Consider the following 139,330-nt stretch of genomic DNA (forward strand, 5'->3'; position numbering starts at 1 on the left):
TCTATTAGGAGTCTTGTTATATGCTGTAGAGCTGACATAATTGATTCCACTTAGACTAGTGGTTCTGAGTGTGCCAGCACTGAGGTTCCCACGCTAACAGTGAAGTCACTGAGAGCTGTGTTGGGAGGGGTCTGAAGATGTATTAATGAGTGGCTGGTGGTGAAGTTTGCAGCAGAACCCCCCAGAGAGGTATGGCATGGTAATCAGCTGTTGACCTGAGCAGTGGAGTATGTAAGATGCCCCTATAACTCCTTCCCCCTCCCTTCCACCCAGGCTGGGAGGTTGTCATAAATATAAAGGGAAGGGTAACCACCTTTCTGCATACAGTGCTATAAAATCCCTCCTGGCCAGAGGCAACATCGTGTTACCTGTAAAGGGTTAAGAAGCTCAGCTAACCTGGCTGGCAGCTGACCCAAAGGACCAATAAGGGGACAAGATACTTTCAAATCTTGGGGAGGTGGGGGAAGGCTTTTTTGTTTGTGCTCTTTGTTTACATGGTTGTTCTCTCTTGCGACTGAGAGAGGCCAGACGTAAATCCATCTTCTCCAACCCATCCTAATCCAAGTCTCCAATATTGCAACCAGTATAGGTAAGTCAGGCAAGGCGGATCAGTTTCTCTTTTGTTTTATGTGAATTTTCCCTGTGTTAAGAGGGAGGTTTATTCCTGTTTTCTGTAACTTTAAGGTTTTGCCCAGAGGGGGATCCTCTGTGTTTTGAATCTGAATACTGTGTAAAGTATTTTCCCTCCTGATTTTACAGAGATGATTTTTACCTTTCTTTTTTTAAATAAAATCCTTCTTTTAAGAACCTGACTGATTTTTCCATTGTTCCAAGACCCAGGGGTTTGGGTCTTTGACCAGTTGGTTAGGATATTATTCTCAACCCTCCCCAGGAAAGGGGGTGTAGGGCTTGGGGGGATATTTTGGGGGAAGACGTCTCCAAGTGGTCTCTTTCCCTGTTCTTTGTTTAAAACGCTTGGTGGTGTCAGCATACGTTTCAAGGACAAGGCAAAGTTTGTACCTTGGGGAAGTTTTTAACATAAGCTGGAAAGAATAAGCTCAGAGTTCAGAGTGAAGGAACCCTGACAGAGGTAAACTCTGCAGATGAACTTCTGAACTCTGGGGGTTGCACTGACCAAGGACAGAAACTGTGTGTATGGGGGGTGACTGTTGGGTTGCTGGACTTAAGACCCTAAGGGGAAAAGGACACTGCCAAACTTACTTGGGGATGGGTCTTTTGCTCATGGTTTGTGTTATGAATCCTGTTTGTGGTGTTTCCCCACATAATGCCGTATTGTTTCCCTCCTTTATTAAAAGGCTTTTGCTACACTCAGATACTGTGCTTGTGAGAGGGGAAGTATTGCCTCTTAGCCCTGGTCTACACTATGAGTTTAGGTCAAATTTAACAGTGTTAGGTCGATTTAACCCTGCACCCATCCACACAACCAAGCCTGTTCTGTTGACTTAAAGGGCTCTTAACATTGATTTCTGTACTCCTCCCCGGCGAGGGGTTTAGCGCTAAAATCAACCTTGCTGGGTCGAATTTGGCATAGTGTGGATGCAATTTGACGGTATTGGCCTCTGGGAGCTATCCCAGAGTGCTCCATTGTGACTGCTCTGGACAGCACTCTCAACTCAGATGCACTGGCCAGGTAGACAGGAAAAGCCCCAGGAACTTTTGAATTTCATTTCCTGTTTGGCCAGCATGGTGAGCTGATCAGCACAGGTGACCATGGAGTCCCAGAATTGCAAAAGAGGTCCAGCATGGACCGAATGAGAGGTACTGGATCTGATCGCTGTATGGGGAGACGAATCCATGCAGGCAGAACTCCGTTCCAAAAGATGAAATGCCAATATATATGCCAAAATTCCAAGGGCACGATGGACAGAGGCTACAACAGGGACACACAACAATGCCAAATGAAAATTAAGGAGCTCAGGCAAGCCTACCAAAAAACAAAGGAGGCAAATGGTTGCTCCAGGTGAGAGCCCGATACCTGCTACTTCCATGATGAGCTCCATGCAATTCTAGGGGGGGACCCTACCACTACCCCACCACTGTCCATGGACACCTGCAAGGGGGGAGTCTCATGCAACAGGGTTGAGGATTTTGTGGATGATAATGAGGAGGAGGTTGAGGATAGCGCACGGCAGGCAAGATGAGAATCCCTTCTCCCCGGCAGCTAGGAACTGTTCACCACCCTGGAGCCAATACCCTCCCAAGGCGGGCTCCCGGACCATGAAGCCAGAGAAGGCACCTCTGATGAGTGTACCTTTGTAAATATAATACAGGGTTTAAAAGCAAGTGTGTTTAATGATTAATTTGCCCTGAAGACTTGGGATGCATTTGCGGCCAGTATAGCTACTGGAAAAGTCTGTTAACGTGTCTGGGGATGAAGCAGAAATCCTCCAGGGAGATCTCCACGAAGCTCTCCTGGAGGTACTCTAAAAGCCTTTGCAGAAGGTTTCTGGGGAGGGCAGCCTTATTCCGTCCTCCATGGTAGGACATTTTACCATGCCAAGCCAGTAGCAAGTAGTTTGGAATCATTGCAGAACAAAACATTGCAGTGAATGGGCCTGGGCTTTGGTGGCATTCAAGCAACATCTGTTCTTTATCTCTCTGTGTTAGCCTCAGGAGGGTGATATCATTCATGATCACCTGGTAGAAATATGAGGAATTTGTTTAAGGGGACATTCAGAGGTGCCCGTTCCTGCTGGGCTGTTTGCCTTTGGCTGAAAAGAAATCATCCCTGCTGTTAGCCATGTGGTGGGGGGAGGCCCATTCATGCTGAGCTGTTAGCATTTGGCTGACAGGGATCTTCCCTGATACTAGCCACGAGGTGGGTGGGGGAGGGAGGAGGGTGAAGCAATCATCCCAGAGAATTGGGTGGTGGGGGGGTAGGGTTGTGCTGCATATTCACCCTAAGACCGCAGCTCCTCCTTTTAAATGGCCAACCCAACGGGCTTTGCTTGGTGTGGGAAAGGAAAGTGCTGCTGTTTGAAACCATTCCCACATGTTATGAAGGTTGAAGAAGCCGAAACCCTTTGCCTTACCCTGGCTGCCTGCAAGTGGAATTCTGTTGCCCAGCCGAGCGTGTGTGATATCTCACACCAAACCAGCAGGCACTCTATATAAGAGGCAAAATGTGACCCTGTACCAATGTGAATTGCTTGATTCAGTGTGAAATAGTCTTCCCTTTGTTCTCTAAAATGTATCTTTTTAAATACTACTCTCCCTTTTTTCCCTCCCGCAGCTGAAAATGTTTCTACGCTCCCCCTATCATCTCCGTCCCAGAGGCTACCGCAGATAAGAAGGCGAAAAAAATGCACTCGCGATGACATGTTCTCAGAGCTCATGCAGTCCTCCCGCACTGAAATATCTCAGCAGAATGCATGGAGGCAAACAATGGCAGAGTCCAGGAAAGCGTTAAATGAACGCGATGAGAGGAGGGAGGAGTGCGATGAGAGGAGGCAGGATGCAATGCTGAGGCTACTGGGGGATCAAACTGACATGCTCAGGCATCTGGTGGAGCTGCAGGAAAGGCAGCAGGAGCATAGACCACCGCTGCAGCCCCTGTATAACTACCTGCCCTCCTCCCCAAATTCCATATCCTCCTCATTTAGATGCCCAAGAACACGGGTGGGGGCGAGGGTAGGCTACGGGCACCCAGCCACTCCACCCCAGAGGATTGCCCAAGCAACAGAAGGCTGGCATTCAATAAGTTTTGAATTGTAGTGTGGCCTTGTCCTTCCTGCCGCCCCTCATCCACCACCCCACCCAGTGCTTCCCTCCTCACACACCTCTCCTGGGCTACCTTGTGAGTTTTCCCCCTATTTGTGTGATGAATTAATAAAGAATGCATGATTTTGAAACAATAATGACTTTATTGCCTCTGAAAGTGGTGATCGAAGTGGGGAGGGCAGTTGGCTTACAGGGAAGTGGAGTCAACCAAGGGGGTGGGTTTTCATCAAGGAGAAACAAACAGAACTGTCATACCACAGCCTGGCCAGTCATGAAACTGGTTTTCAAAGCTTCTCTGATATGCAGGGCGCCCAGCTGTGCTCTTCTAATCACCTTGGTGTCTGGATGCATGGAATCGGCAGCCAGGCGATTTGCCTCAACCACTCACCCCGCCATAAAGGTCTCCCCCTTACTCTCACAGATATTATGGAGCACACAGCAAGCAGCAATAACATTGGTTTATTGGTTTTGCTGAGGTCTAACCTAGTCAGTAAACTGCGCCAGCACACTTTTAAACGTCCAAAGGCACATTCTACCACCATTCTGCACTTGCTCAGCCTGTAGTTGAACTGCTCCTTACTGCTGTCCAGGGTGCCTGTGTACAGCTTCATGAGCCATGGCATTAAGGGGTAGGCTGGGTCCCCAAGGATAACTATAGGCATTGCAACATCCCCAACAGTAATTTTCTGGTCTGGGAAGTAAGGAAGTAAGTCCCTTGCTGCAGCTGTTCAAACAGACCAGAGTTCCTGAAGATGCGAGTGTCATGCACCTTTCCCAGCCATCCCACGTTGATGTCGGTGAAATGTCCCTTGTGATCCACCAGTGCTTGCAGCACCATGGAAAAGTACCCCTTGCGGTTTACGTACTGGATGCCAAGGTGGTCTGGTCCCAAGATAGGGATATGGGTTCCGTCTATGGCGCCACCACAGTCAGGGAATCCCGTTGCAGCAAAGCCATCCACTATGACCTGCACGTTTCCCAGACTCACTACCCTTGGAAGCAGCAGCTCAGTGATTGCGTTGGCCGCTTGCATCACAGCAGCCCCCACAGTAGATTTACCCAGTGATGAGCTGCCAAAATCTTAACAACCGGTTCCCTCCTCACCCCACAAGGGGGTTGTGGACCGCCCCCGCCCCCCAGGACTCCTGCCACATCCAACCCCCTCCCCTGTCCCCTGACTGCCCCCAGAACCGGGCAGGAGGGTCTCGTGGGCCACCGTAGTCGGTGCCCACTGACCCCCACCCTTGCTGATAGCCATTGGTGGACCTATCCTCCATTAACTTATCTAGTTCTTTTTTTTATAATTTTGGCCTTCACAACATCCTCTGGCAAAGAGTTCCACAGGTGTTGTGTGAAGAAATACTTCCTTCTGTTTGTTTTAAGCCTGCTGCCTATTAATTTCATTTGGTGGCCCCTAGTGTGACGTTATCTGATTAAAATATGACCATATAGATTATTGTTGCAACCACTGTTCTATATTTGCAGCAAATCTTGTACAAAGGTTGTTGAGTGAGGTGTCTGTGAAAAGTTATGATCTGCTAGTTATGAGTATGCTAGCTGTCTGCATGTATCATTTTTGTATGAGAAGTTATAAGTATTGGCTCTATACCTGGATTTCAAATGTTGGCTCCCGGGGTACCGCCCACAAGGTAGTGCCCATCTAGGAGGGACTGTTCAATTTAAGTGGTTCATCAAGAAACACTTGGTTGACAATGGACCATGGCAGATGCCCATCTACACTGAGTGGACTGTCATGCAAACGTGCTGTCTGGAGTGTAGGTAATGGCTTCCTGCAATGACTGAGGGAAATTGGGCATGACCATGTGACTTGCCCACGTGACTCCAAACTCCATCTTGTTGCTGTAATTTCCCACAGTAAGAACAATGGGATGCCCGCCACATGGCAAAAGCTATAAAAGGCCCTGGAACCACCTCCATTTTGTCTTCAATCCTACTTCTTACCTCTGGAGGAACTTTGCTACAAACTGAAGCTCTGAACAAAGGACTGAATGACCCGTCCCAGCTGTGGATGTGTTCCAGAGACTTGACTTAGGCCAGCAGTTTATTCCATCACTGATACAAGCCTGAACCAAGAACTTTGCCATTACTGGATGTAATTGATTCCTTCAACCAACTTTAACTCTCACCTTTCTTTCTTTCTTTTTATAAATAAACCTTTAGATTTTAGAAACTAAAGGATTCTCATCAGCGTGATTTTTGGATAAGATCTAAGTTATAGATTGACATAGGTGTGTGGCTGGTACTTTGGGATCAGAAGAACCTATTATTTGATGAGACTGGTTGTAAAGAACCGCTCATCTCTGAATCCACTGGTTTTGGTGGTGATAGAAGAACTAGAATGCCTGAGGAAACTGCCTTTATGTTTTCTTGTTAGCCAGTGTGGTGAAACAGGAGTTTACTTTTGTGGCTGGTCTGGTCTATCTTATAAAAGAATAACCACCAGTTTTGGGTTGTGTTGGCCTTATTTCTCAGCAGTTTACCCTGAATTTGGCATCCTTAGCTGTGCCCCACTAAGGCATGGTTACACCTAGTTCTTGTGTTATGAGAAGGAGTAAATAACACTTCCTTATTTACTTTCTCCGCACCAGTCATGATTTTATAGCCCTCTATCATATCCCCACTTAGTCGTCTCTTTTCCAAGCTGAAGTCTCCCAGTCTTATTAATCTCTTCTCATATGGCAGCTGTTCCATCCCCCTCATCATTTTTGTTGATAAACTTTTGTGATAAAGAACTACCAAATGTAAAAGGATCACAGTGTGACTCACAGTAAGAGATAGTCCTTGTCCCAAGCAGCTTACATGTTGAACAGACAAAAAAAGGGAATGGTAGCAGGATTCAACATAAGGCAAAGTAGTCATCCCATGTGAAGATGAGCCCACCTGTTAACTCCATGAATTATTGTTTGCCTTCAGTCAAGGAACACCATGGTATTTAAAATGCAGCCAATTCTAGGCTGGAGTTCATCTGACTCTCCTAAAACAGGATGTGTGCAAAATGCATAACTGAATTTCCTGTTTAAAGCCAGTGATTCTCCTGATGCTGCAGCTCTTGGAGAGAAAATCGAGACAATCCTGCATCGCCCTGTGACTGTGCAATTAACAGCAAATTCCCAAGTGAGCTCTCCTCAGACTCAGAGAGATGCTGTTATGGCTCATTATTGCATCCTTTCTAGTGGTTCTCACATATACCTGTAATTTAATTCCTGCAGCCATGAGAGATGCCCAAGTATTATTAGAGAAGTCTTAATGTCTCCTTTTTACTATCCAGGGATCCAGTCACAATTCGAACTTGTGGCATCTGGTGGAGAAGTTAAAATGCTCGGGGACTCTCTCCGGATTTCCTGCAAAACCTCTGGATTCAGTTTAGGTGTTTGTGGGATGACCTGGTACAGAAACACGCCTGGAAAGGGACTGGAGTGGCTCTCAACCATTAATCATTGGGCCGGAGGTACACAAAATTACACTGCTTCAGTGAAAGGCCAATTCACCATCTCCGTAGACCTGAAGACACCGCTGAGTATTGCTGCATGTTGGACGCACTAGGCAGAAGGCAGTCGGCGCTTAGACAAGAATGGTTTTTACTGCAGAAGATTTCTGCTGGGGAAGCTGAAAGCCTGAACCATAGAAAATCCCAAAGGAAACCAACTCAGAGAATCCACTCGGCTTCAACAATAGGAACAGGTTACCTGCTTCCATCCACTTCTTTCCCTGACTCTGGATCCTGGGATTCCTTCCCCCTTCCCCTAGTGCCAGCGTTCCCCAGTCCCCTTGTGGCAACCCTCATTCCTCCCACTCTATCCACTCTAAGTCTCCAAGAGACAACAGAAACCAAGGCCTCTCACCAGGCCTTGTAGGGACTCCTTCCAAAGGAGCTGATCTGTGCTTTAAAATGGGGGCAGAGGGAGGTCTTGGAAGATGCATGGGGATGTGTCCAACATGGGAGAGGGGATAGAGAGAACATGCAATGTGTTAGTGGGTTTCCTAAACCAGAGAGCAAGGACTGGGGGGCTTAGACATATTGGATGTGACCTGTGCAGGCATGCAGGCCTCGGTCTACCTATTTATCCTCCATGGACTCACGTCCACGCTCCGCCCGGGTGGTGCTGCCTCACACCAGCTCCGATCCCTGGGCTGATCCAGGTCCATTTTCTCTCTCGCCCGGGGCAGCTGGGGCGCGGTGCAGCGCTGACCGAGTGGGTGGGGCCCATCCCCCTGCTGGAGGCTGAGCATCCTGTAGGGTGGGCTCCAAGTGCAGCGTGGCCAGGTGGGGTCCGACTTGAGCAAACGCCACCACCGACAGGCTGCAGGAGGCGGTGAGGGACGGCACGTGTAGAAAGCGGTGCCGGCATTACAATTAGGGCTGCCAATTTTGGTTGGACGTATTTCTGGAGGTTTCATCTTCTGATATAACCTTTAATTCAAGATTAATCTTTAATTTCTGGTGACTCCAGGACAATCCTGGAGGGCTGGCAACCCTAATTATGACCCCACCACCATGCCGCGCGCCAGCAACCCCCATGAAATCAGCGTTCCGGGTAAATATCCCCCCGCCCAGAGCCACCAGCCTGCAGCAAGCTGCTCCAGGGCAAGGAGCTGATGGAAACCACCACGGCCGTGCCCCTCCCATGCTGCACTGCCTCAAGAGGGGAGCCCCTGGTGCATCATGGGAGATGCAGCCTAGCCAGGGAGCCCAGCATCTAGGACGTCTCCAGAGAGGTATCTCCAGTGTTAGTGCCCTTGTGCAAGGCATTGGTGGAAACGGGATGAAATTTAACATGGGCTTATGCACATAGGACCAAGTAAGAAGAAAATTCCTGCTCTGAGCCTGGGGCTCATCAGCAGGAAGTGACAGAGGAGGAGGGAGACTTGGGTGTGTCAGTGGATTGCACAATGTCCATGGGCCACAGATGGGATGTGGGCAGGGGAAAGGCCCATGTGATCCTGGGATGGAACAATTCAGGTGTCTCAAGTAGAGAGAGGGACATATTAATGCCAGTGGAGAAGGCACCGGGCAGAGCTCAGCTGGAATCCGGTGCAGAGTTCTGGGCAGCCCTGTCCCAGAAAGAGATCCCTGCTGGAGCAGGTGCCAAGAAGGGCTGGTGGGACAATTGGGGAAATGGAGAGCTGGTCTCACGAGAGGGGAATTAAACACCGGGGCTAGATTAGCCTAAACCACAGGCTGAGTGGGGTCTGATTGCTCTATAAATATATCATGGGGGGAGCGGGGAGAACACCAGGGAGGAAGACGAGCTGTTGAAGCTAAAGGACAAATCAAATGGGGATAAATGGGGCAGGAATCAATGGAGGAGAAGGTTTGTAACCATCAGAGGGGGGAGGTTCTGGAACAACCTCCAATGGGAGCAGTTGGGGTGGGAGGGGAACAACCTAACCAGGATACAGACGGAGCCTGTTAAGTTTATGGATGGGATGATACAATGGGATAGCAAGAACTGGACTCCATGTCCCAGTAGGAGCCTTCCAGTCCTGTGTTCCCACAACAAGGAATAGGGGCATGAGGCACCCAAACTACAACTCCCATGATGCACCATGACCAGAAATGTTTAGGCCTTGGTACTTGACATGTTTCAGGGAAAACGTTGAAAATGGAGAAAAGCCAAATGCCCACATTTTATGAGCATTTCTACTGTTCGCCTTCCCTGGAGGGTCTTCAGGTGAACTCAACCCTGAGGCTACCCCAACGGACAGGACCCTGGGTGAAATCCTAGCCCCCTCCATGTGGATGGGAGCTTTGCCTTTGACGTTCATAGGGCTAGGGTCTCACTGGAGCTGAGGGAGAGTCCACGTTCCCGTCCCGCAGGAAATGGCAACATTTCAATCTTTGTTTTTGAAGAAAAGTTCATATTTCATCATTTTTGGCAGAATGGAAATTCCAAAGGCAGGTTTGACTCAGAAATGTCAAAACGTTTCATTGCAACATTTTCAGTCGAAATGAAGCATGCTGAGATGTGAACAGATTGAAACGTTTCCTTCCGTGTGAACAAACTGGAGAGCAGCCAGAGGAGGGAAACAAGAACAAAAATATGATCAGAGGTTTAGAACAGCGGACCTTGGGAGGAAAGGTGGAAAGAACTGGTCTAGAAAAGATGAAGCTGAAGGGGGGACATGATAACTGTCTTCCAATACGTTAAGGGCTGTTCTAAAGAGGAGAGTGGTCAAATGTTCTCCATGTTCACTGAAGACAGAACAAGAAGTAATGGGCTTAATCTGCAGCAAGGAAGATAAAACTTTCTAACTGTAAGGACAGTTAAGCTCTGGAACAGATTAACTCAGGAGGTCGTGGAGTTCCCGGCATTGGAGGTGTTCACACCCAGGTTGGACATAAACCTAGACCATCCCTGACAGGTGTATTTGGTCCAGCCTCAGTGCAGAGGGTTAGACGACCTCTCAAGATCCCTTTCAGCCCGACATTTCTGATTCTAGGATTTTGGTTTCTTGAGTTTACCCAAAATGCTTCATTTCAAGCGAGTTCAACATTAAGCTGCAGTTCCTTATCAGCGCATTGCCTTCTGGCAGGGGCATGCGCAGAAATTTAACTTTGACCCTTTTTGCGGGGGCACGGTCTGTATCCCCACTCCCCCGGCTGTGGCAGGAGCTCGCTGTCCTCCCCACAGCCCCGGGGCTAGGAGGATCTCACTCTCCCTGCCACCGTGGCCTGGGCCTGGAAGAGTTCTGTGCCTCCGATGATTGGAGGGCCGGGGGGAGGCGTGCCCCTGCTTGACCCTCTTGTGCACACCCCTGCCTTTTGGGAGTTGTAGTTCAGGCCTCTATTTTCCCTTATGTAGTCCCTGCCTGGACTACATCTCCCACAATGCACTGAATCTTGTGATTCCCATGGTGCTCCAAACAGCTCAATCAGAAGCAAATCCAAGTTGCGTTATAGGAGAAAAAAAACAACAACTATTTCCCCATGTTTATTCCCCCCCACTGTTCCTCAGACGTTCTTGTCAACTGCTGGAAATGGCCCACCTTGATTATCGCTACAAAAGGTTTTCTCCCCCCTCCCCTGCTCTCCTGCTGGTATTAGATCATCTTAAGTGATCACTCTCCTTACAGTGTGTATGGTAACACCCATTGTTTCATGTTCTCTGTGTATATAAATCTCCCCACTGTATTTTCCACTGAATGCATCCGATGAAGTGAGCTGTAGCTCACGAAAGCTTATGCTCAAATAAATTTGTTAGTCTCTAAGGTGCCACAAGTCCTCCTTTCCTTTTTGCGAATACAGACTAACACGGCTGCTACTCTGAAACCTGTGATAGGAGATGTAGCCCTTCAGGGAGCCAAGATCCAGAGGAGAGAATTGAGACTTGAACTACAACTCCCATAAACCAATGCACAGGTAGGAAAAAGCAGTTTAACATTTTGTTGAACTGATTCCAAATGAAATGTTTCAGATCATTTTTTAAAAAATGAAATATTCTGATTTGGGTGGAACAAACCCGAGATTAAATACTTCATTTTAATTTTCCCGATGGAAAATTAAAAATTTATGGCAAAATCAAAATTTTTCTGTGGAAAATTTCAATTTGGTGTAAACTGCCTTTTCCACAGGTACATCATTCTGCCCAGCTCTAGATTTCACTCTCCATTTCCAGGCTGCTTCTGTTTGGCGGCCAGGCTCGGGCCTTCGACAGCAGAAAGCACCTGTCCCACAGGCACTCTGAGATCTCCAGAGGACAGGCTGGGCTGGGCCATGTCAGTCACTGCTGGGCTGGCATCATCCAGCTGCCTTCTTTCCTCCACTCACGCCTCTGAGAAACCAGACGACTCATCCCAAAGCCGGGCTTGTTTTAGTCTCATTGTTGCTTTAATGCAGCAGCTACAAAAGTCCTCCGTGGCCAGAGATTCCAGCTCCCAGGGCTGTAATCCCCCCTGCCCCCCACTGCAAGGGAGGGTGGGCAGCTGGGAATGGGGAAGAGGACGGTGTGGGGCCGAGTTTCACAGTGCCTCCGCAGAGGGAAGTGGTGCGTACCGGGGGGGGGAGGAGGGGAGGTCCTCTGCTGGGGGCAGGGAGGGCTGGGGTGCTCCACACACATATCTAGAGATCAGAGGTGAAGGAGCCATTATTTCTTCCTCCTCTTCTCTACTTGCACCTTGGTCACTTTCATGCTGTTGTTGTGGCCAATCTGTATTCCTGAGCAAGGACCAACGATATGTATGCTGCTACCTGCGGGAGAGAGGGAGACCCAATAAAGTGAAGGGTAAGAAAGAAAGAAAAGTATTTGTGTGGAGAGAGAAGAGGGGGGCGTATGGGGGTGGATATGTAGACACAGAGGGTGCACGTAAGGATAGATAGTCAGATGAGATGGATGGATGGACGTGTATGGGGATGGATGGATGCACGGATGGACGTGTATGGGGATGGATGGATGCACGGATGGATGGATGGGTGTGGATGGGGACGGATGGATGGATGCACAGATGGATGGGTGTGGATGGGGACGGATGGATGAGATGGATCGATGTGTGTGTGTGGATGGGGAAGGATGGACGGATGTATTCTCTCTTTCACTCTCTCAGATGCTTAAAACCAAAGAATTGTTCTGGGGCAACAAATAGAAGGGACCCCCACCCCGAACCCAAATATCTGGGGCCGCCACAGTCTTAGTGCTCATTTATGAGGGAGCAGGTTCCCCCGGGGGGCCAGCCAAGTACATTGCCGCTGTCCCGAGTGCGGGGGCTCACCTGAGAACCCATAGGCAGGTGGCTGAGACTGAAAGACAGATGGGGGAGGGGAATGGGTTAGTCAGCTGGGACGGGAACAAAGACCCTGCTCTTTCCCTCTGTGCCATTATCCCCATGATCCATCCTTTCCATTCCACAGTTCCCATCCCTTATACCCCTCCTCCTCCCCTTCATCTGCCCATAGCTCCCTCCCCCCCGCACCATCCTCTTACATCCCCTCCCCTGCTTTCCCCATCTGTAGATCCCCCTCCCTCATTCCCTTCCAGCACCACCTCCAGCTCCACCCCAACAGCCCCTCCTACCTCCCGGCTCCCATCCTGATCCCATAATCCCCTATATTCCCATCCCCCTCTTCTCTCTATTGCCCTGCATCCCTAACCTCTCCCCCTTCCCCGGGGGGGGCACCCCCTCACCGGTTGCTGGAATGAGAACATGGGTTGCTCCGGCCCCTGGGTGGGGAGAGGTGGTTGGGACTGGATGGAAAAGAAGGGCCTCGGCTCATTGTCTGGTGGGAAAGAAAAATTAGGGTTCATGAGCACTTCCCCTTTAAGGTTGGGATTTTTCACTGCCAGACTCTATTCCCATCAAGATGCATCCTCTTAGCCATCCCTGATGCACGCTCACTTGTTCACTGCCCTTATGAACACTTTCTCTTTAAGGGCGGAGTTTCTCTCTGCCGGAGTTGGTTCCTCATAGAAACTTCCCCTTTAAGAGCAGAGTTCCTCACTGCCAGACTTTGGTCCTCATGAACACTTTTCCTTTAACTTTCTCTTAAAGGGGAGTTTCTCGTTGTCAAACACAGGGACCCATTTCGCACTGTGGAACTTTCCCTTTAAGGGTGAAGTTTCTCACTGCCAGATGCCAAATGTCATGCACACTTTTCCTTCAAGTGGGCTTTTAAAGGGGAGTTTCTTAGTATTGGTCTCTGTCCCTCATCCTGTATTAATGGTAGTGAAAAGCTGCCACTTTGCAGTGAAATGAGGGTACTGCAATGGGGGGGTAACATCCCATCTCGGGCCTGACCCCCTCCTCCTGGATTGCCCCCTCAGTCCTCCAGCCCGGCCTCCCCTCTCCCTGGATGTGCCCCATGGTACCTGGGGGTCTCAACTGTGATGGGATTGTCGTGGGGGAGCCAAATTCTCCATTATTGGGTCCTTCTGCTCCCTTGAAAGAGAAGAGAGAATCACATGGATCCTGGATGCTACGTCTCACTAGATCCCTACAGATATAAATTACAGGAACCCCTTGCCCGGCACTGAGACACAGCCCTTCTGGGGTGGGGCATGGGAGCTGTTCATATGGGAACCCCTCGCCCAGTGCAGAGATGGGGCCCCTGTGCGGAGGGGTACAGGGGCTGGTTCTATGGGAACCCCTGACCTGGCACTGAGATGCAGCCCCTCTGGGGTGGGGTGCACTGGCTGCGTAACAGCCACAGAGCAGCACTGCCTGGGGATTGCTCACCCAGTGTTGAGGTGTAGCCAGCCCTGGGCATTAGGACTAGCACTGACTGCAAGGGGTGGTGCCCCCACATGGCTCCCTGCGGCACTGTGCCCCCTGATGCCAATCTTGGGCGCTGGGTGCCAGCACTGACTGCGAAAGGAGAACACGGGCACGCCTTGCTGAGCCCACCCCAGGGAGGGAGCGATGGCAGACATTTACCTGCCTGGGACCCATGCTGACACTGCAGGGCTGAGGGGTACCAGGTTCTTGCTGATGCTCCGTCTCCCTCATGCTTCTCCTGGGCACAGCTTCTGAGGGACATAAAGACACCCCCCGGATCAGCTTACGGGAGCCCGTGCACCCCTCTCCCCTTCTGCAAACATCCCAGACCCTCAGGCAGGGAAATTAGCTGCAGCAGCCAGCTCAGGAAGTCGCACCACTCTGGAGGTGGGACTTCCTGTATTGGCACTCTGGGAATGGAATTTCCTCTATTGCCACCTGTTTTGGGTGGGACTTCCCGTGTTGACATTCTAGAGGCGGGACTTCTTGTGTTGGCACTTCCTGCCCTGCTACCTTGGAGGCAGGATTTTCTGTCATGTCACTCTGGAGGCGGGACTTTCTCCATTGTCACCATTTAGCATGTCAAAGCCTATCCTGTTACACTGGAAACCCAACTTCCTGCCCAGTAACTCAGGAGGCAGGACTTCCCCTAATGCCATCATTTTGGGTGGAACTTCCTGTCCTGTGACACTGGAAGCAACACTTCCTGCCTTGCCACACTGGAGGTGAATCTTCCCCACAGCCACCTTGTTGGGCAGGACTTCCTATGTCGCCTCATGCCACATCAGAGACAGGACTTCTGGGGTTGCCACTCTTGAGCTGGGACTTCCTGCTCTGTCACATCAGAGGTGGGAATTCTCACACAGTCATAGCCGATGTGGAAGTCCATCTATGGACCTGTTGGAGGCGGGAATTCCTGCCCTTTTATCTTGGAGGTGGGATTTTCTGTCATGACACCAGAGTAGACTCCCTTGATACCCAGAATTTCACCAGCTGGTGCCTGATGCAGATAGTTTGGAAGGGGGACGGGAACCCCACTTACCGTTTTCTCTGGATGGATGATCCTCATAGCGAAGTGTGTGGAATTTCTCTGAGACCCCGAAGGAAGATGGAGGAGAGGCATGGAGATGGGAGCTCTCAGCCGCAGCAGGTCTAGGGACGCTTACTGATGGTCTGGACTCATAGCTGGGAGAACTGGCCATCATCATCTGGGGTGACAATTTTGGGGTCAGGACTGGATAGACAGACAGATGGGTGTGTATGGGGATAGATGGATACATAGATAGATGGGTGCGTATGGGGATGTGTATATGGGGATATCTATCTATCCCCACATACACCCATCTGTCTGTCTGTCTAATCTATCTATCCCCCATACACTCCATCATCCATCCATCTATCTATCTATCTCCAGGCACATCCATTCATCCATCCATTTATAGATATCCCCATACACACCCATCTATCTATCTATCTAGATAGATGGATGGATGGATGATGGGGTGTATTGAGGGATAGATAGATTAGACAGGCAGACAGATGTGTATGGAGATAGTGAGATAGTCTGATTTCTCTTCTGGTGCAGCACCACCCCCTTGTGGCAGGTGCTGAGAATATCAGGGATTGAATTACTTAAATCATGTGTTGGGAGATAGGAGATTTATCCTCAGCCCCTGGGTCTGGCTTGGAATTGGGGCTATTTAAGCCCTGGACGTCATATTCTGCTAGGATGGAGCTGCCACTCGTGGCCAGCTGTGGTGATGCAGAGGATGGACTCAGAACCACAGCCGGCTGCGCCTCACCAGCACATCCTGGACCTGACGCACAGCCGGCACGATCCGGGACTTGTGGCAGGAGAAAATCTTCTCTGTCTTGTTGCTGCAGTCTGCAGGAGAAAGACAGGAGGGGTGAGGGATTCCACTGCAGTATGACACCCCCTAATGGTGGGGCATTGGGGCCAGCACAGACTGCCAGGGGAGAGCGCCCCCTCTTGAGCCCCTGACCCACTCCCTGCAGCCTGTACCCCGTACTGAGCCCCCAACCACCCCCTGCAGCACAGTGCCCCCATCAGCACTGACCGCACTGCACGGGAATGGACTTTACCTTTAAAAGTGGGTCTTTCCCAGCTGTCATTGTGCCAACATCTCTTCATTAACTCTTTCATGTCCTCCAGGCCCTCCACTCCTGTGACCTCCTCCAGCTCCTCCAGGTCAGGTCTCTGGCCCCGGGGGATGTGCATTCGGAGCAGGGAGCTCATGCATTTTGGGAGGAGATCTGGACCGCGAAGACAAGGGGAACATAAGGGTCATACATAAACATTGTCCCCCAGTGGTGAGTCAGAGACATAACAGCTGTGCACAGACACTGCCCCCCTGTGGCGAGTCAGAGACATAACAGCTGTGCACAGACACTGCCCCCCTGTGGCGAGTCAGAGACATAACAGCTGTGCACAGACACTGCCCCCCTGTGGCGAGTCAGAGACAAAACAGCTGTGCACAGACACTGCCCCCCTGTGGCGAGTCAGAGACATAACAGCTGTGCACAGACACTGCCCCCCTGTGGCGAGTCAGAGACAAAACAGCTGTGCACAGACACTGCCCCCCTGTGGCGAGTCAGAGACATAACAGCTGTGCACAGACACTGCCCCCCTGTGGTGAGTCAGAGATATGATTATTAAGGATACAATACCGTCACCGAATCTGAGACTTCCATTGACCTCAGTAACATTTTTTGCCCTCAGGTTGGAGCTCCCAGCCAGCTCCGCCCTCGCAGCTCCCAGCCCCCAACCTGGTGGGGGGACCCCGCAGCTGCCCAGCCATGGCGGGGGGCTGGTGGACCCTGCAGCTGCCCAGACGCCACGGGCGGCGGGGGGACCCCACGCAGCTGCCTAGCTGCAGCCACGGTGGCCACAGCTTGAGGCCCCAGCAGCTACCAGCTGCGCGGGGCGAGGGGACCCCACAGCAGCCCAGCCCCGGGGCAGAGGGACATCGAAGCTCCCATGCACCACATCCATGGGGGACCCAGGAGCCCCAGCAGCCATGGGTGCTGAACCCACCTACCCTTTTGTCAGGGATATTTTTAGTGAAAGTCGGGGACAGGTCATGGGCTGCTGGGAATTTTTGTTTATTACCCGTGACCTGTCCCTGACTTTTAATAAAAATATCCGTGACAAAAACTTAGCCCTAATGATTATTTACTACAGGGGTCAGGAGTGGGGCAGGTCAGCTGGAATTTACCAGGAGCTTAAGGGAATTACCCTGAATCGCCTTTGATTTCAGGTGCCCTAAATGTCACTGAGCTCCCAGCCATGTTTCGTAAAGCATCTCGCCGCTGAGATCCCCTAGCCACACCCCCTCAGAGCCTCTGGGATTTGAACTCCCAGAGGTGGGCAGAGATTTTCAAATGGGCATAACTGGGCCTCTTCCCCCACTCTTTATAAGGAGCCTGTAAGAGGTAGTCCCTGTCACAAAGATTTTACAGTCAAGAGAGACCAATTAAATCCTGTTTCGTGGCTGGGGAAACTGAGGCAACAGGTGGCTGAAGTAATTTGCCCCAGGCCGCATAGCTTAGCTGTGGATAGAACCCAGGAGTCCTGGGTCCCATCCCCCCTTGCTCCACTAGGCTCCACTCCTCTCTCAGAGCTGGGGATAGAATCCAGGAGTCCTAGCTCCCAGCATCCCTGCTCTAACCCTCTAGGCCCCGTTCCCTTCCCTGAACTGGTGATAGAACCCAGGAGTCCTGGCCTCCAGCACCCCCCTGCTTTAACCACTGGGCCCCCCTGCCCTCCCAGAACTCAGGATAGAAAACAGAATTGAACACCTGACTTTGAGGGAACAGCGCCCCCTACTGAGCCTCCTGCCCTGCTCCCTATACCACGGATTCCCCAGGTGGCACACTGTGGGTAGTGGGGCCATCACTGCCTGCAAGGGGAGTGCCCCCCACATTAATGATAATTTCTTTTGAAATTCTTGGATGGAAAATATCATTTTCCCACTAACCCTATTATCCACCTACCCATCCAACTTCAGTCCTGTCTATCCACCCCCATATTCTCCCCCCATCCCTTCCGCTCTAATAAACTATCCTTCCACCCAACTATGTCTCTAGCCAACTACCCTTCCTTTTTCACACTTCTCCTCTCTTTTTATCCCACGGATACAGGGTTTATGGGTTATACCAACAGAGGGTTTATGGCTATCACAGCTCACTGACCTCTAGTGGACAGATTGAAAACTGCACCTGTATGAGCCGTAAATCCTGTACTGCTGGGATAGAAGGGATTCCCCTTCAGTTCAGAGGTGGTGTTTGTTTTGTTTCTATTCCCAGGAAACCCTGAGTAGCCCCTGAATCCCAAGACAAGCTTGGCTCAAAAGAAAGGTATAGTTAAAAGACAGGAATAGGACTCACTTGGGTAAGGCTGTTGACCGGTTAACACGGACCAGGTGAGGATGGCATAACTGCAGAGGCGAAAGAGGAGGCAGGTTGGGATCATGGGATGGGAGAGCGCGCCCTACACAGCTCCCTGCAGCACAGCGCCCCCTAATGTCGCTATGGGTCATTGTGGTCAGGACTGACTGAAAGGGGAGAGCGCCCCCTACTGAACCTCCTGCCTTGTTCCCTGCAGCACAGCACCCCCAGTGCCTCACTGAGGCATTGGGGTTCCTTTACCTGTATATGTCCGTGGCTGGCGTTGGCTTGTAGTTGATGTCTATGAGGGATTCGGGGGGCATGTACTCCAGGGTACCCCCATAGTCATTCTCATCCCTGGATCTGTCCATTCCCTGCTTGGTTGTCGCTCGCTTGAACTTCGATAGTCCAAAGTCTGCCAACTGGTGGGGAAGAGAGAAAAGCATAGTTGGGGGGCAGGGAATGGGACACATGGCCTTTCTCCTCTAGGGGGCGCTGGCTGCTACGCAGCCCTAGGGCAAGGGAGTGGCTGGATCAGTGGGGTGGGGAATGGGACACAGGGCCTTTCCCTTGTAGGGGTTGCTGGCTCTGACCCAGGATTGGCTGATGAGGAGGGGAGGGGTTTTCTCACCCGGACGTGCAGCTCCAAATTCAGCAGGACATTGCTGGGTTTGAGGTCCAGGTGCAGTAATGGTGGGTGAAGCCCATGCAGGTAATTCATGCCCAGCGCCACCTGGTGGAGGAGGCGGAAGCGCAGGGGCCAGGGGACTGGCTGGACTCTCTCCAGCAAACTGGCCAGGCTGCCATTCTCCATGTACTCCATGACGATGCCCAGCCGGGGGCCACAGTCCCAGCTCTCCTCTTCCTCCTCATAGAGGCCGAAGAGCCGCAGGATGTAGATGAAGCGAGCTTTGTCCATGGCCCGGGCTTCTTCCAGGAGCTCTTCACGGCTGCAGGTATCACTGCAGGTGGGGGGTGGAGAGATGAACGAAGGATGGGGAAAGTTGAGAGTGGAGGAAGTGAAAAGAAAGAAAGAAGGAGAAACAGAAGGTGGGAAAGTGGAGAGATGGGAGGACGGAATGGGAGAGTGGAGGGATAGAGACTACAGAGGGAAGGAGGAAATGGGGGTATGGAAGGGCAGAGATAGTGGAGAGAGGGAGATAATAGAGATGGAAGGATAGGAAGAGATAATGGGCTCCACTCCATGCAGGGAAGAGGAAAAGGGAGGTATGGACGGATAGAAAGAGGGAATGGAGAGATGGAAGGATAATAAGAGAGGAATGGACAGAAGGGTGAAGGAGAGATGGACAAAGAAACATGGTGAAAGGAACAGGAGAGAAGGGGGAATGAAGGGGAGAGGGGGATGGGGAAAAGTAAAAAGAAGCACAGGAAGGAAGAGAAAAAAGAGAAAGAGAGTGAAGGAAAAAAGGCTAGAGAGAGAGAGAGAGAGGGAGAGAGACCCACCCCTCTTACCGGCTCAGTTTCTTCACGGCAATGGGGATGCGCCAGTCACGGTGCTGAGCCCGGTAGATGGTGCCGAACCCACCGGCGGCGATGAACTGCATCCCCTCCAGGCACTCCCGGGGGATCCGCTCCCGGAACTCCACCCACTCGGCCATCCCTGCGCTGGGACAGCGTGAGAGGGCGCCCCTCCCTCCCGACACGCAGCCCCCCCATGCCCAGCCCGGGGACCCCCCCGCCCTGCCGGTGCCCCTCCCTCCCGACACGCAGCCCCCCCATGCCCAGCCCGGGGACCCCCCCGCCCTGCCGGTGCCTCTCCCTCCCGACCCGCAGCCCCCCCATGCCCAGCCCCGGGACCCCCCCGCCCTGCCGGTGCCCCTCCCTCCCGACACGCAGCCCCCCCATGCCCAGCCCGGGGACCCCCCCGCCCTGCCGGTGCCCCTCCCTCCCGACACGCAGCCCCCCCATGCCCAGCCCGGGGACCCCCCCGCCCTGCCGGTGCCTCTCCCTCCCGACCCGCAGCCCCCCCATGCCCAGCCCCGGGACCCCCCCGCCCTGCCGGTGCCCCTCCCTCCCGACCCGCAGCCCCCCCATGCCCAGCCCGGGGACCCCCCCGCCCTGCCGGTGCCCCTCCCTCCCGACCCGCAGCCCCCCCATGCCCAGCCCCGGGACCCCCCCGCCCTGCCGGTGCCCCTCACTCCAGACCCGCAGCCCCCCCATGCCCAGCCCGGGGACCCCCCCGCCCTGCCGGTGCCCCTCACTCCAGACCCGCAGCCCCCCCATGCCCAGCCCGGGGACCCCCCCGCCCTGCCGGTGCCCCTCCCTCCCGACCCGCAGCCCCCCCATGCCCAGCCCGGGGACCCCCCCGCCCTGCCGGTGCCCCTCCCTCCCGACCCGCAGCCCCCCCATGCCCAGCCCGGGGACCCCCCCGCCCTGCCGGTGCCCCTCACTCCAGACCAGCAGCCCCCCCATGCCCAGCCCGGGGACCCCCCCGCCCTGCCGGTGCCTCTCCCTCCCGACCCGCAGCCCCCCCATGCCCAGCCCGGGGACCCCCCCGCCCTGCCGGTGCCCCTCCCTCCCGACCCGCAGCCCCCCCATGCCCAGCCCCGGGACCCCCCCGCCCTGCCGGTGCCCCTCACTCCAGACCCGCAGCCCCCCCATGCCCAGCCCCGGGATCCCCCCGCCCTGCCGGTGTCCCTCCCTCCCGACCCGCAGCCCCCCCATGCCCAGCCCGGGGACCCCCCCCCGCCCTGCCGGTGCCCCTCCCTCCCGACCCGCAGCCCCCCCATGCCCAGCCCCGGGACCCCCCAGCCCTGCCGGTGCCCCTCACTCCCGACCCGCAGCCCCCCCATGCCCAGCCCCGGGGACCCCCCCGCCCTGCCGGTGCCCCTCACTCCAGACCCGCAGCCCCCCCATGCCCAGCCCGGGGACCCCCCCGCCCTGCCGGTGCCCCTCCCTCCCGACCCGCAGCCCCCCCATGCCCAGCCCCGGGACCCCCCCGCCCTGCCGGTGCCCCTCCCTCCCGACCCGCAGCCCCCCCATGCCCAGCCCCGGGACCCCCCCGCCCTGCCGGTGCCCCTCACTCCAGACCCGCAGCCCCCCCATGCCCAGCCCCGGGACCCCCCCGCCCTGCCGGTGCCCCTCACTCCCGACCCGCAGCCCCCCCATGCCCAGCCCTGCCCCCCATTCACTGGACTTCTCCCCTCCCTTCATTCCCGGGTGCCAGCACGGGGGGACTCGCGCCCCTGACCTCAGACCTGCAGCCCCCAGCACCGCTCCGAGCTTCCGCCTCCAGCCGCGGCGCCTTTCCCTGCGCCTGCGAGCTCGTCACTTCCCCCTCGGGCCTCCCACACCGCCCCTTGGCCCCCCCGGCCCGTCCCCTCCCGCGCCTGGGGCCGGGCTGGCAGCGCAGCGGGAGGGGAAGAAAAGCCCAGGAGAGAGATTGGGAGGGAGGGAAGGGGTGTAGGGACAGACAGGCAGAGATTGGGAGGGAGGGAAGAAGGGAAGGTGTGTTGGGACACACAGGTAGAGATTGGGAGGGAGGGAAGGTGTGTAGGGACACACCGGCAGACATTGAGAGGGAGGGAAGGTGTGTAGGGACAGACAGGTAGAGATTGGGAGGGAGGGAAGGTGTGTAGGGACAGACAGGTAGAGATTGGGAGGGAGGGAAGGTGTGTAGGGACACACAGGTAGAGATTGGGAGGGAAGGAAGAAGGGAAGGTGTGTTGGGACACATAGGTAGAGATTGGGAGGGAGGGAAGGTGTGTAGGGACACACCGGCAGACATTGAGAGGGAGGGAAGGTGTGTAGGGACAGACAGGTAGAGATTGGGAGGGAGGGAAGGTGTGTAGGGACAGACAGGTAGAGATTGGGAGGGAGGGAGGGAGGGAAGGTGTGTAGGGACACACCGGCCGAGATTGGGAGGGAGGGAAGGTGTGTAGGGACAGACAGGTAGAGATTGGGAGGGAGGGAGGGAAGGTGTGTAGGGACACACCGGCCGAGATTTGGAGGGAGGGAAGAAGGGAAGGTGTGGTGGGACACACAGGTAGTGATTGGGAGGGAGGGAGGGAGGGAAGGTGTGTAGGGACACAGGCAGATAAATGTGCAGTGCAGAGAGTGCAGTGGGTGCAGAGAGACGAATTTGATCAATCAACTGATATTCTTTCCTTCTCCCTGTCTCCAGTCCTTCCTTCTAACTTGCCCCCCACCCCATTTGTCCTGCCCCCCGACTCTGTTCCCAGTCTGGGATCCTAGTTGCACACATTAGTCACCCACCCAGACAGATCAGCCAGGAGCCCTGCTCAGACCCTGAGCCCCTGTCACCCTTGCACACACGTCGTCGTGTGTCGGTGATAAATTACTTCTTGCACCGGGCGCCAGGAGGGTCTCTCTGCTCCTGTATCGCACCACCCCGCGTCCAGAGCAAGGGCTGGGCCTTTAAACGAGGGGTGGGCAAACTTTTTGGGCCGAGGGCCACATCTGGGTGGGGAAATTGTATGGACGGCCGGGGCAGGGGGTTGGGGTGCGGGAGGGGGTGCAGTGTGTGGGAACAGGCTCAGGGCAAGGGATTGGGGCAGAGGAGGGGTGCGGGCTGTATGAGGGGGCTCAGGGAAGGGGGTTTGGTTGCAGGGGGATTCAGGGTGCAGCAGGGAGCTCAGGGCAGGGAGCAGGAGGTGTTCGGGCTCCGTGGTGGTAACAGCACACACCGGGGCCAAGGCAGGCTCCCTGCCTGCCCTGGCCCCACGCCGCACCGCTCCGGGAAGCAGCCCCTGGGGGAGTTTGGGGCACAGGGCTCCTCATGTTGTCCTTGCCACGCCTCCAGGTACCTCCCCCGAAGCTCCCATTGGCCGCGGTTCCCCAATCCCGGCCAAAGAGAGCTGCAGGAGGCGGGGCCTGGAGGTAAGGGCAATGCACAGAGCCCTCTGCCCCCCTCCGGGGCCCCAGGGCCGTGGTGCCAGCCACTTCCGATGTCGGCACGGGGCCTGCGGCACCACGGGGGGGGGGGGGTGGCAATCCTGTAGGCCAGATCCAAAGCCCTGAGAGGCTGGATCCAGCCCATGGGCCGCAGTTTGCCCACCCCTGCTTTAAACCCACAGCAGCTAACCCCAAACAGGCCAGCAGTAATTATCCCGTGACTGTTATTCCGTATAATGGGCACTGGGGCAGCAGAGGGTAGGGATGGGGAAGGGGCGGCTATACTGTATAAGGGGCACTAGGGGGCAGCAGAGGGTGGGGACGGGGAAGGGGCGGCTGTACTGTATAGTGGCCACTAGGGGCAGTATTGTCACCCCACTCCACCTTCCATCCCCCTCCCCCCCTTTCCATCTCCCTCCCATCCCCACTTGCCCAGCCTGTGCCTTCACTCCCGCCTCCCCCCGAATCAGACACGCTTTTATTGTATTGAGCTGTTGTTTTTTTAATCAATTCATTTCATTACAAAACAAACCAGGATTCAAAGAAAAGGAGAAAAAATAAATGGTATAAAACTGGATATTATCACAGATACCCCTCTCCCCGTGCCCCCCAACAATACCACTGTAGTCAGTAATGCCTTCTTGTCCCCATGGGGTGGGGGAGGGAGATTTAGGGAAGGGGCTTCCATGTGACACCATGGGGTGGAACCTCCTCCCCCACTCTATTGGAGAGTTACTTTACCCCATGGGGTATGTGTGTGTGTTTCGTATACCCTGCAAAATCTGATGGCTCAAACTCCCCCCCACTTCCCCACCATTAGCCACATCTGCCCCCCTCCCCCATTGCTGAATTGATGGGGGTGGGCGCACACAGAGGGGATAGGAATATCCCCCTTCGCCTGGTTGAGTATTTTTGCCTCATAGGAAAATAGCTCCAGGAGGGAAGCGGAGAACGGGGGTGATATAGTCTGGGGGCCCCCTCACCCTGCAGCTGGCATATGCTGTGAAGCCCAGATGGTAGGGGCACTTGGGGGAGGAGACCAGGGGGTAGGAGTGGGGACTTCAGAGTCATCCTTCCCGGATGTAGAAAGAAAAAAACTAGGACAGGCGGTCAGAGAGCTAGGATAGATGGACGGAGCTGTGATCGACGGACACAGAGCTTGGACAGACGGACAGAGAACTTGGATGGATGGATGATTGGAGGTGTGACTGATGGACAGAGAGCTTGGACAGACAGATGGATGGACAGAGAGTTTGGACAGATGGATGAACAGAAATGAGATGGACAGAGCTTGGATAGGCCAGGAAGGACCCGGGAGCAACCAGGGTCTCAGCTCCCTCTGCCCTCACAGAGCGGCTCCGGGAAGTCACTCAGGTCCCGGCCAATGATCTCGGTCACTAGGAGAAAAGAGAGGGGAAACCAGAGTGAGGGGAACCCCCTGAGCCAGACAGACCCTCGCCCTGGGGCTGGATCAGAGCCAGTGCACCCTAGAGGGGAAAGGCCCCATGTCCCATTCCCTAGCCCATGAGCCAGGCTGTCCCTCGCCCTGGGGTAGGATTGGGGCCAGCGCCCCCTAGAGGGGAAAGACCCTGCATCCCATTCTACACCCTGTGATCAAGCCAGGGGAGGGATAGCTCAGTGGTTTGAGCATTGGCCTGCTAAACCTGGGGTTGTGAGTTCAATCCTTGAGGGGGCCATTTGGGATCAGGGCAAAAATTGGGGATTGGTCCTGCTCTGAGCAGGGGGTTGGACTAGATGACCTCCTGAGGTCCCTTCCAACCCTGGTATTCTATGATTCTATTATTCAGTCCCCTGCCTTAGAGCCGGGTGGGAGCCAGCGCCCCCTAGAGGGGAAAAGTCCCGTTACCTTCCTCCAGCGTGATCCCCTGGACAGGCAGGCTGTCACGGAAAGCTGCCCGGTATCCGCTGCCCCTGGGTTTCTCCACCTCCTCAGTCTCCCCCGACTCTGGATCCCCCCAGTTGGGGGGCCCGGCTCCCTCCGACAGTGGTGGGGGGGTGAGCTGGGCAGAGGCTTGGAAGTGTGGGGGCCGGTAGCCCAATGGATGGAAGTGGGAGGGCACCGTCAGCCCAGCCCCCCCATACTGCTCCGTGTGTGGGTAGTGGTGGGAGGGCTCAGTGGCCAGGCAGCGGTGATAAGGGGGTGTCAAAGGGAGCAGTGGGGGCCCATCAGGGTATGGGGAGGGGCTCCCAAAGGCCGCAGGGGAGGGAGGGTAGCCAGCCCTGTAGGGGGAGTCATCAGGGTAGCAGGGGAAGTGGGGGCGACTGGGAGAAATGTCCATGTCCCCAGGGCCCTCGGGGGGGTAGGGGGGACTGCAAGGGGGCACCGGGGAGGAGGGGCCAGGGGGGAAGCCGCGGAGTGGGGAGGAGGGGGGTGGCTCCTCCTTGAAGATCACTGTGGGGACGGGGGGGGAGGGCGGAGAGAGAGAGAGAGAGAGAGAGAGTCAGAGACTGTGGGGGGAGGGAACTGCCCCAAACCCTTCCCATCAAACAGCACCCCTCCCCTCTTCTCCTGCTCTCTCCCTCCCCCTCCTTGTCTATTTGCCATTTTTGCCCCTCCCCCCGACTAACCATGAGGCCAGGTGGGAATCACGCCCCCAATCGCTGCCCCCCCAACCTCTTCTCCTTCCTCCTCCCCCATTTACCTGACTCCTCCCCCCGCCCCACTCACCGGGCAAGTATTTAAAGGTCTGCGTTGGGCTCCGTTTCCGCCGCCCATTGGAGACGTAGAAATAGACTTGGACAGGCCGGGCCACCTGTGGGTTGCTGTATTCTGGGACTGTGAGGGTCAGCGTGGTCTGGAGGGCGGGGGAGGGAATTCGGGTGAGGGGGGGCATCAAAATTCCCTCATCCTGGGTGGGGCTGGAATTTGGAATCTGTTCCAGGAATCCAGATCCAGGGTCGATCCACTCCTGGATTTACTGCACCCCCACCCCACTCCCCCAGGGTCGATCCACTCCAGGATTTCCCCCATTCCCCACCCCGCTTCCACATGGGTGATCAGCTCCAGGACTTCCCCTGTCCCCCACCCTGTTCCCCCAGGGTGGATCCGCTCTGGGATTTTCTCACCTCGTTGCTCTTGAGCGGGTTGATACAGGCCTCCTCCTCCCATTGGAGCTTCCCATCTGAAAGGAGAGAGGCTACTGGAGAAGAGGCCATGGAGGAGTGGAGCAAGGGGGAAGGGAGGGGGGCAGGGAAGGTCCTGGGGGGGGAATCTCTCCAAGTGCAGGGAGCGGAGGCATTGTAGGTCCAAGCGTCTCCTGGGCATAAGGGTGCACAGAAGGGACGGTGGAGAAGAGGGGATTGGGAGGGTCCCAGTGGGGTGGGGGGAGGGATTGTGGCTCCCAGGGGGCTTCCCAAGTGCAGGGGGCAGGGAGGAGATGGTGGGGATGGGGCTCACACTTACCGGGACCCCTCTCAATGAAGACGACCTTGGAGTCGGGCAGGAAGTTGGCGCCAGATAGCACCATCTCCTCGCCCCCGCGCCCCGACCCCGTGCTGAGGCTGCACCTCTCCACCAGGGGGAGCTCCTGCGCCGAGCGCTGGGCTGGGGGCAGGAGAGGGTCAATGGTGAGTGCCCAGCCCCACGGACAGACACCCCCCACCCCACCCCGTGACCTCTAGTGGGGCCTGTAGTGGGCGTGGACCGCATAGTCCTAGTTCGACCCACCACAGCCCCCAGCGGGGCCCCTAGGTGGCACCAACCAATCGCCCTGGGCTGACCCACCACGGCCCCCAGTGCGGCCCATAGGTGGCACCAACGCCATAGCCCTGGGCTAGCCCACAGCACCCCTTGGCACCTGGCCACTCACAGCACTCGATGGGCACAGAGGCAGCTTGGATGGAGACGACTTTCCCATTGCCCTGGGGGACGTGGACCCTGAACACGAGCCGGACCCGGGTGTTCTTGCGCCCGATGTCGGTCTCGCCCTTCCGCAGCTCGATGTCCGAGTTCCGCAGCTTCAGGATCCCCGCGCAATCAATGCTGGGGAAGGGAGGCAGGGTTAGGGGGCCCCCTGGAGTGTGGGGGGCAGGTCAGACCCTGGAATGGGGCCCTTGGTACCACTTCAGCCCCCGCCCTTGGGTCTGGAAAACCTAGAACCGGGTCCCTGTGTTGTTTGGATTGGACTCTGGGGTGCAGGTCAACCAGGAGAGGGAGAAAACCCAGAGCTGGATCCCGAAGCTCCCTGGATTGGCCTCTGGGGTGCAGCTGCTGGATTCCCCACCCCACCCCCTGCCTCCCAGGGCTGGACTCTGGGCTACAGCCTTTGGGGAAGGGAAAGGCCTGGAAGTGGATCTCTGTGCCCATCCGAATGGGTTCTGCTGTGTAGCCCCTGTGGAGATAGGAAGATTGGGAGCAGGATCCCTTTATACCCTGGAATAAATTGGTTAGTCTCTAAGGTGCCACAAGTCCTCCTTTTCTTTTTGCGAATACAGACTAACACGGCTGTTACTCTGTACCCTGGAATGATCTCTGGAGACACCTCCCACCCTCTGGAGGACGAGAAGACCTGGGCCTGGACCTCTGCGTCCCCTGGATTAGACTTTGGGATGCTGCCTCCCCTGGGAATGAGGGGAAGACCCCGAACCAGATCCTCTGTGTCCCTGCAATGGACTCTTGGTCCAATCTTCATGGGGCAGGGTGGGGTGGGGGACACCAGAATTGGATTCCTTTGCCATTGGCATGGATTCTGGATGGAGTCTGGAAGCAGATCCCTGCACCCCCTGGAAGGGACGCAGGGTGGCACTGCCCTGGGATGGGGAAAAAATCCAGAAGCAGATCTTCGCTCCTTGTGGAATGGACTCTGGGTGGCACTGCCCTGGGATGGGGAGAAAATCTTGAAGCAGCTCCCCAGGGAACTCACTTGGCCGCCATGTTGTTCTCGGGCAGCAGGGACATCTCCAGCACCTTGGTGCTGCTGAGGATGGTCTCGTAGCTGGCGGTGGCCACCATCTTGCCGGTGATGCGGTGCACCTGGTAGAAGGCATGAGGCCGCAGGTTGCGCTCATCGGCTGTGCCGATGAACATCTGCAGGGTCAGTGGCTTCTCGTCGTAGCCCAGGAGCTTGCCAGGAGGGAGGGGGAGAAGGGGGAGGACAATCAGGAATCAGGGACCCGATCTGCTCAGCCTGTGATCCATCAGCCAGGATTTCCCAAGGAGAAGTATGGGAGGGTGACATGAAAATCCTGGCCTGGATCCCTCCATGCAGAATAGAGAGGGGGGCTGGGGAAACCTGAACTGGATTAACCCCCCAGGGAATGGGGAGAGCGGGTGGGGGAAACACACTCCAGGTGCCCCCTCCATGGGGAATAGGGAAGGAGTCTGGGGGAACCCAGACTGGATTCCTTTTGCTGTCCAGACAGGGATTTGGCTTTCCTGCCAAGGACCATGCCTGGACTGGATCCCAGGCAAATGCCCCCCACCCCATGACTCAGTTTCCCACCCCTAAGGGAGCTTGGGTTCTCTCAGAGCCCCATCGTGTGCCTCGTCCCCCCCACAGCTCTCGAAGTCTGGACGCCAGCCCAGCCAGGGTGGGGCGACGCCAGCGGTTTGGTGGTCTCCCCCAGGGCGGGCCCAGCTGTTTCCAATCAGCAGACGGGATGCACAGCTGGACTCGATTTGGGTTGGAACAGAAACAAGGGGGAAGAATCCTTTCCCCCCCAGACCTGGGTGAAATGGAATGTTCTGGGGGGGGGGGGAGGACTCATGGGGCAAGCTCCCCCGCACGAGTCCGAGATGGGAGGTGCTAACTGGGGTGAGGTTCCAGAATACAGGGGATCTCCCTTGCCTCCAGCCCCCAACATCCCCTCCACTCCCCTACCACCCTACCTCCTCCAGCCCCCACCCCTAAAGCCCCCCCACAAAACCACTCCCCTCCAACTTCTTCAACCCCCAGAGCCCCTCCTCTAAAAACCCTTCCCTTCCATCCCCAGAGCCGCTCCCCCACACGCCCCCACCCCTCAACCCCTCCATCCTCCCCAACCCCTCCCCCACACTCTGTTTCTCTTTTGCATACTCTGCCTTTCACAAATTAAGACTGATCTTTGTGTGTGTGGGTGTGTGTGTGCGCGTACACCTGCTGCCCCCTGCTGGAAGGGCTGAGCCCTGCTGGGTGTGAGTGTGTGTCTGTGGACCCACACACGCATGCGCGGCCTGTCCCTGGTCTGGAGCGTGGGAAAGGGCACCCTTGCATGTGCACTCCCAGTCCACCCCCGCAGCTCCAGCCGGCAGGCGGGGGGTGGGGGGCGGCGGCCTGCAATGAGAGGGGGATGTGACCCCCTCCAGCCCTCCCTACCCCCTGCAGATCCACTGTCACACAGAGCCCCTCACAAGCAGGCCGGCCTGGTGGGACTCAGCCGGAGCAGAGCCAGGACAGTGAAGGAGCGGAGCAGAAGGAAACGGAAAGGCGAAGGGCGCAGAGCAAGCGGAGAAGGGCGCTAGCGAAGGAAGGCCAAGGAGGCCGCTGTCCCCACCCCTCCTGTCTCTGTCGCCCCCATCCTGCTCCCCCCATCCCTGGGACCCACCTGCCATGACACCCATTGCTCCGTAACCAACCACGCCACCATCCACAGTCATGAGAAACTTGGGGTCACAGGTTGGGGGATCCAACCCCTGTCACCCCCCCCCAGCCCAGGGGCCACTGGGGACGCCTGGAGATGGGGCTAATGGGGTGAAATCCAGGGATGCCTCCAAGGAAGCTCAGGTACCTTCACCACAGGGTGACCCCCTGGGGCGGCCTTCACGGCACCCCGGCTGCCCTCGGTCTCGTAATGGGCCCGGTGGTGGGTCCGGGGCTGGACTTCGATCTTCAGCTCGTATTGTTCATACTGGCTGGGCAGGGGCCAGTCTAAGGGAGGCAGAGCGGATGACCTAGGGCAGAGAAGAAGACAGGTGTCCTGGATGGCACCTTGGCCTCTAGGAGGCGCCGTGCTGCAGGAAGTGTGTGTGGTGGGGGGCTCGGCAGGGGGCCTCTGCCCTGGCCATCAGTGCTGGCACTAGGGGGCGCTGTGCCATGGAGAATAGGGGTTGGGGCTCCCCCCCCATTAAGTGCTGGCCCCAGTGCTGCAGGGGCTCAATAAGGGGGTGCGCTCCCCTCAGTGTCAATGCTGCCCCCAATGCAGCGCTAAGGGGTGCCATGTTGCTAGTGGTGGGGCAGGGGACATTGCACTGCAAAGAATAGGGTTGGGGGCTCAGTAGGGGGCACCCTCCTCTCACTGCCAGTGCGGGCCCCAATGCGGTGCTGGAGGTGGGCTGTGTTGTAGGGGCAGGGGGTAGGTCTAGGGTGGCTCAGCAGGGGACATTGTGCTGCAGGGAATGAGGCCGGGGGCTCCGGAGCGGGCGCTCTCCCCTCCCCCCACAGTGCGAGGGGGTGCTGTGCCACAGGGGCTCCCTAGGGGGCGCTCCCTACGCAGCCCAGGCTGCAGCATCCTGGGGTTTACCTTAAGAGGGAAGGTGCGGTGCCGCCAGGAGCCGTGTTTACGGCAGCTGCCACCGGGCGTGCTGAGCCGGGCTCTGGGATCTATAACAGGAGACACGGGCCCGTCTGCCGTGGGGCCAGCTTGACAGCTTGTTATTATACAATGGAACCGCTGCCAGCCGCGGCTGCAGCCCGGGGAACAGCTGGCAAAATGGGACTGGCTGGAACAGTGGGGTGGGGAATGGGGCACAGGGCCTTTCCCCTGTAGGGGGGGCCGGCTGGGATCCTGCCTGAGGGTGGGGACTGGCTGGTGCAGGCGAGTAGGGCCTTTCTCCTCTAGGGGGCACTGGCCCCACTGCAGTGGGCGGGGGTCCTTTAGTAGCTGGTACCTGAAGATGGGGCTGTGGCCCCCGATCCTGGCCTTGGACCAGCCCAGTGGGGAGGGCACGGCCAGATAGTCCATCCCTTCCTTGCGGGCCGCCCCAAACCCCCCGTCGTCACCATTGCAGCATCCCTCCTCCTTCCGCGTCAGCGCCACCGTCTGCTCAGTGGAGGTCTTGCGGGCCTTCTGCGGGATGCTCTCAGCTGGGGGGTGCTGCCCGGCAGCCTCGTAGGGCGGCCCCTCCCCACCTGCCCCCTCCGCCCCCTCCCCGCCCCCCTCGTCGCCCAGGCTGCCGCGGCGGGAGAGGCAGGGCGAGGTCGAGGAGTGGGTCTCCGAGCTGGAGTAGCGCCGCTTGCCGCAGGGCGAGGCCGGGCGGGGTGCCAGGGCCACCCAGCTGTCCTCGGCCCCCCGCCCGGCAGGGTACAGGCCCCAGGGCTCCTCCAGCCCGGCCCAGGGCTTGGGCGAACCACAGGGGGAGCTGAGGGCAAAGCGGGCGGCAGCTTCGTTCAGCTCCCGCTCCACGTCGTCACCGCCTGCCCCGTCATCGTCCGAGAAGAAGCTCCAGGGGGAGGCGCTGCCACTGCTGGCGGGGCTGGGGGTGAAGAAGCCGGAGGCCGGTGGGGCCTCCCGGTAGCTGCCGTGGGCTTCCAGGGGCAGGTAGTCGCGTGGGGAGCAGTCCCACTCGGCACTGGGCGAAATGGTGGTGATCTGGATGCTGGGGCACTCCAGGACGCGGGCGTCAGCCCCCAGGCGCACCCACCGCGCCGGCTGGCTCTCGAAGGTGTCATCCCGTGCCGGGCGGGGCGGGGGGGAGTGCATGCCGGCCCGGGGGCCCCCGACCAGGCGGGGCGGGCAGGGGATGCCCAGGGGGGAGGCATAGGCCGGCGGGTCACCCAAGGCCAGGGTGCAACACGGAGGGAGGTCTTCAGCGTCAAGGTCTGTGGGGGGAGAGAGGAGGAGAGATGGAGCAGGGGTGGTTGCAGGGCTCCTCCTGTCCACCAGGGGGCAGCAGACACACGCACACAGCAGGGCTCCTCCTGTCCACCAGGGGGCAGCAGGGACACGCACACAGCAGGGCTCATCCTCTCCACCAGGGGGGCAGCAGGGACACGCACACAGCAGGGCTCATCCTCTCCACCAGGGGGGCAGCAGGGACACGCACACAGCAGGGCTCATCCTCTCCACCAGGGGGGCAGCAGGGACACGCACACAGCAGGGCTCATCCTCTCCACCCGGGGGGCAGCAGGGACACGCACACAGCAGGGCTCATCCTCTCCACCAGGGGGGCAGCAGGGACACGCACACAGCAGGGCTCATCCTCTCCACCAGGTGGGCAGCAGGGACACGCACACAGCAGGGCTCATCCTCTCCACCAGGTGGGCAGCAGACACACGCACACAGCAGGGCTCATCCTCTCCACCAGGGGGGCAGCAGGGACACGCACACAGCAGGGCTCATCCTCTCCACCAGGGGGCAGCAGGGACACGCACACAGCAGTAGTAAATTGTTCTCTCTCTCTAACACACCCGCACAAACCAGCAGTAGTAGGCTGGGGTCTGTCTCTCTCTCTCTCTCCAGTAGAGGGCAGCAGCTACATAGTTTATCACACCACAAAAGCCCTAACGCAGCGGCAGTGACCCCTGTTCCCCCCTTTACAAGGCTGCACCCTGGAGGACGCCAGGTTCCCGTCCGGCCCAGGGCCGTGGCATTTCCATGGGGCCCCAGACAAGAGGGCCAGGAATCTTGCGGGCAGAAACGTCTGTGCTGAAAACCACCAGCAGGAAAGCCGCCTTCCCACGAAAACACAAAGAGTTGGAGAGACACAAAGCAACGTGATCTCAACCCAACTGCCAGCTCCGACACACACCTGCTTCTCATTTAAGGCCCCGTCTCTGCCCCTTTCCTCGGGTGGGCCCTTGGCCGGGGGAGGGGTTCTGGGGCTGTGATGTCAGACACCTTCACCCCAGCCATGTGTCCAGCAACACGGGAACCCCAAGAGCCGTGAGGCTGGGCTGCCCGGGACCTCCCCCGCACCCACAGCGCCCCCTGCTGGGGCTGGAGTAGCTAGGAGCTCCCCCCCAAAGCCAGCCCTCCTGCCCCACTCCCCACAGGGCCCCCTGCTGGGACTGGAGTAGCTAGGAGCTCCCCCCCAAAGCCAGCCCTCCTGCCCCACTCCCCACAGCGCCCCCTGCTGGGACTGGAGTAGCCAGAGCCCCTCCCATTCCTCACATCACCCCCTGCTGGAAGGGGCTGGGGTCAGGGGGCTGCAGATTCCCCCCCCCCCCCCAATGATCGGGGTCTGGAAACTTGATAAACTGGGCACCAGCTCTGGGCCCTGAGACTCTCCCCCACCCTGTGGAGTGGGGCAGCCTGGCCTGGGATGGGAGGGGGCAGACACATGAACCCAATTAAAGGCGCACTCGCCTCCGTTGGCAAGGCCTGGGTCGCCATGGGAACGTGGGGCACAGGGCCAGGAATGGGGGTGGGGGGAGTACGAGTCTGAGGGCGCTAGTTAAAACTGTGTGTCAGACAGACGGATGGCGGGGCAGGACACACAGACAGACCACCATGTTCCTCACAGCCTGGGGGGATCTGTGTGTGTGTATGTGGCAGGACAGGGTTGGAGATCATGGGACCTGATGGACAGACACCCGAGGGAATTCTCTTCCCACCCCCCGTGGCTGGGCTGTTCCGGGGCTGCGAGCTTCCCCAGAGCAGTGCCCCAGTTGGATGGGACGTGAGTGGGGGGTACTCTGGGGCTGCAAGCTTCCCCAGAGCAGTGCCCCAGTTGGATGGGACGTGAGTGGGGGGTACTCTGGGGCTGCAAGCTTCCCCAGAGCAGTGCCCCAGCTGGATGGGACGTGCGTGGGGGAGGTACTCTGGGGCTGCAAGCTTCCCCAGAGCAGTGCCCCAGCTGGATGGGACGTGCGTGGGGGGGTACTCTGGGGCTGCAAGCTTCCCCAGAGCAGTGCCCCAGTTGGATGGGACGTGAGTGGGGGGTACTCTGGGGCTGCAAGCTTCCCCAGAGCAGTGCTCCAGTTGGATGGGACGTGCGTGGGGGGGTACTCTGGGGCTGCAAGCTTCCCCAGAGCAGTGCCCCAGCTGGATGGGACGTGCGTGGGGGGGGGGGGGTACTCTGGGGCTGCAAGCTTCCCCAGAGCCGTGCCCCAGCTGGATGGGACGTGAGTGGGGGGTACTCTGGGGCTGCAAGCTTCCCCAGAGCAGTGCTCCAGTTGGATGGGACGTGAGTGGGGGGTACTCTGGGGCTGCAAGCTTCCCCAGAGCAGTGCCCCAGCTGGATGGGACGTGCGTGGGGAGGTACTCTGGGGCTGCAAGCTTCCCCAGAGCCGTGCCCCAGCTGGATGGGACGTGCGTGGGGGGTACTCTGGGGCTGCAAGCTTCCCCAGAGCAGTGCCCCAGCTGGATGGGACGTGCATGGGGGGGTACTCTGGGGCTGCAAGCTTCCCCAGAGCAGTGCCCCAGCTGGATGGGACGTGCGTGGGGGGGTACTCTGGGGCTGCAAGCTTCCCCAGAGCAGTGCCCCAGCTGGATGGGACGTGCGTGGGGGGGGTACTCTGGGGCTGCAAGCTTCCCCAGAGCCGTGCCCCAGCTGGATGGGACGTGCGTGGGGGGTACTCTGGGGCTGCAAGCTTCCCCAGAGCCGTGCCCCAGCTGGAGGGGGTCTGCGTGGTACTCTGGGGCTGCAAGCTTCCCAAGAGCAGTGCCCTGGCAGAATGGTCCGGGGCTGGGGCCGGCAGAGAGGCCACCCGTAGCCCTTGCCAGGCTCTTAGCATCCATCCCAGGGAGCTGCTCTTCCCATAACGTGAGAAACCAGAAGGGGTGTGTGTGTGTGTGTGTGGAAACCGAGCCCCCCCCTTCCCCCTCATCCTTAATAGGGCAAAACTTTCCATCCTCCTCCCGCCAGGGAAGAGCAGAAATCCCGCTGGCCCTTTAATACTCTCTCCCAGCCCACGCTGGCCCTTTAAGAGCAGCCCCCCCAAACCCCACATCCCTCACCTTCCAGAGACACCCCCATTCCCGGGGGGTCCTTCTCCTCTTCTCCAAAGATCAGCTTGAATTCCAGATCCTCGTCTTCGCAGCTGGCCGCCCCCATGGGAGAGGCTGGGTCGACTGGGGGGGGGGGAGCGTCCCCCAATAGGGTGGGATATATGGGAGGTCCTAGGGGGCGCCCCAATAAACCTTCACCCCCTTATTCCACTGGGGGGGCAAGATCTTCCTTCTCTCCCTCCTTCCCTCGCCTCAATTTTTCGACCTTTATTATAACGTCCCCAAAAAAAAAAAGTTGTCCCAAACTTTTCCCCAAGCCCCGCCCACATTCCCCCTCCAAGCCCCGCCCCCCACTCCCGCCTTCCTGTGATTGGTCCCAGCCCCGCCCCCTCAGCCTGTCATATTTAAGGCCCCGCCCACAAATCTATTAAAGCTGGAAAAATAATAAATCCATTCCTGTCGTCCCTCCACCCCGTCTCCCTCCGGATGGAACAACCCGCCCCGTGCCGATTGGATGGCTGCCCGCGGAGCCCCGCCCTCCCCGGTAGAATGCGTTTGGGTCGGGTCTCCCTCATCTGGAGATTTAAAGAGACAGAGTCTGATTTTGAAAAGGGAAGGAGAAACCAAGTGCGATGGAAACCTTTCCCCTCTAGGGGGCGCCGGCTCCGTTCCGGCCCCAGGGCAGGGACCGGCTGGCTCAGGGGGGTGGGGAATGGGTCCTTTCCCCTCTAGGGGGCGCCAGCTCCGTGCCGGCCCCAGGGCGGGGACTGGCTGGTTCCAGGGGGTGAGGAATAGAGCATGGGGCCTTTCCCCTCTGGGGGGCGCTGGTGACTGGCTAGCTAAGGGGGTGAGGAATGGGTCCTTTCCCCTCTAGGGGGCGCCAGCTCCGAGCCGGCCCCAGGGTCAGCAGGCGGCTGAAGTCTCTGCAACCCATTCCCGTTCAGTCGGGGGATCCGCTCTGGTTTCTGCTCTGACCTGTGGCTCGGTGAAGCAGTCCAAATCGGGGTGGTGGCCAAGTGCCCCCCGTCGCCTGTGCAGACCTCGGGGTGGGCTGCTTGGAAAACCGGGAGCGACTTCCCCATTGCAACTGGAATGGGCTTGCTGCAGCCCCTTCCCTTTGCCCCTGGAAATAGCCAGTGGGATGGAAGACCTCTGGTCTAGGGGGGTCCCCACCCAGATCTCCTGGTGCCCCTCACTCCTGACCCGCAGCCCCTGCGAGCTCAGCCCCGGAGGGGTTAATGTTTTCAGGTTCCCTTTGCCATGACCAGCGAGTAAATGACGTGGTTAAGAAAATCCAGAACAGCCCTGGTCTCCCTCGTTCTCATTAAACTAATGGAAACCAGGCCAAGCTTGGGGGGCTGGGATCGGGGCCAAACGTCGGGCCTGGCCCAGCCTGAATCGATATCCCAGCGTCTGGGCCGGCTGGGGCCCCTGGGGGGGATCAAAGGCCTCGCCCCCGAGCTGGGTGGGCAGTGCTGCCCTTGAACCCCACCCTTCACCTCAGAGATCCCCACCCCTGGCCTCTCTGCACCCCAACCCTGCAGCCCCCCCCCCGTCTCGCCAAATCCTGGCCCTCCAGCCCCACACTGTCCTTCCAGAACCGGACCTGAGCCTCTCCCCTACTTCCCACTCTGCCCCCACCATGCCCCCTTTCGCTCCAGCTCTGTCCCCCAGCCTCCCTTCCCCCATAGCCCCGGCCTGAGCCTCTCTCCCCATCTCACCACCCCTTCTAGTACAGGTGCCTCGACCCCCATTTCCTTTCAGACCCCTCCCCCAACTCCCTACTCTCCAACCCCCCACGTGCTCCTTCACTTCCCCTCCAGCTTCCCTTCCAGGCTCCCCTCCTGCCCCCCACTTCTCCTCTACCCCCCCCCCACCGCAGCTCTTCCCCCATCTGACTACCCTCTCTAATCCAGTGGCCCCAACACCCCCACCCATTTCCCTGCAGGCCCCCCCCCTTCCGCCCCCCGAACTCTCCCTCCTTACTCCTCCCCCAGTTCCTTTACCACCCCCCCGACCCCCGCAGATGATTCGCACTCCCCCAGCCCTTCCCCCATGTCTGTGTGTCCCATTGACGTGGGTCTGGCTCCGCTCTCCAGTAGAAATCACGCCCCTGAGAGCTGGACTCTGACCCGAGACTGCGGAGACCCCCCCTGCGGGCTGGGTTCGCAGCCCGCCCGCGCCGATCCGTCCGCTTCCCCAGGGTGTGTCGGAGAAAGAAAGAAAAGGGGAAAGGACCAGAAAGGACAAATCTCAGCCTCAGAATGTCACCTGCCAACGTAGGTCCCCCATGTCCAGCAGGGGGCAGAGTGACAAACTCCCCCCCCCCCCCCCCGCCGCCACAAGCCTGCATGGAGTTATCAGCACCTGCCCTCCCACAGTGCCCATTGTACTGTACAGCCGCCCCCACCCTCTGCTGCCCCCTAGTGCCCATTACACAGTATAGCTGCCCCTTCCCCGCCCCCACCCTCTGCTGCCCCCTAGTGCCCATTAAACAGTACAGCCGCCCCTTCCCCACCGCCACCCTCTGCTGCCCCCTGGTGCCCATTATACAGTACAGCCACCCCTTCCCCACCCCCACCCTCTGCTGCCCCCTGGTGCCCATTATACAGTACAGCCGCCCCTTCCCCGCCCCCACCCTCTGCTGCCCCCTAGTGCCCATTACACAGTATAGCCGCCCCTTCCCCACCCCTGCCCTCTGCTGCCCCCTAGTGCCCATTATACAGTACAGCTGCCCCTTCCCCGCCCCCACCCTCTGCTGCCCCCTAGTGCCCATTACACAGTATAGCCGCCCCTTCCCTGCCCCCACCCTCTGCTGCCCCCTAGTGCCCATTACACAGTATAGCCACCCCTTCCCCGCCCCCGCCCTCTGCTGCCCCCTAGTGCCCATTACACAGTATAGCCGCCCCTTCCCTGCCCCCACCCTCTGCTGCCCCCTAGTGCCCATTACACAGTATAGCCGCCCCTTCCCTGCCCCCACCCTCTGCTGCCCCCTAGTGCCCATTACACAGTATAGCCGCCCCCTTCCCCGCCCCCAACCTCTGCTGCCCCAGGACAAAGCTTCCAGCTGGAGACCAAAGGGTTGTGTGGCGGGGTGAAGACCGGGGCATTTGGAGACCTGGACCACTGGCACTAAGGGGAGAGGGACAGAGCCAGGGCCAGCCAAGGTGACTTCAGGGTCCGCGTGGCTCCCAGGAGCCTTTATCTCAACCCTGGCCTTTGTGGGGGACCCAAGGTCAGGCCGACAAGGCGTGCCACGCGAAGCAGGGAGTATGTCTGCCATCGCTGCCGGTACCCCCGGGTGTCCTGGGCTCACAAGGATCCCAGCCGTGGTTCATCTGGGCTGGATTAGCTGAGCGGAGCCCCGCAGAGGAGAGGGGTGGCTGGTACTAAAGTCCCTGTCTCAGATGCCGGGGGGACTGCCTCTGCAGAGCCATGGGGGGCCTGCTGGGGCCCCGGCCCAGTGAAGGGGTTACTCCCAGGAGACGGGTGCCCGGCAGGGCACAGTGCAGCCCTGTGGCTGGGCAACAGGGGCAGGGGTGATACTGGGATTGGGAACGGGAGTTGTGGCTGCCATGGGATAGTCTGCATCCCCTGCAGGACCACCCAGTGCAGCTCCACATCAGTGGGGCACAGGCGTGTGGGTCAGAGACTGTGCATGGTCCATCCACTTGAGCCAGACCCACCCCCTGCCTTCTGTCATACACAGAGCAGGGCTGCTGCCCCCCAGAAGTGGGTGGAACAGACAGACAGAAACCCCCTTTTCGTAGTGTCAAACACTAGACCCCACTGCCATAAAGCCAGCCTGCTCTTTCTTTCTTTCTTTCTTTCCCCACCCCTCTCCACCCTCATTGGCTCCTCTCCCCTTCATCACACCCCTTTGATTCACACCCCCTTTCTCTCCAGCCCCACCCCCAGCCTCTGCCACTTCCTCTTTTGTTGTTTTCAGGGTTCCCACACGAGTCCCCCAAGGGGTGGGGGAGAGCTGGGACGCTCCTCGCCCACTCTCCCTGGCCCCACGGCCCCTGTTCTGGCAAGGCAGGGAGTGGGGGAACGAAGAAGACTTCCTGGAGGACGAGGGGCGAAGGAGGGGGAGGGCAGTTGCGGGCTTGAGGTTCTTCCCACTCGGCTGGCTCTGTCTCCTTCCCTCTCTTTCTGAACTTTCTTTTCTCTCTCTCTCTCACTGTCTCTCTCTCTCTCTTCCTCCATCCCTTGTGCTCCAGCTCGTCGGGAAAACCCCACCACGACTGATGACATCCGGACGGGGATGACGGGTGACAGGCGAGTCTCGGAGATGGTCTTCTCCGTCGGGTACCCAGGGACATCCTGTCCCCCCAGAGCAGGATGGGCCCCCATGGCCCATGCCCCCAGAGCAGGATGGGCCCCCGCGGCCCGTGCCCCTAGCAGGATCATAGACTCCCTTGGTGTTGGGGTCCTGAGTTCCCCCCATCCCAATGTTCCCCTCAGCTTGCCTGGTCTCTCCCACTCACCGTCTCCTAGATCAACCTCGCGCCCCCCCCCCCCCGCCCGCCTGGTTCCCCCACTCCTGTTCCTACCCACGGGCTGCTCAGCCCGGTCTCTCCCCCCACCCATCGACCTCCCCCCACAACCTGTTTTCCCCTGCCTCCCAGATGGGATTGACCCCTCAGCCCTGGCTGCCCCCAATTACCCCCTAAACCTGGTCTCCCCCACTGATACTCCCAGCCCGCTTGGTCTCCCCCCTCCCCTCCAGGATACTGGTTTCTCCGGATCAGCTCCCCAGCTTGGTGTCCCCCATCCCCTCCTAATGCCCCCCCAACCTGCTATCCCTCCCTCCTGGGTATGCCCCTCAGCCCAGTCTCCCCCGCTCTCCTCACCCCGCAGTCAGCCCCTCTCTGATCTCCTCTCTCCCACCTCCAGGTCTCACCCCCCCATCACCATGCGGCCACGCCGGTTCTTCATCTTGGTGCAGGATTTCTCTGGGGAAGGTGGGGGGCAGGTGCCCCGGGGCAGTCTCCTGAGCCAGGCGGGCGAGCCCCCCGCTCTGGACTGCCCCTTCTGGGCCAAGCTGCTGGACACGGAGGCCATGGTGCAGGTGCCGGCTCGGGCTGCACGGGAGCTGAGCAAAGAGCAAGCCGGGATGCTGCAGGCCGTGACCAATGGGGACGAGCGACTGGGGCTCTTCAGACAGGAGGGGCTGCTGCGCAGGCGGGGGGCCCTGCGCCCAGGGGACCGGGTCCGGGTCCAGATCACCTCGGCCTCCGGGGAGAAGGTCCGGGGTGTCCTGCGCTACCGGGGACCCATGGGAGACAGCAAGGAGCAGGCTGGAGTCATCTTTGGGGTGGAGCTGGTGGTGAGTGAAGGGGGAGCCTCTAGGGGGCGCCAGCTCCAGTCAAGGATTGGCTGGACTGGGGGGAATGGAACATGATGTCTTACCCCGCTAGGGGGCACCAGCTCTGACCCGGGCCTGGTGGGCTAAAGGGGGTGGGGGATAGGACATGGGGCCTTTCTCCTCTAGGGCACACCAGCTCCAATCTGGAACTGGCTGGCTCAGGGGCCAGGGAACAGGACATGGGGCCTTTCCCCTCTAGGGGGTGCCAGCTCCAATCTGGCCTCATGGTAGGGGACTGTATCAGGCATCCATGTCAACCCCCCTATTCTGTTCCTCTCCAGGGATCAGCGGCTGGGAAGGGTTTCACCGACGGCTCCTTCAGAGGCCAGAAGTTCTTCTCATGCCGGGAGAACTGTGGGGTTTTTGTGCCTGTGAGCCGGATTGAGCCGGATGAGGGGGCCGAGTGCAGCCCCCTGATGGCTCCCCGGGGCAGCCGCCGGGCATGCACCAGGCTCCAGCTGGCCACAGGGGACCCCCTCAAATCTTCTCCACCCCTGGAGCTCGGAGATCGGGTCTTCTTCAAGATGGGTGACAGCACCCCTGGGGGCACTGTGTTTTTCTGCGACTATCTGCCCAAGAAGGAGATGGCTGGGGTCTTCGTGGGGATCTGCCTGGTGAGAGGGCGTTGACCCCCAACTTCCAGGGTGGGACCAGACAGCAAGATCCTTATTGAGAGGATCACAATTGGGGGCCCCTTTCCTGAATCCCCTTATTTTCCAGGATCAGCCTGTTGGCTCATGGGATGGCAAATTCAGTGGCCAATCGCTCTGCCACTTCCCCTCTCCGGAGTACGGGATCCTCCTGCCAATCACCAAAGTCCATAAAGGTAGGACCTACAGTAAACAGCAGGGGCGGGAGGCCCTCTGGGCTCGGCTTCATTGCACGGGGCGTTGGCCCTGCCCATGCCATGCGGTCGCTGAGATACAACAGCATTTCTTGGCCAACAAGATGGCTGCCCTCATGGCCTCTCTCCCAGCCATGCAATGGGACATAATGACATCCCTTCCAGACCCTCCGACTAGCTGTCCAAGATGGCTACCCTAATGGCGGTCACTTTCTGCCAGCCAAAATGGCCACCCCCCTGTAGCGGTCAATGCCTGTTGGCCAAGATGGTCACCCCAGTGCCAGTCAGTGATCACTGGCCAAGATGGCCATCCCAGTGGTGGTCAATACCTGATGGCCAAGATGGCCATCCAACAGGCCCCATCTGATTAATGTCTGCCATGTTGTTTTGGTTCCTTTCCCTACAGAAAAGGCTGATGAAGGCCCCAAGGCCTTGAGTGATGACCCCTCCCTAGGGCTCCTCGATGACCCCCCATCCCCCTCCTCCATTCGGTATCCACCCAGGCCGGAATGGGGGTCCCCTCATGGCTCTCCCTCCTCCCTGTTGATGGGGGGCACCGAGGAGCAGGGGGAAGGGGAGGAGGAGGAAGGAGAGGAGGAGGAGCTGGCTTTTCCTCTGCTGGAAATCAACTCAATGGTGGAGGTGCACGACCCCCCCATCTACGGGGTGATCCGCTGGATTGGGGCGCCGCCGGATGTGGGGGAGACCATTGCAGGGCTGGAGCTGGTGAGACAATGGCAGACATCTGCAGGGGACAGACATGGGGGTTTATGGGACCCCAACCCTGTCCTGAGTGGGGTCACCCCCATGGGGCAGGGTATGGGACTCCCAGCCCATCTTTAGTAGGGTCAATCCATGGGAGGATTATAGGGCCCCCCAGCTGCCTCCCTCCTGGGGTCATCCCATGGGGGGCTATGGGACCCCTGGCCCCCTTGACACAGTCCCTGCCCCTCTCTCCAGGAGGAGCCGCTGCCCTCAGGCTGCACGGACGGGATCTACCGAGGGATGCGGTACTTCCAGTGCCCGCCCGGCAAGGCCCTCTTCGTCAAGCTACGCCACTGCCGGCCCGATGCCCGCTTCGGGGCTCCCCAGCCCCCTGAGAACCCCGTGCTGCGCTGCAACTCACTGGGTAGGACCCTGGGGGCCTGGGAGGGGAGAGATGGAAGGTGGGGGGCACGCCACTGCGGGGGGTGGGCATTGGAGGGGGTGGGGGACAATGCCCCATGGGGGTGGGGACAGAGCTGAGGGGGGTGTCTCCCTAAAGGGATGGGAGGGGCGGGATAGTGATAGCGATCCCACTCCAGGTCTGCCTCCCCTCCCACAGCTTTCAGGGTCTATGCCAGCGAGCGGGTGCCAGAGGACACCCCCCCGGGGCTGGGTGAAGAGGGGGGGCAGCGCCTGATGGGCTGGAAGAAAGGGATCCAGGGCCATTGCAACTCCTGCTACCTCGATGCCACCCTCTTCTGGTGAGTGACTTCCCCCCCCCCCGCCCTAACCACTAGCCCCCACTCCCCTCCCAGAGCCAGGGAGAGAACCCAGGAGTCCTGCCTCCCAGTCCCCTCCCCGGCTTTATTCCCTAGCCCCCACTCCCCTCCCAGAGCCAGGGAGAGAACCCAAGAGTCCTGGCTCCCAGCCCCCACCCACCTGCCTGCCTGTTCGTTGGCCGCTCTAACCACTGGGCCCCCTTCCCTCCCCTCCCCTTCCAGAGCCAGGAATAGAACCCAAGAGTCCTGGCTCCCACCTCCCCCGCCCTCTAACCACTAGCCCCCACTCCCCTCCCCGCACTGTGGAGAGACCCCAGGAGTCCTGGCTCCCAGCCCCCTGCTCTAACCACTAGCCCCCACTCCCCTCCCAGAGCCAAAGAGAGAACCCAGGAGTCCTGACCTTCCCTGCCCCCACAGCATGTTCGCCTTCAGCTCCGTGCTGGACTCGCTGCTGCTGCGCCCCGCGGACAAGAACGATGGGGCGTCTTACGAGGAGACCCGGGACCTGCTGAGAACTGAGATCGTTAACCCCCTGCGCAAGTGCGAGCACGGGGGGCGGGTGTCTCTCCAGGGGGTGAGGGGTGAGGGGGGGTCTCTCCAGGAGGCAAGTGGGTCTCTGGGGGTGAGGGGTCTATGGAGGGGTGAGGAGGGGTCTCTGGGGATGAAGGGGGGTCTCTCCAGGATCCAGGGGGGTCTCTGGGGGTGAACAGGGGTCTTTCCAAGGGCAGGGGGATCTCTGGGGGTGAAGGGTCTGTGGAGGGGTGAGGGGGGTCTCTGGGGATGAAGGGGGGTCTCTCCAGGGTGCAGGGGAGTCTCTGGGGGTGACAGGTCTATGGAAGGGTGTGTGGGGGTCTCTGGGGATGAAGAGGGTCTCTCCAGGGTGCAGGAGGGGTCTCTGGGGGTGAGAGGTCTGTGGAGAAGTTAGGGGGGTCTCTGGGGGATGAGGGGGGTCTCTCCAGGGGGCAGGGGCTCTCTGGGCATGGGGGTCTATGAAGGGGTGAGGGGGGTCTCTGGGAGATGTGGGGGGTCTCTCCAGGGGGTAAGAGGGGTCTCTGTGGGTGAGGAGGTGTTTGGGGGAGGGAAGAAGGGAGGGGGTATCTCTGGGAGAGGCTGGGGGTGTGGCAGGTTCTGTCCAGGGGGAGGGAGTCCCAGCGGGAGGGGGCTGAGGGGGAGGTATGTAGGCAGATTGCCAGCGGGGTAACCCCCCACCCCCCACCCCCAGACACGGCTACGTCTGCGCTACCAAGGTGATGTCCCTGCGGCGGGTCCTGGAGGCAGCTGGACACTCCCCAGGCTTCACCAGCGAGGAGAAAGGTGGGGTGGGGAGGGGAATGGGACAGGAGGAGCCGGGGTGCAGGGAAGGGGGTGGGGGAGAGTGGCGGGGGGAGGGGCAGGGTATATGGGGCGAAGAGGTTGGGGTGCAGAGGGAGGGGATGTGGGGAAGGGGCCGCAGGGGAGGTTTGGGGGTGCAGGGGAAAGGGGTGGAGGGGCTGGGGGAGGGGGGCTGGGGGAGCAGGGGGTCCCTGCTCTCACCCATGCATTCCCCCCCCCAGACCCCGAGGAGTTCCTCACCCTGCTGTTCCGGGTGCTGAAGGTGGAGCCCCTCTTTAAGATCCGGTAAGACTCCCCCAGCCCCCCATTCCCCTGTCTGGCCAGCTCCTCCCCCTCCCCATCTGCCTGACTGGCAGGGTCTCCCCTCCCTCCACCCCCTCCTCCTTCTGCTGCCCCCCCCTCCTGCCAAGCTTCCACCTCCCCCACCACTGTCTGCCAAACACCCCCTACACCACTACCCCGCTTATCCCCCCCTACAATTCCCCCCAAAGTCCCCCTCCCAACCCCCCTTCCTCACACCCTCTCCATCTCCCCGCTACACATTCCCCTTCTGCTCCTCCTCTGCCCCCCTCCCAACACCCCCCAGCTCCTCCCTTTCCCCCTCCACTCCCCCGCTCTCTGCTCCCCACTAACCCCATCTCTCTCTCCCCCCGCCCAGGTCAGCGGACAAGGACCCCCAGGGCTGCATCTTCTACCAGATCTTCATGGAGGGTGGTGCAGGGGGGGCAGGCCGGGGGGTCCCCACAGTGCAGCAGCTGCTGGAGGGGTCACTGGTCGCCGGTGACCTCAAGTTCACTGAGGTGAGAGGTGGGGGACAGGGGAAGGAGCTGGATGCTGGGGGGGGGGCGGGCTGGAGCCCCTATCCCCCCTTCCTGCCCCCCCACACTAACCCCTTCTTGCCCCTACCCCCGCCAGGCCCCCTCCTGCCTCATCCTGCAGATGCCCCGCAATGGCAAGGACTACAAGGCCTTCGCCACCATCCTGCCCAGCCTGGAGCTGGACCTCACTGACCTGCTGGAGGACAGTAAGGGGGGGGCCAGGGGGAGGGCTGGGGGGCGGTGGGTAGCGAGAGGGGGAGGGGACAGCCAGGAGGTGGGCAGGGGGCAGGAGATGTGAGGAATGTGGCAAGACGGGGGTGGATGGGGGGCAGTGAGGAAGGGGGAGGTTTGCGGGGAAGGGGAGGGGTCAGCAAGGAGGAGGGTGGCAGGGGGTGCGAGAGGGTTGGGGTCAGAAGAAGGTAATGGGGGAGGGGCACAGAAAGATGGACGGAGGGGCAGGGGCAGAAAGAGGTGGTGCGGAAGGGTCATAAGGAGATGGGGGGAGTGGAGGGGTCAGAAGGAGGGGGTGTGGGAGGAGATGGTGGAGGAGGGGCAGGCAGCCGATGGGGGTGTTGGGGAGGGGGTAGCGGGAGGGGGCAGGGTGCAGGGAGGTGGTGGGGGAGGGGAAGCAGTGCGGAGGGGGTTTGGCCCTGGGGTGCTGGCGCTGTGACTGACCACCCCCCTCTGCTTTGGCAGCCCCCCGGGAGTGCTGTATCTGCCAGGATCTGGCGCGGAGCGAATGCCCCGAGTGCTACGGGGACCCCAGCATCGGGGCAGGGAGCACCCGTCAGTACTGCGCTGTCTGCTGGCAGCAGGTACTGCCCGCTGGCCACCAGGGGGAGACACGGCGACGGGGGTGGGGGAGCGCTGGGGGCCAGAGGGAGAAGGGGATGGAGGATGCAGGGAGTATTGGGGGGTGGGGGAGGCAGAGGTGGGTGTCTGGAGGAGATGGGGGGCGGTTCTGGGACATGCTGTTCCCTGTAATCACCCACTCCCCCCACCCAGGTTCACCGTCACCGTGCCCGGCGCTCCCACCACCCCCGTGCCCTGCGCCTACCCCCAGAGCTGGAGCACCTGCCGCCCCCACCAGGCCCCCTGCCCCGCCAGACTATGCAGCTCTACGCCGCCCTCTGCATCCAGACCAGCCACTATGTGGCCTTCGCCCGCCACGGTCCACACCGCGGCCAATGGCTCTTCTTTGACAGCATGGCCGACCGCCAGGGTGAGCTGTGCGCCGGCCCTTTAAGGGCGGCGGGGGGAGGGGGGCGGTGTCGCTGCAGGGGGCGTGGCTGGGGGCTGCCCCTGGTGGGCACCCCAGGAATTGCAGCAGGGAGACTCCCGTCTTCCTTCCTTCTTTCCATCCATTTTCTCTCTCTCCCTTTTCTCCTTCCCTCTTTTTTTTCTTTTCTCTCCTTTCTGTCCCTATCTCCATTTCCTCCAGCTCTTCCCTCTTTTCCTTCTCTCATTTTCTCCTTCCTTCTTTTCTTCCATTCTCACCATTCTTTCCCCTTTTCCTTCTCTCTTTCCATCTGTTTTTTCCTTCTCTCCCTTTTCTCCTTCCTGCTTTCCTCCACCTATTTCTTTGCTGTCTTCTCCTTCCCTCTTTCTCTCCATTTGCTCCTTCTCTTTTAAACTTCTCCTTCCTATTCTTTTTTCTTTCTCTCATTTCCCTTTCCTCCTCTCTCTCCATTTTCTCCTTTTCCTTTTGTTTCTTTTTTCTTTTCTGTCTCATCTCTTCCCTCTTCCCCCTTATGAGTCCCTCTCCATTTTCTCCTCTCTTTCCCATTCCCCCCTCTCCCCTTTATATTCTTCTCTCTCTCCATTTTCTTTCCCGTTCTTTCCTTTTCTATATTCTCTCCACTTTTTCCTTTTTCTGTTTTGCACTTGTCTTTCCCCTTCACTTTCCCCTTCTTCTGCTCCTTTTTCTTTCCCCCCAATTTCTCCTCCTTTATATCCATCCTTCTCTCCACTTTTTCCTTCTCTCTCTTTCTAGCTTTTGTCACTCCTTATTTCTCCCTCTTTTGTTTCCATTTTTGTTTTTCCTCTCTCTCCTTTTTCTTATTCTCATCTTCTCTCTCCATTTCTCCATTCTCCTCTTCCCGTTTTCTTTATCCATTCCTCCTCTACCTCTTTCTCTGTTAATTTTCTCATTCCCTTTTTTGCTCCATTTTCTCATTCCCTTCTTCCTCTCTCCATTTTCTTGTTCCCATCTTCTCCCCCTTTCCATACCTTCCCTCCCTCCCTCCCGCCTCTATTTTATTCATTCTTTTTCTCTCCTTTTCCTCCTTCTCTCTTTCCCTCTCTCCTTTTTAACCCCTTCCTTCCCCCTTCTTCCTTTCCAGGTGGCCAGAATGGCTTCAACATCCCACGGGTCACACCTTGCCCGGAGGTGGCCGACTACCTGGAGATGAGCCCGGAGGAGCTCCAGGTGCTGGACCCCAAGTCCCTGCCCCCCTGCGCCCGACGCCTGCTGTGTGATGCCTACATGTGCCTCTACCACAGCCCCACCCTTGGGCTCTACAAATAGTCTCTCCCCTGGGGTGGAGGGATACGGTGACTGGGGAGAGGGCAACGAGACTCCATCAGCCCCAGGACTGCAGCCCAGTGAGGGGACTTTATTTGCACCATGAATGGGACACCTGTGCCTTTAAGAAGCGGCTGGGAACTACTTGGACCTATAGCTCAACCTTGGTATCCTTATGCCCCTTAAAGGGGCTGATCAGAGCTGACGCCCCCTAGAGGGGAAAGGCCCTGTGTCCCATTCCCCTCCCTCCGAGCCAGCCGGTCCTCCATCCTGGGGCAAGATGGGAGCTGGCGCCCCCTAGAGGGGAAAGGCCCTGTGTCCCATTCCCCTCCCTCCGAGCCAGCCGGTCCTCCATCCTGGGGCAAGATGGGAGCTGGCGCCCCCTAGAGGGGAAAGGCCCTGTGTCCCATTCCCCTCCCTCTGAGCCAGCCGGTCCTCCATCCTGGGGCAAGATGGGAGCTGGCGCCCCCTAGAGGGGAAAGGACCTGTGGCCTATTCACCCACCTCCATGCAGGTGGTCTAATTTCTGGAGCAAGAGCAAGCACACGAGCTCTGAGTTTTTCTACACTCTGCTAGGGGGACAAAAGGGCCTGAACTCATGGGCCTCAGGGGCTGTCCCTGGTCCCCACTTCTTCTGCTGCTTCCCCCTGCCCCGCCCCCCATGGCCTGTAGGTGGTGATGGCCCCATTGTGACACCTCCATTAAAAGCGGACAGGACTGAAAAATCCCATTGCCGCGGGCCTGAACCAAACCAGATTTAAGACTCATCCTTTGCAAACCTGCCTGAGTAAACTGGTGACGTACAGTATCACGGCGCCGAGGAGAACCGGACCTACCCGATCTTTATCTCAGCAGCTGGGCTGTGGTGCCACTTTGCTGTAGAGGCTTGCCGCACCGAGCAGCCGCTGGAGACATCCTGGAGGGCTTCCAGGAGAGACGGGGGGCAGTGAGGATATCCCTGGACAAGGCCAGGGCTCTGCTGGAATCCGGGGTGCAATTCTGGGCCCCAACCGTTCCAGAAGGAGGGATTTAAACTGGAGCAGGCACTGAGAAGGGACGGCCAGGGGAACGGAGAGTCGGGCTGACGAGAGGGGAGTGAAAGAGCTGGGCTTGTTTAGTCTACCAAAAAGCCAGCCGAGAGGAGATCTGTCTGCCGTCTATAAATACACCAGGCCGGGGGCGGGCTAAATACCAGGGAGGGTGAAGAGCTATTGAAGCTAAAGGACAATGCTGGCATGAGAACAAATGGCTGCAAACGGGCCATCAACCAACTCCGGCTGGAAAGGAGGAGGAGGTTTCTCAGCACCAGAGGGGTGAGGTGCTGGAATGGCCTCCAATAGGGGGTGTGGGGGCAAATAATCAAGTAGATTTAAGGTTGAGCTGGGGAAATGGATTAATGCAATTGTATAACAGGGAGGGAGCCTTGGAGCCAATCGTCCTCTGTTCCTAATGGTCATGCTTCAGTGTTCCAGACGGCCACTGGCAGGGGTCAGGAAGGGATTCCCCACCCGGTGTATGCTGGGAAGTTATTTTTGAATCACCTTCCTTGGAAGCCCCAGGGATGTCCACTTCTGGAGAGGGGCCATTGGACAGGGAGGGCAGAGGTCTGAGGTCTCCAAGCATCCTCTCTCTCAGGTGCTCTGGCTGGTTCTTGCTCCTGGGCCCACAGTCTCGCTGGTCGCCGTATGTGGGGCAGGCAAGCAATTTTCCCCCAGTGCAGTTTGGCAGAGACCTGGGCAGGTTGCCTCCCTCTGCAGCATGCGGGTGCAGGTAACTTGCCAAGATTAGCTGGATTCCATGGGATGAGTGTTGGCATTGGACACTAATTGGATTAAACTCCCACTCTGGGTAGGCAAGCCCAAAGAGCGAACGACTTTGTGCCGATTCTGTTCCCAGAGTGGAATGTGATTCACCCCCCAGAGCTACTAGCTTCCCCGGCATAGACCAGCCCTTAGTGATGAGGAAGGTCATGAGGAATGGTAGCAAGTTTCACTACCCCCTGCCAGATTGATCCTGCCACGCCCCAAAAGACCCTCACTTTGTGTGGGCCTGCTACTGTCTCTGTGTCATGCCGAGGGTTTGGGACGTCAGGGCTGGCGCCAGAGAGAGCCCAGACCTTAGGTTGGGATCTAAGAGTGATATCCTGAGCTGGGGACCAGGATCAGGGTCCCAGTGCTGATGCCAGGGGCAAAGCTGGTGGCAAGGCCCAAGTACCGATGCTAGGGGTCGGGACTGGAGTCGCCCTTCCAGGCCCGGGCTGGGGTTGGCAGTCTGAACCGAGAGATGGGTCCATCTCTGGCTGGCCTCCTTGCACAGCCACTTTCTGGAATGCCTCCTGGGTTCAAATAGGGCATCTGGGCCAATCAGAGACCAGGAGGAAGCTGTCACGCGGTCCGGCCTTCTGAGGCGGTACTTCCTGTGATGGTGATCTTCCAGGGAAGGGTGCCCGTGGCATGGAGGTGTCAGCCACCCCTGCAGAACCTCACCCCTGAGCCTGCTGCTCTCCTAGAGCCAAGCCCCTGGGAAATCCTTCTGGGGATCCCCTCTGCCCAGGAGTGGGGTTTCAGCTGGCAAGGGTGGGACCTGGCTGTGCCAGCCCAATATGTGAGGAAGGTCTCCTCCCCGATGCTAGCGGCACCTCATCGGATTGGAGGGGAGCAGTGGTCCCACCCAGGGGAAAGATGGGGCGCAGACCAGCCGATCACCCCATGAAGACTGCAGAGGGGATGGGGCTGTGTAACCCTCTGCCCTGTCTGCCCTGAGAAGACTTGCAGGAGCAGTGGGGAGCTGATAGGATTGGAGGGGGGGCAGGAGCTCGGGAAGGGTTGTGGGGAGCAAGGGGCTGCTGCTGCTGGGGAGGGATCAGGAGAGCCCAGAGTGGGGAGGTAGGTAGGGCTTGGGGTGGAGGGTGGTGTGGGGAGCAGGTATATATAGACCAGCCAGCAGGGGGCACTCAGGGCAGTGGGGGTGGGTGGGACGAAGTGGCCATTTTCTGTGCCATTTTTATGAAGCAGGTGTGTGCCTCAGTTTCCCCCTGCACATTGCCTTGCTGCCTGGTGGGTGCACACTGGCTAATGCTGCTCCTGGCACAGGAAGTGCGGGGGGGGGTGTCCCCTCACTGTCTGGGGATCAGCAAAGAACAGCTTGGAACTGACCCAGCTTCCAGAGGAGGAGCAAGATTCCCCCAAGGACTGAACGATCGACATCCGGTCCCCGGAAACCCCGGCAGGCGGGATGTGGGGACTGAGCTGGGGAACAAAGGGGAGAAGGTGTCAGGCGGTTGGGGTGGGAGGGTGTGAGCTGGGTCTAAGGGCAAAGAGACAAAGAGCTAGACATAGGGGAGGAGTCCATGGCCACTGGTTTGGCTCATTGAACAGACTTAACCAGGGATGGACCATGTCTCAACCTCTGACTCTCTTTGCTAGCCCAAGGGCTTGCCGATGCTGTGGGCCGGGGAAAGGCTGCATGTGGTCACTGGCCTCCAGTTGGTCCACTGCCAGGAGCCATGGAGAGAGATGGGGATTGCCAGTGCCGAAGAGTCTTGGAGGCCGCTATGGATCTGTGTGGATCCTGGGGCCCGGAACACTAAATTTCCCACATATTTGGTTTCAACCTGCTCTGCTCCCTGCGTGTCTCACAGAGATACTGACTCAAGGGCCTTTCGTAGGTCCCTACTGCTTTCCTTCTTTCTCCTCCATTTCCCCTCTTTTATAGCCCCCAAAGAGAAACAAAGGAGAAAAGCAAGGAAATTCAATGCCAACAACTTGGTGAACGCCAAAAAAAAATCGATGCTTTATTCAGGATTGACAAATGCATTGTGTTTCTGCAGCAGATTCGACCCCAAAATGATCCCAAAGCAGAATTCAGGCTGCAGGAGGATTCAATTTTTATCGTTAAATGTCGGTAAATGTTGATTGCACAATAATAATCAAAATCAACAGCTAGGCAAGGTAAGCAAAATGCTGTTGGAGTAATTACTAGACTTTGATTAAAGGCCGTTTACACCATATATTTGGCCATGTGCTGTTGACAATTTGTGTTTTACCAGCTATAAAGCTTTAACTTTTTGAATCTCAATGTCCACTGTCATTAAATAATTATTGTCTGTCCTCCTCCACTGTCTGATCCCACTCAATTTCCCACAACTGTGAAAATGTAAATACATAATTTTTTTTAAAAAAGGTTAAAGGCCATAATTTTGCACAACTGTGAAAATTTAAATTGATCAAAATGGAAGAAAATGCTTAAAAACAAACATTGATCATACCTGTTGAAATTCAAAAAAAAAGGCAAAAATCAAATTCTGCCACACCTAGCCGTAACCATAAAAGACCGAGAGGAGAATTAATTAAATCATCTGCGTTGCTAAGGATCTTGGGAGAGCTGCTTAGGAGAGGCAGATGAGCTGGGTGGGAAGGCGGGGAGGAAGGCACGGATTTCAAGGGATTGATTTGATCCCACAAATTTCTAGGAAGCCAATGCGACACTCAACCCAAGAGGCTCTGGCTTGGCTGATGCCCATGGGATGGTCACGGCATCGTCAGTGGGCTTTGTCTCCAAGAGGCTCAGGAGGATGAAGGCAGAGGGAGGGAGGAGGGTCAGGTGGGGTCATGGCACAAGAGGACGGGCTCCTGGCCCAGGCTGAGGTGGTACTGCCATACAAAGAAGCTCTGTTTGGGTCTCACAGTAACCTGCAGCATCTCCTCGTTCTCCTGGGTTTCAGTCCAGTCCTCCTCCTGCTTCGTCTGGGATCCGCTCCTGCCATACTGGGCTGACAGGGAGAACTGAGCCTAAGTGATGAGCCCAGTGATGGTGCCTGTCTCGAAAGAGCTGCTGGTGACCACATCCCAGCTGCCCCCAATGCTGGACAGCTCCTGCTTGGTGGAACCCCCCTTGCAGGTCATCTTCTTGGTCCAGGTGATGGACACATCAGCCACGTTGGCTTGATGCAGTCGCAGCTGCGGATGGAGATGCCCCTGGTGAAGGTCAGGAGCCCTGGTCAGGAAGCTGAACAGGTTGGGGTGGGTGGAGAAGATTCCTCTTGTAAGGCTTGGGTCGGTCCTCACATTGGCTCCCCACTTCTCATCCACCATGACCAGCGTCTTGTGGGAGTCCATGCAGAGGTAGCAGAGGCCCTGGTGGTGCTTGGGGTGAATGGGGTAGGGGGAGAGCTGGTGGAGCTGGCTCAGGTCCTTCTTGGACAGGATGATGCCCTGCTCCAGACAGCAGACATAGAAGGTGCTGTGTGGTAGTGTATGAAGTGGTCTCCCTAGCAGTGCAGCGTCCCAACAGACGCACCCTGGTCCGTGCGCAGGTCCTCCACCACCCGGAAGGAATTGCCCCAGATGATGTAGACCTTGGAGTCTGTCTGATAGCCCAGGTAGCGCTCGCTGAGCCGGTGCAAGGGGTGCAGGCTGTGAAGCTGGATCTACTGCCCTTCGTTGAGGCAGTTGGTGGTGAGGTAGCAGCTGAGGTGGTCCTTCTTAGGGACCAGCCTGGCCTTGGGGTGCTGGGCCTGTGGCAGACACAGAAGAGGTCAGGGAGGTAGAGTCAGCAAGGGGACGGAGCCGGTCTGAGGAGGAGGAACCCCATGGCCCCATAGAGATGGGGGTGGGCGTGGGCCCCCTGGCCTAGGGCTGGAGGGACACCTCAGTGGCCCCAGAGGGGAATCCGGAATGACTCCCCCTGGGCTTTGGACAAAGGCCAGATCGAAAGTTGCTCTGAGCTCCCCACCCCAGCAGCTGCCAAAAGGAAAGCAGAAGGGACCCACAATGCATCAGGGCTCTCCCTAGAGGGGGAAATAGGGGTAGTGGGGCAGAGCTGGTCAAATAGTGAAGCTCCCACCATGGGACTAAGGCGACCAGACCACTCTAGTAAGGCACAAAACAAGACCAAGTAACCCTGAGAAATGAACCAGGGCAACAGGTTGTGTGGGACCGAGGGTGGTCGTGGGCCTCAGAGACCCCTGAAATCGCAGATTCCTGAAGAGCTACTGTAGGCGCTTTAGAGGCCCCCCCTTCCCCCAAAGCCATAGAGTCCTCACCATCCTTCTGGACATTTGGCACCTTTATAGGTCTTTCTGCATCATGGTCATTGTGGGTTAGTCAAGCCTTGGCCGGGGGCAGACGGACCTCCTAGAAGTCACTGCCATGAAGGGCTGCGGACAGACCTCGTGGTCCAAACAGGCCCACTACTGTCCTGAAGGACGTCTTCGGTCTCTCGGGCCCCTCGTAGGCTGCATGGACCCACAGGTTCTTCACAGGCCTCAAGACCATTTATAGTCCCATAGATCACTTGTTTCATGATGTTTTCAGGGGAAAATGTCTGTTTTGGAGCCCCAGTGGGGATGGGGAGGAAGAGACTGGGCACAGGGCCGAGGGCATCTCCATGGGCTTTCTGGCTTAAGAGTTGGGAGGAAGAGAAGGGTCAGGGTCTCTGGTGATGGAGCTATTTTGGCCTTGTCTCCACGGCCTCGAGCGAAGAATAAAGTGGTAGCGGTTCATTATTTCTACCGCAGGAGTCCCCAGGCAAGATCACAGCCCCACTGTGCTAAGTGCCATACGTACACGTTGCGAGAGAAAGGCCCTGTCACAGAATATCAGGGGTGGAAGGGACCTCAAGAGGTCATCTAGTCCAACCCCCTGTTCAAAGCAGGGCCAATCCCCAACTCCCCAGACGGCACCCTCAAGCATCGAACTCACAACCCTGGGTTTAGCAGGCCAATGCTCAAACCACTGAGCTATCCCTCCCAAAGAGCTCACAGTCTATGTAGACCTGCCAGAGGGGAAACTGAGTCACACATAGGGGAAGTGACTTGCCCAAGATCTTGCCTGGCAGTAGAGCCAGGTGTCCTGATTGCCAGCCCAGAGCTCTACCCACTAGACAACACCGCAGGCCCCTGGAGAGAAACTGGGGGCCATGGTGCACTATGTTCACTGGGCCCCACCTCCCACATTTTGCCCCAGTTACAGATCTTTCGGGGACCCCCTGAGTTTGGGGCCTGGTACAATTGCTTCCCATTTGTCCCCCTCTCGTCAGCCCTATGTGGGGCCCGTATCCTACAAACTCTGCCTTTCTCACACCCCACCCACCCCAATCTCCAAGCCCAGCCCCAGGACACTGTGTTTACACAATTCCTTTCTTCCGCCCTGCCGGTCTTGCAACATCTGTTGCGTCGCCTCCACCACTTCCTGGGCCAGGGAGGGTTATTCTAGAGACGCCTGCTGGAGCAGCGGCCATGTCTCCGAACCCCGCTGGGCTTCTGGGTCTTTATCTCTCTGAGGCTCCCGATATTTCCTGGCAGATCCACAAGTTTCTGGTTGTAAATTCTCCCTGACGTATGGCAGGAGAGCAGGAAAGGAGCATCTTGCCAGTGCTGAGCCGTCTCACGCAGGGACCAGACAGTTGGGGCAGTGCCTGGCCATTGTCTTACAATTCTTCCCCCCCCCCCACCACCCCCGACCTCTCCTTGCTGTCTCCCTCAGGGTCTGAGGCTCGATGGCCAGGATCGTTCCACGGAAAGATGCTCCCGGCACCGGCATCTTCCGGAAGAGACACAGAGACTTCATGGTCCGCTCCGACCTGGGCTGCTACTTGCGGACAGAGCGTCTGGAGACCGGACGCAGCATCGAGATCCGGGGCCTGCACCCCTCATGCCAGGGCGGGGACCATTACCTGGGCTCCGAGAGGGACCCCGACATCTACATCATCAAGGGCGACTCCTACCGGGTGGTACAGGACCTGAGCACAGATGAAGGAGCTCAGGTCTACCAGCTGCATCCTAATTGCCGCGGCGGAGACCACTACATGAAACGCGCCGACTTCTTCTTCATCCTCTTCTTTGGCCAGGGGGTTGTGCGTGGTGTGTGCGATTTAAGCACAGACTCCAGGGGTGAAGACATCCCCCTACATCCCCAGTGCTGCCTGGGGCTCTACTACTTTGGCATCGGGAGCTACTGGGCGATGGTCACTGTGGACCAAAGATGGGGAGCTCAGTTCTACCTCTACAAGAGTTTTATCAACGCCAACTTGGCTGCAGTCTACTCCATCCACCCTGACCTGGTGAGTTTCCTTCCTGGGGGGCTGGCCCTGACCAGGGGCCCCTCCTTTGGCGGCTGGGAGTGCATCAAGACCCTCTCCAATGATTCGGACACCCCTATCACCTGGACTCACGCTGTGGCCCGGAAGGTGGGCTTCGCCAAGGAGAAGGTGGCCAGCGTCGGGCGCAACTGGAAGGTGGGCACTTCCGCCTCACTCGGGGCCGGGGAGCTGACAGCAGCTGTTGTCAAGGCCCAGTTCTCCCTCTCGGCTGAGTACGGTGGGAGCAGTGTCAAGACGGAGAAGGAGGACTGGACTGAAGCCCGGGAGGAAGAGGAGACCTTCCAGGCTACCCTGGAGCCCAAACAGAGCCTCTACATGTGGCAGTACCGCCTTGGCCTGGGCCAGGAGCCCATCTTGTTCTGCCGGGACATCAAGTTCACCAAAGACCCCACCCCGCCTGCCACCATCCCACTGCCCCAATTTTAAGACTATCTTGAGGTGGACCAACCAGCATTGGCCAGGACATTCTTGTGCATCCATGTGGTACATCATCATCCTCGTGGTTATTGGGTCACAGCTAGGCACAGCTACCCAAGGTGGGTCTTTTAGCTCATGCACTGAGATCCCAAGGTTCAATCCCTGATGCCAATAACTCCCCGAGGGGCATGGTGGTTACATGGATTGAGCTTCTTTGACTTGCTCTTGTGTTAATGTCTGGAAATCAGCGATGTGGCTGGGGAGTCCAATGGTATTTGCTAGTAATAGGAAGGCTGTTGTGTTAGTTAGGCCACTGGAGTGGGGCTGGATTCAATCCCTGGCTAGGAGCAACTGTCTTCCATGAGTCTTTGGGTGGGTCAAATTCGGGAAACTGAGGTATCAAGTGATTTAAGGGTGAAAGTGATTTAGGCACCTCAGTCCCACTAAAAGCTTCCATGTGACCAAGTCACTGCTAAAAAATGGGGTTTGGCCCCTGAATCACTTTGAACAATTTGACCCTGTTTCCCCATCTGGACAATGGGGCCAGTAGCATTTCTGTACTGCACAAGGCATAGTGAGAATTGTAGGCATGACTGGGCATCCATTTTATGAATTCGCCGCAGTGCCTGTTAGATTTTAAATCTAGCAAAGTAGATTTGCCAGTTGGATGAATATATTCCATAGCAATTGAATTGAGGATAAAGCCCATTTTGTTGAGTCCAGGCAGCTTACGTATTCAAATGCTAGGTTCTGCTATTTCCCAAATCAGGGCACTTGCTTATTCTTAACCAATCAACACGCTTATTAATTCACCAAGGGCCACACAGGTCATGGTAAATCCCTTAGATTTAGAAATCTCGGTCAGATACCCAGTAGGGACTGAACGCAAAATACACCTGCAATCAAGTGAAACAGACTAGCATTGGGTCCAGCTGTTATAGACTGATCCATAAGATTTCTTCCGACATTTGCTTCTCATCATCAGTCGTCAATTCTATAGTATTTCTGCTATGTTTATCACCCTCCCAGGAGTACAGTGACTCTTGTCTTAAGGGACTTTGAGGAATTTTTCGAAGCTCTGCTCTAGTTCAAAAGGGGTGTTTTGGGGGTCAGTTTTTGGCCTGTGTTCAGGCTTTGTGATCACATTGGTCCTGTCTGGCTTGGAATCCCTGCTCTTGGAAAGGCTTGGTTGGAAAGGGACTAATTTAAGTGATCAAAAGCAATTGCTTGATATTATTAAGTTTCCTCTGGCCAATTGACTTGGCTTTGTAAAGGTTTATCCACATATCACTGGTAAAAATCTAAACTACCAATTCTTGGGTCTGTCAGCAGGAAGAGGCTGGGCTCATCAGGGAATTTGCAGGTGCCAGTTTTTAAAGGCCACAACAAGAGGAACCCAATCTCTGAAATGAAATCTCATTGCACCTTCTCAGCCCTGGGAACTCTACAGTAGAGGGCGTCTTTCCACACGGCTGGTCTAAATGTTGGTAGCACTTCTGCAGCTGCCTTTGTGGATTCTTCTGCTGAAGCCCTATAACCTTGGAGGAAGGGCGAGTAGGACCAATGGACCGTGAGCTATCTCTGGGATCCCACAGGGCATCCTCGATTTTACACATCCTGATCTAAGGGCCATTGGAAACCAACAAGCTTCTGATTTCTACTGGACACTTGCTTCATGACCATCAGACTTTGGTTGTTTGCAGTGTAGATAAGAACATAAGAATGGCCACACTGGATCAGACCAATGGTCTATCTAGCCTGGTATCCTTTCTTCCAACAGTGGCCAAACCCAGGTGCTTCAGAGGGAATGAACAGAACAGGTCATGTTGGTCCCAGGATATGTGAAAGACGAGGCGGGTCAGGTAACGCCTTTTATTGGACCAACTTCTTTTGATGAAAGAGAAGTTTCAGCTTCTGCACCAGCTCTGTGGAGCTCGAAAGCTTGTCTCTCTCATCGACAGAAGCTGGTCCAAAAAAGGTATCAACTCACCCACCTTGTCTCTCCCTCTCTCAGCCTTTAGCTGATTCCTTCTGCTGCTTCCACCTACGTCCAGTAGATGGTGATGGTGTCCAACAAGTATCTTCGATTCTTTCCTTAGAGGATTTTTGTTTTCATTTCAGTGACCGTATTTCCCTGTGTTCACCCCAGCTATGAGTTGGGATCCTCCCCCCTCTTTTAAGCACTGTCTGTTGATGCTTCGTTGATTTCAGTTCTTTTTCCTTCTCGCACCCAGCGAACCCTCTTATGTCTAGGGTGCAAAAGTCCTTCTGAAAGCAAACACAATCCATTATAGTTCCCTGAAACGTAGTGGGCTTTTGGCTAGTTCTAATATCTTTCCTTTCGTACCCTTTGATCTGATGCAGACCAACGCACAGCTCCTAATTGGGGGTGAAAGATAACGGAGGAGTAAACAGATTATCCATGGGATATTTTCCCTAGATTCAGCCATCCGGCTCTTCCAGGACAGTCTTTCAACTTTAGCTGGGCTGAGGTGTCACAAGGCTAATGGTTGTTTTCTTATGGTCGCTAGTTTCCAGCAGGGCTTCAGAACGAGCCTATTTTGGGGGGATCAGAGGGGAATAGCTTTTCTGCCCTTGAGGACCGAGAGGAACTAATTATTAGCCACATATTCTAGGCATACTTCTAACAGGATGTAACCCAAACTGTGGGACATTCAGATACTAATATGATTCATACAAGTGACTGGCTAAGTATTGGATAACTGGGTTATCCGAGGTCTGCACTAGCTGATTTAATGGTCCCTTTAAATCCATGAATATAAGCACCTTTATGGTTTCCCGCTATCTGAAACCTGCATATGGGCCTTTAACTTCCAAATTCACGGGAGAAATGTGAGCAATTTGTCAGCTGTGAATAAAGGAACTTTGCACATTAACAAAGTGTTGTTTGGTATTGCACCCCCCCCCCCCCATGTTATATGATTTTGTGTGGAGTTTTTTTTTAAGGGTAAGAATTGGGAATGAAAGAGGAAACAAAAGGGATTGGCAGTGAGGTGTAGTAGGTAGAGGACTGGACTGAGGGTCTGGACTCCTGGTTCTATCCCCAGCTCTGGGAGAGGAATTGGGTCTAGCGGTTAGAGCAGCAGGGTCAGGAGCCAGGACTCTTCGATTCTTTCCCCAGCTCTGGGAGAGGAGTGGATTTTAGTGTTAGAGCAGCAAGTCTGGGAGTCAGGACTCCTGGGTTCCATTCCACCTCTGGGAGGAGAGTGAGATTTAATGAGTTGTTCCCCAGCTGCCCCACCCCAGAGCTGGCTGCATTTCAGCGGGTGGGTGAACACTTCCTTGCAGATAGTCTACAAAGCTCGGCAGTAGAAACGTGTCTATCTCACTACGGCCCCTTCGGGGCAGTTCACAAAGGGTTAAGAGAGGGCAGGGCTGGGGGAGGGATGAATGGAAGTTCATAGACTGGCCCCGCCCTCAGGAAGCTGGAAGCCACTGGCTGGATCAGGTGCATAGGACAGGTGATTGGGACTCAGCACACAGCTCTGCCACTGAGTTGCTATGAGACCTGGGGTAAGTCCTCTCTACCTCAGTTTCCCCTTTCACCCTGTGTCTGTTCAGACTTTGAGCTCTTGGGGACAGTGACTGTGTCTGTGCAGCACCGGGCACAACGTGGGGGGGGGGGGGGAGGGGGCTGATCTCAGTTGGGGTCTGTGCAGCACCCCGCACAACGGGGGGCCTGATCTCTGCGGAGGGGCTCAGAAGATATGAGTCAGCCACACCTGGCAGGGGGGAGGCTGGAAGCCTCAGACTTTCCTCCCATTCATACAAAGAGCCAGCCGCACAAACCCACTTCCCCGGCCAGAGCCGGTCCCCGCCCCTGCCTCGCCCCGTGTCACAACCTGGAATTTCCCAGCTGGGCCGGGCAGTGGCGGGAGGGGGCCTCTAGGGGGGTGGGGAGAGCAGTGACAGCCAGAGAGGGTGTGTGGGGCCAGATAGATGGGCTGCATGGGACAGACAGAAACTGGAGCGGATGGATGGGTGTTTGTGGAGATGGATGGATGGATAGAGAGATAGAGGGCTTGGGGATGGATAGACAGGGGGGCGGTTGGATGGATAGATACATAAAGGGTGGATGGATGGACAGATAAAGCGGTGGATGGATGGATGGATAGAGAGATAGAGGGCTTGGGGATGGATAGACGGGGGGCGGATGGATAGATAGATACATAACGGTGGATGGATGGACAGATAAAGTGGTGGATGGATGGATGGATGGGATAGAGAGATAGAGGGCTTGGGGATGGATAGACGGGGGGTGGATGGATGGATAGATACATAAGGGTGGATGGATGGATAGATACATAAGGGTGGATGGATGGACAGATAAAGTGGTGGATGGATGGATGAGATAGAGAGATAGAGGGCTTGGGGATGGATAGACGGGGGGTGGATGGATGGATAGATACGTAAGGGTGGATGGATGGACAGATAAAGTGGTGGATGGATGGATGGATGGATGGATAGAGAGATAGAGGGCTTGGGGATGGATAGACGGGGGCGGGCGGATGGATGGATAGATACATAAACGGTGGATGGATGGACAGATAAAGCGGTGGATGGATGGATGGATGGCAGGGTGGACGGATGAAAGGATAAAGGAGCATATGGCTGGAGAGCTAGGGGGATGGGTGGAGGGATGGGTTTGTGGATGGATGAACAGGCAGGCAGAGGCTGTATGGGCTCAGCTAGCCATGGGGCCAGTGTGCAGAGGCCAGTGGAGGGGGCACAGGGCACCAGGCAGGGCAGAAGTAGACAAAGGGGGGCGCCTGGCACTTGGCAGGGCGGAGGCCGGTTGGAGGGGGGGCGCCTGGCACTTGGCAGGGCGGAGGCCGGTTGGAGGGGGGGCGCCTGGCTCTTGACAGGGCGGAGGCCGGTTGGAGGGGGGGCTCATGGCACTGGGCAGGGGCAGAGGCTGGCAGAGAGAAGGGCACCGGGCGGGGGCAGGGGCAGGTGGAGGGGGAAACCGGGCGGGAGCAGGGGCAGGGGCAGGGGCCGGTGGAGGGGGAAACCGGGCGGGGGCGGGGGCAGGGGCACCGGGCAGGGGCAGAGGGGCACCGGGCGGGGTCAGGGCAGGGGCAGAGGCCGGCAGACACAAGGGCCGGGGGAAGTGAAACTTCGCAGCAGCTGGAGCCTCCCCCGCCCGCTCGGGGCCCCGCGGGGTGGAGCCGCCGTCAGCGCTTCCGCCTGGCTGCGTCGCCCGCAGCCTGCTCGGGGCAGCCCGGACCCCGGGCTATGGTGAGTGCGATCCTGGGGAGGGTCTGGGAGTCAGGACTCCTGGGTTCTATCCGCGGCTCCGGGAGGGGAGTGGGGGGGAGCGGATGGGGGGATGGGAGGCAGGACTCCTGGGTTCTATCCGCGCCTCTGGGAGGGAAGTGGAGTCTAGGGGGTAGAATGGGGGGAGGGGGCTGGGAGTCAGGACTCCTGGGTTCTGTCCCTGGCGCGGGGAGGGGAGTGGGGTCTCGGGGATAGAGCGCTGGGAGCCAGGACTCCTGGGTTCTATTCCTGGGTCTGCTACGGGCCTGCTGGCTCACCTTGGGCAAATCCCTTCCCCTTGGGTGACTACATTTTCCCATCTGTACAATGGGGAAGACGATCCTGACCCTCTTGGAAGAGCCAGGGATTACGGGTCACACACCAAACTTGTACCCCCTTCATGCGCTCTGGTATCATTCATTATGAGCCATATTATCTTATTTATAATTCACTAGTTGCTATTTATAATTGTTATTATGCATTGTATAATAATTTAATCATTGTGATTATTCCATTTATTTAGTCGGACTGGTTATATATCATTAGTTACCATTTCTAATTCAACATTATTATGGACTGTATATTTATTGTGAATATTATAATGTGTTTATTATGAGCAATTATTTATGTCATTAATTACTATTTCTAATGCATCGTTATTGTGTATTGTATATTAATTATTATTGATTAAGAATGAGCATATATTTTGTAGTTCATTAATTACTCTCTATAATGCATTGTATATTAATATGATTATTATTTATTTTAGATTTATTATAGATTATTTGCAAAGAGAAAAGGAGGACTTGTGGCACCTTAGAGACTAACAAATTTATTTGAGCATAAGCTTTCGTGAGCTACAGCTCACTTCATCGGATGCATTCGGTGGAAAATACAGCGGGGAGATTTATATACATAGAGACCATGAAACAATGGGAGTTACCATACACACTGTAAGGAGAGTGATCACTTAAGGTGAGCTATTACCAGCAGGAGAGCGGGCAGGGGCGGGGGGAACCTTTGGTAGTGATAATCAAGGTGGGCCATTTCCAGCAGTTGACAAGAACATCTGAGGAACAGTGTGGGGTGGAGGGGGGAAATAAACATGGGGAAATAGTTTTACTTTGTGTAATGACCCATCCACTCCCAGTCTCTATTCAAGCCTAAATTAATTGTGTCCAGTTTGCAAATTAATTCCAATTCAGCAGTCTCTCCTTGAAGTCTGTTTCTGAAGTTTTTTTGTTGAAGAATTGCAACTTTTAGGTCCATAATCGAGTGACCAAAGAGATTGAAGTGTTCTCCAACCGGTTTTTGAAAGTTATAATTCTTGATGTCTGATTTGTGTCCATTTATTCTTTTACGTAGAGACTGTCCAGTTTGGCCAATGTACATGGCAGAGGGGCATTGCTGGCACATGATGGCATCTGTCACATTGGTAGATGTGCAGGTGAACGAGCCTCTGATAGTGTGGCTGATGTGATTAGGCCCTATGATGGTGTCCCCTTACATTCTTACAACTACAATACCCACCTGCTGAAGTGAAGAAACAGATTGACAGAGCCAGAAGAGTACCCAGAAGTCACCTACTACAGGACAGGCCCAACAAACAAAAGAACAGAACGCCACTAGCCGTCACCTTCAGCCCCCAACTAAAACCTCTCCAACACCTCATCAAGGATCTACAACCTATCCTGAAGACGACCCAACACTCTCACAGATCTTGGGAGACAGGCCAGTCCTTACTTACAGACAGCCCCCCAACCTGAAGCAAATACTCACCAGCAACCACACACCACACAACGGAACCACTAACCCAGGAACCTATCCTTGCAACAAAGCCCGTTGCCAACTGTGTCCACATATCTATTCAGGGGACACCATCATAGGGCCTAATCACATCAGCCACACTATAAGAGGCTCGTTCACCTGCACATCTACCAATGTGATAGATGCCATCATGTGCCAGCAATGCCCCTCTGCCATGTACATTGGCCAAACTGGACAGTCTCTATGTAAAAGAATAAATGGACACAAATCAGACGTCAAGAATTATAACATTCAAAAACCAGTCGGAGAACACTTCAATCTCTTTGGTCACTCGATTACGGACCTAAAAGTTGCAATTCTTCAACAAAAAAACTTCAAAAACAGACTCCAAGGAGAGACTGCTGAACTGGAATTAATTTGCAAACTGGATACAATGAACTTAGGCTTGAATAGAGACTGGGAGTGGATGGGTCATTACACAAAGTAAAACTATTTCCCCATGTTTATTTCCCCCCCTCCACCCCACACTGTCCCTCAGATGTTCTTGTCAACTGCTGGAAATGGCCCACCTTGATTATCACTACAAAAGGTCCCCCGCCCCCCGCGCTCTCCTGCTGGTAATAGCTCACCTTAAGTGATCACTCTCCTTACAGTGTGTATGGTAACACCCATTGTTTCATGTTCTCTGTGTATATAAAGCTCCCCACTGTATTTTCCACTGAATGCATCCGATGAAGTGAGCTGTAGCTCACGAAAGCTTATGCTCAAATAAATTGGTTAGTCTCTAAGGTGCCACAAGTCCTCCTTTTCTTTTTGCGAATACAGACTAACACGGCTGCTACTCTGAAACCTATATATTATTTGTAATTCATTGGTATTATGTGCTGTAGATTAATTATTGTGATTATCACTGATTGATTTTGGTTGATTGTAGATTATTTACAATTCATTAGTTACTATTTATAATTCATCGTTACATACTGTATGTTAAGTATTATGATTACTGGGTATTTATGATCAATTATATATAATTTGGAATTCATAATTTAGTGTTATCTTGCAGTATTATTAACGTGTACTATCTCATCTATTAATGGTTATATATATTTTTGTTAGCAGCGCTCAAAGACCCAAGCCAGCACTACAGAAACGTTTGAAATTCAGGTAGGAACACATCTGCGTGGTGATTCTGACCCGGGTTAAACCCACGCCTTTAGCTGGCTCCCAGAATGGCTGATCTGGGTGAGCTGGGAACCATCCGGAGCATGAAACGAAGATCAGAGTGTTTACACTGGAGTCGCTGGGCTGGTTTAGAGCTTGATCCAGAGTTTATTCCCCTTCCTGTCTGGGAAGAGTTGGTTGTGATGCTCGGGTCTGGCGCTGTTTGGTATTCAGACAAGGTGGGCGGTAGCTCAGCGGGGGTACATCGTCGTGGTGGAGAGAGCCCAGCGGTCGGCGCTTGCCTTAGCCCAGCGCACTGTGGGAGCCAGAGTCTGTGTCCCTGTTTCCCACGGTCCTTTGCGCTGTGCCATGCTGCTCCCAGTGCGTTGTGGGAGCCCTCCTGGGGCATTATGGGGAGGCACTGCAAGACTAGGGGGTAGCCTGCGTCCCCAATGAAAAATCTAAGCCCCCCCACACCCCCCACACCCCCCACCCCGGCCAGCCAGGTCTCCTCACCTGCCTCTCACCCCTCGCCTGCCTGCCCAGCGCCCGCATTGCCCACCACCCGCACCCCCGTGAATTAACGATGACCCGTAATTAACCCCTCCCCCCTGTGGCCCAGGCAGGCCGAGGTGGGCGCCGTGGCGCCAGGCGGCACCATGGAGACGGGCGCCGCGGCGATGGGGGCGCTGGACGAGTTCGCAGTCCCCGAGGAGGCCCAGGCAGCTGTCACGGAGCAGTGGCCCCGCATCGAGCGGCTCTTCGGCGTGGAGCTCAACGTGCTGGGGGTGCTGGACACCAGGCAGGCCCCCCCCTGCGCCCCCATGAGCGCCAGGCAGAGCTGGCTGCAGCTGCAGGGCCCCCAGCAGGACCTGCAGAGAGCAAAGGTAACGGGGGGCTGCTGGGTTCTCCCCGACACACACCCGCCTCTCCCCATGCCCCTGTTCCCCGACATACCTCCATCTCCCCGCGTGCCCGCTACCCCCACATTCCCGTCCCCCATCCCCCATTCCAGCCCCATCTCCCCCCACCCCACGTCCCCCGACATACCCCCGACACCCGCTACCCCCACACTCCCGTCCCCAATCCCCTATTCCAGACCCATCTCCCCCCACCCCCACATCCCCCGACATATCCCCATCTCCCCGCATGCCCGCTACCCCCACACTCCCGTCCCCCATTCCAGCCCCATCTCCCCTCACCCCACATCCCCCGACATACCCCCGACGCCCACTACCCCCACTCTCCCATCCGCCATCCCCCCTCACACCCCCATCTCCCCCACCCCCATCCCCCATCCCCAGACGCACCCCCATCTCCCCCCACCCCTGCCACCCCCACACTCCCATCCCCCATCCCAGCCCCATCTCCCCCCACCCCCCCACTCCCATCCCCCATCCCCAGACACACCCCCATCTCCCCCCACCCCCGCCACCCCCACACTCCCGTCCCCCATCCCCTGACACCCCCCATCTTCCCCCACACCCACACTCCCATCCCCAATCCCCCGACAGCCCCCCACCCCTGCCACCCCCACACTCCCATCCCCTGACATACCTCCATATCCCCCCAAGCCCGCTGTCATAAATATAAAGGGAAGGGTAAACCCCTTTAAAATCCCTCCTGGCCAGAGGAAAAACCCTTTCACCTGTAAAGGGTTAAGAAGCTAGGATAACCTCGCTGGCACCTGACCACAATGATCAATGAGGAGACAAGATACTTTCAAAGCTGTGGGGGGGAGAAACAAAGGGTCTGGGTCTGTCTGTGTGATGCTTTTGCCGGGGACAGAACAGGAATGGAGTCTGAGAACTTAGTAAGTAATCTAGCTAGAGATGCGTTAGATTATGATTTCTTTAAATGGCTGAGAAAATAGCTGTGCTGAATGGAATGGATATTCCTGTTTTTGTGTCTTTTTGTAACTTAAGGTTTTGCCTAGAGGGATTCTCTGTGTTTTGAATCTAATTACCTTGTAAGGTATTCACCATCCTGATTTTACAGAGGTGATTCTTTTACTTTTTCTTTCATTAAAATTCTTCTTAAGAACCGGATTGCTTTTTCCTTGTTCTTAAGATCCAAGGGTTTGGGTCTGTGGTCACCTGTGCAAATTGGTGAGGATTTTTATCAAACCTTCCCCAGGAAAGGGGGTGTAAGATTTGGGAGAGTTTTGGGGGGAAAGATGTTTCCAAGCGGGCTTTTTCCCGGTTATACATTTATTAGATGCTTGGTAGTGGCAGCGATAAAGTCCAAGGGCAAAAGGTAAAATAGTTTGTATCTTGGGGAAGTTTTAACCTAAGTTGGTAAGAATAAGCTTAGGGGGTTTTCATGCAGGTCCCCACATCTGTACCCTAGAGTTCAGAGTGGGGAAAGAACCTTGACATGGTGGCAGAGTGGTGGGATTACCTTGAAATAATTTTGAGATCAATTTGAGATTTTTTGAACCAGAAGCACAGATTTGAAAAGGAAATATTTTTTTTCCCCTTTGGGCTGCTGGAAAGTAGGTTTTCAGCTGAAAGCAGTAAAAGGTTTTTTTGTCTCTGCTTGGGGGCCAGAGCAGAGACAACAGGGGATTGTCTTTGGTGAGCTGGAGTTTTCTCTACCTAAAGGCAGGGTAGTTAACCTCCTGCAGGGATATTCACCAGTCTTCAGAGACTGGAAGAAGTTTTTTTCTTTTTTTCCTAAGAGCAACTAGAGGGGTTTTCTGTTTATTTACCTGGAGACAAAGGTGTTAGGTTTTTTTTTTTAAGGATTTTTCTGTAGGCTGACAATCACTATCAGAGAACATAGGTATCCTGTTAGAGCAGAGCAAAATTTTCTCAGCCATTTAAAGAAATCATAATCTAACACATCTCTAGCTAGATTACTTACTAAGTTCTAAGACTCCATTCCTGTTCTGTCCCCGGCAAAAGCACCACCCAGACAGACCCAGACCCTTTGTTTCTCCCCACCTCCAGCTTTGAAAGTATCTTGTCTCCTCATTGGTCATTGTGGTCAGGTGCCAGCGAGGTTATCCTAGCTTCTTAACCCTTTACAGGTGAAAGGGTTTTTCCTCTGGCCAGGAGGGATTTTAAAGGTGTTTACCTTTCCCTTTATATTTATGACACCTGATATCCCCACACTTCCATCCCCCAATACACCCCTTGTCCTCCACTCCTAATCCACCTCACCTCACACCTCCCCATCCCTTCACCCCCCCGTCCCCTGACACTCCCACCCCCGCAGACCTCCATCCATCTCCTCAACCCCCCCATGCCTCCATTCCCCCATGCTCCTGTCTCACATCCCCCGAAACACCTACCCATCCCCTGACACCCTCATCCATTCCCCCAACCCCCGACATACACCCCCATCTCCCCATCCCCATAAACACACACCCATCCTCAGACACTTCCCCATGCTCCCAACACACACACACATCCTCCCAGACCCTCATTGCCCATGCCCTCCATCCCCCCTCTAATTATCTATCACCATGCACACCCTTCTAGCTAGATATATATTTTTCTATCCCCCATACACCCCTCCATCCATCCATCCATCCACCTTTCATTCACCCCTTCATCCATCTATCCATCCCTTCACCCTTCCATCCACCCCCCCGTCCATCAATCTATCCACCCATCCATCCATCCACGGCCCTCCAGCCTGTCCATCCATCCACGGCCCTCCACCCTGTCCATCCATCCATCCGTTCATCCATCCATCCACGGCCCTCCACCCACCCACCCTGTCCATCCATTTATCCATCCATCCACCCATCCATCCATCCATCCACGGCCCTCCACCGGGTCCATCCATCCATCCATCCATCCACGGCCCTCCACCCTGTCCATCCATCCATCCATCCATCCATCCATCCATCCATCCACCCACCCACCTTTCATTCACTCCTTCATCCATCTATCCATCCCTCCACCCTTCCATCCACCCCCCCGTCCATCAATCTATCCGCCCATCCATCCATCCACGGCCCTCCACCCTGTCCATCCATCCATCCACGGCCCTCCACCCTGTCCATCCATCCATCCGTTCATCCATCCATCCACGGCCCTCCACCCACCCACCCTGTCCATCCATCTATCCATCCATCCACCCATCCATCCATCCATCCACGGCCCTCCACCCACCCAGTCCATCCATCTATCCATCCATCCACGGCCCTCCACCATCTCCATCCATCCATCCATCCATCCATCCATCCATCTATCCACGGCCCTCCACCTACCCATCCACCCACCCTGTCCATCCTTCTATCCATCCATCCATCCACAGCCCTCCACCCTGTCCATGCATCCATCCATCCACGGCCCTCCACCCACCCATTCACCCACCCTGTCCATCCATCTGTTCATCCATCCACCCATCCATCCATCCATGGCCCTCCACCCTGTCCGTCCATCCATTCGTGGCCCTCCACCCACCCACCCTCTCCATCCACCTATCCATCCATCCATGGCCCTCCACCCACCCTTCCACACACCCTGTCCATCCATCCATCCACGGCCCTCCACCTACTCTGTCCATCCATCCATCCATCCATGGCGCTCCACCCATCTATCCACCCACCCTTCTATACACCCTGTCCATCCATCCATCTGTCTGTCCAGCCAAAACTCCTCTCCACTATTTCTAAGCTCTTTGTAAAATGGCCAACCTTTTCTGGCTTTTGTGCAGAAACATAAATCCACCTTCAGACTGTGTACAGTAGCAACCGGTGAGTGTGCGTATAACTGTAACACACTCACCGTGCGTGTGCATGTGTCCCAACCCCGCCTGTGTAAATATATCACGTGTGGATACTAACCAACCATGGCCGTCGATACTGATCACAAACCAGCAGGGGTGCAGAGCACAGCACGATGTGTGTGTGTGTGGGATGTATCACAACCGTGAGTGTGAGATAACACTAAAGGGGTTTAATACACATACAGCCCCCACCCCCCTTCTATGTGTATCTATCACAACCTTGCGTGCGGGTGTGTTACAATTCCAAAGGGATTCAGTCCCTAAGGAATTTAACATCCCCGTCCCCAGTGTGTGTGTGTGTCCCAACACCTTGTGAGTAGGTTTCACACCATCTTGTGTGTATGACAACTCTGGGTGTAGCTCCGCCAACATCCCGTGTGTAGTTCAACCTCATGACTTTGCTTCTCTCTGTGTTTACATTTGGTAGCTAACTCATATCATCTAAACCTCCCCACACCTGTCTCCGCCCTGGGTGAATTTCGATACACCCTGCGTCTTCAAGATTGTCGCTCACTCCCTGGGTTCTGCACCAGTTGTTCTAACATTGAGTTTCTGCCTCTTCAAACCATTCCTTGCCTCTGAAATCGATTGATGAATTTTTAACCAGTATTTATGCAGTCTGGACCCCACCATAGTCAATGGGGCCAGATCCCAGCTGGAGTCAATGGGTCGTATGTCCATTGGAGTCAATGGGGCCAGATCCCAGATGGGGTCAATGGGTTATATGTCCATTGGAATTAATGGGGCCAGATCCCCAGCTGGGGTCAATGGGCCATAGCTCCACTGGAGTCAATGGGGGCAGATCCCAGCTGGTGTCAATAAGCCGTCGCTCCATTGAAGTTGGTGTGAGCAGATCCCCAGTCGAGTGACACTGATTCACAGCCCATTGGGGATTTGGTCCTGTGTTTATATCCCTTTGTCCTTCAACGGTTCAAGAATGTGGTAGCAACCTCAGAGCAAACTTAGGAACCAGGCACAGAACCCAGACTGGCTGGGAGTTCTGTGCTTAGATGTCACCAATCGATTCTCAAGTGTGAACTCCTCAGGCACGATCACACCCTTAGCATGGAGTCACAGAGAGTTCCCCTTGGGTACCCCAATCTGTCTCAGCACCCGGGGAGCCTGCCTTTGTGACAGATGGTCCCTTACCCCAAGAATCACAGCAATATTCAGCTTCCTCCCAGCTGCAAAGATCTGGTCACTTATCCTAGGTCAATCGCACCTTAGAACTCATGCCGAAGACAACCCTTGTAGTCAATCCTATAATAGACTATATCCAGTTTTATTACATAGGAAAAGGAAACAAGGGTAAAGCAGGTAGACACATGCACACCAATGAGTTCCAGGCTAGGTATCAAAAAGTAATAGACATTTCAATAAGAAGCCAGCTCTATATGTTCTCCAGGGCTAGCCCAGGCCAAGCACTGGGGATCTTTTGCTTGTGCTTAGTAATCCTCACCCCACCATGTCTAAGCAGCATAAAGATACAGCTCCTCCTTGTTAGGGCTTTTTCCTCCCTTCCCCCTCTTCTGCTCTGAGCTGGAAGCTCAGCTGACAGGAGGCACTGGCTTGCTCCGTAAGGTGGGGAGAGCAAAGGGCAAAGTCTCGCAGTCTCTTTAACGTCCCGCGATTGTCTGGCAACGCCGGGACAGGAGGTTGCTGTTGGAGCCCAGCATTTTGCCCTAGTTCATGTCTCGCCCCTGCCCTCCTGCATTTTACACCCATACATGTCCCTGTCCTGGTGACTTACAGGGCAGATATGATCTCCCAAGCAGGGATACTGGTGTTACAAGTGAGATTAACACAGACCGCGTCTCACAAGCATCCCCTAAAGTCTCCTCACATTCCTAGAACCCTCATACCGATTTCACCAGGTAGGGTTGCCAATTTCGGTTGGACGTATTCCTGGAGGTTTCATCACATCACATAACCTTTCATTAAAGATTAATCTTTAATTCCTGGAAACTCCAGGACAATCCCGGCAGGCTGGCAAATTTATCACCAACACTAATGCACAGGGGAGCCAGATGGGTGCCCGCCCTCTATTTGTCAGTGTTCAGTTGAGGCCTGGGGACCTTGGCACGAGCTGGCACCTGGTCTGCCAGTGTCACTCTCTCTGGTTTGTTCTGAAAGGTGGGAGCCCCTACAGCAGGGGGTCTCAAACTGGGGGTTGGGACTCCTCAGGGGGTCGTGAAGTGATTACATGGGGGTCGCGAGCTGTCAGCCTCCATCCCAAACCCCGCTTTGCATCCAGCATTTATAATGGTGTTAAATATATGAAAAAGTGCTTTTAATTGATAAGGGGGGTCACACTTAGAGGTGTGCTGTGTGAAAGGGGTCACCAGTACAAAAGTTTGAGAACCCTGCCCAACAGGGAGCTGACCTGCCATAACTCTCCGGCACCCTAGGAAGTGATTGTATTTCAGGACACGCCCCTGACTGATTTTGCTTTCGATTCCACCCAAAGCGGCAGGGAATTTTTCTTCTGCTGCTGCGGGCGTGAAACCGACAGGGGGGGAAATTGCAGCCAAAATAACCATCTCCTCTCCCTCCCTCCCCACAGTCATGCCCACGTGCTGATCAGCTTGCACACAGTGGTTTAGGAAGTACACACAGCTGGGGAAGCCCAGGGCTGGGCTAGCAGGGGGCTGCAGGTCAGGAGTGAGGGGCACCTGCAGAGCTGGGGGTGGGGGCGGGGGCTGGGACAGCAGGGGGCTGTGGGTAGGGGTTGAGGGGCATCATCATACACCCTTTGTAGCCATTATTAATTGTGATAAGGGCAACTAGTGGGGTGTATGGAGATAGATAGATGGATAGATAGATAGGGAGCGTATGGATGCATGGATGGATAGATGGTAGAGATTGTCTGGACACAGTGATAGAGAGAGAGAGGGGGTTTGTATGAGGATAGATAGATACATGTGATCGTGTAATTAAAACCTGAGTGGTGATTTATGCGTGGGAGGGGGCAGAGTTAAGATTACCCAGACATCTGCTATTCTGGCATTTTCTAACTTTTGAGTGCTGGGTTTTGCGTCTTAAAAAAAATTCGTTTAAATGCAGATTTTGTTTGTATACAAACATATAATTATGTATCAGGGCCCCACTGTTCTGGGTGCTCCACAGACCCCAACCGAGATCAGGGCCGCATTGTGCCAGGCGCTCCACAGACTCCGACCGAGATCAGGGCCCTGTTGTGCAAGGTGTTGCACAGACAATCTTTGCCTCAAAGAAAGCCCCAGCCCAGCGCTGAGCAGTACAGGGCTCATGATACACAGTGAAAAGTTCTCATTCCAGGCAGCAGAAGACACATTCTTGGAAGCCGGTGTCCCGCAATAGCCCGTTCTAACCCTGTCCCTGTGTTGTGTCCTCCAGGAGTATATCAAGGGGCTCTGCAGCCCGGAGTTGAGCGAGAAGGTCTGCTACCCTAAGGACATGCAGTGCGTCTTTGTGGGAGCTCAAGGTCTCTTCCTGGACTGTCTCACTAAGGGGACCTCTGCCAACCTGGTCCTGCTCAGCCCCGGCTCCCTGCTGGTCTCAGGCCTAGCCGAAGCCTTTGTGATGGCCCAGAGCCGCATCCAGGAGTTCGTGGAGAAATACCAGAAGACACCACGGCTACCGGAGGAGCAGGAGGCTCTGGTGAAGAAGGCCTTCCGGGAGCTGGTGGAGTCCCACGATGACAAGCATGCCATAGACCTTCTTATCCTGCCCACCCCACTCAAGGAGGAGCTGCTCAGCCTAGTGCGGGACATCCAGGAGGAAGTCGGGGAATGGACACCAAGAAATAGAGCGTGGGTGCCACCGGGCATCAATCGGGACCAGCTGCAGTGGTGGGAAGCGAAAGCGGCAGGTGGGGCTAGGCCCCAGGGCTTCTTTGACCTCAGTAGACCTCCAGACCAGACCAGGCATCAGGGCTCCAGGTCTGGCATCCCAGGCGGTCCTCAGGACCAGGAGAAGCTGGCGGAGGAGGCCTCCGAGAGGCCAGTGCTTTACAAGCGGTCATCGAAACCCATCCCAGGTTTGGACGGCAGCCAGCAGGCTCAAGAAGACTTGATGTTCCCTGGCACCCAGGACTGGATGAGAGAAGTGGAGGAAAGGGGGCCGGAGGAGAGCAGCCAGGAGGAGGAGGAGGAACAGTCGGCTGGGGCCCTGTCATCATCATGGACGGAGAAGGAGTTCAAGATCATGCTGAACTTCTTCAAGACCATGGGCTACGAGGAGCGGGTGGTGAAGAAGGTGCTGTTGGAATGTGGTGTGCGGGAAACCCCCTCAAAAATCCTGGACAGGGTCCAGATGGAACAGGCCTCCTCCTTCCAGCAGGGGCATGGCCCTGCGCCCTTTCAGGAGTCCGGGGCAAGGGAGACGTCTTCTCCTCCTCCTCCGCCACCAGAGACGACCCAAGATGAACACGAATACCTGCTGGAGGTCATCAAGTCAGCAGCAGCCAACTGTGGCCACTCACCCAGTGAGATCCCGGCTGAGATCTGGACAGGGGCCCCCTTGGCCGGCCTGCTGAGAAGGCTCAACGAGAAAGCCAACCACCAAGAGGAGGCTGGGGTTAAAACTAGGCTGGAGGATAGAGGCAGCTGCAGAGATGGAGAGCCAGCCCTCTTGAATGGCAAGGAGTATCCCCAGGGTCAACATCACTGTGAGCCGGGGAGGAAAGGAGGGTCTCCTGTCCACAGAGGAGTCCGTGGCCCACCTCCCCTCCCAGAAGGCTCTGATTTCCCCATGGACGTGACCCCTGTAGCTTCCCCTGCATGGGCTGCCGAGGAGAGCCAGCCAGCTGAGGATGTGTACCCAGTGCCAGCAGGCCCAGTGCCAATGGTGACCGGAGCCCAGCGGTTCAAGGAAGCCATCCAGACACCCTTCAAGCTCATCTTGGCCAACACGCCAGGGAAAAAGAACCTGAGGAGGGTCATTATCGATGGCAGCAATGTAGCCATGGTGTAAGTAGCCTGTGTTGCTGCGTCTCGCTCCGAGACCTAGGGCATGGTGCGTGGTGAGCCCAGCTAAGAAACCAGGATGCTTGGTCAGCTGAATACCTCTTAACCCTATTGACTTAGGTCTTGCAACTTGCCTGCAGGCCTCAGTACACCTTAACTAGGCTTCAAGGCCTTTTCTTTCTTGTAGGCCTCAAGACCAGACTAGGCCCCAGCATTTTATGGTTGACTTGTCCATTGACCTTAGGACCAGAGTAGGCCTGGAGAATCTAGGCTTGATGTACCTTTAGGTATCAATATGCCTTAAGAGCAGCTAAGCTTCAAGACTGTAGGCTTGACTTTCCTGTAGGCCTCACTAGGCCTCAAAACCCAAACAGGCCCCAAGACTCTAGGCTTCACTTTCCTACAGGCCTCAAGATCAGATCAGGCCCCAGATCTCTATATTTGATCTGCCCCATAGGTCCCAAGATCAGACTAAGACCCTAGACTTGGCATTCCTGTAGGCCTGAAGACTCTATGCTTCACTTGACCATAGACCTCAAAATCAATTTAGGCCGCAGGATTCTATGTTAGATTTTCCTGCCCTCAAGACCAACCTAGGCCCCAAGACCATAGGCTTGACTTGTCTGTAGGTCTTAGGGCCTAGTCTGCTCTTGAGGTCACCACAGGAATGTCTTGAGGTCACCACAAGCTTAGAGTCCTGAGGGATAGTGTAGTCTTGAGGCCTATGCACAATCCAGTCTCAGGTTTCTGGAGCCTAGTCTAGTCTTGGAGCCTATCGAAACATCAAGCCTTTGATCTTGGGGCTTCATCTGGATTTGAGGTCTCCTAAGGCCCTATGCTTGACTAGTCCGTAGGCATCATTTGGCTTCAGGACCAAACCAGCCCCAATTCATAGAATCATGGAATATCAGGGTTGGAAGGGACCTCAGGAGGTCATCTAGTCCAACCCCCTGCTCAAAGCAGGACCAAACCTCAACGAAATCATCCCAGCCAGGGCTTTGCCAAGCCTGACCTTAAAAACCTCTAAGGAAGGAGATTCCACCACCTCCCTAGGTAACCCATTCCAGTACTTCACCATCCTCCTAGTGAAAAAGTTTTTCCTAATATCCAACCTAAACCTTCCCCACTGCAACTTGAGACCATTACTCCTTGTTCTTGCAATTCCTCTCCCGCACCTGGCGTAGAGCTCAGAATTCTAGGACTGTCCTATTGCATTGGCCCCTCTTCCCGTATTTGCCCAACGCTGTGCCAGGGGAACCCAGTGCCAGCACCTCCATGCCTCAACATCGCCTTCCGTCCCTCCTGTAGGCACGGCTTACACCAGTTCTTCTCCTGCCGGGGTATCGCTCTGGCTGTGCAGTATTTCTGGGACCGTGGGCACCGGGAGGTGACAGTCTTCGTGCCACAGTGGAGGATGGAGAAGGCTGCCAGGGTGGAAGGTAAGAAGGGAGGTGGGGTGATGATGGAGCTTTATCGCCCTGCATGACATTGCCCGGGCCTGCCACCTGGGGCCCTTCACTACCCCATCAGGCTGGCCCCCTGGGGCCCCTTGCTACCCTGCCATGAGCTTGCCCCCTGGGGCCCCTCGCTACCCTGCCATGAGCTTGCCCCCCGGTGCCTCGTTACCCCACACCACCCTGCCCCCTAGGGCTTGATGCTCACCCTCATAGATCCCACTTCCTAAAGCCCCACCCTGTTCTCCAGCCCCATGCCTGCTGACTCCATCTCCCCTCCTCCCCCAGAGAGACATTTCCTGACCCAGCTGCAGGACCTGAGCCTGCTGTCGCTGACGCCCTCACGCCAAGTGGCTGGGAAGCGCATCACATCCTACGATGACAGGTAAACCTGGGGCTCCCTCTCCGCTCCCCTCCTGATGTGGGGAGCCCTCCCACACCCTACGCTGCCCCTGCAGGAGCAGAGGACTCAGTGGAGCCACCAATGTGGTGCTGTCCGAGCCCAGCTGGCAGAGAGCTGAGGGGCCAGGCCTCGGAGGTCCACCCTCACTGGGCTTTCCAAGCTGCGAGGGGCTGCTACACCCCTGTCTGGTCACATGAGGAACGAGGGGCTGGCTGTGAAGCAGTAAGTCCCTGCTGCTGCAGCTGGGGGTTAATTGAAGGCTGAGTTCCAGAGGTGGGGATGAAATAGCTCTGTGGGGCCCCTCAATCCTTACCCAGAGATCTCTGCCATCCCAGCTCTGGCATCCGCCCCCCAGCTCTGTGGTGCCCCTCACTCCAGACCTGCAGCCTGCTTAGAGCAGGCAGACAGGGACCCCCTTATGCCCATCACCTCATTATCACACTGCTTTCCTATAGGGGACTAGGGTTCCACTCCTGTGGTGCTGCTGCCACCTTGTGGTCAGTGTTGGGTACAGCCAGCATCTGGGACCCAGCTCTTAGCCTTGTCCTGGAACCCAGAGCAGGGCCTGCAGTGCTGGGGTCACACTCTGCCCCCTTTGGGTTAGGTTCATGCTCAGGCTGGCAGAGGAGACTAATGGAGTCATCGTCACCAATGACCAGCTCCGGGACCTCATGCAGGAGTCCAAGAAATGGACCAGAATCATCAAAGAGAGGTGAGGGGGCCAGGGAATGGGACATGGGGCCTTTCCCCTCTAGGGGGTGCTGGTTCCCACACAGCTCCTGGGCAGAGACCGGCTGGCTCAGGGGGTGGGGAATGGGACACAGGGCCTTTCCCCTCTAGGGGGCATCAAGTCTGATCCAGGCCCAGGGTGCGTTACCTAGGGAGGTGGTAGAATCTCCTTCCTTAGAGGTTTTTAAGGTCAGGCTTGACAAAGCCATGGCTGGGATGATTTAACTGGGACTTGGTCCTGCTTTGAGCAGGGGGTTGGACTAGATGACCTTCTGGGGTCCCTTCCAACCCTGATATTCTATGATTCTATGATTCTATGAACTGGCTAGCTCAGCAGGGTGGGAATGGGATCTTAGGCCTTTCCCCTCTAGGGGGTGGCACCAGCTCCAACCTGGCCCCAGAGCAGGAAACGAGCCGGCTCAGGGGGACAGACAAGGGGGCACGAGGCCTTTTCCTCTCTATGGGGTGCTGGCTCTGATCCCGAATGGGATTCTAAACTTCTTCCTCCCTCTCAGACTGCTGCAGTTCACCTTCGTGGGGAACATCTTCATGGTTCCAGATGACCCGCTGGGCCGAGAGGGTCCCACCTTGGACGAATTCCTGCAGAAACCCCTTAGGTACCTAGTCGTGTGGGGAACCACCCCTCTCAGCCAAACCTCCTTCAGCTGAGAAGAAATGCCCCATGTGCCAAAATCCCTTTAAGGAGATACTGATTCCTCCCCTTGAAGGCTGGCATTTTTGACTGCCAAATGCCTGCCTGCCCCCTGCTGGTCAGACTTGGGAACTGCATCCATGTCCCACTGCCAACCATGTGGGGGTCAGGCTTGGGGCTGGGGGTGGCTGGGAGCTGATGCTAACTTTGCCTCAATGCTCCTCACTGCAGGCAGAAGCCTCCCACTTGCCACTCCTTCGCGGGGCATGGGGCTACCTTTCCCGCCCCCAGCCGGCCAGCCTCCCAGACGGAGGTGCTGCAGCTGCGGGACAGGAAGCCCCCCGGGGAGCGGCGGCAGAGGAGACAGCTGCAGGAGAAAAAGGGAGAGGAGGCGGAGGTGGTACGGAAGCCGCGGGAGACTGAGCGGCTGAGGCAGGAGCTCCTGACGATCTTCACGGGTCAGGACCAGAAGGTGGACTTCGTCCTGCACAGAGAGCCCTGTAGCCGGGATCTGAACAAGCTCTCTGAAAACCTGCTGAGCCTCAATTTCTGAGACGCCCACGTCAGCCATTGCTGACCCCCTGGGGTCTACCCTCATCCTCCCACCAGCAGGGATCGCACCCACCAAAATCCCAGATGAACTTCATTAGCAGCAGTAAGCTATTAACCGCCCACCTGGACCAGCTCTTTACGTGACAACCTCCCGTGGTGCATCATGAACAAGGGACTGAACCAATGACCTTCAGAACCAAAATCATGGACTTTGCCCCACGTAACTCCACTGGGTGGTAGCAGTAGGAAGCTGTTATCCTCTCATGTAAACAAGCTCCCCCCAAGTTATCAGGAGGGCTTGAACCCACAGCTGTCAGTGCTAATAATCATTGACCACAGCCAACTGAGCTGCAGAAGTAAACCCATTAGCTGGTAGCAGTAGCAGGTTGTTATCCTGTGTGAACCATCATGTTATATAGCAGCTGGGTCACCAGCTGGGATTGAAGCCACAACCTTAAGTGCCAACATCACAGATGGAGCTGCAGGTGTAACTCTCATTGTCTAGTAGCAGTAGTAGGTTGTTATCCTGTTCTGTGGACCACACATGTTGCAGGTGGGTTACCCACTAGGTTTCAGTCTACTCATCCCTCTGAAGTTGGGCCTGGCATCTGATCCAGGTGCCTCACAGTTAGGACTTCAGCAAATGCTGGAGGACCATTTATAGCTCATCTAGGGTGCCTTCTCAGAGAGAGACATCCAGCAGCCCTTCTCTGGCCTGGGGAGAGAGATTGCTGCACCTGTGGGAGAACCCACCCGAACTTGCCTCATCAACCGTCATGGAGAAGGGACAGACCATGGCGTATTTATTTTGGAAAACTGACCGCTATATCTGGAAGGTACGACCGAAGCCACCCATGGGAGAAGCATTGGCTGGTCCTTTTCCAAGCCAACTGTCTGTGGTGGCAGTGGCTGCTTGAAGTTCACAGGACAACCAGGCAACGGCCTCCAAACCCAGCCAAGCTGGAGGCTCAGAGCCAGGCAGATGGAATGCAAGCAGGTATGGTCTTCTTCATCCTTCGTTGCAGTTGATGGACAAGGGGGAAGAGGGTGTCGGCGAGGAAAGAAAGATTGGAGGAGCCCAAGGTTGGGTCCATACTTCTCCACCCCACTTCTCCTCCTCTCATCTTGGCTTCTGCCCCCTCAGACCCAGCGGGCATGTCACTTCCCCACCCAGAGTCCGTTCCACTGTGCCAGCCCAAGGAGCTCTACAAGGCTACTTCCAGCCATCATAGGATGCTGGCAATCATGTCCTCTTGCTGCTGTATGGAGATCTCCTATTCCAGGGGCCGGCAGGAAGTCCATGGCTCTGGCCTTCCCCTCTGTTCTGTGCTGTAAGCCCACGACACATGGATACTTCTCCAAGTCCATGCCCTACACCCTAGATATACCTCTGCCTGGCTCCGGTGTCAACAAAGCAGAATCTGTTCTGAGTGCCTCCAAGCGATGGGTGCATTGTGGACCTTAAAGCATGAGTCGCTATGGCCTGAGCTCAGATGCCCTGGCTGTAGGAGCTTCAACATCTCCTTGCTAGAGCTTCTCTGCAAGCTTTGGCCACCGTGCTTCCTCCTTGCTCGCCTGTCTCCTTCTGACCTCGGTCAGCTCCAGCCTTCTTCTGTCTCCTACCTCTTGCCCTCAGCTAGGCCAAAAATCTCGCTCAAGAGAGAGTCCCCTTCTTTGCTCAACCCATCTTTCCTGGAGTCCCAGTTCCCTCAGCTCCATGCTTGGAGATGATCTGACCCGCTTGGCACATCCTTCATCTTCCTGAAATCCAATGGCACTCTTCCAGCCATGTCTCCTGCATTCCCGTCCCCTAAGCCTTGTGTTCTCCACCTTTCTTGTCTTGTCTCTATCTCACCAAAGCTGAGGGCGCAGCGGGTTATTACCCAGCCTTATCGACCTTTATACATTCAGTGGCTATTTATGTAAATATGTTTTTTGATAATGATGATAAATAAATGGCAGGGCCCGTCTGACAAAACTGCATTTTTGTCACCCCAAAATTCAGAGACTCCAAGAGGTAGTGGGATAGAATTCAGGGTAACCGCTGCTTATCGCTCCCCTCCCAGAGCTGGGGATAGAATCCAGGAGTCCTGACTCCTAATCCAGCACTGCAGATCAGATCAGAATCCAGCCGTTATCCCAATGCAGTTGGGAGTGACTCTGGATTGACCCTGGGGGAGCTGAAACCATACCAGGATAGGGCACCTAGGGGGTCTCAGTTTGAGCCCCTCCCCTCCTCAGGAGACAAACCCAGTGCCCCGGTCACAGATAGGACATTCTGTGTGTCCCTAGAGAGAGCCAGCGAGTAAGGGCTCCCCATGCCCCCTTGGTACATGGTTCCCAACCCACATCCTCCTGATAGGCCCTGCTTAGATGCGATGGAGATGCCTGAACATAGGGTGGGGGTAAGGGAGCTAAATGGCTGGGCGATGGGATGGATGGAGAAGTGAGAATGGAGATGGAGGGAGAGAGAGGCAAATTATTTGTGTTGGGGTAGATCCTAGAATACCTGGACTGAGATCAGGGCCCCTGCCATGCCAGGCGCTGCACAGACCCTTTGTGAGAAACAGTCCTTGCCCCAACGATCTTAGTCTCCCTAGACAATAGGTGGGATCCTCACCCCATTTTACAGCCAGGGAAACCAAGTCACAGAGAAGAACATTCCCAATTGTGTTGAAGGTTTGTGACTGGCTCTGGTGCCGAACGAGGTCATAGGAACAGCAGCACTACTTCCCCTAAAGATCCTTCCCCAGATCCCATATGTCCCTCGCCCCCCAAGCTCCCACTGCCATGACCCCACCCCCCAAACTGATCCCTGGTCTCCTCCAGGTTGCCTCCCCCCCCCTCCACACACAAACACCGTTTCCATGGGGTCCTGCAGCGCAGTTATCACCTGGATCTGGAAGGTGGGGGGTCCCTGTTGGGCCAAACCCCATTTTTCCCCTGTACTCCCAGACCCCCCGCGACCCGGATAGTGCAGTGCCTGTCCCAGGGGTGCAATACCTGCTTGGGACACGAGGGAAGCTCGAAGAAAGAAAACCGTGTTGCTGGCCTTCAGGACTCCTGCGTTCTCTCCCTGGCTCTGGAGGGTGAGTCGAGTCAAGTGGTTGGGGGGTGGGGCTGGGAGTCAGGACTCCGGAGTTCTATCCCCAGCTCTGGGATGGGAGTGGGGTCTAGTGGTTAGAGCAGGGCACTGGGAGCCACAACTCCGTGTCCTACCCTGACACATTCTGTGCCTCAATTTCCCCACCTTGGGAGGAGCGGGGTGGGGTCCCAAAGCCATCCACAGACAGCCGCTGACAGTGCAATAGAACATCATTTATTCAGCGACAACGTTAACCTTTCCTCTACCGCCAGCCTCCATTCCCCAGTCAGACGCCAGCGTCCCCTGCGTCCGACCGGGGCAGTGGGAGGTTGGCAGGTGACGTGGGGCTACGGGTCACCTTGAGGCAGCGGCAGAAGAGAACAGGCCGGTGCCCCAAGCCCAGGTGATACTGCCACCAGTAGAGCTTCTGCCGGGGCTGAAGAATGACCCGCAGCTCCTCTCCCTCTTCAGCCACGGCCTCCCACTCCTCCTGCTCTGTCCTGAGCCCCAGCCCGCCATACATGGGGGGCAGGGAGAACTCGGCCTGGAGCAAGGCCACAGAAAGGTCTGCAGGTGCCGGGGAACCGGCCGTGGAGAAGGTCCAGTTGGCCAATTTCTCTTCCACACGTCCCACCTTCCGGGTTATCTCGTGGCTGCCGGGGAGCGGCCCGTCCGTCTCGTTCTGGATCAGCTTGACACATTCCCATGCCCCAAAGGTACCCCTGTGGACCAGGGACAGGCCACCCGGGAGGAAGCTGGCCACGTCCGCGTGGACGGGGAGGACCTCCCGGGGCCCCGAGCTAGAGAAGGCCTGGCTGTATAGCCCCCGCTGCTCGTCCACACCCAGGAAAGCCAGGTGGGTAGCGTCAAGGGCGTAATAGTAGAGTCCGTGGCGGGACGCGGGCTCCAGGGGCATCTCCTCTGCTTCGGCCCCCGTGGTCAGGTCGGCCACAGACAGAACCACGCCGCGGGCCAGGAAGATGAGGGAGAAGCGGCCGCCCCACGAGGCATAGTGGTCGCCTCCGCGGCATGTGGGGTGCAGGGGGAGGGCGTCGGGGCTGGGGGCGGCGCTCAGGTCCGTGGTTCGGTGGAACGCGTCCCCCCGCAGGATGCAGATGCAGGAGCCGGTGGTGTCACCCACATAGTGTTCCCCGCCCTGGCAGGCAGGGTGCAGGCCCCGGATCTCCACGGCCTCCGGGGAGTGGCACTCGGGCGCCTGGAGGAAGCAGCCCACGTCGGAGCGGACGATGAAGAAGCCGTGAGGGGTGGTGAAGACATCGGTGCCAGGGGAACGTGCCCGTGGGGCGATCCCGGCCATGGGGGGGCTGAGCTCCTGGGGGACACCAGAGGGGGAGAGTGAGGGGGGGGGGCTCCATACTGAAATGGGCTAGGCCGAGACCAGCCAGACCCTGGCGGTGTGGAGGGCAGGAAGGGCACCACCGCCCAGGGCACAGGGTGGGGGGAGAATCAGCTTGGTCCCAGAAAGGGAGGTTGGGGGAGGATGTCTGTGGGGGAGTCATACCAAGAGGGGCCAGGCCCTGGGTGTGTGTGGGAGGGGGAAGGAGGCCTGGGTCCCGGGTGGAAGCTGGCTCTGCACCGGGCACCACGGGTAACCAGCAGCCCAGCGCGGCCTCTGCTCCCCCTATCCCAGAAGGGGGGACCCCCCTGGAGAGGCCCCACTTGCAGAGCCCCCCGGGAAGGGGCGATGGGGCAGCCCGGAATGGGGCGGGGATGCTCCCCGGATCTCACCGGCGCTGGGAGTGGAGACGCGGCCGTGCGCCCCTCCCCAAGGGCTGCGCTCCCGGGGCCGTGCGCCCCTCTCCAAGGCGCTGCGCCTCCAGCCGGCGGGGGGAACCCGCAGCCTTGCCCGGGCTGAGATCCGCCTGGCCCGCCCCCAAACGGGAAGTCGTAGCTAAAGGGGAGGGGAAGCGGCCGGCCGGCTCCTCCCAACTGCACAGCCATTAAAGGCGGGGGGACGGGTTTCCTTCGGGGAGGGGCAGGACTCCTGGGTTCTCTCCTAGGCTGGGGGAGTGGATGGGCTAGCCAGTGGTTAGAACAGAGGAGGCTGGTGGCTAGGATGCCTGGGTGCTAGGATGCCTGGGTTCTATCCTCTGCTCGGAGACGGGGGTGTGTCTAATAGTTGGGAGAGGGTGGCAGGACTCTTGGGTTCTTTTCCCTGCTTGGAGATGGGATGAAGGGTTTAGTAGTTAAAGGGAGGTCAGGACGCCTGGGTTCTCTCCCAGGCTCTGAGAGGGGAGTGGGGTCTTGTGGTTGGAGTGTGTGTGTGTGTGTGTGGGGGGGCCTTTGGGACCAGGAATCCTGGGTTCTTTCCGCTGCTCAGAGGTGGGAGGGGGGTGTCTAAAGGTGAGAGCAGGGAGGTCAGGGGACTGGGAGGTAAGGCTTTTGGGGTTTCAGTCCTAGCTCTCCCCATCTGTATATGGATCCCTCCCCCTTGGTGGGTTGCCGGAGCTGGAATGCAGCTGGGAGGTAACTGGCCCAGATTCTGCCATGCTTGCCCTAAATCTGTGCTGTTGCTGAAGGATCCCTAGGGCCCCTCAGCCCAGGGAGCCCATCTAGCCTGGCCTTTGAGAGTGGCACCCCCTTGTGGACAATTGTGGAATAACCTGCCCAGGGGAGCCACTTCCTCCTGCTCCCCCTATTGCTGGGCCATGCCCTCAATTGCAGACTTTCCTCCTGCCCCCTCACCCCAGGGCGTGGCTCCTCTGGCTTGCTGGGAGTGATCCAAGAACCTCTGATTGGCCGTTCAGCCTTTGTTAAATTCAGGTGGTGGTGAGTTCCACAGGCTGTTCCAGTCCCTGTGGCTCTCAGGGTCCCATTCCTGCTGCCCCCTCCCCCGCCAGCGCTGTCTGGTGATGACACCCTTCTAGCTACATGCTGGGGGCTCAGGATGGAGAAGCAGGGCAGACATGAGGTGGAGGGGATGCAGAAGGCTCTCTGGGGACTAAAATGGGTTCCCTGCCTGGGCACCTCCCCCTTACCTGTGCCTTGTGTCCCTTGCCCTACCCCCCTTTATAGGGTGTGCCAGGCATTTGCTGCCCCCTGCTGGGGGCTCAGCCATGTGGGGGCACCAGGCCCCAAGAAGCTGGCCTGTCTGGGGGGGGGGGGAAAGAGCAGCGAGTTTGGACCCTCTAGAAAGCCCCCACTTGGTCCCACAGTGGCTAGAAGGGCCGGGAGTGGGCAGAAGTCAATCAGGGCCCAGCAGGCAGGATAAAAAGGGCCAGTTCAGGTGGAGCAGGACGTAACTAGTTGAGGCTGAAGATTCTCCAGTTTGTGCGAGGGTCAGTGAAAGTGTCACAGGGCCTTTCCCCTCTAGGGGCGCTGGCTCCCATCCAGCCCCAGGGCTGGGGGATTGGGGACTCAGGGAGGTGAGAATGGGACACGGGGCCTTTCCCCTCTACATGAATGGGTCAGGGATGCAGCTCAACATGCTCCTAGCACTTGGAGCCCCATATGAAGACAATTACTACCATCCTGGCTCCCTCATGCTTTCTTGTTTTTTACCCTTCTACAGACCCCCAAACCAAGGAGAAGACCAAGGAAAGTCAACCCCAACAGGCTGGTGAATGCTGGACAAATTCTTTGTGCTTCTGCAGCAGATTTGACCCTGGAATGATCCCAAAGCAGAATTCAGGCTGCGGGTTATAATGAGAGAAGACGGAGAGAACAGGCAATGAAATCATCTGCCCTGGTGATGCAATTTGCAGAGAAGCTGGGGGAGGGGGAGTGGATGAGCCGGGTTTGCGAGCTGGGAGGAGGGCACTGGGAAGCGATAAGTATGGATTTGAAGAGGCTGATTTGATCCCATTGATACACTCCCAGCTGCTGGTTGAGGTGCCCTTGGTGAGGGTCAGCCCCCTGGGGAAGAAGGTCAGCACGTTGGGGTGGATGGAGAAGGAGATCTGTTGGTGGGCTCAGTACTACATGTATATGAACATGAGCTCCACCCACCATTTCTCATCCACCTTCAGTACTGTTGGGAAGAAGTAGTAGAGGCCCTTGCAGCATTCAGGATGTAGGGGAGCATCCATCCCATGTTCATCTGTGCCCATGTCAAGGACAGAGCACACGACACGCTGCTCTCGGAAGATGATGTGGAACCCGGAAGCACAGTGCATGTAGTGGTCCCTGCCACAGCAGTTGGGATGCAGCTTATGGACCTTGGCCTCAGCATCTGTGCTGAAGTCCTTTACCACCTGGTAGGAGTCGCCCTTGATGATGTAGATGTTGGGGGGGAATCGTCTTGTCACTCCCGTAGAGACCCCCACCCTGTCACGCAGGGTGCAGTCTCCGGATCTCTATACCAGTCCCGCTCTTTTGATTGTCTGTCTGCAGGTAGCAATCCAGGTCGGAGCAGATGATAAAGAAGCCCTTTTGATTATCGAGGATGTCGGCGCCCGGGGCGTCATTGGGAGGGACCAATGGTCCATCGGCAGGAGTCCAGCCCTGAGACGAGGAGAAGTGAGGGCAGGATGTTAGCTCATCTCATCCTTTGTGAACCTTTGATGCTTGAAGATCCCCAGTTCCAAGAGCAACCAGGCACTTGTCTGCGATGAAGTCTCCTAGATGTGCCCTGCAGACCAATCTCCAGGGGGTGGCGCAATCCTGAGGAAGGGGAAAGCCCAGTGTCCTGCCCCATGAGGATCCCACCTCACACGGGCTCCCACTTTCCACCATGGATCTGTCCATCTGGGCCATGTCTCCTCCATCTCACCCCATAAGTGCGAAGGGCTGCCCTGCGTGGAGATAAAGAGGGGAGGAAATATCAACAGGATCCCAAAGACTAACTCTGTGCCCAGCCAGGAGTCCGTGAATGGAGCTCAGAGGAAAACAACGCACCAAAGTTCCCTCACTCCCGACCCGCAACCCCCCAGCTATCCCAGCCCTGGGCTCAGTCCTCACCACCAGCTCTGCCGTTGCCCCTGGGGTCCCCCCGCCCCAAAGTTCCAGCTGACACTCCCACCTGGTAGTTGCTCTCAGCTGATGACAGCTCCGCTTGGGGCCAGGAGCGAGTTCCTGGGTTGTACCGAGATGGACGGGACCTTAGAGAAGAGCAAAGCCAGCCCTGCAATCCTCTGGATGTAAACGCTGACGGGGTCTGTGTAGAAGTAAAATTTTATATTCGTACTATGAGAATTAATGTATAGTTTAATCATCCTGCCAGCCACCCTTTTTGAACAGCAGAAAGGAAAGACCCTCTGGGACACTGGTTTAAAAACGCATCTGACAGACTGCCAGTGTCTGTACTAATGTTAAGGCAAAAACCGACCAAAACAATCCTTATAACTAATTATGGTCACCCTTTTGTTTTAAAATAAGTTGTAATGTCTACTATGGTTTCCTATGTGTATTATATAAATTAGCCACTCTCGTTAAATATACATTTCTTTGTTTTAAGGTTTAGTAAGTAAAAAACAGAATCTTGTATTGTGTCTACGTTAAAAAAATTAATTTTTTTTTGAAAAGCCCGGGCCACAATGTGAACTGTTTTAATCACAAAATGTAGCCAGGTTTAATTTACAATGCCTTTTCTTTCTCAACATACAAACTACTGGATACCTTTAAAGGTCTCTGTAAAAAATGGTTTATGTAAATAAAAAATGTATGCATCAAAAAGAAAGGTGTAAAGGCCGTTGTTATAGCCAAATAATCAAAAAAATAAAATAAAAACCCTTCCCAACGCCATCAGCCCACATCCGTAATGAAGGAAGGGCAAATTAATACCCTGAGGTAAAGGCTGGCACCCCTAGAAACAAAACAATTAACTGCATCGAAACCAAACCAAAATAACCCCCTCCAAGGTGTTTTGGAATGTTAACATCAAAAAATAACACCAATTAAAAAGTAACCAGTCAGAAACTGACACAGCAAAATTCATAAACTTCAACAGCAAAAGAAGACTCTATAAGAGCAGGCTGCTTGGCCATGGGACTTTGGGTTCGTCTTGCCCCCACTCCAAAAGCATCGAATTGCGACCGACAGAGCCCGGCTCCCCTCTGTGATCTATCTGGCTGTCCACTAGATTGATCCAGACTCTAGACTGGCGGGGCTGTATGCCTAATGTGTATGTAATTAAAAGCATCTGCTAACTGTCGTATTCTCAATAAATGCAGCGTGCTGCCTTCTCCCCTATAAAAATCCCGTGTGCTTCTTGTAAGTATAACATCTGTTTGCTTCCTCTCCAGTGGCTCCTCCCCCTTTCCACTGACTCCGCCTTCTCACCAGGCTCATCCTTCCTCTCTCATACTATGCCCCCCTTTTCCCCCTGAGTGTTCCCTCCCCATCTCCCACTCTGGCTTCCACCCCCTCACCCTGCCCCTGTGGGCCAATCGAGCCCCTTCTCTGTGTTAAGGGGTCCCCAATTCTGTCCCCCCCCAAGCCCTGCTCTCTGATGGGGGCCACGGCTGCTTCACCAGAGGGTGGGATCCCTGCCAGACTCTTATCTGCGTGGCCCGTATTGCAGCCACCCGCTATCAGGCCGTCCTGTGCTTGCAACACTTTGTGTGTTTCCAGGGAGGAAAACAGGACGTAACCGATTAGGGCTGAAGGTTCTGCCGTTTGGGAGAGGGTCAGTGACTGTGTCATGGGGCCTTTCTCCTCGAGGGGGATCTGGCTCCGATCCAGCCCCAGTGCAGGGGGATGGGTGACTCAGGGAGGTGGGAATGGGACAGGAGGCCTTTGCCCTCTCGATGAACTGGGGGGATGGAAGGTAAGGAACTAAACCAGTGCAGCTCAACATGCTCATAACACTTGCAGCCCTGTATAAAGACTATTATTACCATCTAATCTCATGCTTCAGGGCTTCCCCTGCAGGGGTCAGGCAGGACGGGTTACCTTGATACCCAATTGGCTCCCTGAGATTTTTTTTCACTTTCCTCTGAAGTGTAGTGATCAGAGATAGTCCACACCTGGAGACAGGACAGGGTGGGTCACAGCTCTGAGCTGCCTGGTTGGTGCATTGGGCTGGCATGCTCAGGGTCCAATTGATCATCAGAATCGAGGTGGGGAAGGAATCCCCCCCGCATGTCAGATTGGCAGGGATCTGAGATAGAGGGTCATCTTTCTCTTCAGTATGGGGCAGGTGCAGGGTTGCCAATCCTCCCGGTTTTGCCAGGAGTCTCCTGGGATCGGGCTCTATCTCCCGGAGGGTACTGAAGCCAAACCCGGAGATTTTGGGCTGCTAAAAGTCCAAAGCACAGCGGAGCTAAGGCAGTCTCCCTACCTCCTAAGGCACACCCCAACCCCTTGCCCCAGCCCTGTCCTGGAACCAGCACTCCAAACCCCCTGCTGCACCCCGACGCCCTGCCCTAGCCCTGAGCCCCCTCCGGCACCCAATCTCCCTCCCAGAGCCTGCACCCCGCACCCCCTCCTGCATCCCAACCCCCTGCCCCAGGCTCAGCCCAGAGCCCCCTCCCCCCTTCCAAAACCCTCGGCCCCAGTCCAGAGCCCGCACCCCTTCCCGCACTCCAACCCCCTTCCAGAGCCCGGTGAAAGTGAGTGAGGGGCATTCTCCATCCTCCCGGACGTTTAGGGGACTGGAGCCGATGGTTTTCTTCTGTGAACTGGAGGTCCCTGCAGAACAAGATGGGCTCGTGCCCTATGCTGAGGCGGTGCTGCCAGATGTACAGGTTCCTTTTGGGCTCCAGGGTCACCTGGGCTGACTCCTCTTCTTCCTGGGCTTCCTTCCAGTCCTCCTGCTCCGTGCAGACGCTTCTTCCACTGTACTCGGCCCTGAGGGAGAACTGGACCTGGGTGCTGAGCTTGAGCCCTGAGGGACATCTCAGCAGAGATCCTCCAGCTGTGCTTGATGCGGGACATATGGTGCTTGGCGTAGCCCACCTTGCGGGTGACCTTGTCTGACCAGGTGATGGAGATTCGGAGTCATTGTGCAGGTTCTTGATGCACTTCCAGGCGCCGGTTGAGATGCCTGTTGTGAGAGTCAGCCCCCCGGGCAAGAAGTTCTGCACATTGGGGTGGATGGAGAAGGAGACTGAATCGGTGGAGCTCATGTCATTGTACCGGTAGCACTGAGTCCCCCCATTTCTGAACACCTCGATCAGGGCTGGGAAGACACTGAAGTCAAAGTAATAGAGCCCCTTGCAGCATTCAGGCTGAAGGGGAATGTCGTGCTCATGTCAAAGACACGGCACATAACCCCCCGCTCTAGGAAGATGATGCAGAAAAAGAAATCACAGTGCATGTAGTGGTCCCTGCCACGGCAGTAGGGCTGCAGCTCACGGACCTTGGACTCAGCATCTGTGCTCAAGTCCTTCACCACCCGGTAGGATTCGCCCTTTATGGTGTAGATGTTGGGGTGGGGGGGGGGTTCATCTTGTCACTCATGTAGTGATCCCCGCCCTGGCACGCGGGGTGCAGTCCCCGGAACTTGATACCATCCCCCTCTTTAGATCCTCTGTCTGTCGGTAGCTGCCAAAACAAACAAAAATATTTGCTGAAAACAAAACTGGTTTATTGCTAGTCAAACATTTTCAGGTTTTGTAAAGAAAAATTTGACAGTTTTCGAGGGAAGAAGACGCTTTCTGGGAATATTTTCCTTTTGCGAAAAAAAAATCCAATTTCCCCTCAATAACAATGTTTCGAACGGCTTTAATGATGAGGACACACGGCCGGACCAAACTTCTCCCCCAGCCACTTCTGCTTTTTCCATTCTCCTTCATCCACCTCCTTCACAGCGGTTCCCAAACTTCCTTCCAAATCTCATCGGTAGTGTAGGTGATTGAATGGCGTCTTCTCTCTCCTACTATTACTATTACTCACAGCCTTGAATTTGCTTTGGGCTTCCTCCATGTCAGTAGAAACAAGAGAACCCTGTGCCCTCTTGCAGGTGAGAAGGGGGTGGGTGGGGGGTAAATAGTATGGATTTGCCAAGGTGCCAGAGTAGATCTGAAAGCTGAAATCTATCAAACTGGATTTTCCATCCTTGTTTTTATGAAATTTAATTAGGATAACTCCTTATTATTGAGTCCAGGGAGCGTGAGCTTTCTCATTTTAATGCTAAGCTCTACTCAGGTCTGCTTTTACCCTGGACAGTACTGCTGCAATCAACAAGGCATATAATCATCAGCTTTATAGATCAAAGATTAGATACAGAAAATGTCCTAGGAATGTACTGAACCCAAATTACACACACAGTCTGGCACTCAATGGATGTAGATAGACCAGTGTTGAGGCCCATCACCTGTACCATACAAATCACACAGTCAGATTTCTTACTACATTTATTTATAATAATCAGTTCTTCAATATCTCAACTATGTTTGTCACACTTTAAGTAATTCTCTGATGCACTTTGTCTGAAGGCATCCTACTAAGCTGGTCCCTGCTCTTTCTAGTGTGGAGATTTGAAAGAGTTTAAACTATCAAAAGCAGTTGTTTAAAGTTATTGTTAGAGGTTCTCTTAGGCTATTGAGTTGGATGGATATAGGAGAAACAGGCATATGACATTGCTTAGTTAAAATGGTTTAGATACAACAAATCCTGCATCTTGCAGGGGGTTAGACTACCTGACCCTTGTGGTCCCTTCTAACCCTATGGTCCTATGAGTCTATGAAAATCCAAGATGTTTTTCCTTGAGGTCTTGCTAGAAAGTGCAGGTGCAACAGGGGAACGTCCAGATACTGGGATTAAAGAAACACAGTCTCTGAAAGGAAGTCTCACCATCTTTTCTCAGCCTGATAAGCCCGGGATAGGCGAGAGCAGGACACATGGTTTGTCCAAGTGTCTGGCAGCACTTCTAACTTCTCCAGCTTCACTGGTAGGCTCAGCAAAACTCTGAGGTCCAGCATGCTGATGCCAGTTTATATACCCTGTTCGTTGGAGGCTGGTGTCTAAGGTCCAATAGAGAATAAGAGGATTACTTGCCAACAGCTCCCGGATTTCGTCTCTTACTTTCTCTGCTGCTTCCAGCACTATCCAGTAGATGGCGCTGGTGCATCAACATTCTGTCATTCTTTGCTTATCTGAGGCTCTTAAAGTGTTAGTCATTCCAAACACTGTATTTTTATAGGGTCCCCTCCTTTTTAAAAACAATTTATTTTAATGTTTCCAAGTCACACACATATTAATTTTCCTTCTTCTGCCAGACAAACCCTATCACTTCTGGGGGCAACAATCAGTGTCAAAAAACCCAGACACAATCTTGTATAGTTCTCTAAATGTAGTGGACATGGGGCCAGCTTTGTCAAGGTATTTAGGTACCTGAAGGTGCAGACTGGGTTTTTCATGAACATCGTGGGTGTCTGCAGGAGCGAGAGCTTCTTGGGTTGAGTCTTGCATTGGCCTCCTGAAAATCAATGGGATCAATTCAGTCCCTTCAAACCCATGCTTACCACTTCTCAGTGCCCTCCTCCCAGCTTGCAAAACCGGCTCATGTGCTTCCCGTTCCCCAGCTTCTCTCCAAATCTCGTTACCAAAGCAGAGGACTTCATTACATCTTCTCTGAGTCTCCTCTCGTTATAACCTGCAGCCTCAGTTCTGCTTTGGGATTTTCTGGGGGGTTGAATCTGCTGCAGGAATGCAGAGAATTTGTCGAGCCTGAATAAAGAATAAAATTTTCACTGTTCATCAAGTTGTTGGTATTGAACTTTCTTGGTTTTCTCCTTGATCTGGGATCTACGGATGGGTAAAAATGGAAACAAAAGAAGGAAATCAGGAGGGAGCCAGGAAAGGCCTGGGAGTTGGGGTTTCTGGGGAGACAAAGGAGGGAAATATTTGTGCGTCATAAGGCCAGAAGGGTATGATGGTTCTCAGGGTACTAAGGAAGGTGTATCACCTAGTTACTCTGTTACCCTTTGCCTCCAGAGAGAAGGGCTCTTGCTTGTGTTAGCTGCTTATCAGCTGCCTACCACCACCAGTCCCTGATAATGGGATCCCCAGAGAAATCTCAGTCCTTTGGCATCCAAAAGAATGGTGCACCCCAGTTTGCCATTTTTATCATAGTGCTTTAGAATCATAGAATCTCAGGGTTGGAAGGGACCTCTAGAGGTCATCTAGTCCAACCCCCTGCTCAAAGCAGGATCAATCCCCAATATTTGCCCCAGATCCTTAAATTGCCCCCTCAAGGGCTGAACTCACAACCCTGGGTTTAGTAGGCCAATGCTCAAAGCACTGAGCTATCCCTCCCCCTGTATATCACAGACAGCCTTGCCCGTATATCACAGACAGCTTGAGCTTAATTATAAAACAGAAGGAGATTTGTTCAAGAAAGGCGAGAGATTCCTAGAATGGAAGACTTCTACAAAACATTTCCTAATTTCTTAAACATTTTTTCTATTTGTTCAAAGGTCTTCACTGAAACATTCCAAAAAATAGCGATGTCTCGTGACACGAGAACTGCTTTAATTACTTGAATATTAAAGATGGACAAAGATGGTTGCAACTGTGGCAACTTCTGCCCTCATATCTCTAATTGAACACAGATTGCATAATAATTGCAAAAATTTTAGCAACACAACTGAACATCATCATCCCATCAGTTATACACACAGATCAGGTTGGTTACATTAAAGGAAGATTGGCTGCTGATAACATGAGAAAAATCACTCACTTGATCCAGCAAACTCAGACGTAAGATGTACCCTCCATAGCCTTCTCTCTAGATCAGGGGTCGGCAACCTTTCAGAAGTGGTGTGCCGAGTTTTCATTTATTCCCTCTAATTTAAGTTTTCGCGTGCCAGTCATACATTTTAATGTTTTTAGAAGGTCTCTTTCAATAAGTCTATAATATATAACTAAACTATTGTTGTATGTAAAGTAAATAAGGTTTTAAAAATGTTTAAGAAGCTTCATTTAAAATTAAATTAAAATGCAGAGCCCCCCAGACCAGTTGCCCGGACCCGTGCAATGTGAGTGCCACTGGAAATCAGCTGGTGTGCTGCCTTTGGCACACGTGCCATAGGTTGCCTACCCCGCTCTGGATGGAAAGAAAGCATTAGATAGGGTTGAGTGGCCTTATCTAATGGCTGTCCTAAAAAAATTTGGATGTGGACCAATATTCCTGAATTCACTCAGTGTATTCTACAACTCTGCCTGCACTGCACTGTCAACGAATGGAATTATTTCTCCCACAGTTCAGCTAGAAAGAGGGACGCAACAGGGCTGTCCCTTCTCACACCTCCTTTTTAATCTCACTCTTGAACCACTGGCAACGCACATACATCAAAACTCAGCTACCAAAGGTATGATTATAATCAGGGGAAAATCCACAGTTTATATGCCAATGAATTTTTTGTACTGAATGTAGTTGATATTTTTGGAAAGGGCTCTGATTTTTGCATTAACTGGACTAAATCAAAAGCTATGGATATATCCAAAAGACCAGATCCTTCTGAGTTCCAACATTTTCCTTTGCAAGTAAGCAAGGAAATCAATTGTTGAGGTTTTAAAAGTTGTCCTATATATTGGAAGAAATTTTCAAGGATGTAGAGAGGTGGGATCTCCTCCTTCTATCCTTACTGGGGATAGTCATCATGAATATCTGTCTAAGAATGACTTCTCCCATTAGCCTATTTCCTTTCAAGTTCTCGACCTTACTCTTTTCTCAAATAAAGAGGCTTTTCATGCAGTTTATGTGGGATAAAAACCAGCCTTGGCTGTCACATAAGACCTTTTAAAAAAAAAACTTGGGCAATGGGAGGTGTGGGGTTGCCAGATTTGTATCTATATTATCTAGCGTTCCAATTGCACCCTACAGTAAGGTGGTTCCCCTCCATTAGCTCGGTGTACACACCGACCTTGTTTGAGGTAGAAAAAAGCTTAGCTATGCCATTTGGTTCCCTCTCTTCTTTTTCATATTTTAAGAGGCTACTGACACCATTAAGGAAAAATCCAATCTTTGCATCTACATGGGGCATCCTGCAGTATGTGAAGAAGTCTACAGAATCTGATCTTACTAATTCTCTATGTAAAAGGCTGTGACATCATTCTTCAATTGCCCACATGTGGTATTCGTTCTGGGAATTAGCTAAACATGTGAATGAAAGCCAGGATCTTAACCTCCTGGATCTGTTAGTTCCAAGCCCAGTGAGAGTATTGTGTTTGTGTGTATTGAGGCATTGCACAAAGAGGATAGAGGGACGGTGGCGTGGTGCAACCATACCTTGGGCCTTTCCTGGTTTCCAGATGTTTGAGTTTTGCTCATCTCACCATTCTGGAAGTCGACGACAATACCACCAAGTGACCTTCATTCGGCATTAACATTTTTGTTTTGTTTTGCCATTGAACATCCTAGTTTTTTTGAACAGGAAAAGAGACCTTGTTGGTAGGAGTTAGCGATCAACTAAACTGTTGTACATATCATGCCCTGCAATTTGCATACTGAGCCAGCCATCCCCACATGCATCAGCTGGGCCCCACAAGCCCGGTTTCTGCATACCTCCCCAGCCATGCCCCTGATCTTTTCACTGTAACCTGGCCCCCCTTGCTACTACTGTACGCAGCTCCCCAAACATCAGCACATGCAGGGAATGCTTCTCCCCGAAATCTTCCCCACTCCTATAACCTGACTCACATGCATTGCCTGGAGTGAAGGACAACTGTGTGACAGTGGCCTGGTGTTCCTGGTCATGTGTCACAATGGGTGGAGTTTGTGGCAGGGGTGGCAAGAGAAATCAGAGACCGGGTTTGTTCCAAAACACAGAGAGTTTTATGTTTGGGAGAAATATCCCTGCCCCATAGACATACCCCATCTCCAAGCAACAGGGGTGTGTCAGAGCTCTTCTTAGTTCTGTGCAGCAAGTGGTCAGCCATGAACCCTTTGATTTCCTGATTAACGTTCTTCCAACACTGATTAACAGCTTTCGTGTTGTCACTGTTGCAGTGACTGAGAGGCTCAGACAAATGAGGGAAAACTATCCCAGTTCCTGGACCCCGATCTCTGATGCTGTCCGCATCTGCTCTCACATTCTGTGAGGTGAGTACCAGGAATTAGGCCGAGATCACACCAGGAATGCCAGAACGGGGGAGCGAAGGGGCTTAGCCCCATCACTTTTAAAAGGGGTGGCGCAGGGGCAGGGCCTCGGGGGGAAGGGGTGGCACAGGGGCAGGGCCACGGTTCAGGCACTAGTGGACTCCCCAGTTTTAGGAAGCTTCCAGCGCTCCTGGATAACACCACAGTGTCTGATAGATCACAGCCTCTTAACTCACAGTTTAAGATGCTGCAGGGCAAGCAAAACATGATGCCAAAGCAGGCCAGCTTGGTCCACGCAGATCAGCCTGTTGTCAGGAATCCCCCTTTCATGAGCCAATCCTCCCTCTCCTGCAAGCTTCTGCTACCTTGTGACCCAGGAATTGGCCACAATACACGTTAGCTACCCTGATCAGAGCACGCATTTCTTTCCCCACAGCAGTCAAGGTGCGTGCATTCTCAGCTCCAAACCTCCACATTGCATGGCTTTGGAAGCACTGCATCAATGTGCCTCAAGATCAGGATGTAGGTTCTTCCACCTGCCGAGTAAAACACAGATTTTCACACATAACCGATCCAAGGCTTCCCAACCCCCTGTCCTCACTGGTGACCCCCATCCACAGCCACAACCCTTCTCCCTATATCTGCGCCCTCCATCCTCTCTCTCCCCAACCACCCCCAAAGTCCCGTGTCTCTGGATAGTCCCTATCAATTATAACAGCTGTTGTGGGGAATGGCTCAGGAGTGGTTTTCTGTGCTCACAGAAAACTTCCCCATAAAATAATCACATGTTGTAACAGAGACAATTGGAACAAGCTACGGGAGTTATTCAATCTTTATTGGTTTCAGAGTAGCAGCCGTGTTAGTCTGTATTCGCAAAAAGAAAAGGAGTACTTGTGGCACCTTAGAGACTAACCAATTTATTTGAGCATAAGCTTTCGTGAGCTACAGTTCGCTTTATTGTGCTGGTGGGGAGCGAGGCTTCCTGGGAAGCAGTGAGCAGGACTGGAAAGGGACAGCTGATTTGTCTTTATTGAACTTTGCTAAGCTTGTGGGTCTGGCTGTGTCTCCTCTCAGGTGTCACCTGTCAGAGCAGCAGAGAGCTCAGTGCAGGGAGGGGCAGCTGTGCCCTCTTCAGCTCTCTGGGTCCTAGCCCCAGACCCCACTGCATAGAGCTGCCGTTCTCTCCCCTCCAGGGAAATGGCTCTTTGGGCCAAACCTGCTTTGGTCTCCTTTTGGCTCCTATCTCTCTCCCCTGTCACCATGGCTGGTAAGTGACCCCAGTTCTCCTGGACACCTGGGTCCCATTTCCCATCCCAGTGTCTTTCCCCTGGGCTGGGTGCTGCAGGGCCCCCTCAGGTCGCTGTCCCAGATGTCTGGATCTCACTCCCATCCCAGTCTCTCTTTCCTACAGGGGTTCACCGTGTGTCCTATCTCCAGCTCATCTCCCCACAAGCGGCCTTTCCAGACGGCTTCATGTGATGAGGGTGAATGACCTGGTGCTCTCAGCCTATGACAGCAACACCGGCAGGCTGGCTCCCTGAACTTGTGACATCCTGGATGACCAGGAGACCCACCAGTTCTGGAGAGCAGGTAGCTTTGAGTGCCTGGCCTGGGACTCCTGTTTGGAGACCGAGGACCAGGGACTGGAGTGAAAGATAAATGCCAGCTCCCCAAAGGCAGGTGAGTCCCCAGACCCCAGCACTCAGATTGGCTCAGGAAAGTGATGAGCAGGTGACTGGGTAGGAGGGAGCTGCGGGAGGGTACACCAGGGGGGATACATAGCCGTTAAAAGTGGAGTTTGGATCCAGGACTCCTGGGTTCTATCCCTGGCTGTAGGAGGGGAGTGGGATCTGGTGGGTTGGAGCAGGGGGGCTGGGAGGCAGATCTCCTCAGTTCTTTCCCCAGCTCTGGGAGAGGAGTGGGGTCTGGTGGATTGTGGAGGGGGTGGGGCACTGGGACAGTTCTGCCGGTGCACCTTACTCCTGGCCTATAGCCCCTGCTATCCCAGCCGTGGGCTCCCTCCCCAGCTCTGCTTGTGGCACTCAGTCCTGACCCACAACTCCCTGCTTTCCCAGCCCTGGCCTCTCTCCCAATCCCAAAGCTGTGCCTATGCCCCTTAATCCCAACCCGCAGCCCCCTGCAGTCCCAGGCCTGGGCTACCTCCCAGATCTGCTGGTGCTTCTCAATCCCAACCCACATCCCCCAGCTGTCCCATTCCCTGTGACTAATAACCCTTTCTCACCCTCCCCTGAGCCCAGTCCACAGTGCATCTGGCCCTCGTCCCAGGGACCTGGGACCGGTCAGCTCATCCGCCACGTGACGGGGTTCTATCCCTGCCCCATCACTGTGACCTGGGAGCAGCGGGACCAGGTGACCCTAGGGAAACAGTTGACCAGCGGCATCCAGCTGAATGGGGACCGCACCTTCCAAATCCAGGTGTCCATTGAACAGGGGCAGGAGGGAGTCAGTCCTGCGGAGCACGTGTTTGTGGTGAGACACAGCAGCCTGGGGGATGCCCCTCTGAGGGTGACCTGGGGTGAGTACTGGGGGCGCAGAGCAGAGAGGAGCAGTGGGAAGATACTGGGAATGGGGGGCCTCGCACTGAGGGGAGAGATATGGAGGAGATGGACACAAGGGGTGGGGGGAAGAGGGAGTTGGGAAATGCAGAGGGGCAGTTTTGAGGGGCACCAGGGTTTAGTACACAGAGAGAGGTACTAGGGGGCAAGAGGAGGTGGAGACGTGTTTTGGCTGGCTCAGAGGAGAGGGGCATACTGGGGGGCTCAGAGGGGAGGGGAAACCAGAGAGCGGGGGTTCTGGGGGCTCAGAGGGGAGGGGAAGCAGAGAGGAGTTTTGCGGAGGCTCAGACAGGGAAGGGAGGCAGAGAAGCGGGTGTCTAGCTGCAGGGAAGACCCACAGGGGATGGCTGGGAGGGGCAGACCGGCTGGGGGAGTCAGGATGCTAGCTCAGGTTTATTGGACAGAGAGCAGGTGGGGGAGCGGGGAGGCCCCAGGAGAGGTGAAGGGCACAAGGGCTTCGGGGGACCCAGGGCTCTGTCTCTCTCGGGGCACTTCTAGATTCCCAAGCCACAGGCCAGGCTGCTATCCTGGCGATTGTTGCTGGCTGCTGTTAGGGGGCTTATTCCTTCACCCACTTACTTCCCTGGTCCTTCTCTCATGAACGGAGAGCAACAATACCCCAAGTCCAAAGGTGCAAACAATTCGATGTTTATTGGGGTGAACTTCCAGCAAGCATGATTCCAGTTTCCTTCCTTAGTGTCCCCCTTCCCAGCTCTGACACCACAGAGCCTTCACCTGTGTCCCTGTTCCCATTCCTGCCCTTAGCCAAACATGATTCCAATTTCCTTACCTCCATTCCCTGTTCCTATTTCCCCCTTTAGCAAAACACGATTCCAATTCCCCACCCCCATTCCCTGTTCCCATCTCCCCCACCCACACACCCACCCCCTCACTTCCTGATTGACTGCAGACTATATAGTAAAACTTGAGTTCGGCTTAACTATACCTAAACCAATCATTTTCCTGAAATTTAACTAACCAATCCTAACATATTGTAACATGATTATGTAACCAATTATATCCCACCACCTTAATTAGTTTACACCCAGCAAAATTAATTATACAGCAGACAGGAACAATCACAGAACCAGACAGAGATTATACAGACAAACAATGGGGAAATGGGGACTACAGTGATAGAACAAACACAGAAATGAGGATTTCACATCCCAGCTACTGATAAGTGAGTTCTTGCCAGACAGGATGCTATCAAACTAAGTTTCCTTTTACATTTTCTAGGCACTTCCCTTTCTCTGGAGGCGCTGGGCACTATCAGGACAGGATTGTATCCTAACAGCCCAATAGCACCTTCTTTCAATGTGACTAGTTTGGGATGTGTGGAGGTGACCGTTCGCTTCCCAGCTTATGGCTGCCTCTGCTGCTTAGCCAAAGGCCTTAGCCTAAGCACAGGGCCTCAGACTGTCACAGTAAGAGAAGGACCTTACACCGGCAGACAGTGATTTTGATTCTTTCTTTTGTACCTCTATAACTAGCCAAGTGATAAGAATACACCTAAATTCTTCGAGTACAGGCCTTTACCGACAGGCCTGAATATCTATATCCTAACAGCTGCATCCTCACTGTGCTGGGAGTCGGGGCTCTGGGCTGGTTCCTGAGGACGAGGCCAGGTGAGTGGTGCAGCACAGCTCCCCCTCTTGAGTCCCCACCAGGCTCCCTGCAGCACAGAGCCCCCTAGCGCTGCACTGGGTCCCTGGGGACAACATTAACAGGCGGGGAGAGAGACCCCTGGTGAGCCCCCACCCTGCAGCACTTGGTCTCCCAGCCAAGTCCCAAACCAGCCTGGCCCTGCTTAGCATGAGATCCCAGGGGCTCCGTGCTGAGCCCTGGAGGGACACAGGGGTTGTGGCGGTGGGAAGCCACCCACGGATGTGATCCCCACTGCCCCCTGTAGTAGGGTCCTTGGTGGGCTGGGTGGCCCAATGGTTAGCATCCACTCACCTGGGGGAGAATGTGACGTTGCACTCTATATTGTTTTATGAAAGTATGTTGATGAGTGTGAATATATTGTAACTAAAATATGCTTCATGCAAAAGGTCTCTTGTGAGGTATCGTTACAAAGCTTATAATCTACTGAGTGTGGTCATCCCGTTTGTATAAAGGTATCACTCTTGTATCTGAAACTAGAAATATGAAATATAACTCTGAGGGCCTATTGTAATTATTAATGGTGGCTTGGAATCTTGCTGGCTCCCATCAACCAGGACAATTGACTGTGGACGGCTCTGGTTGCAGGCAGGCCTTGCTGTGAGTCTGGCTGGGAAGAAGGAAGGCTGGGGGGTCTCACAGGACATGTGACCATGTCACCTGAACTGGAACCCATCTTTAACCTGGTGCTTGTCCATTGAGAAGGAGGGGTGGGAACCCAGAGGGACAAAGGATTCCTGCCTTATGCAAAAGCTATATAAGTGGGTGGAACAGAACAAAGGAAGCAGCCATCACGAGGAATCCCCCCCTAGCTACCACCTCAGCTGGAACAAGGGCTGTGCCAGGGGAAAGGATGGTGCCCAGACTAGGAAGGCATCCAGTCTGTGAAAGAAACTTATTGAAACATCTCTGAGGGTGAGATTTTATCTGTTTTCAGTTTTATTACTGTATTAGGCTTAGATTTGCGTGTTCTATTTTATTTTGCTTGGCAATTCACTTTGTTCTGTCTGTTACTACTTGAAACCACTTAAATCCCCACTTTCTGTATTTAATAAAATCATTTTTAACTTATTAATTAACCCAGAGTATGTATTAATACTTGGGGGGGGGGGGGGAACAGCTGTGCATATCTCTCTATCAGTGTTATAGAGGGTGAAGAATATATGAGTTTACCCGGAGTTATTTGGGTTTAGACCCCATTGGGAGTTGGGCATCTGAGTGTTAAAGACAGGAACACTTCTTAAATTGCTTTTAGTTAAGACTGCAGCTTTGGGGCACGTGGTTCAGACGCTGGGTCTGTGTTGGAGCAGACTGGCGTGTCTGGCTCAGCAAGACAGGGTGCTGGAGTCCCAAGCTGGCAGGGAAAGCAGGGGCAGACGTAGTCTTGGCACATCATTTGGCAGCCCCAAGGGGGTTTCTGTGATCCAACCCGTCACGGAGAGTCGTGCTAGTTGAGCCCCAACCCACTCAATCCTCCAGGCTCCAACCCAGGGCCTTTGGAGAGTCAGCAGCATTGACCCCTTGGGCAGGGTGTGGGGTGGGGGTGGGGGTTGTGGACCCTCTGCATTACCCTCCCTGCATCACTTCCCATCACTGCTCTCTCCGCTTCCAGCCCCAGACAAGGAAAAAGACAATATAAAAGGGAAACCAAACCTCAGCCCCAATCGGGCTCAGCACACAGTCCCCGGTGTCTCAGCCAGGCTTCTCTGACTCCTTTTGCAGGAGCCTGCAGGGTAGGTCTGCTCCTCCCCAACCTCCCCCTTCTGAGCTGGGCTGCTCCCTTTTCAACCCTTCCTCCAGTTGCAGCTTGCTGTGCTGCGTTGGAGGGGCGGGCCTAGCTGGGCCCAACATAGTCTTTTAACCCTTTTGTCCTAGTGTGGGGTTTGTATATCAGATCCTCCTCCCCACCCCACGTGCACACACACCCTCACTGCAGGGGGCAGGAGTGAGCCAGGGTCTCCAGATGAATCCATTCTTGCTCGGGCTTCCCCTGCAGGGGGCCATACGGGGCCGCATCGCCCAGCGCAGACATAGCCACAGACCCTCGACTCTGCTTCAGCCACAGCTAAGCAGGAGGCAATTCGACCACGGCACTTTCTCTCCCAGATGCAGAGCTGGCTGTACCAGGGTCGTCAGTTTGGGCTGAGGCCACATGGAGCACCCTTGGTGAAGAGGAGGCGCTGGGGGTGGGGATTGGTTGTGGATAAGGGCAAAATAACTGAGTTTACAGGGTGGGGGGCACCTCTGTTGAACTTCCATCTTGTGCTGTTCCCCACCCTCCAATCAACCCTGTCCCTCAGAGCTCCCAGCCCCCTATACAAGATCCCCCAGTTTCCATTCTCTTCCCTCCCACCCCACCGGGCGGCATCTCAATCATTCTGCGTTTGGGAAGTTGTGGCACTTTATGATGCTTGACCCATAAATACAATTTTCACCTTCAGGGAAATTGTTCGGGGACCCCCTAGTCCCGGAACTGTGTCTTCAACTCAGGAGGTTGGGGGTTTTATTACCTGCTGCTTATTAAACCTGTGGAGGGACTGATCACCTTATCCTACTTGTGAGTCTTTTGGGCTTTACTGAACCCCATCAGCTGGTGCATTCAAGATATCGTGGTCACAGGTCATCAAGGGCCCCTGCAAAGTATGCATAGCAACGGGACACTAATTTTACATTTGCTATGTCAGGTCATGTGATTGGAAATTTATGGGTCTTATCAGCGTGGGTACTGGTGACCCTGAGAATACTGCTTTACCCTCTAATGTTATATTTATCTCTTGTTTAATATAATTACTATGCTGAATGTATTGTGTGTGTTTGTGTTATTTCTGGGGCATGTCCAACTATCAGGCAAGTAAATGGGGATTATCCTGTGCTTAGAATTTTTCTCCCAAGCTGCCCGGGTGATGCAGCCAGGAAGCAGTGACGGGGGTGGAGGCCCTGCCCCATAAATTCAAAGGGGAAGAAAATACAAAAGTTACATTCTGCTGAGTGGGAAGCAGGATCCAGAACAACCCAGGCCTGTCCATCAAAACATGTCAGGAGATCGGTGCTGAAGGAGGCAACTGGGTGGATGGGGGGGGGGGGGAGGGGCACTACCTTTAAAAGCTCTTTATTAATAGTATTTTGATCTGTTGCTTTACAAAATATGATACTTAAGATGCTAATTCTGGCTGAAAGCCTTGTTCATGTAATGGAGCAAGCAGTTCTGCTGCTAGCATCTGTGGAAACGCTTGGTCATGTTCCCACAGCGTCTCTCGGCCAGCTGCTTTCAGAGCGACCCACCAGCCCCAGAGAGCGCTGATCCCGAGCCGATTCCTCCCAGCTGCCTTCGGTTTCGTTGCTGCTCCACCTTGGCAGGCCCGTGCATTTTAAAAGTTTCCTTATTTCTCCATAATGTCTCTCAATAGCTTGTAACCATTTTTGACCAAACCCCACTGACTGCAGACTCGTGAAATTTTACAACTTGGCATGTTAATCAACTAAATATTGTGAAACAATATTTTCAATAGCTGTAACCCTAAGCTACTTGTTGGATTTGTTTTTAATCAAGGGCATTTCAATCTTTTATACAATTGCTTAGTTTTAATACAATTATTCTTTCCCCATTTTCATATCACTACCATATAGGTTTTTACTTGCTATCAACATTTACTTGGCACCACAGCTAGACAGAACTTTTGGATAAGAATAGGAGTACTTGTGGCACCTTAAGGATGTTAATGGTGAAGCTCCATTTATATTTTCACTGATCTGTCTTGGTGCCCGGTTAGATTTTGCATCCAAAGCACGCATGTGAAAAAGAAAACACAAGCTATTGTGGGTCCTTGTTGGAGCCTCTTTGGGTTTTTAATTAAATACCATGTCTTATCGACAGTTGTTTTGTCCATTGCTATAAACACTCCATGTTTCATGGGAAGGCACCTTCCTTCCATAAAGCAACCCTTACCCTTTATGTGCCATAAAATCACGTTAGCCGATGTAAGATCTGAATGAGCTCTCCCCTGACATCTAGTGGTAAGCTGGGGAAGAGGACTTCAGGAGCCAACCTTGTTTGCATGAACACACCTACCCTGCCTATGTGCTCAGCATGAGGGAGCTGCTTTGCCCAGATGATGACTTTTGGCTGGTGTTGGATCACAAGTCACTTTGTTATTGGGGGCAGGGGTACGAAAGGGTTGTTATCCTTGTTGTGCTAATCAAGGGCAGCAGAGCTGTACCTGTACCCTGTGTGACACTCTGTACCTCAAAGTAGCACTATGGAACCCCCATATTCACACTTTTCAGAGTAGCAGCCGTGTTAGTCTGTATTCGCAAAAAGAAAAGGAGGACTTGTGGCACCTTAGAGACTAACCAATTTATTTGAGCATAAGCTTTCGTGAGCTACAGCTCACTTCACCGGATACATAAAGTGGAAAATACAGTGAGGAGATTTATATACACACAGACCATGAAAAAATGGGTGTTTATCATACACATTGTAAGGAGAGTGATCACTTAAGATGAGCTATTACCAGCAGGAGAGTGGGGTGGGGGGAAAGAAAACCTTTTGAAGTGATAATCAAGGTGGGCCATTTCCAGCACATTTCCAGGAGTTAACAAGAACGTCTGAGGAACGGGGGGGGGGGGGGGGGGGGGGGGAAGGTGGGGAGGAAGAAACAAGGAGAAATAGTTTTACTTTGTATAATGACTCAACCACTCCCAGTTTCTATTCAAGCCTAAGTTAATTGTATCCAATTTGCAAATTAATTCCAATTCAGCAGTCTCTCGTTGGAGTCTGTTTTCGAAGTTTTTTTGTTGAAGAATAGTCACTTTTAGATCAGAAATCGAGTGACCAGAGAGACTGAAGTGTTCTCCGACTGGTTTATGAATGTTATAATTTTTGACATCTGATTTGTCCATTTATTCTTTTATGTAGAGACTGTCCAGTTTGACCAATGTACATGGCAGAGGGGCATTGCTGGCACATGATGGCATATATCACATTGGTAGATGTGCAGGTAAACGAGCATTCTTACAACTACAATACCCACCTGCTGAAGTGAAGAAACAGACTGACAGAGCCAGAAGAGTACCCAGAAGTCACCTACTACAGGACAGACCCAACAAAGAAAATGTGAGGTTATGAAATATTGCTATATGTGGCCAAGAGTCCTGTGGCACCGTATAGACTAACAGACGTGTTGGAGCAGAAGCTTTGGTGGGTGAATCCCCACGTCGTCAGATGCATGTAGTGGAAATTTCCAGAGGCAGGTATAAATATGCAAGCAAGAATTAGGCTAGGGATAACAAGGTTAGGGCAATCAGGGAGGATGAGGCCCTCTTCTAGCAGTGGAAGTGTGAACACCAAGGGAGGAGAAACTGCTTTTGTAGCTGGCGAGCCAGTCACAGTCTTTGTTTAATCCTGAGCTGATGGTGTCCAATTTGCAAGTGAACTGAAGTTCAGCAGTTTCTTGTTGAAGTCTGGTCCTGAAGTTTTTTTGCTGCAGGATGGCTGCCTTGAAATCTGCTATTGTGTGCCCAGGGAGGTTGAAGTGTTCTCCTACAGGTTTCTGTATATTGCCATTCCTAATATCTGATTTGTGTCCATTTATCCTTTTACGTAGGGACTGTCCAGTTTGGCCAACGAACATGGCAGAGGGGCATTGCTGGCACATGATGGCGTAGATGACATTGGTGGACGTGCAGGTGAATGAATCGCCGTCGGCGGAAGCATTCTATGTATAGGTCCAGACTGTCATTTCGACCCTCAGGAGGAGTCCATGTGGAGTCCATGTCTGGACCTATACATAGAGTGCTTCCGCCGACGTGCACAGGCAGAAATTGTGGAAAAAAACCATCACTTGCCTCATAACCCAAGTCGTGCAGAACGCAATGCCACCCACAGCCTCAGAAACAATCCTGACATTATAATCAAAGAGGCTGATAAAGGCGGTGCTGTTGTCATCATGAACAGGTCTGACTACCAAAAGGAGGCTGCCAGACAACTCTCCAATACCAAATTCTACAGGCCACTTTCCTCAGATCCCACGGAGGAATACACTAAGAAACTGCACCATCTACTCAGGACACTCCCTTCACTAACCCAGGAACAAATCAACATACCCTTAGAGCCCCGACCGGGGTTATTCTATCTACTACCCAAGATCCACAAACCCAGAAACCCTGGACGCCCCATTATCTCAGGCATTGGCACTCTCACTGAAGGACTGCCCAGATATGTGGACCCTCTACTCAGACCCTACGCCACCAGCACTCCCAGCTATCTCTGTGACACCACTGATTTCCTGAGAAAACTACAATGCATTGGTGATCTTTCAGAAAACACCATCCTAGCCACCATGGATGTAGAGGCCCTCTACACAAACATCCCACACACAGATGGAATACAAGCTGGCAGGAACAGTATCCCTGATGATGCCACAGCACAACTGGTTGCTGAGCTCTGTGACTTTATCTTCACGCACAGTTATTTCAAATTTGGTGACAATATATTCCTCCAGACGAGTGGCACCGCTGTGGGCACCCGCATGGCCCCACAATATACCAACATTCTTATGGCTGACCTGGAACAATGCTTCCTCAGCTCTTGTCCACTCACGCCCCTTCTCTACCTACATTACATTGATGACATATTCATCATCAAGACCCATGGGAAGGAAACCCTGGAAGAATTCCACCACAATTTCAACAGCTTCCACCCCACCATCAACCTCAGCCTGGACCAATCTACACGGGAGGTCCACTTCCTAGACACCATGGTGCAAATTAGTGATGGTCACGTTAACAGCACCCTATTGTTAAGGAAAAGTTAGCATATGTGACTCCATTTTGGTTTGGGGCCCACCATTGTCTAAGAGCAAGCACATCATGTACCAGGAGGAGTGTTCCTTAGACACTGCATTCCTGGGAAAACCCCCCCCCCCCCTTGTCTCCAGCCTGTCTCGGGGGACTCCCAGTTTCTGTTCTTTGTCTGTTCCTAACTCCCTGCCTCCTGGCCTTTTGCTCTGGGCCTCCCATCCTGATAAGAAAAGTTACTGATGCATTGCTTTAGGGCCATGCTGTGTAGTTGAAGTAATGGTTTAGCATGGGGAATGTACCTAGCAAGAATAGGTGGTAGATAAGGAAAGGGTCGGTCTATTGGCTAAGGTTTCCGATGCACGAGGGCAACATGCTTTGCTAAAAGGTATATAACCTTTGTATAACCTGCATTCGGGGTCCCCTTCTGACTAGCAGGGGGGCACCACGCTCGAGCATAATAAACTTAATGTCTTTGGGAACTCTGCAGTTGTGGACTTTGTTCGTGTGCCTCAGCCTAGACTCGAACTGCGTGTGACCTATCAGGTATAATTCGCAACAGTTCGTGACGACCCAGATGGGACTCTAGGCTCGCCCCGACGAGCGAGACCGCAATCCTCCTCTCGGACAGCTCCAGCCGGCATAGGGTGAGTTCACCTTTGAGAACTTCGAGGAGCGGGAGTGTGAGCTGTCGCTTAGGTGATAAGGTGGCACATTTGGTGTCCTTTTTCGTAGCCCATTATGGGTTCTGGGCAGAGTGTAAATCAGGGGACCCCTTTGGCTGAAATTCTCGAGAACTGGAGGAATATTTTTGGTACCCATGGGTTAGGTAAAAAGAAAGCTGTAATCTTGTGCAAGGTTGAGTGGCCAGCACTAACAACTCAAACACCTCTCGAATGGCCACCGGAGGGTCCTTTGCTGGGGAAAAATTAACAGCACTTAGGAAAAGGCTGGAGGACAAAGCTTCAGCCCAGATGGATTATTGGTATGTATGGGACAACTGGGCTTATGCGCGTGCGGAAGGACGTCCTCTTTCTTCCTCCTTCTCTTATTTGTCTCAGGGGTCTCCAGCCCTGCTCTGTGCTATGCCTGCTTCTGCCCCTCCTCCTGCTTATCCTCGGCTTTCTGATTTGTGTCCGTTGCCTCCTTGTTTGCCACCCTCCGACCTGTATAGGCCTGCTATTGACCCACCCGTTGCTCGGCAGGCTCCCCTTGTCCAGCAACCTCTTGTGAGCCATGATCAGGCTGGCAATGAGCAGATAATTTTCCCCTGTGTCCACCGGCCCTTCAGCCCGAATGATTTGGTTACTTGGCAACAGCAGATGCCCCGGTTTCGTGACGATCTGGAAAAGGTTCTGCAAACTATTCGGTCTGTATTTACCGCATTCAATCCTACATGGGGAGATGTTCAGGTAATTCTGGACACTCTCTTTAACCCCGATGAAAAATATTCCATCCTGGATGCCAATCGGTGTTGGGCCGGAGAAGATAATACCCGAACTCCGTGGCCCCTGACGGATCCCGATTAGAATCCCAATAGCAATGAAGGAATGGCGAGTTTAAGTGGTGGTAAAAATGGCCTTTTAGACTATTTTTTCCCGGATTCTCACCGAGGATTTAAAAGATATTGTCTTGCCTAGTTCGTCTGTCCTAGTTCAATATGTGGATGATTTGAGAATTGCTAACATAGTTCCTATTTTTAAGAAAGGGAAAAAAAGTGATCCGGGTAACTATAGGCCTGTTAGTTTGATATCTGTAGTATGCAAAGTCTTGGAAAAAATTTTGAAGGAGAAGGTAGTTAAGGACATTGAAGTCAATGGTAAATGGGACAAAATACAACATGGTTTTACAAAAGGTAGATCGTGCCAAACCAACCTGATCTCCTTCTTTGAGAAAGTAACAGATTTTCTAGACAAAGGAAATGCATTGGATCTAATTTACCTAGATTTCAGTAAGGCGTTTGATACCGTGCCACATGGGGAATTATTAGTTAAATTGGATAAGATGGGGATCAATAGGAAAATTGAAAGGTGGAGAAGGAATTGGTTAAAGGGGAGACTACAACGGGTCCTACTGAAAGGTGAACGGTCAGGCTGGAGGGAGGTTACCAGTGGAGTTCCTCAGGGATTGGTTTGGGGACCAATCTTATTTAATATTTTTATTACTGATCTCGGCACAAAAAGTGGGAGTGTGCTAGTAAAGTTTGCGGATGATACAAAGCTGGGAGGTATTGCCAATTTAGAGAAGGACAGGGATATCTTACAGGAGGATCTGGATGACCTTGTAAACTGGAGTAATAGTAATAGGATGAAATTTAATAGTGAGAAGTGTAAGGTCATGCATTTAGGGATTAATAACAAGAATTTTAGTTATAAGCTGGGGACGCATCAATTAGAAGTAACGGAGGAGGAGAAGGACCTTGGAGTATTGGTTGATCATAGGATGACTATGAGCCGCCAATGTGATATGGCCGTGAAAAAAGCTAATGCGGTCTTGGGATGCATCAGGAGAGGTATTTCCAGTAGAGATAAGGAGGTGTTAGTACCGTTATACAAGGCACTGGTGAGACCTCATCTGGAATATTGTGTGCAGTTCTGGTCTCCCATGTTTAAGAAGGATGAATTCAAACTGGAACAGGTACAGAGAAGAGCTACTAGGATGATCCGAGGAATGGAAAACTTGTCTTATGAAAGGAGACTGAAGGAGCTTGGCTTGTTTAGCCTAACTAAAAGAAGGCTGAGGGGAGATATGACTGCTCTCTATAAATATATCAGGGATAAATACCAGAGAGGGAGAGGAATTATTTAAGCTCAATACCAATGTGGACACAAGAACAAATGGATATAAACTGGCCACCAGGAAGTTTAGACTTGAAATTAGACGAAGGTTTCTAACCATCAGAGGAGTGAAGCTTTGGAATAGCCTTTCAAGGGAAGCAGTGGGGGCAAAAGATCTATCTGGCTTTAAGATTAAACTTGATAAGTTTATGGAGGAGATGGTCTGATGGGATAACATGGTTTTGGTAATTAAATATTCATGGTAAATAGGCCCAATGGCCTGTGATGGGATATTAGATGGGGTGGGATCTGAGTTACTACAGAAAATTCTTTCCTGGGTATCTGGCTGGTGAATCTTGCCCATATGCTCAGGGTTTAGCTGATCGTCATATTTGGGGTCGGGAAGGAATTTTCCCCCAGGGTAGATTGGAAGAGGCCCTGGAGGTTTTTTGCCTTCCTCTGTAGCATGGGGCACGGGTCACTTGCTGGAAGATTCTCTGCTCCTTGAAGTCTTTAAACCACGATTTGAGGACTTCAATAGCTCAGACATAGGTGAGAGGTTTTTCACAGAAGTGGTGGGTGAAATTCTGTGGCCTGCGTTGTGCAGGAGGTCAGACTAGATGATCATAATGGTCCCTTCTGACCTAAATATCTATGAATCTATGAATTGCTGCCTCTGATTATAATGCATGTTTAATTGACTCTGTTGTTTTGCTTACTGCCCTAGCCAATAAGGGTCATCCAAATCTCCATCCAAATTGCAGCTGTGCAAAGATCAGGTAATTTATTTAGGCTGTGTGATTCGGCCTGGAGAGCGTTTACTCTTTCCTGATAGGGTGCAGGCAATCCGGGATTGCCCACGCCCGGTTACAAAAAAGCAGTTACGGGCTTTCCTGGGGGCTGCGGGGTTCTGTCAACCCTGGATAGTGGCCTTTAGGGAACTGGTCAAACCCCTAGTCCAGGCCACCACAACATCGACCCCCGATCCTGTCTCCTGGACCCCGGAAATAGAAGCCACTTTTGAATCTACCAAGAAGGCTTTGATCTCTGTGCCCGCCTTGGGATTCCCGGATTACGGTAAACCATTTTCTCTTCTCACTCACGAACACCAGGGGGTGGCCAGCGGCGTCCTTTTGCAATACCTGGGGGATCGCCCACGCCCCATAGCCTATTACTCAGTACAGCTGGACCCTGTCATTCGGGGCCCTGTCTCCTGTGTGCGATCGATTGCTGCTGCCATGGTTGAATGGTCGCGACCGATTGTTTTGGGGCACCCTCTGACTGTCTGGGTCCCTCACGAGGTTGAGGTTCTCTTAAAACAACATTCTACAGAGGCATTGTCTCCACAGTGGGCTCATAAATATGAACTAATCCTGCTGGCTGCTGACAACGTTACTTTACGCCGCTGCAACGTCCTCAATCCAGCCACGACGCTACCCCTCCCGGAGGACGGTACCCCTCACCTCGTGTGTCTGGATGTCGTCGCGCAGGAAGGTAAGCCTCGCCCGGATTTAGCTGACTCCCCTTTGACCAAGCCCGATTTACTCCTTTTCACCGATGGGTCCTTGTACTATTTAGATGGCCACCGGGTCTCGGGCTATTCGGTTACCTCTCAGGCAGACATTATCGAGGCTGCCCCCCTACCAGCTTCCTTCAGCGCCCAGGGTGCAGTTATACGCGCTGACCCGGGCTTGTTTGTTGTCTTCGGGAAGGACTGTTACTATCTACACAGACTCTAAGTACGCTTTTGGGGTTTGTCATGCTACGGGCCAGCTCTGGAAACAACGAGGATTTTTAACCTCCTCAGGCACAAAAATCGCGAATGGCCCTCTCATTTCCGCCCTTTTGGAAGCCATTCAGGCCCCTCGCCAGGTGGCGGCGGTTCACGGTTATGCGCACAGGCAGCCTAACACTTTTGTATCCCAGGACAACGCATTGGCTGACTCAGCCGCGAAGGCTGCAGCTCTACAGCCCCTCCTGGTTTTGGCTTCCCTCCGCCCTTCCCGCCTGCTGAGTGGACGCTGTTGTCTGCTGACGTATCCCCGGAGGAGCTTCGAGACTGGAAACGCTGGGAGGGATCTGAGGGCCCCGACAAGGTTTGGCGAATCGGGAACAAACCTATTCTCCCCTGTCGTTATCTACTCCCAGCTGCTTATTATTTTCATTCCTTGGGTCATGCTGGTATCCAGGGCACGGCAGCTGCTATACTAAAATCTTGGGCAGCGCCCCATGTTTATCCAGCGGTGAAGCGAGCTCTCGGCTCCTGCCCTACTTGCCTGGCCTTCTCTGCTAAGACTCGGCTCGATGCCGATTCGAAGGGGGGGAGACCCTGGGCAAACTTCCCATTTCAACGCTTGCAGATGGACTATGCAGAAATGCCTAAAAGCTCAGGGTTTCACCACCTCCTTGTTATAGTGGACCAACTTTCCGGATGGCCTGAAGCAATACCAACCAGAAGGGCAGATGCAAGATCTGTGGTAAAGTTTCTAATGAAAGACATTGTACCCAGGTTTGGTGTCCCTGAAGTCATCAATTCAGATCGGGGCTCACACTTTACTGCAAAGATTTTGGAGGAATTGTACTGGTGCTTGGGGATTATCCGACAATTACATACTCCATACCACCCCCAGTCTGCAGGTCAGGTGGAAAGCATGAACCGAACAATAAAGACAATGGTAGCAAAGTTCTGTAAGGAGACCGGACTTAAGTGGCCAGATGCCTTGCCTATAGTCTTGTGGCACATAAGACGAACCCCACGCATGCCCCTAGGCTTGTCCCCGTTTGAGGTGTTGTTTGGGAGACCAGCTTTAGTCCCGGGAACTTATGTTCCTGCACATGCTAGCCTCTTGGATGGAGATGAAACTTTGGCCAGATATGTTGCCAGACTGCAAAAGGAGCTGACTGACAACCAGTTTGAAGCTCAATTGTTTCAAACGGCACCCTTAGGGTTGCAGGTAAAGGTTCCTGGATCCATCATAGCTACGTTAAGTTGGCGCTGGAACCCCCACCTGACCCTGACAAGCCATCGGACGAGCCACTTCACGAATGAACGCCACGACCAACCCATGGACTGAGCTTTCCAGCTATTGGGACCTTTACAGCCCACCAGGACTTCTTGTGTTCCTGTTTATTAGACTTACATTGGTGGTGTTGTTTTTTGTATGGTACAGAGGAGGATGCCGACATTGGTATGGTTTGCCTGGGGGGTCCTCTCCCTATTCCCAAGTCCAGGACAAGAATAAGAGGGCAATAGATTCTTGAATTTAACCCACGCCATAAAACAGGGTGTAAATCGAACGCAGTGTTGGGTTTGTATTCATAGCCCCACAGATTTGGGTCAGGGGGTCCTGTTGGTAGGGGTACCTATCCCTCTTAATCGAACACTCCAAGCTAAGCTATGGGCAAACACTACATTTAACTGGAATGTTACGATCCAAAGATGGTCGATTGATATGGTGGCCCAAGGTAATTATGCTTTATGTGTGTCACGACGTAAGGGCAGGGAAAATACAGTTTTTGTGGGGAATTTTGTGGGGTGCAAGGACACCACCCAGATGAGGTTTGGTGTGGCAGGCCCCTCCACCTCCTCTGGGGCCCCGTGGCCAGTCCCTTAGGGGGCTGGCTGGTATTGGTTATGCAATCACACAGCGTATAAAGTTCTCCCGGCAGGATGGTGTGGTACATGTACCTTAGGGGCTATAGTACCCGCTGTGACAGTACACCAGACCCTGACCCAGGGAGAGATCCGCAATCTAGTATGGAGAAACCGACGAAGTATTCCTTTAAACCCTCTTTCTCAATGGCCCACAGGCTTTCACTCCTTTGCGCGATGGTTTCTGCCATGGTTAGGAGTAAGCGAGCTAGAAAAAGCCAACGTTAACATTCCAGCTGCTTTGGAATTAATGGCAAATGCCACTGCAGACGCCTTAGCTGCCCTTCAAATTGAAGTCACTCAGCTATCCCAAACTACACTGCAAAACCACCTAGCCCTGGACTATCTCCTTGCAAACCAGGGCGGGGTTGGTGCTCTGGTTAACTCAAGCTGTTGTGTATTTGTAAATCAGCACCACAGGGTGGAAACTAACATCCACATCCTCATGCAGCAGGCAGCCCTATTCCACCACGCCAGCCTGGACAATACCAGCGCTGGGTTCCAGGAGGCCTGGAACTGGCTCACCTCCTGGCTACCGGATGTGGGGGCTTGGGGACGGCGTATTTTGTATTTCATCCTTTTGGCTGTTATTGCTTTTGTGTTATTGTTTGTATGCCTACAATGTTGTAGTCTATGCTGTCGGCAACTGCTAACCCTGCATCGCGGTTACTCAGCCCCGATATAGCTGACTGACGTAGAAAAAAAAAGGGGGGACTGTTAAGGAAAAGTTAGCATATGTGACTCAGTTTTGGTTTGGGGCCCACCATTGTCTAAGAGCAAGCACATCATGCACCAGGAGGAGTGTTCCTTAGATACTGCATTCCTGTGAACCCCCCCTTGTTTCCAGCCTGTCTCGACTCGCGGTTTCTGTTCTTTGTCTGTTCCTAACTCCCTGCCTCCTGGCCTTTTGCTCTGGGCCTCCCATCCTGATAAGAAAAGTTACTGATGCATTGCTTTACGGCCATGCTGTGTAGTTGAAGTAATGGTTTAGCATGGGGAATGTACCTAGCAGGAATAGGAGGTAGATAAGGAAAGGGTTTGTCTATTGGCTAAGGTTTCCAATGCACGAGGGCAACATGCTTTGCTAAAAGGTATATAATCTTTGTATAACCTGCATTTGGGGTCCCCTTCTGACAAGCAGGGGGGCACCACGCTCGAGCGTAATAAACTTAATGTCTTTGGGAACTCTGCAGTTGTGGACTTTGGTTCGTGTGCCTCAGCCTAGACTCGAACTGCACGTGACCTATCAGGTATAATTCGCAACACTATACCAAAAACCCACCGACCGCTACACGTACCTTCATGCCTCCAGCTTCCATCCCAGACACACCACACGATCCATTGTCTACAGCTAAGCGCATTTGCTCCAGCCCCTCAGACAGAGACCATCAGCTACAATATCTTCACCAAGCATTCTCAAAACTATGATACCTGCACGAGGAAATAAGGAAACAGATCAACAGAGCCAGACGTGTACCCACAAGCCTCCTGCTGCGAGACAAGCCCAAGAAAGAAACGAACAGAACTCCACTGGCCATCACATACAGTCCTCAGCTAAAACCTCTCCAACGCATCATCAGTGACCTACAACCCATCCTGGACAACGATCTCTCACTTTCACAGGCCTTGGGAGGCAGGTCAGTCCTCCCCCACAGACAACCCGCCAACCTGAAGCATATTCTCACCAGCAACTACACGCCGCACCATAGCAACTCTAACTCAGGAACCAATCCATGCAACAAACCTCGATGCCAACTCTGCCCACATATCTACACCAGCAACACCATCACAGGACCTAACCAGATCAGCCACACCATCACCAGTTCATTCACCTGCACGTCCACCAATGTAATCTACGCCATCATGTGCCAGCAATGCCTCTCTGCTATGTACATCGGCCAAACTGGACAGTCCCTATGTAAAAGGATAAATGGACACAAATCAGATATTAGGAATGGCAATATACAAAACCCTGTAGAGAACACTTCAGCCTCCCTAGGCACACAGTAGCAGATTTCAAGGCAGCCATCCTGCAGCAAAAAAACTTCAGGACCAGACTTCAACGAGAAACTGCTGAACTTCAGTTCACTTGCAAATTGGACACCATCAGCTCAGGGTTAAACAAAGACTGTGACTGGCTCGCCAACTGCAAAAGCAGTTTCTCCTCCCTTGGTATTCACATCTCCACTGCTAGAAGAGGGCCTCATCCTCCCTGATTGCACTAACCTCGTTATCCCTAGCCTGATTCTTGCTTGCATATTTATACCTGCCTCTGGAAATTTCCACTACATGCATCTGACGACGTGGGGATTCACCCACGAAAGCTTCTGCTCCAATACGTCTGTTAGTCTATAAGGTGCCACAGGACTCTGCCGCTTTTACAGATCCAGACTAACACAGCTACCCCTCTGATCATTGCTGTATGTGTTATTGAAATATGTTGTGGGGTTCGGAACACCCACAACCAGTCTTTCAGTTGCAACAAAAGAGTAGCCATCAATAGCCAAACGGGCATTAACAGCTAATCAACACCCAATCCACTATGCCAGAGACTTCTCAGAGAAGGCAGTGCCCTGGGTGCTGACTAACACACATCAAAGCAAGGATCTTCCTAACAGCTGGAAGAAAGTCTAAAAAGAGGGAGAGTGACATAATCACTTGGCTTCTCCCCCCTCCCCATCCCCTCAACACCTGGAAGCACATCTGGAAGACAAACACTTTGAACTAGGGATGTAAAAACCGTGTAAAAACCGTGTTACCCATCAAAATTCTGTTGGTTACATGGTTAAACGTTTACTCGGGGACGTAGGAGTGCAGGAGGGTACGGGGGGGGGTGCCCCCATGTCCGGGGTCCCTGCTGTCAGCCCCATGGCAGAGGCTCTGCTGCCGGCAGGCATCCTGGGGCACCTGGGGTTCTGGCTACTGCTGCACCTGGCGCTCTGCTGCCATCCAGCATCCCTGCTTGCCCGGGGTCCTGGCTGCCAGCCTGTGAGCGAGGTTCTGGTTACCACCACACCTGGGGCTCTACTACCACCTGGCATCCTGGCGTGCCTGGGATCCCGGCTGCTGGCCCTGTGCTCGGGGATCCCAGCTGCCAGCCTATCCCTGGGGTTCCAGCTGCCACGGCACCTGGGACTGTCCTGCCACCCGGCATCGCGGCGCACACAGGATCCCGGCTGCCAGCCTCATGCCCAGGAATCCCCGCTGCCGGCCACGCACCTGGGGCTCTGCTCAGGGGTGGCAGGTTTATATAATTTTTGGTGGTGTCCAGAATGGGTCCAAGTCCTGCCCCCAGCAATGCTCTGGGAGGGAGTTTGGGTGCAGGAGGGGTGCGGGCTCTGGGACAGAGTTTGGGTGCTGGGTGCAGGCTCTGGGCTGGGGCAGGGGGTTGGGGTGCGGGAGGGGGTGTGGAGCTGGGCCAGGGATGGGGAGTTTGGGGTGCAGCAGGCATGATGCCCCGGGGCTGGGGCAGGGGGCCAGAGAGGAGGACTCCCCCCAGCCCTCTCCCCTCCGGCAGCAGCGAGCTCCAGGGGAGGGGGCTCCGCCCCAGCCCCCCCACCCGACACTCATCCAAGCGCCCCCAGACTGCTGCTCAGGGAGGTCCAGCCAGGTCCAGGTGTGTGCGGGGGGCGGGGGGCTGCCATGCGCCTCCTCCCCGTCTCCCCCGCAGGCGCAGCCCCCGCCTCCGCCTGCCCCGGCGCCCGGGCAGGGAGCGCAGCGCGGAGCTGCAGGGGGCGGCAGGCGGGGCCGCGGGAGGGACCCGGCCCGTACGTCGGTGTAGCCGGGCCCCCAGGTCCTGGTTTTGCGGGAGCCCGGGCACCGCCGGTCCGCGCCTGTGGCGCCCCTGGGGGCGGGGAAGGGAGTTGTCGCTGCTGCACTTCGCTGGGTTTCCCCGCGGGTGTTTCCTGCAGAGCAGCCGGGAGCTCCGCGCAGGGGGGGCCGTGCCCGCTCCAGCGCTCTGGGCCCTGGCTCCCGGCCTCGCCCTGCTGCCGGCCCGTCCCCTCCAGGACGATGGCTCCTTGGGCCAGGCTTGCCTTGGTCTCCTGCTGGATCCTGTCTCTCTGCTCTGCCACCTTGGCTGTACCCCTCAAAACTGCCCCTCTGCATTTCCCACCTCCCTCATCCCCCCCCACTTGTGTCCACTTCCCCCATATTCCTCCCCTCAATCGGAGGTGCCCCATTCCCAGCCTCTTCCCAGTGCTCCCTCCGCTCTGCCCGCCCCAGGTCTCACCCCAGGTCACCCTCAGAGGGTTGCCCCCTCGGCTGCTGTGTCTGACTACACACACGTGCTCTGTGGGGCCGAACCCCTCTGGCCCCAGTTCAATGGACACCTAGATCTGGAAGGTGGGGTCTCCATTTGGCAGGATGCCACTGATCAACTGCTCCCTCAGGGTTATCTGACCCCCCCTCCCGCCCCGCTCCCAGGTCACCTCAGTGTTGCGGGGATAGAACCCGTCACATGGCAGACTAGGTGGCACAGCTGGTCCTGGGCCCCTGGGACAAGGGCCACAGGCACTGTGGGCTGGGCTGTTGGGAGTGCGAGGAACGTTTTTTAGTCACAGGGAATGGCATAGCAGGGGGCTGCGGGTTGGGTTGAGGGCAGTGGTGAGCGGGAGCCAGTTCGCTAGAACCGGTTGTTAAATTTAGAAGCCCTTTTAGAACCGGTTGTTCCGCGAGGGAGAACCGGTTCTAAAAGGGCTTCAAAATTTAACCGGCCAAAAGAGGCGCCTTAGGCGCCGACTCCATGGGTGCTCCAGCCCTGGAACACCCAAGGGGAAAATTTGGTGGGTGCAGAGCACCCACCGGCAGCTCCCCGCCCCACCCCTGGCCCCAGCTCACCTCCGCTCCACCCCCTCCCCTGAACGCGCCGCCCCCCCGGCTTCTCTGCGCCCCCCCCCCCACCCCAGCTCACCTCCGCTCCGCCTCCGCCTCCTCCCCTGAATGTGCTGCCCCGCTCTGCTTCTCCGCCCCCACCCCACCAGCTTCCCGCGAATCAGCTGTTCGGCGGGAAGCCGGGGAGGGTTGAGAAGCAGGTGGCGGCTTCCCGCTCAGGCTGAGGGTGGCGGAGGTGAGCTGGGGCGGGGCGCGGTTCCCCTGCGCCCCCCCCAGCCGGGTTACCTGCTGCAGTGCGGGCGGCCCTCCTCGCGCCCCCCCGCCCCAGCTCACCTCCGCCTCCCTGGGCCTGAGTGCGAAGCCACCACCTGCTTCTCAGCCCGCCCCGGCTTCCCGCCGAACAGCTGATTCGCGGGAAGCTGGTGGGGTGGGGGGCGGAGAAGCAGAGTGGGGCAGCACATTCAGGGGAGGAGGCGGAGGCGGAGCGGAGGTGAGCTGGGGTGGGGTGGGGGGGGGCGCAGAGAAGCCGGGGGGGCGGCGCGTTCAGGGGAGGGGGTGGAGCGGAGGTGAGCTGGGGCCAGGGGTGGGGCGGGGAGCTGCCGGTGGGTGCTCTGCACCCACCAAATTTTCCCCTTGGGTGCTCCAGGGCTGGAGCACCCATGGAGTCGGCGCCTAAGGCGCCTCTTTTGGCCGGTTAAATTTCGAAGCCCTTTTAGAACCGGTTCTCCCTCGCGGAACAACCGGTTCTAAAAGGGCTTCTAAATTTAACAACCGGTTCTAGCGAACCGGCTCCCGCTCACCACTGCCCTCAACCCAACCCGCAGCCCCCTGCTATGCCATTCCCTGTGACTAAAAAACGTTCCTCGCACTCCCAACAGCCCAGCCCACAGTGCCTGTGGCCCTTGTCCCAGGGGCCCAGGACCAGCTGTGCCACCTAGTCTGCCATGTGACGGGTTCTATCCCCGCAACACTGAGGTGACCTGGGAGCGGGGCGGGAGGGGGGGTCAGATAACCCTGAGGGAGCAGTTGATCAGTGGCATCCTGCCAAATGGAGACCCCACCTTCCAGATCTAGGTGTCCATTGAACTGGGGCCAGAGGGGTTCGGCCCCACAGAGCACGTGTGTGTAGTCAGACACAGCAGCCGAGGGGGCAACCCTCTGAGGGTGACCTGGGGTGAGACCTGGGGCGGGCAGAGCGGAGGGAGCACTGGGAAGAGGCTGGGAATGGGGCACCTCCGATTGAGGGGAGGAATATGGGGGAAGTGGACACAAGTGGGGGGGGATGAGGGAGGTGGGAAATGCAGAGGGGCAGTTTTGAGGGGTACCAGGGGTGGGTAGACAGAGAGAGGTACTAGGGGGCAGGTGGAGGTGGAGATGGGTTTTGGTTGGCTCCGAGGAGGGGGGAGGGAGAGGGGCATTCTGGGGGGCTCAGAGAGGAGGCAAAACCAGAAAGTGGGGTTCTGGGGGCTTAGAGAGGAGAGAAAAACAGAGTGGGGCACTGGGGGGCTCAGAGGGGAGGGAAAGCAGAGATGAGATTTTGTGGGGCTCACAGACAGGGAGGGGGAGGCAGAGAAGGGGGTGTCTAGCTGCAGGGCAGACGGGCCGGGGGAGGGGGATGCTATCCCAGGCCTATTGGGCAGAAAACAGGGTGGGGGCAGTCCCCGGGGAGGGGCGGGGCGCAGGGACTGTGAGGGGCCCAGGGTTCAGTCTGTCTCCGGACATTTCCAGATTCTGAAATCCCAGGCCAGGCTGGTTTCCCAATGATCGTTGCTGGCTGCATCCTGGCTGTGCTGGGAGTTGGGGCCTTGGGCTGGTTCCTGAGGAGGAGGCAAGCTGAGTGATGCCCCCTGCAGTACAGCGCCCCCCTCCTGAGCCCCTGCCCCCTCCCTGCAGCACAGCACCACCTAGTGCCCCTCCTGAGCCCCTGCCCCCTCCCTGCAGCACAGCGCCACCGAGTGCCCCTCCAGAGCCCCCACCCTGCTCCCTGCAGCACAGCGCCACCTAGTGCCCCTCCTGAGCCCCCACCCTGCTCCCTGCAGCACAGCGCCACCTAGTGCCCCTCCTGAGCCCCTGCCCCCTCCCTGCAGCACAGCGCCACCTAGTGCCCCTCCTGAGCCCCTGCCCCCTCCCTGCAGCACAGCGCCACCTAGTGCCCCTCCTGAGCCCCTGCCCCCTCCCTGCAGCAGAGCACCACCTGGGAAAGCACTCCCTGCTGAGCTCCTACCCTGCAGCACTTGGTCCCCCAGCCAAGTACCAAGCCAGCCTGACCCTGCTTAGTATGAGATCCCAGGGGCTCTGTGCTGAGGCCTGGCACAGGATTCGTGGGTAGTGGGTATGGGAAGCTACCCACCAATCCGATCCCCATTGCCCTGTAGTAGGCACTTGGTGAGCTGGGTGGCCTGGTGGTTAGCAGCTTCTCAGCTGTAGGTGCTAGTGGTAGGGGTTGGGGAGCTCAGGCCTGCTCACTCCTCCAGGATCCAAACCAGGGCCCTAGGAAGGTCAGCAGCAGTGACCATTGGGGAGGATTGTGGACCCTCTGTGTTACTCTCCCTGGGTCATTTCCTACCACGTGTCTCTCCGCTTCCAGCTCCAGATAAGAAGAAAGAAAATATAAAAGGGAAACCAAACCTCAGCTTCAGCTGAGCTCAGCATACAGACCCTGCTGCCTGAGGGAAGCGTCTCTGCCCCAGGCCCTGGCCCCACCCCACCCCTTTTCCCAAGCCCCCACCCCACCTCTTTCTGCCCAGCTCCATCCCCTCCCCTGAGCACGCCCTGTACCCACTCCTCCCCTCCCCCCCAGAACTTCCTGCACACTGCAGAATAGGAGGCCCTGAAGGGGGGGGGGGGGGAGGGGAGTTGATTGGCTGGGCTGCCGGCAGGCAGGAGGCTCTGGCTGGAGACTGGGGAGCTCACTGCCGGTGGGTGCTGAGTACCCATTAATTGTTTTCTCGGGGTGTTCCAGTCCTGTACTAATTGGTTTGTGCATATGTTGTTTAATTAGCTAGTGGCAACAGCTGATTTCCTTTGTTTTCTTTCTCAGCTCTTCCCTGGAGGTGGGGTGAAAGGGCTTCAGGGTACCCCAAAGGGAGGAATTCCCATGTGCGCCTTCCTGGGTCCAAAGGGGTTTTTTTTGCACTTGGGTGGTGACAGCATCTACCCATCCAAGGTCAGAGAGAAGCTGTTACCCTGGGAGTTTAATAGCAGCCTGGAGTGGCCAGTATTAATTTTTAGAATCCTTGCAGGCCCCCACCTTCTGCATTCGAAGTGCCAGAGTGGGGAATCAGCCTTGACAGCAGGGCAGCCCTTCATACTTACAGGGTGAGATGGAGGAGATGTGGCCCAGTCAGATAGATCAACAGTGTTAAGTGGGATCCCGTGTGAGGCAGGATCCTCCCAAGGCAGGACCCTGGGCTTTGCCTTCCTCTCCTTCCCTCAGGACAATGCCACACTCTGGAGATAGGGCTGCAGGGCACATCTAGGAGATTTCAATGCAGACACCTCCAAGGGCTGCCCCATTTCTGTACCAGGTGTTTGGTCACTGTTGGAACTGAGGAGTCTTCAAGCATCAAAAATTCACGTAAGATCAGATGAGCTAGGGTGAAATGTCTCTAGCTCCATTGGTGTCAAAGGGCCAGATCCCCAGCTGGTGTATATTGGTCATAGCTCCACTGGGGTGAGTGAAGAGGGGTTGTGGTTGCCCTTAGGGATTCACTCCTGGTATTACTGAAAATGTTTTCCTTGATAGAAACAGAGAAGTCCCCTGATGTCTCCCAGTCCAGCCCCATGTTCACATGATCTTCTCAAACTGCCTTGATCCTTTTGCCAACTGCTCCACTCCCTCTGTCTCCTCTGTGTCCCCATACCAGGCCTACAGGCCAGTCCCTGGATCACTGGTCCCTCGGAAGGACTCCCTAGGCACAGACATCTTCCGCAACGACAATGGAGACTGTATCATCCACTCTGACCTGGGATGCTACCTGCAGACGGAGCTCCTTGAGAACATCAAGATCTAGAGATTGCATCCCTTGTGCCAGGGAGGGGACCACTACCTGGGCTGTGTAGAGGACCCCGATATCTACATCATCAAGGGCAGCTCCTACCGGGTGGTGAAGGACCTGAGCATGGATGAAGAGGCCAAGGTCTATGAGCTGCATCCCAGCTGCTGTGGTGGAGACACTACTTGAAGTGTGGTGGGAAGTTGATCATCATCTTCCAGTATTGGGGCATAGTCCGCAGTGTGGAGGATTTGGGCACAGATGAAGGTGGGTTTGACTCCTGCTTGGCCCCCGAATGCTGCGAGGGGCTCTACTACTTCGGGATCCAGGAATTCCTAACCCTGATCAAGGTGGATGAGAAGTGGAGGGGCTCAGTTCTTCCTGGACCAGGACATGAGCTCTGCTGCCAGCCTGATCTCCTTCTGTTTCATCTACCCGGATGTGCTCAGCTTCTTCCCCGCGGGGGGCTGACCTTCACCAAAGGAATCGCCTGTGGGGCTGGGAGTGCATCAAGACCCTGCAGAATGACACTGACTCCCCTATCTCCTGGTCTGGCATCGTCACCTGCAAGGTGGGCTTCGCCCTGCAGTACACGTCCAGCATCGACCACAACTGGAGTGTTTCTGCTGAGATGTCCTGCGGGGCTGGAGAGATCACCAAGCTCACCACCCAGTTTCAGTTCTCCCTCAAGGATAATTATGGCAGGAAAAGCATCTACACATAGCAGGAGGACTGGACTGAAGCCCGAGGAGAAGAGGAGTCAGTCCACGTGAATATGGAGAACAAGCAGAACCTCTACATATGGCAGTACCACCTCGGCATAGGCCAGGAGACTGTCTTGGTCTGTAGGAACATCCAGTTCACCAAAGAAAACAACCCACCCGACTGCATCCCTCTGTCTCTGGTCGCCTGAGCATCTGTGAGGATGGAGGATGCCAGCACCATGATGATATTCTGGATGTGTGCATGTGAGCTTCTTTGCCTTGGTACTGCCCCTTCAGATCTTTTCCCGAGTTGCCCAAAGTTTCTCCCAGAATCACCAACATTCCTCCTCCTGTTTTTACTCCCATTCCCAGCTTTACCCAAATCTTGTTTGCAATGTAGACGGTTTCATTAAATGTCCTTTCCTTCCTATTATTATTATTACAGCTGGCCTGCAAATGAGGTTTGATTTTCCTGTGCAAAATTTGGATTCTCTATTGAAAAACCAAAACAACAACAAAATTGACTAAAAGCTGCTGAAACCTGAAAAATTTGGCAAAAATGTGCCAAGAACTGAAAAAAATATTGGCAAAATGGTTTCAAAACAATATATATATGCATATATTTCATGAAAACTGAAATATGTTTTATTTGCAGCCAAGCATTTTCAGGTTTTCTGACCCAAAAAATGACCCTGTTTTCAAGGGAAGTCAATGCTTGCTGGGAATATTTTTTTTGTGTAAAACAATCCGATTTTCCCTCGTAATCAATATTTCAGCCAGCTTTAATGATGAGGACACACAGCCAGCCCAAACTTCTCCCCACTCCACTTCTGCTTTTTCCATTCTCCTTCATCCACCTCCTTCTCAGTGCCCACCTCCGAGCCCACACACCCAGCTCATACACGTCCTAATTCCCAGCTTGTCTCCAAACCACGTTACCAAGGCAGATGACTTCATTGCATCTCCCTGTCTTCTCTCATTATAACCCGCAGCCTGAATTCTGCTTTGGGATCATTTTGGGATCAAATCTGCTGCCGAAATGCAAAATATTTGTCAAGCCTGAATAAAGAATCGATTTTGTAGCATTCACCAAGTTGTTTGCATTGAATTTCTTGGTTTTCTCCTTGGTTTGGGGTCTATAGAAGGGTAAAAAATGGAGGCAAAAGAAGGAAGGCAGGAAGGAGGTGGGATGTGCCTAGGAGTTGGAGTCTCTGTGGAGATGATGGTGGGAAACTAGAAAAGAACCATGAAAACTGGGGGGAAAGTTGATACTGTAAAAAAATGAGAAATGAGCTCTGGGAGAGGAACAAATGAAAGAGGCTTTACAAGCCTCTTGGTCTTCAGAGGCCTCCTGGGTCCCATAGGCCTCTCGCTCCTCACAGGCCTTCCAGCGCTGAGGGACCTCAGAGTCTTCCAGTCTCAGCATCCGCTCGGGCCTGCTGGGGTCCACAGGGCCAGCCACACTCAACACCAGGCCTGAGGCCTCACAACCCATGCTGAACCATGGCACAAGAGGTGACATCAGGGCAGGGCTCAGAGGCCATATTTCTCTTCCCATGGGCCACACAATCAGCTTACAGCAGTGGGTTCCCCAGAAAGGAGCATTTCCTTGTGGGTGCAGCAGTGAAGGCAGGATCCCAGCCCAGTTCCCTTTGCTCTAGCCCATGCTGCCTGCCTTGGCAAGCCAAGGGGGCCCTCCCACCCCCCTGAAATCAACTGGCCTCTTTCCCCTGGCTGCACATCAGGCCCGACAGTGACAAGGGCCGTATTATTTTAACCCCTTCTGGACACGGGGCAGCTGCCTCACCCAACGGGTGGGTCTGAGCCCACATCTTTCTGCAGCACGTGATGCAACCTACACACCTGGCAGAGGCCGTGGCTGAAGCTTTCTTGCCAGGCTCATATTTGAGTAGTCCACCAATGCTATCCCACAATCCTCTGGGCTTGCATCCCCCAGACCTTCTCTCTCCCATCTTCCCACTCACCTCCCAAGAGCCAGAAATGACCTCCTGGTTCACATACAGCCACTCATTGTTTAGCTCTTTATTTCCATGGGGACTGCTAGACTTCAAACACAGCTCAGCCCAGCGGGCTGGAAAACTAAACCTCTGCCCCTGCCACTCCAGCCACCCGCTGGCCAGGCACATCAGGATTCTGTTCTGCATGTGGGGTAAAATCAGCAAGGTCCGTGACTTTGGCAGGAGCACAAATAACCATCATGTCCATGACAGCTCAGCAAGTTGTATTGTTTGGGTGGAAAGGGCAGAGCTCAGGGGTGAAGCCAGAGAACATATCCACTTCGTCTGCAGTGCAAAAGGAGGTGAGAAGCAGACCAGATGAAAGTCCTTGGGTAAAGATAAAAGGGACACAAACAGGGGCGATGTCATGGTAGGGGGCCTACAATAGATCAAATGAAGGAGAGAAAGTGGAGGAGGCATTTCTGAAAAAAGGAACAGCAAGCTGCAAAATGAAAGAGCTGGTAGTAATGGGGGATTGTATCTACCCAGATATCTGTTGGAAAAGTCATACGGCAAAAAACAAACATAAGAACATAAGAAAAGCCATACTGGGTCAGACCAAAGGTCCATCTAGCCCAGTATCTTGTCTTCCGACAGTGGCCAATGCCAGGTGCCCCAGAGGGAATGAACAGAACAGGTAATCATCACGTGATCCATCCCCTGTCACCCATTCCCAGCTTCTGGCAAGCAGAGACTAGGGACACCATCCCTGCCCATCCTGGCTAATAGCCATTGATGGACCTATCCTCCATGAATTTATCTAGTTTTTTTTGAACCCTGTTATAGTCTTGGCCTTCACAATGTCCTCTGGGAAAGAGTTTCACAGGTTGACTGTGCGTTGTGTGAAGAAATACTTCCTTTTGTTTGTTTTAAATCATCTGCCTATTAATTTCATTTGGTGACCCCTAGTTCTTGTGTTATGAGAAGGAGTAAATAACACTTCTTTATTCACTTTCTCCGCACCAGTCATGATTTTATAGACCTCTATCATATCCCCCCCTTAGTCGTTTCTTTTCCAAGCTGAAGAGTCCCAATCTTGTTACTCTCTCCTCATACAGAAGCTGTTCCATACCCCTCATCATTTTTGTTGCCCTTCTCTGAACCTTTTCCAATTCCAGTACATCTTTTCCGAGATGGGGCGAACACATCTGCACACAGGATTCAAGATGTGGGCGTACCATGGATTTAGATAGAGGCAATATGGTATTTTCTGTCTTATCATCTGTCCCTTTCCTAATGATTCCCAACATTCTGTTTGCTTTTTTGGCTGCCGCTGCATATTGAGTGGCTGTTTCCACACTATTCAGTATGTTCTTGGAATGTACTGGGGCAACTTTTGGTTTGAGAAAGTGGAGGAAGCACTGAGGAGACAGCCATTTTAGACTTGATTCTGACCTACAGGGAGGAACTGGTTGCGAATCTGAAAGTGGAAAGCAATTGGAGTGAAAGTGACCATGAAATGATGAGGTTTTGTGAGTCTAAGGAATGGAAGGAGTGAGAGCAACAGAATAAGGAAAGTGGACTTCCACAGAGCAGAGATGAACAAACTCAGAGAACTGGTAGGTGAGGTCTGATGGTAAGAAAGCATACAGGCAAACGCAGTTCAGGAGAGCTGGCAGATTCTCTAGGAGACAATATTAAAGGCATAAAATCATAGAATCATAGAAGATTGGGGTTGGAAGAGGCCTCAGCAGGCTCAAAGCAGGACCAACCCCAAATCTTCCCAGCCAGGGCTTTGTCATGCTGGGCCTTAAAAACCTCTAAGGATGGTGATTCCACCACCTCCCTTGGTAACCCATCCCAGTGCTTCACCACACTTCTAGTGAAATAGTTTTGCATAACTGCAAAGTAATCCATTGTGAAGGAAAGATAGGAAGAACAGTATAAGGCCAATGTGGCTCCATCTGGAGCTCTTTAATAACCTGAAAGTTAAAAAGGAATCCTGCAAAAGTTATAAATGGGGCCAAATTGCCAAGCAGGAGTAGAAAAGAAGCAGAAACACATGGGGACAAAATCAGAAAGGGTATTGCACAAAACGACACACCTAGCATGGGACAGAAAAGGTAATCAAGAAAGGTTCTTGACATTCATTAGGAGGAAGAGAAAGAAGAAGAAAAGTGTAGGTCCTCTGCTTAGCAAGGAAGGAGAGCTAATAACTAGTCACATCAAGAAAGCTAGGTGTTTAATGATTATTTTGCTTCAATCTTCACTAAAATGGCCAATGGTGACCAACTGCTGAATACAGTTAATATTAACAGTCGGGGGAAGGAACACAGGCAAAACTAGGGAAAGAAGAGATTAAAGAACATTTAGATAAGTTAGATGTACTGAAGTCAGCAGGGCCTGATGAAATTTACACAGTACATTTAAAGGGGGGAGGGATAGCACTGTGGTTTGAGCATTGGCCTGCTAAACCCAGGGTTGTGAGTTCAATCCTTAAGGGGGCCATTTGGGATCTGGGGCAAAAATTGGGGATTGGTCCTGCTTTGAGCAGGGGCTTGGACTAGATGACTTCCTGAGGTCTCTTCCAACCGTGATATTCTATGATTTATTTTTGAGAACTTACATAGGACAGGTGTGGTCCCAGCTGACCAGAGAAGAGCAAACATGATACCTATCTATAAAAAGGGGAAGAAAGATGACGAAGGGAATTATAGACCAATCAGTCTAACCTCAATACCTGGAAAGATACTGGAACAAATTATTAACCAACTAGCTTGTAAGCAAAGCGCCTCATGGCTAATAGGATTATAAGGAATAGCCAGCATGGATTTGTCAAGAAGAAACCAGGCCCAGCCAACCTGATTTCTTTGTTGAACAGGGTTACAGACCTAGTAGAGAGGAGGAAGCAGGGGATATATCTTGATTTTAGTAAGGCTTTCATTACAGTGTGCACAGTAAAATTTGGAGACTCTGTTGAAAAACCAAAACCAAAAAAATTGACTAAAAGCTGCTGAAACCCCAGAAAATTGGGCATAAAAATGCTGAAAACTGAATAATTGGGCAAAAATGTGCCAAAAACTGAAAAAAGTTTGACAAAATGGTGCCAAAACAAAAATATATTTGCTGAAACCTGAAAAATGTTTTATTTGTAGCCAGGTTTTTGAGGAAAGCCAACTCTTGTTATGAATATTTTCCTTTTGCAAAACTATGCAGTTTTCCCTCCAAATCAATATCTCAACAAGGTTTAATGATGAGAAAACATGGCCGGCCCAAGCTTCTCCCTCCACCACTTCTGCTTTTTTCCATTCTCCTTCATCCACCTCCTTCACAGCCTTTCCCAAACCTTCCTCCAAATCTCACCTGTAATGTCAGTGATTGAATGGCTTGTTCTTTCTCCAATTGTTACTGTTAGTTACAGCCTAGAATTTGCTTTGGGCTCCCTCACAGTCAAGAGTTCAGTAGAAACCAGAGGAATCCCTGAAACGTTGTAAGTGAGAATGGGGGTCAATACTATGGATTTGCCAAGGTGCCAGAGTAGATTTGAAAGCTGAAATCTAGCAAACTGGATTTGCAGTCCACGTTTGAATGAAATTTAATGAGGATAACCCCATATTATTGAGTCCAAGGAGCATTAGTGTTCTCATTTTAATGCTAAACTCTTCTCTGGTCTAATTCTACTCTTGACAGTACTTCTACAATCAACAAGGTATATAATCATCAGCTTTACAGATCAAAGATTAGATAAACCAACTATCCTAGGGATGTACCAAACTCAGAAAAATCACAGTCTTGCATTCAATGGCCATAGAGAGGCCAGTGTTAGGGACCAGCACTTATGCCATGGACCAAACAACCAGTCACATTTCTTACTTCGTTTATTTATAGTCATCAGTTCTTCCGTATCTTGGATATATAGCCCACCATTTAAGTAGTTCTCTACTGCACTTTGTCTGTAGGCACTCTAGTAATGTGGTCCTTACTGTTTCTAGTGTTTGGTTTAAACGGGACTAGTTTAACTAACAAAAGGTTCTTGTAGGAGGTTCTCTTAGGCCATTGACTTGGATGGACAAAGCAGAAACATGCAAATGGCATTGCTTGGTTAAAATCCAAGATGTGGTTCCTTGGGGTCATGCTAGAAAGTGCAGATGCAGCAGGGGATCTTTCAGACACTGCAATTAAAGAAACACCAAGAGATGCAATCTCTGAAAAGAAGTTTCACCACTTCTCAGCCTGGGAAGCCTGAGATAGGAGAGAGCAGGACACGTGGCTTATCTGGTGTCTGGTAGAACTTCTCGGTTCCCTAGCTTCACTGGTGGCTTCAAGAAAACTCTGAAGTTCATCATGCTGATGCTGTTTTTGAAGTCATTGGAGGATGGCAATCCTCTTATTTTCTATTGGACACTTATCAAGACACAGATTTCTGGTCTTACTTTCTCTGCTGCTTCCATCACTAGCCAGTAGATGGCAATGGTGCATCATTCTCTGTCAGTCTTCATTTATCAGAGGCTCAAATAAATTTGTTAGTCTCTAAGGTGCCACAAGTCCTCCTTTTCTTTTTGCGGATACAGACTAACACAGCCGCTACTCTGAAACCTGTCTTTATAGTTTAGTCATTTCTAACATTGCATTTCTATATTAAACCAGCCTATTAATTGGGTCCCCCCACCCTTTTAAAGCAATTTCTTTTAATGTTTCAAAGTCACACACACATTTGGTGCCTCTGCCTTTCAATGTTCGCTTTTCTTCTTGGGCCAGACAATTCCTATCACTTCCAAGGGGGCAACAATCAGTTTGAAAGAAAACAAACACAATCTTGTATAGTTCCTCTAAATGTAGTGGACGCGAGGCCAGATTTTAAAAGGTATTTAGGTGTCTGAAGGAGTGTGATTCCTAGCTTGGTGCTGCTGTGGTGGGAGCCATGGTTTGACTAAGACTCAGATCAGCTTGTGGTGGGACCTCGGCCCCTTGATCCTTCTCAGCTGCCCCCCTCCCCTGCTGTGTGGCCTGGGGAGAGGGACGTGGGTCAGGGTGACCAGATTTCGCCCCCCCCCCCCATCTGTGACAGCACCGCTTCCCACAGACATCCGAACTGAGAGCAGGGGCATAAAGACATATTAGGAAAATATACCAAATGATCATTATAAATAGCTGACAACGCTGTGTTAGATAGACGAGAGCTTTGAAATGCAAACCTGTATTGTTAAAGAATTAGTGGTAAATACTAATTGTGTTTATGTGTTTACCTATATCTTGTTAGAGGTTAACAATATTACCAGAAGGTTCCTGTCTGTTACTATATTCTATTGAGTCAGAGATCAAAAGGGAATATTAACATTTAGATGAAACTTGGGTGTCAGAATATCATTGTCTATATTTCTCTTTGAAGTTTGTAGTAAACTGTCTATGAACTGCTTAATGGAGAATTACCTTATGCTGACGTATGCAACTAATTGCGTGTACACTTAGGAAATAGGAGGTTTTACTTCAAAGCCACAATGATCACCTAGGATCACCCAGCTGTCAAGAGGCTGTCAATAGCCTTCCAGAGATCTATGAAAAGAACTCTAGGACCTGATTCTCTTATCTCAGACCTTCTCAGGCTTTGTCAGGGGACATTTGAGTTGCAAGACTGAGGTCTCCAGCTCCCGCGTGGATCATCCTGATATTGGACATGAACTGCCTACGTGGACTATAACCAATAGAACTAATTCTGTTTGCAACTCTAAAGCTCAACATCTCTACTATGATATTGACCTAAGGACTCTATTCATATCTATATGAGTAACGATCTTGTAACCAATGCGCTCTCTCTTTTCTTTTTTAGTAAATGTTAGTGTAGTTAATATGGTAGTGTAAGTGCAGTTAATATGAACTGGATGTAAGCGTGTATGGGTAAGATCTGAAATATTCGTTGATGGGGTGGGATGATGTATCCAATCCTTTGGGATTGGTAGACCTTTATATCAGTCTTTAATGAGGCTATTGAGGATCTTAGGGATAATGGTAGCATGACAAATGGGAATGAGGATATGGAGGCAGATATTACCATATCTGAGGTAGAAGCGAAACTCAAACAGCTTAACGGGACTAAATCGGGGGGCCCAGATAATCTTCATCCAAGAATATAAAAGGAACTGGCACATGAAATTGCAAGCCCATTAGCAAGAATTTTTAATGAATCTGTAAACTCAGGGGTTGTACCGTATGACTGGAGAATTGCTAACATAGTTCCTATTTTTAAGAAAGGAAAAAAATGTGATCCGGGTAACTACAGGCCTGTTAGTTTGACATCTGTAGTATGCAAGGTCTTGGGAAAACTTTTGAAGGAGAAAGTAGTTAAGGACATTGAGGTCAATGGTAATTGGGACAAAATGCAACAAGGTTTTACAAAAGGTAGATCGTGCCAAACCAGCCTGATCTCCTTCTTTGAGAAAGTAACAGATTTTTTAGACAAAGGAAACGCAGTGGATCTAATTTACCTCGATTTCAGTAAGGTGTTTGATACCGTGCCACATGGGGAATTATTAGTTAAATTGGAAAAGATGGGGATCAATATGAAAATTGAAAGGTGGATAAGGAATTGGTTAAAGGGGAGACTACAGCAGGTCCCACTGAAAGGTGAACTGTCAGGCTGGAGGGAGGTTACCAGTGGAGTTCCTCAGGGATCGGTTTTGGGACCAATCTTATTTAATCTTTTTATTACTGACCTTGGCACAAAAAGTGGGAGTGTGCTAATAAAGTTTGCCGATGACAGAAAGCTGGGAGGTATTGCCAATTTAGAGAAGGACAGGGATACCCTACAGGAGGATCTGGATGACCTTGTAAACTGGAGTAATAGTAATAGGATGAAATTTAATAGTGAGAAGTGTAAGGTCATGCATTTAGGGATTAATAACAAGAATTTTAGTTGTAAGCTGGGGACGCATCAATTAGAAGTAACAGAGGAGGAGAAGGATCTTGGAGCATTGGTTGACCATAGGATGACTATGAGCCGCCAATGTGATATGGCCATGTGGTCTTGGGATGCATCAGGCGAGGTATTTCCAGTGGAGATAAGGAGGTGTTAGTACCATTATACATGGCACTGGTGAGACCTCATCTGGAATATTGTGTGCAGTTCTGGTCTCCCATGTTTAAGAAGGATGAATTCAAACTGGAACAGGTACAGAGAAGGGCTACTAGGATGATCCGAGGAATGGAAAACCTGTCTTATGAAAGGAGACTCAAGGAGCTTGGCTTGTTTAGCCTAACCAAAAGAAGGCTGAGGGGAGATATGATTGCTCTCTATAAATATATCAGCGGGATAAATACCAGGGAGGGAGAGGAATTATACCTGATAGGTTACGTGCCGTTCGAGTCTAGGCTGAGGTACACAAACAAAGTCCACAACTGCAGAGTTCCCAAAGATATTAAATTTATTACGCTCAAGCGTGGTGCCCCCCTGCTAGTCAGAAGGGGACCCCGAATGCAGGCTATCCAAAGGTTATATACCTTTTAGCAAAGCATGTTGCCCTCGTGCATCGGAAACCTTAGCCAATAGACAAACCCTTCCCTTATCTACCACCTATCCTTGCTAGGTACATTCCCCATGCTAAACTATTACTTCAACTACACAGCATGGCCCTAAAGCAATGCACCAGTAGCCTTTCTTATCAGGATGGGAGGCTCACATCAAGGCCAGGAGGCAGGGAGTTAGGAACAGACAAAGAACAGAAACTGGGAATCGAGGCAGGCTGGAGACAAGGGTGGGGTGGTTTCACAGGAATGCAGTATCTAAGGAACACTCCTCCTGGTGCATGATGTGCTTGCTCTTAGACAATGGTGGGCCCCAAACCAAAATGGAGTCACATATGCTAACTTTTCCTTAACAGTCCCCCCTTTTCTTTTCTACGTCAGTCAGCTATATCGGGGCTGAGTAACCGCGATGCAGGGTTAGCAGTTGCCGACAGCACAGACTACAACATTGTAGGCATACATACAATAACACAAAAGCAATAACAGCCAAAAGTATGAAATACAAAATACGCCGTCCCCAAGGCCCCACATCCGGTAGCCATGAGGTGAGCCAGTTCCAGGCCTCCTGGAACCCAGTGCTGGTATTGTCGAGGCTGGCGTGGTGGAAGAGGGCTGCCTGCTGCATGAGGATGTGGATGTCAGTTTCCACCCTGTGGCGCTGATTTACAAATACACAACAACTTGAGTTAACCAGAGCACAAACCCCGCCCTGGTTTGCAAGGAGATAGTCCAGGGCTAGGCGGTTTTGCAGTGTAGTTTGGGATAGCTGAGTGACTTCAATTTGAAGGGCAGCTAAGGCGTCTGCAGTGGCATTTGCCATTAATTCCAAAGCAGCTGGAATGTTAACGATGGCTTTTTCTAGCTCACTTACTCCTAACCATGGCAGAAACCATCGCGCAAAGGAGTGAAAGACTGTGGGCCGTTGAGAAAGAGGGTTTAAAGGAATACTTCATCGGTTTCTCCATACTTTTGGCTGCGGATCTCTCCCTGGGTCAGGGTCTGGGGTACTGTCATGGCGGGTACTATAGCCCCGAAGGTACCTGTACCACACCATCCTGCCGGGAGAACCTTATAGGCTGTGTGATTGCATAACCAATACCAGCCAGCCCCCTCAGGGACTGGCCACGGGGCCCCAGAGTAGGTGGAGGTGCCTGCCACACCAGAGCTCATCTGGGTGGTGTCCTTGCACCCCACAAAATTCCCCACAAAAACTGTATTTTCCCTGCCCTTACGTCGTGACACACATAAAGCATAATTACCTTGGGCCACCATATCAATCGACCATCTTTGGATCGTAACATTCCAGTTAAATGTAGTGTTTGCCCATAGCTTAGCTTGGAGTGTTCGATTAAGAGGGATAGGTACCCCTACCAACAGGGCCCCCTGACCCAAATCTGTGGGGGTATGAATACAAATCCAACACTGCGTTCGATTTACACCCTGTTTTATGGCGCGGGTTAAATTAAAAAAGCTATTGCCCTCTTATTCTTGTCCTGGACTTGGGAATAGGGAGAGGACCCCCCAGGCAAACCATACCAATGTCGACATCTTCCTCTATACCATACAAAAAACAACACCGCCAATGTAAGTTCAATAAACAGGAACAGAAGAAGTCTTGGTGGGCTGTAAAGGTCTCAGTAGCTGGAAAGCTCAGTCCATGGGTTGGTCGTGGCGTTCATTCGTGAAGTGGCTCGTCCGATGGCTTGTCAGGGTCAGGTGGGGGTTCCAGCGCCAACTTAATGTAGCTATGATGGATCCAGGAATCTTTACCTGCAAAGGAGTGGTGGCAGATGGTGGGAGTAATGTTCGTGGCTGTAAGGTGTTTTTGGTATTTATCATCCGGAAGACAATTAGGGAGGACAGTGCATTCTGATGGTACTTGCCCACAAGCACAGATTCCAGCCCTTGGAATAAACTCACCCCACTACTTTACTCCACATTTTTAAGAATACATCTCGCAACTCCCTCCCTGCCAATGTACAATGCTCCGTCTTCGCCACCAAGGCCAAGTCTCAGTGTCTTTTGCAGTCAGGAATCCTTGGATCTTGGTGGTTTCAGCAGAGCAGGCGTTCCTTCTTCTCTCTTGGAACAGGCATGGTTTTGCATTATACGCGGGAGAGGTTACTAGCACGTCACCCTGTAGTGCTTTGGTTTCTTTAGCAAATACTGAATGCAGGTTAGCTCTGTCAGTGGACAAGGGAGAGGTTACTAGCACTTCACCTTGTCCTTTCCCCTGCTGTCCAAAAGGAGGAAAGAAAAAACCTAGAAGGGGGGATAGGCTGATCAGTAGTTGAAGTGAAGTCATCTCGAGGCGGAGGGGTCTTTTTGCAGTAAGAAGCATGGGTCCAGGCAATCAGTCCTTGGCACTTCACAGCGGTGTTGGTAGTTAGCAGAACTTAATAAGGGCTTTTCCAGCGTGGGGCCAGAGCAGTCTTTCGCGGATGGACCTTTATGTAGACTGGGTTTTACCGAGTGGCAGGGTTGTTCAGGATCTTTGGGTAGTGCTTTTTTTACCAGTGTGTAAACAGACTTAACATATTTTATTAGCGCCTGACAGTGTTTTGCGGCTTTTACGGCTGCATGGGCATATTCAAGCCCCCTCTCTTTCTTGGCTGTTAGCCAAGTCTTAGCGGGGAGCAGTGTCCTTGGGCGGGCCAGCGTCTTGTCTTTGGACCAAGCCTGCCAGCTACAGTGTTGAGTTAACTCGTCCTCTATTTTTTCCCCCCTTTTTGGCTTCTATTAACTTATAACGGAACCTTTTACTTTTTACTCACACACTTTTGTTTAAAAATGAACACATATACATGGCCCATTATACAGCACTTTAGTCTTATTGTTCAATGTATGCCATATACACCCTTCTAGGAAAATGACTTTATTACAGAGCTTTGGAGCAACAAGCCGGGACAAGCACACCCACTTTTGAGGAGTCCACTTGGTACAACCTCTGGTGTTCAATAGCTTTCCTCCCTCCCCAGCCCTCTGGCGAGAAATGTGAGGTAGCCAGAAGGATCCCATGTGTAATATGGGGAGTGGGTTAACCTTTCATGTCCTTGCTTCCCAAGACTGTTGGTGTGCAAATTTTAACAACAATTTTTTTTAACTAAAAGATCTGGCCAATGAAATTTCTTTTTCTTACTTAAGCAAATGTATTAAACTTTAGTATATCACATTTTCCTGATATTATTTAAACACTTTGTATTCTGAGTTGAATAAAACAAGTATCTGCATTTTGATTTAACTTTTCTATTTAGTTTTAAACTAAACTGTCTTATGAAAAATTAAACACAACTATTCTGGCCACAAGACAAACACGACAAGACAGGACATAGAACACAGAACAGAATTTCTATTGTGCCAGTAAATTCCTGATATGTTGAATTGCTTTTCAGCTGGCATCAGTTTTCTCTGATTTTTTGAAAGACAAAAAGAACATAAATCTACCCCTTCTGGGCAGTCAGTCGTTGCTTAAAATATTATCTTTTTATACAAATACCCTTGTTAATTGCAGGCAAAATAGAGGAATTACACATTTTTTTTTGTATTTGTTTCATAGGCAGCCCAGGTTTCAGTGGCTTCTACTTTATCAGTTAGCTAATTTACATTAAAACAGATGCTTTCCGGCTTGCTTTTGGATCCAAAGCTATCCACACCTTAAAGATTTTACTTTAAAAAGGGCGCAATAAACTTTACCAGACTTTTGATTGCCTCTTACTTTTAACTTTTGCTATCAAACACACAGCGACCTGAAAAGGAAGACATCGCCTATTGTAGCCCCTTAGAGCCTAATAAGATATTAATTAAGTAGCACTGTATAATTGCATTCCTTTGGAAAAGGGCCCATTTTTCTTCAAAATGGCTGCAAAGAAACCAAGAATTCTTTTTCTTTCTAGTATTTCACAAAGTTCAACTGCTTAATTCCCTCCAGCAACTACAGAGTTAACTTCTCACTTTCCTTTCTTAAATCACTTGCTTATTTCCCAAAACGACACCCAATCAACTCAGATTTTACCATTCCAAGTATTATTCCGGGATTTACATTTCCCATTCCTGTATTATTTACTCCTCTTTTTTCACTATGCCCTCCAAGTTTCCAACCTGTTTTCCAATCTCTCTATCTGTTGCCTGCCCGCTTGGGCCCGATCCTGTTTTTCTCTCTGAACTGTCCCTTTCATGAGCACCAGCTTTGTCCCACTACCAATTTAACAGGGAGGGTGGGCTTCTTAACTAGCCCCCAGCCCTCCTGGTCTCTTCTTTTAAATATTCTCACTCACAAGGGCTACCCGAGTCCTCCCCCATGAGGCTTGTCACCTTTAATTATGCAATTCTTAACATGTAATACCAACTGTGCCAAACAAAGCAAATGTAAAATATTAAGGGCAAAAGTGATAGATTGTGTGCACCCTGCAGGGTTCTCCCCATCTTCACTTTTCTATTAAAACTGTGACAGATTTTCATTACCAATTGGCCTGTGCCTCAGTTGATCAGGCTAAGACCACAGGATCGTAGCGCGGAGATGAAGAGAACACATCATGTGACTGAATTTAAAGCATTAATTAATAAAATAATAAAATAACAGCACTCAAGGGGAAAAAAAAACGTTAATGCTGTTGCCAAGTGACTAAATCATTTGGGCCAAAGGGACGGTGGACATGGGGGAAAACAATTTGTTCATTGCCGGCCGCATCGTGACTGACAAGAGCTTGCTGGATGAGGGGAGCTTGCAAAGCAACCGGCGGGTCAATAGTGGGCCTGTACGGGTTGGGGGGTGGCAAGCAAGGAGGTGACGGGCATAAGTCAGAAAGCCGAGGATAAGCCAGAGGAGGAGCAGAAGCAGGCATAGCACAGAGTGGGGCTGGAGACCCCTGAGATGAATAAGAAAAGGAGGAGGAAAGAGGACATCCATTCGCACGCGCCGAAGCCCAATTGTCCCATAAATACCAATAATTCATCTGGGCTGGAGCTTTGTCCTCCAGCCTTTTCCTAAGTGCTGTTAATTTTTCCCCAGCGAAGGAACCATCCAGTGGCCATTCGAGAGGTGTCTGAGTTGTTAGTGCTGGCCACTCAACCTTGCACAAGATTACAGCTTTCTTTTTACCTAACCCATGGGTACCAGAAATATTCCTCCAGTTCTCGAGAATTTCAGCCAAAGGGGTCCCCTTACTTACACTCTGCCCAGAACCCATAATGGGCTACGAAAAAGGACACCAAATGTGCCACCTTATCACCTAAGCGACGGCTCACACTCCCGCTTCTCGGAGTTCTCAAAGGTGAACTCACCCTGTGCTGGCTGGAGCTGTCCGAGAGGAGGATTGCGGTCTCGCTCGTCGGGGCGAGCCTAGAGTCCCATCTGGGTCACCAAGAACTGTTGCGAATTATACCTGATAGGTCACGCGCAGTTCGAGTCTAGGCTGAGGCACACGAACAAAGTCCACAACTGCAGAGTTCCCAAAGACATTAAATTTATTACACTTGAGCATGGTGCTCCCCTGCTAGTCAGAAGGGGACCCCGAATGCAGGTTATACAAAGATTATATACCTTTTAGCAAAGCATGTTGCCCTCGTGCATCGGAAACCTTAGCCAATAGACAAACCCTCTCCTTATCTACCACCTATCCTTGCTAGGTACTTTCCTCATGCTAAACCATTACTTCAGCTACACAACATGGCCCTAAAGCAATGCATCAGTAACTTTGCTTATCAGGATGGGAGGCTCACATCAAGGCCAGGAGGCAGGGAGTTAGGAACAGACAAAGAACAGAAACTGGGAGTCGAGACAGGCTGGAAAAAGGGGGGTAGGTTTCACAGTATCTAAGGAACTTATCTTAGTACATGATGTGCTTGCTCTTAGACAATGGTGGGCCCCAAACCAAAATGGAGTCACATATGCTAACTTTTCCTTCACAGAGGGAGAGGAATTATTTAAGCTCAGTATTTAAGTTCAGGGGGAGGGATAGCTCAGTGGTTTGAGCATTGGCCTGCTAAACTCAGGGTTGTGAGTTCAATCCTTGAGGGGGCCATTTAGGGATCTGGGGCAAAAATTGGGAATTGGTCCTGCTTTGAGCAGGGGGTTGGACTAGATGATCTCCTGAGGTCCCTTCCAACCCTGATATTCTATGACTCTACCAATGTGGACACAAGAACAAATGGATATAAACTGGCCATCGGGAAGTTTAGACTTGAAACTAGATGAAGGTTTCTAACCATCAGAGGAGTGAAGTTCTGGAACAGCCTTCCAAGGGAAGCAGTGGGGGCAAAAGACCTATCTGGCTTCAAGATTAAACTCAATAAGTTTATGGAGGAGATGGTATGATGGGATAACATGATTTTGGCAATTAATTGATCTTTAACTCTTCATGGTAAATAGGCCCAATGGCCTGTGATGGGATGTTAGATGGGGTGGGATCTGAGTTTCTACAGAGAATTCTTTCCTGGGTATCTGGCTGGTGAGTCTTGCCCACATGCTCAGGGTTCAGCTGATCGCCATATTTGGGGTTGGGAAGGAATTTTCCTCCAGGGCAGATTGGAAGAGGCCCTGGGGGCTTTTTTCACCTTCCTCTGCAGTATGGGGCACGGGTCACTTGCTGGAGGATTCTCTGCACCTTCAAGTCTTTAAACCATGGTTTGAGGACTTCAATAGCTCAGACATAGGTGAGAGGTTTATCACAGGAGTGGGTGGGTGAGATTGTGTAGCCTGCATTGTGCAGGAAGTTCAGTCTAGATGATCATAATGGTCCCTTCTGACCTTAATATCTATGAGTCTATGATTAACAAGATTTTTAATAATCTTCATCATACCTGATGTGACTGGTTGGCTGGGAGCCCAGGGATGGGGTGCTTTAAGGGAGCTGTGTTTGGCTTCTGGGTAACCTTAGCTCAGTGGTTTGAGCATTGGCCTGCTAAACCCAGGGTTGTGAGTTCAATCCTTGAGGGGGCCATTTAGGGATATGGGGCAAAAATTGGGGATTGGTCCTGCTTTGAGAAGGGGGTTGGACTAGATGACCTCCTGAGGTTCCTTCCAACCCTAACCTTCTATGATTCTAAGCTGTTTTGTTGCAGGCTGGATGAATCTAAGTATTAGAATAACCACCAGTTCTGGGGATCGTCTGCCCCATTCTTTGCAGTTTGTTCCAATGGAGAAATCTCAGTATGCTTTCCCCCCTAGGCACTAACAGTATAAAAGAGGAGTCACAGAGGGGGTGTCTTTGGCTGAGGGGGGAGTCCCCCCCCCCACTGAGCCGAGCCCATTGTCACGGGCATACAAGTGTTCATGTACCGGTAGCATGTATAGGGCACTAATACTGTGCTTTGTGGGCAATAAACCTGGCCGAGTGCCTTCACCACTGAACCAAGTCTGGGGTCTTCTTGGGTAGTTTGATTGAAGTCTGCTGTATGGGATACCTGGCTAGAACGAGTGCAGCAGACAAAGAGAACACACATGCAGCCAACAACAGACAACACTGGTGACCCCGACCGCTGATCTGGTAAGTAGGTGCATTGTCCCCTGCAGGAATCATGATCTAATACGGTAGAAAGCTTTATCGCCTCCCTGAAAATCCCCATGGAGTTTGATGAGATATGGATGCAATGGGTTGCCAGCAAAGGACATCCATATGAATTTAAGAAAGACAGTGGGGAAGAAACATAGAATTGAATCTGTTTAGCTAGGGCAGAGACAGTAGCCTTGGAAAATAAGAGTAAATTCTGATTGGAGGGAAATGTCATGGCAGACTCGACTCGTCGTTTGTTCATTTCTCTCGAACTTCAGTAGCTTTCTGTCCATCTTTCCTCTGCTATATCCAGCTGTCTCTCTTCTAATCTTCCACATCCATCCATCAATCCCTCCATCCATTCTGTATCAACATCTATCCATCATCTATCCTGTGATGTTGCACTCTATATGATTTTAGGAAAATATGCTAATGAGTGTGAATATAATGTAACTGGAACATGCTTCATGCAGAAGGTCTCCTGTAAGGTATCATTACAAAGCTTACAATGTGCTGAGTGTGGTCATCCTATTTGTATGTATGTATCATTCTTGTATCTGAAACTAGAAATATGAAATATAACTCTGAGGGCCTATTGTAGTTATGCAAAGTGTGGGCCATTAATGGTGGTTTGGAATCTTGCTGGCTCCCATCAACCAGGACAACTGACTGTGGATGGCTCTGTTT

At 53.8% G+C, this 139,330-nt stretch overlaps 5 protein-coding genes, 3 long non-coding RNA genes and 1 pseudogene across 27 annotated transcripts in view; 6 read left to right on the forward strand and 3 right to left on the reverse strand.

The window, feature by feature from the left end:
- Positions 1–11,571: 11,571 nt before the first annotated feature.
- On the reverse strand, positions 11,572–21,695 carry LOC102947847 (receptor-interacting serine/threonine-protein kinase 3). 8 transcript variants are annotated; one of them, XM_037915989.2, is made up of 13 exons: positions 21,587–21,695; positions 19,849–19,996; positions 19,007–19,337; positions 18,637–18,797; positions 18,376–18,425; positions 16,072–16,242; positions 15,771–15,853; positions 15,011–15,176; positions 14,128–14,219; positions 13,563–13,632; positions 12,882–12,973; positions 12,469–12,496; positions 11,572–11,950 (listed from the first exon to the last, which is right to left on the reverse strand). In XM_037915989.2, the coding sequence occupies exons 2-13, from the start codon at positions 19,992–19,994 to the stop codon at positions 11,847–11,849; spliced, it is 1,494 nt and encodes a 497-aa protein (XP_037771917.1). In that variant the 5' UTR covers positions 19,995–19,996; positions 21,587–21,695; the 3' UTR covers positions 11,572–11,846. The 8 variants fall into 8 exon arrangements, with proteins under 8 accessions (XP_037771917.1, XP_037771916.1, XP_037771915.1 ...); XM_037915988.2 differs by having other exon boundaries at positions 21,594–21,687; XM_037915987.2 differs by having other exon boundaries at positions 19,849–20,001; positions 21,587–21,680.
- A 2,091-nt stretch (positions 21,696–23,786) lies between these two features.
- Positions 23,787–35,376, reverse strand: NFATC4 (nuclear factor of activated T cells 4). 2 transcript variants are annotated; one of them, XM_043526922.1, is made up of 10 exons: positions 35,086–35,376; positions 31,076–32,006; positions 29,977–30,139; positions 28,134–28,243; positions 27,081–27,253; positions 26,675–26,815; positions 26,338–26,393; positions 25,940–26,066; positions 25,118–25,663; positions 23,787–24,647 (listed from the first exon to the last, which is right to left on the reverse strand). In XM_043526922.1, the coding sequence occupies exons 1-10, from the start codon at positions 35,180–35,182 to the stop codon at positions 24,580–24,582; spliced, it is 2,412 nt and encodes an 803-aa protein (XP_043382857.1). In that variant the 5' UTR covers positions 35,183–35,376; the 3' UTR covers positions 23,787–24,579. The 2 variants fall into 2 exon arrangements, with proteins under 2 accessions (XP_043382857.1, XP_037733061.1); XM_037877133.2 differs by having other exon boundaries at positions 28,134–28,333.
- Positions 35,377–38,980: 3,604 nt separating this feature from the next.
- Positions 38,981–49,314, forward strand: LOC102948295 (ubiquitin carboxyl-terminal hydrolase CYLD). 2 transcript variants are annotated; one of them, XM_037915911.2, is made up of 15 exons: positions 38,981–39,357; positions 39,976–40,408; positions 40,729–41,061; positions 41,168–41,273; positions 41,698–42,017; positions 42,252–42,420; positions 42,616–42,757; positions 43,193–43,315; positions 43,998–44,089; positions 44,329–44,392; positions 44,766–44,907; positions 45,023–45,131; positions 45,622–45,740; positions 45,931–46,147; positions 47,268–49,314. In XM_037915911.2, the coding sequence occupies exons 1-15, from the start codon at positions 39,344–39,346 to the stop codon at positions 47,450–47,452; spliced, it is 2,568 nt and encodes an 855-aa protein (XP_037771839.1). In that variant the 5' UTR covers positions 38,981–39,343; the 3' UTR covers positions 47,453–49,314. The 2 variants fall into 2 exon arrangements, with proteins under 2 accessions (XP_037771839.1, XP_037771840.1); XM_037915912.2 differs by having other exon boundaries at positions 38,981–39,350.
- A 10,134-nt stretch (positions 49,315–59,448) lies between these two features.
- KHNYN (KH and NYN domain containing) lies at positions 59,449–79,628 on the forward strand. Of its 11 annotated transcripts, none has more exons than XM_043526926.1 (10): positions 61,208–61,225; positions 61,580–61,653; positions 64,127–64,174; positions 64,794–65,058; positions 72,290–73,863; positions 75,169–75,299; positions 75,603–75,699; positions 76,322–76,429; positions 76,962–77,063; positions 77,330–79,628. In XM_043526926.1, exons 1-10 carry the CDS (start codon positions 61,223–61,225, stop codon positions 77,649–77,651), a joined length of 2,724 nt encoding a protein of 907 aa, XP_043382861.1. In that variant the 5' UTR covers positions 61,208–61,222; the 3' UTR covers positions 77,652–79,628. The 11 variants fall into 11 exon arrangements, with proteins under 11 accessions (XP_043382863.1, XP_037771163.1, XP_037771166.1 ...); XM_043526927.1 differs by having other exon boundaries at positions 64,130–64,174; XM_043526928.1 differs by lacking the exons at positions 61,208–61,225; positions 61,580–61,653 and adding an exon at positions 59,449–59,500 and having other exon boundaries at positions 64,130–64,174; positions 64,798–65,058.
- Positions 79,629–80,947: 1,319 nt separating this feature from the next.
- On the reverse strand, positions 80,948–82,697 carry LOC114021659. Its single transcript, XM_037915242.2, has 2 exons — positions 82,485–82,697; positions 80,948–82,068 (listed from the first exon to the last, which is right to left on the reverse strand). The coding sequence occupies exons 1-2, from the start codon at positions 82,695–82,697 to the stop codon at positions 81,022–81,024; spliced, it is 1,260 nt and encodes a 419-aa protein (XP_037771170.1). The 3' UTR covers positions 80,948–81,021.
- Positions 82,698–83,387: 690 nt separating this feature from the next.
- Positions 83,388–86,425, forward strand: LOC122462669. The gene is made up of 3 exons (XR_006285369.1): positions 83,388–83,525; positions 84,268–84,952; positions 85,089–86,425. It is a non-coding gene; the product is annotated as an uncharacterized LOC122462669 (long non-coding RNA).
- Positions 86,426–95,770: 9,345 nt separating this feature from the next.
- Positions 95,771–97,810, forward strand: LOC102929634 (annotated as a pseudogene).
- A 1,987-nt stretch (positions 97,811–99,797) lies between these two features.
- LOC122462671 lies at positions 99,798–102,540 on the forward strand. Its single transcript, XR_006285371.1, has 2 exons — positions 99,798–99,836; positions 101,799–102,540. It is a non-coding gene; the product is annotated as an uncharacterized LOC122462671 (long non-coding RNA).
- A 15,243-nt stretch (positions 102,541–117,783) lies between these two features.
- The window catches only part of LOC122462670, a 26,286-nt gene continuing 4,739 nt past the window's right edge, over positions 117,784–139,330 (forward strand). Inside the window, exons 1-2 of the long non-coding RNA XR_006285370.1 lie at positions 117,784–117,981; positions 132,808–132,818. This is a non-coding gene — a long non-coding RNA (uncharacterized LOC122462670). The remainder of the gene's footprint in view (positions 117,982–132,807; positions 132,819–139,330) is intronic.

Source organism: Chelonia mydas, chromosome 13 (assembly GCF_015237465.2).
Source record: "Chelonia mydas isolate rCheMyd1 chromosome 13, rCheMyd1.pri.v2, whole genome shotgun sequence".
NCBI lineage: Eukaryota > Metazoa > Chordata > Testudines > Cheloniidae > Chelonia > Chelonia mydas.

Coding starts and splice junctions, on each gene's coding strand:
- NFATC4 (XM_037877133.2), bottom strand. CDS start 35,182: ATGGGGGCGGCCAGCTGCGAAGACGAGGATCTGGAATTCAAGCTGATC. Junction 30,140..31,075: donor GGCCACAGCCCCATCTTCAG/GTACCAGCTACT, acceptor TCTCTGCCCTAG/GTCATCCGCTCTGCCTCCCT. Junction 28,334..29,976: donor GGGGTCACCCTGTGGTGAAG/GTACCTGAGCTT, acceptor CCTCCTGGCAAG/CTCCTGGGCTACGACGAGAA.
- LOC102947847 (XM_037915989.2), bottom strand. CDS start 19,994: ATGGCCGAGTGGGTGGAGTTCCGGGAGCGGATCCCCCGGGAGTGCCTG. Junction 18,426..18,636: donor CCAGCCACGGACATATACAG/GTAAAGGAACCC, acceptor TCGCCTCTGCAG/TTATGCCATCCTCACCTGGT. Junction 11,951..12,468: donor ACCTGCCTATGGGTTCTCAG/GTGAGCCCCCGC, acceptor TCTCTCCCGCAG/GTAGCAGCATACATATCGTT.
- KHNYN (XM_043526926.1), top strand. Junction 75,700..76,321: donor ATCACATCCTACGATGACAG/GTAAACCTGGGG, acceptor CCTTTGGGTTAG/GTTCATGCTCAGGCTGGCAG. Junction 76,430..76,961: donor ACCAGAATCATCAAAGAGAG/GTGAGGGGGCCA, acceptor CCTCCCTCTCAG/ACTGCTGCAGTTCACCTTCG.
- LOC114021659 (XM_037915242.2), bottom strand. CDS start 82,697: ATGGCTGTGCAGTTGGGAGGAGCCGGCCGGCCGCTTCCCCTCCCCTTT. Junction 82,069..82,484: donor CGTCTCCACTCCCAGCGCCG/GTGAGATCCGGG, acceptor GGTGTCCCCCAG/GAGCTCAGCCCCCCCATGGC.
- LOC102948295 (XM_037915911.2), top strand. Junction 41,062..41,167: donor TCTTCGTGGGGATCTGCCTG/GTGAGAGGGCGT, acceptor CTTATTTTCCAG/GATCAGCCTGTTGGCTCATG. Junction 44,393..44,765: donor GAGCCCCTCTTTAAGATCCG/GTAAGACTCCCC, acceptor CCCCCCGCCCAG/GTCAGCGGACAAGGACCCCC.